General features: G+C 48.8%; 1 protein-coding gene and 1 long non-coding RNA gene across 3 annotated transcripts; one reads left to right on the top strand and one right to left on the bottom strand.

Annotated features, from left to right (window-relative positions):
* Nucleotides 1-18,248: 18,248 nt before the first annotated feature.
* On the top strand, nt 18,249-106,470 carry stac3 (SH3 and cysteine rich domain 3). 2 transcript variants are annotated; one of them, XM_067976755.1, is made up of 11 exons: nt 18,249-18,322; nt 66,345-66,615; nt 72,317-72,414; nt 73,318-73,399; nt 78,744-78,841; nt 83,952-84,015; nt 90,344-90,393; nt 94,545-94,648; nt 97,750-97,801; nt 100,366-100,503; nt 102,196-106,470. In XM_067976755.1, exons 1-11 carry the CDS (start codon nt 18,302-18,304, stop codon nt 102,292-102,294), a joined length of 1,077 nt encoding a protein of 358 aa, XP_067832856.1. In that variant the 5' UTR covers nt 18,249-18,301; the 3' UTR covers nt 102,295-106,470. The 2 variants fall into 2 exon arrangements, with proteins under 2 accessions (XP_067832856.1, XP_067832857.1); XM_067976756.1 differs by lacking the exons at nt 83,952-84,015; nt 97,750-97,801; nt 100,366-100,503; nt 102,196-106,470 and adding an exon at nt 97,015-97,456.
* A 25,901-nt stretch (nt 106,471-132,371) lies between these two features.
* Nucleotides 132,372-135,634, bottom strand: LOC137306962 (uncharacterized). The gene is made up of 3 exons (XR_010958977.1): nt 135,518-135,634; nt 135,296-135,356; nt 132,372-134,268 (listed from the first exon to the last, which is right to left on the bottom strand). It is a non-coding gene; the product is annotated as an uncharacterized lncRNA (long non-coding RNA).
* Between the last annotated feature and the right edge of the window lie 1,746 nt (nt 135,635-137,380).

Genomic DNA, 137,380 nt, shown 5'->3' with positions numbered 1-137,380 from the left:
TGGTATTGGGCCCCGTATTTGTATTTGCAAAGAGACTAATGCCTGCTTGAGGTACCCAATGCAACACTGCTTTGCCATGAAGCAGCCAGGTGCCATCTCTGGCTGCACTTAGGGAAACCAATCTTGCGGATCGCCTGCAGAAGAAAGATGAGTAACAAATCATCCTCCCAATCGCAGTCACTCCCAGCCCCGACCTGTGATCTTCCTACCACCACCCCCCCCACCCCCCAAGATCCCCCACCTACATGCCCTGGCCTCTACCCCTTCTCCCATTCACCTCCTCCCCTTCACCCTCTCCCCCTCCCCCTTCACCCTCTCCCTCCACCTCACCATCACCCTCTCCTCCCCCTCACCCTTCACCCTCTCCCCCCACCTCCACATCACCCTCTCTCTCCTCCTCCCCTTCACCCTCTCCCCTTCACCCTCTCCCCCTCCTCCCTTCACCCTCTCCCCCTCCTCCCTTCACCCTCTCTCCCTCCCTCTTCACCCTCTCTCCCTCCCTCTTCACCCTCTCCTCTTCACCCTCTCCCCCCACCTCCCCATCACCCCTTCCCCTTCACCCTTTCCCCTTCATCCTCTCCCCCTCCACCCTCTCCCCTCCTCCCTTTCACCCTCTCCCCTTCACCCTCTCCCCCTCCTCCCCTTCACCTTCTCCCCTTCACCCTCTCCCCCTCCTCCTATTCATCTCCTCCCCATCACCCTCTCCCCTCCTCACTTTCACCCTCTCCCCTCCTCACTTTCACCCTCTCCCCCTCCTCCCTTCACCCTCTCCCCCTCCTCCCTTCACCCTCTCCCCCTCCTCCCTTCACCCTCTCCCCCTCCTCCCTTCACCCTCTCCCCTCCTCCCATTCAACTCCTCCCCTTCACACTCTCCCCCTCCTCCGCTTCACCCTCACCGCCTCTCCATCACGCCTTCCCCTTCACCCTCCCCCTCCCCTTCACCCTCTCCCTCCCCCCTCTCCCTCCCCTTCACCCTCTCCCTCCCCCCTCTCCCTCCCCTTCACCCTCTCCCTCCCCCCTCTCCCTCACCCTCTCCCTCCCCCCTCTCCCTCCCCTCCCCCCTCTCCCTCCCCCTCCCCCCTCTCCCTCCCCCTCCCCCTCTCCCTCCTCTCCCTCCCCCTCCTCTTCACCCTCTCCCCCCTCCTCCCCTTCACTGCCCCCTCTTCACCCCCTCCCCCTTTCACCCCCTCCCCTTCACCCGCTCCACCTTCACCCTCTCCCCTCTCCTCCCCTTCATTGCCCCCTCTTCACCCCTCCCCTTTTCACCCCCTCCCCTACCCTCTCCATTCCTCCTCCTCTCCCCGTCATCCCCTTCCGCTTTCACCCCCTCCCGCTCACGGATGAAGGCATTGAAAGGAATTGATAGGTAGATAGAGAGAAACTTTTTCCGCTGGTGGGGGAGTCGAGGACAATGGGACATAACCTTAAAATCAGAGCCAGGCCATTCAGGAGAGAAGTTCGGAAACAATTCTTCACACAAAGGGTGGTAGAAGTGGGGAACTCTCTCCCATAAAGAGCAGTAGATGCTCGCTCAATTAATCATCTTAAATCTGAGATCAATACATTTTCGCTAGCCAAGGGTATTATGGGATATGGAGTCAAGGCAACAATGGAGTTAGGGTATAGATCAGCCATGATCTCATTGAATGGCAGAATAGGCTCGAGGGGCTGAATGGCCTTCTCCTGTTCCTATCTTCCTATGTTCCCCCCTCACTTTAACCCCTCCTTCCCCCCCCTGCAGCTGGGAGTTTCAACCCCAAACTACAGCCCCCCCTCCTAGTGTCAGCGTGGCCTTCAGCTCAGGTTCCTCTCAGTTCCTTCATATCACAGGCAGCCTTTTCATGTCATGATGTCAGAACGTCACAGGGCTTGAAAACTGGCTTAAGAAGGAAGTGAGAATAACTGTGGAATCTCCTGTGTAGGTCAGCCCTCCGAACTCTACAGTGAAGGTCACAGTGATTCACTATCACCTCACTGCGCAGTGCAAAGACATTTGAAATGTATCCTCTAAATATCTTTTAAAGTATTTCTCTTTTTTCTATCTAAAACTTTTGTATAAAACTATACTGGGGGCTATTGTGTGGGTGAAGGGAGTTCCTTAATAGTGCCCATTAGGGCATGTGACCTGTGACCCACCATTCTCCAAAGGTGCCTCCAACCATCTTGAAAATCTCCTTGGTGACAAGTGAAGTTTAAGATTGGATTCAAATACAGTCCCAAAGATATTTGAATTATTTGTTACAGAACTATTTTTTGTTTCTAACTTTCTGACTGACTGGAAATGTAAATATAATTTTTTAATGACTCAAAATTAAGGTATTAACTTTGTGGCTCCGACTATGAGGTTTTTTTTATTAAGAAGGCTAAGTGAAGGGCTATGGCCTGTTGTGCAGGACATCAACAAAGGTCAGAGAGCACTGTAGATTGTAGGAGGAAAGGGAGACTAAGGTCGATGAGGAGTTCCACAGTTTTGAGGTCCTGGGAAAGATTGAGTTAGAGTAGGGCCAATCATCTCAGCCCCAGGGCATTGCTGCAGGAGTTCCTCAGGGCAGTGTCCTAGGCCCAACCATCTTCAGCTGCTTCATCAATGACCTTCCCTCCATCATAAGGTCAGAAATGGGGATGTTCGCTGATGATTGCACAGTGTTCAGTTCAATTCGCAACTCCTCAGATAATGAAGCAGTCCGAGCCCGCATGCAGCAAGACCTGGACAACATCCAGGCTTGGGCTGATAAGTGGCAAGTAACATTCGCGCCAGACAAGTGCCAGGTAATGACCATCTCCAACAAGAGAGAGTCTAACCACCTCCCCATGATATTCAACGGCATTACCATCGCCGAATCCCCCAATATCAACATCCTGGGGGTCACCATTGACCAGAAACTTAACTGGACCAGCCATATAAAGACTGTGGCTACAAGAGCAGGTCAGAGGCTGGGTATTCTGCGGCGAGTGACTCACCTCCTGACTCCCCAAAGCCTTTCCACCATCTACAAGGCACAAGTCAGGAGTGTGATGGAATACTCTCCACTTGCCTGGATGAGTGCAGCTTCAACAACACTCAAGAAGCTCGACACCATCCAGGACAAAGCAGCCCGCTTGATTGGCACCCCATCCACCACCCTAAACGTTCACTCCCTTCACCACCGGTGCACTGTGGCTGCAGTGTGTACCATCCACAGGATGCACTGCAGCAACTCGCCAAGGCTTCTTCGACAGCACCTCCCAAACCCGCGACCTCTACCACCTGGAGGGACAAGGGCAGCAGGCACATGGGAACAACACCACCTGCACGTTCCCCTCCAAGTCACACACCATCCCGACTTGGAAATATATCGCCGTTCCTTCATCGTCGCTGGGTCAAAATCCTGGAACTCCCTTCCTAACAGCACTGTGGGAGAACCTTCACCACATGGACTGCAGCGGTTCAAGAAGGCGGCTCACCACCACCTTCTCGAGGGCAATTAGGGATGGGCAATAAATGCCGGCCTCGCCAGCGACGCCCACATCCCATGAACGAATATAAAAAAAGTAGGAGACAATCTTGATCGCAACACAGTGAGGATATCGGGAAGAAGTAGGTGGCATATTTGAGGGAAGTTAAAAGGAATAGGGGGGGAATATTGAGAGAAGCATTGAATTCTTAGTTATGCTTCAGTGCATTTTTACCATTTATGGTGAACTCACATGGAGTTGTGGACAGATCTTTCTGGGGCCTGATAGTTTTTATCAAACACTTACAGTGAAACAGCTGCTACAATCCCCTGCACTGTTTCATATCTCTCAAAGAGATTTAAAGACACTACCGTTATTTTGCACATCATCAAAATGCCAGTTCTTTTCAAAAATAGTTTCTCCATAAACAGGCAGTCGAATTTCTAATTTAGAGTGCAGTAAAGTCAAAGAGAAAAGCAAGTGCAGTTTGAAGGAAACGTCCCCTTGAATCTTTGAAAAGTAACAGTAACAGTAACGGTGAAAACTCCTATTTATCCTGGGTACAGTGCAAACTGCACGTCCAAATGTAACTTTGGTTTGTAATGGAAGAACAAAGCGTAATGATACAAGATGCACAATAATTCAAAGCTTTCTTCTTTGGAACAATCAAGTGCATCAACTCACATTAAAATACTGGGGAAATGCCATGTATTGGAGGAGCATCAATGACTGAGGACCTCTGGTTTATATGGCAGGGCCTCAGTGATCTCGGTTCTTTTACACCCACTATCCACCCTGCTTACTAAAGTGCACTTCAGCATCTTCCCGTTCCTCGAAAGATGTCGAATGCATTCGATGACCCAACCCACAGAAAAAAGCTTCAGCAATCAAATTCAAACTGTGGCTAACTCCTGATTGAGATGGAGGGGTACAAACATAACACAGCTGAAACCCATTCCAGACCCCATTTTCGCTCCTTTTAAAATTTATTTTTCCATCCCAGACCTGTACTGGGGCCTCAACTTTTCACCATATTTCTCAATGACTTGGATAAAGGAATAGAGAGTTTCCATATCCAAGTTTGCAGATGGCACTAGGTTTGGAGACACAGTAAGATGTGTCGATGGGAGCAGGAAGTTACAAAGGGACATAGACAGGCTAAGTGAGTGGGCAAAACGGTGGCAGATGGAGTTTAATGTGGGCATGTGTGAGGTCATCCACTTTGGATCCGAGAACGCAAATTGGAATATTCTCTTAATGGTGAGAGATTAGGAGCGGTGAGGAGCAATGGGATTTAGGTGTCCATGTATATAAATAATGGGAAACCTAGTGAACAGATACAAAAAGTAATCAAAAAGGGCTAATGGAATGTTGGCCTTTATCTCGAGGGCTGGAATATAAAGGGGAGGAAGTTTTGCTTCAGTTGTACAGAGCCTTGGTCAGAGCCCATCTGGAGAACTGTGTTCAGTTTTGGGCATCGCACCTCAGGAAGGATATATTGGCCTTGGAGGGGGTGCAGCGCAGATTCACCAGAATGATACCAGGGCTTAAAGGGTTAAATTAAGAGGACCCGTGCATAAATTTGGCTTGTATTCACTTGAATATCGAAGATTGAGGAATGATCTAATCAAGTTACTTAAGATGATTAAAGGATTTGATAGGGTAGATAGAGGGAAACTATTTCCTCTGGTGGGGTGTCCAGAACGAGGGGGAATAACCTTAAAATTAGAGCTAGGTCATTCAGGGGTGATGTCAGGAAGCACTTCTTCACACAAAGGGGAGTGGAAATCTGGAACTCTCTGCCCCAATAGGCTGTGAATGCTGGGGGTCAATTGAAATTTTCAAGACTGAGGTGGATAGATTTTTGTTGGGTAAGGGTATCAAGGGACATGGAGCTAAGGCGGGGATAAGGATTTGAGGTACAGATCAGCCATGATCTAATTGACTGGTGGAACAGGCTCAAGGGGCTCCTGTTCCTATGTCCCTATCATTTCCCCCCTCTCCCCCCTCTCTCTGGAGCCAGCCCCGAGGTGACGTGACCTCCTATTTTCTCTTTTTCCTTGTAAGGAAGTGCTGAGCTCTCACTTGGTGCTCCTTCATCCCACGGCTTAAGTCAGGGAATTCGACCATGTGGAGAATCACAAAGCTGAACCCATATCCTACCGTAATGATGAACTTCAAAGGTTTACATGCAAGCCTCTGAAGTTGCTAACTGTGCTCCATGTCATCGATTGTTCCTAGAACAACAATCTCATTCCTGAGATGTGCTTGTGTCATAATTGCAAAGATCTCATTTTAATAGACATTGATATGAAATTGCCATCGTTTCTGGAGGCCTCTGATGGATTCTTTTGTAAGTTCTCTCTCATTCTAGTGAACTCCACCAAAGTTTAATTGATTTTCTCTGGTGTGGGGTCTTCTAAATATTCCTTGCCTGTTAAATCTATGATTAGTGAATGTGTAGATCACCATATTGAAGTATTGAAGAGATAAGCACTTGAAAGTCCGGTTGGCGATATCTACAGATAATTTATAGCCTTGTATTCCACAAATTTCTATCATTTTCCCACTGTTCGTTACCATTCATTACTTTCTCAGTTCTGTCGATATCTTACTCTGGTAGCCACAATAGACAAGGTGGATGGAGCTTTATGTTATATATAATAGGCCTTTCAATGATTCTGCATCACTGTAGTGCACATTAGGGGAACAATTCTCTCCATTGAACGTTCTGGGTATTCTGTGTGACTTACTCTAACTCCTGTATATGTACAATGCACACTGACAGCTGGGACTATGTGGCTCACAGTCCTCAATTGTGCACTCCTGTATGTACAAGCTGTAGACTGGGTAAGATGTAGTTATGGGATGACATTGGAGAACAGGACAACCAATCACTTGTTGAAGGGAAGGCAACTTGATGGATTCCATTGTCAGTACATGACATACATTATCCACACAAGTGACTGTGTCTTGCATTCACATAATGATCCAAAACCAGTTCAGGTCCATGTAGAGGCCTGTGATTAATCACTGAGCATCCCTTATCTGTTGTAAGTGACCTCTACTATGATGTGTTCTGCTTGGTAAACTCAAGCGGGTTTAAAGCTTTCTGTCTTTGATCATTTCTATTCTCTGTTACCATGTCGCTAAGGGTCATATCAACGCTTGTGTGGCCTTTTTAAGATAGATTTGCTCAAAAATGGAACTTGTCAATGTAGATTTTCATTCGTTCTTTCCAGCCGATTTGCCCATAGATTTCACAAGGCAATTTTCACTTTGTTTTCTTTTCCAGAATGACTGAGAAAGAGGCTCTGAATGATTCCGGCTCCCCGCAGAATGAGGAACAACATGGATCTCCAGTAAGATTGGCCACATTGTTTTGTTAGGCGAATATATCTTCCGAGATATTGTTTGTGGGAGGCAAGAGGGGTCGGCTTCAGAGATGGGCCAGGGTATGAGAGGCAGGGCTGTGGAGTTGGATTGGAATCTGATTGATGATTGATGATAGCACATGGTTAGAATGGACCAATCAGAAAGACAGGACTAAATCGACACACGTTCTTTCCTCCAGTGGTGAGCAGATGCTCAGTAATGAGAGGAGACAAGTCGGACAGATTAGTGTCAGATTTAGCTGTCAGTTGGGTGAATGGCCAGAATACTGCCCTCTCTCCTCTAACTAACCCAGACCGATGGCATGAATGTCTTCTCTCCCAGTTGGCTGTAAGGTCCCTCCGTAAAATGAGATTGAGCAATCACAAAGCGACCATTGAGAGCAGGATAAACTTACCCACAAACCGATTCTAAATTGGTGCTAAATTGATCTTTTAGTCAGAAAGGTCCCATGGGTGGCTGATGTGGGAGATTGGCAAACTTCACACTAGCACAGTTCTGAGTCTGCAGCTAAGGTACATTGTTGGGGTGGGGGAGAATAGAATGGGCTTTACTTTACATGTAGCCATGTTACAGTTCACCTGGGGGACATTTGGTGCTAGCAACGGCTGACAAAAGTGAAACATTTCTATTTCCCATCTCTTGCTTTGATGAACACAAACATCTAAATGAAAAGGGACTGCTGTTTGTTTATGGCACTGTTGAAGTGAGAATTGGAGCCCATTACCAGGACATGCACTGCACTGCCCGTGGCAGTGCAGGTCACTGTGGCTCGAAATTTTTATGCCTCTGGCTCCGTGCAAACTACTTCTGGTGACGTTAGCAATATCAGTCAGTTTGTTGTGCACACGGCGAGCCGACAGCTCACTGATGCAAAGTTAGCAAGGTGTCAACTGTTCATCACCTTCCCCACGGAGACTGACAAGCAGGAAGAGCGAGCACTGGGATTTTCCCACATTGCTGGATTCCCGCAGGTGCAGGGCATCATAGACTGCATCACATAACCCTGCGTGCTCGCCATCAGGAACCAGCTTGGTTTCCCAACAGGAAGGGCTTCTGTTCACTCAATGTTCAACTTGTTTGTGACCATAGGCAGGTCTGTGCCCGAGTTCCTGGCAGTAATCATGATGCTTTCACACTGCGCCAGTCCTGAATACTCCCTCTGTACCCTGACCATCAGGTGGCTGCTGGGGGACAAGGGCTATCTCCTCACCAACTGGCTCATGACTCCTGTCAGGAACCCAGGCACAGACACGGAGGGCTGATATAATGAGAGCCATGCAGCAACAAGGGTTCTGATTGAGCAGACCATTGGTGTCCTGAAACATTGGTTCTGCTGTCTGGACACCTCGGGAGAGGTCCTTCAATACAACCCAGAGCGAGTGTCGAGATTCATTACCGTTTGCTGCATGCTCCACGATCTTGCCATCCAAAGGGGAGTTGCCTTGGAGCTTCCTCAGGAGGAGAAAGTAGAGCAGGAAGATGAAGAAGGGGATGAGGAGCTGGACGATGCAGAGGAAGAGCACGGCCCAGCATTACAGCGAGCTGCCAGAGCTGTAAGGCAGCAGAGGAGAGATTCTCCTGAACCATCCCTCCCCTGACCAGAACATCAACACTCCCTCCTTCCATTTGACCCAGTCTTGACACCCACCATATCAATGCCTCAAACAGTACAATGTCATCACATTACTAGTGATGTAGTAATCTTACATCACGAAGATTATGACGACCAAGTGCTCCTACTAGGTGGTTCCCCTGTGGTTATGGTGTGGGATGTGGAAGACTACTAACGTTCTACTGAGGGTACTTCAGATGGTCATATGGTGGGCGACCTCAGCTGCAGCATCTCGGCCTGTGTCGGGGCAGTCTGGCAGTTACAAGGGCACTGGTTGAGAGGCTGGCAGGGGAGCAGGCGGGTTGTCACCCTGAGAGAGGACAGCAGGAGCCAAGGCCACTCCGAGGGGACTGAGCCTCAGCATTCCCACTGCTCTGCTCGAGAACAGAGTGCTGGCGTGCTGGGAGACTTTAGAAGCCCCTATCCATGCTTCAGACTTTGTAAACCAGAGGAGATGCTGGGCCCCAGAGCTATGATGGCAGCAATCTGAGCTTCCATTAAAGCTGTTAGAGCTGTCACCAGAGGCTCCATTGGTGTGGGTCCCCCTGCAGCACTCAGAGCTAACCACTTGCTCCATGGTCGACTGCATGGTCTCGACGCCATGCACAAAGCACACAAGTTGGAGCTGGACTCCTCCATGCTCTCTGACATTGTGTGCAGGTTCTCTGGCAGGCAGCCCAGTGCACTTGGAAGGTCCGTGTGGAGGGTCATCAGTCCTCTTACGTATGGTGGGCCCTCAATGTCGTCATCTGTAGTTTCCGAGGCAGGGCTAGGATGCGAGCTCTCCCTCTGACAAACTGCTTCCTGGGCTGTCCTATCCCCCTGCCCTTGCTCCCACGCACTTCAGCTGGGGGAATCTATATGTGCAGACCCCTCTAGCCCACCCTTTGAACTTTTTTTTTTATTCGTTCATGGGATGTGGACGTCGCTGGCGAGGCCAGCATTTATTGCCCATCCCTAATTGCCCTTGAGAAGGTGGTGGTGAGCCGCCTTCTTGAACCGCTGCAGTCCGTGTGGTGAAGGTTCTCCCACAGTGCTGTTAGGAAGGGAGTTCCAGGATTTTGACCCAGCGACGATGAAGGAACGGCGATATATTTCCAAGTCGGGATGGTGTGTGACTTGGAAGGGAACGTGCAGGTGGTGTTGTTCCCATGCGCCTGCTGCTCTTGTCCTTCTAGGTGGTAGAGGTCGCGGGTTTGGGAGGTGCTGTCGAAGAAGCCTTGGCGAGTTGCTGCAGTGCATCCTGTGGATGGTACACACTGCAGCCACAGTGCACCGGTGGTGAAGGGAGTGAATGTTTAGGGTGGTGGATGGGGTGCCAATCAAGCGGCTGCTTTGTCCTGGATGGTGTCGAGCTTCTTGAGTGTTGTTGGAGCTGCACTCATCCAGGCAAGTGGAGAGTATTCCATCACACTCCTGACTTGTGCCTTGTAGATGGTGGAAAGGCTTTGGGGAGTCAGGAGGTGAGTCACTCGCCGCAGAATACCCAGCCTCTGACCTGCTCTTGTAGCCACAGTATTTATATGGCTGGTCCAGTTAAGTTTCTGATCAATGGTGACCCCCAGGCAAGGGGGAGGTGGTTAGACTCTCTCTTGTTGGAGATAGTCATTGTCTGGCACTTATCTGGCGCGAATGTTACTTGCCACTTATGGGCCCAAAGCCTGGATGTTGTCCAGATCTTGCTGCAAGCAGGCACGGACTGCTTCATTATCTGAGGGGTTGCGAATGGAACTGAACACTGTGCAGTCATCAGCGAACATCCCCATTTCTGACCTTATGATGGAGGGAAGGTCATTGATGAAGCAGCTGAAGATGAACTATGCGCGGTGCCAGTCTCCGAGCTGGTGCAAAGATCGAGTGAGGGCTCCTGTTGTGCTGTGCTGCCCTCTGTCATCTTCTTCTGCTGCTTCCTGAGGGCTGAGCGGAGCTTTGGAGTTGAAATGTAAGAAAGGGAGAAGAGTTAGCATTTCGTGGTGTGGGTAAGCAGAGACGGATGGCTGGCTTCTGAAAGCAGCAGCAATTAGTCATGCATCATGTGCAAGGGTGACATTTAAGTGAGAAGGGAAGGAAGGAAAAATGGTTTAAAAGCCTGCAGGACTTCTCCTCCAGCCTCTCCTGACACACCCCCTGCCCACGACCTCCATGCCCAGCTCTTGAAGTGGTGACAGCACGTGGATGGAGTGTGGACCTCCTCTTGTGGCTGTCTGCTCCGTTACTGCGTGCCCTGCACATCAGTGTTGGAGGAGTGAGAAGTTTTAAGGATGTCTGTGTCAGGATAGAATGATATTACTGGTGTATGCAAGATGGCAGAGGTGTGAGGAGGTGAAGGAGGTAATAGTGAGGAAAGTAGCGGGTGCAGAGTGCTGCAGTAGGAGGTGGATTGAAGTGGGTGCAATGAATGGAAGAGAGCGTTGGTAATCGAGGGAGGGCAAGGTAGAGAGTGTTGGGATAAAGTAAAGCAGAGAGTAATGAGAGATGAGTTAAGAAGCTTAGCTGTCCTTGTGAGGTCATTACAATTTGTTTCGGCATTGCAGCCATGTCCTGGGGGCGATGTTTCTGGCACTCACGGGCTCCGCCACCTCTGCCCACTCATGCCGGGCAGCTTACCTGACTATCTTCCTAATGCCCCGGTGGATAAAACATCTCCCTCCTCCTGCCGACCTCCTCCACCAAAACCTCCAACACAGTGTCCGAAAACCGGGGCGGGGGGGACCTCGCAGCTACTGCTGTTCCTGCCATTGTCCACAATCTTCGGTGACAGTTGCTGCAGGCAAAATGCACCTCACCTTTAAGAGGTGCAGGCTGCCTTTAAATGGCATCAGCAATGTGTGAAATTGATGCCCCCGATTAGGCAACTGGCCAATGAAGAGTGCGAGTTGTGCTGGAAGCCTGCCTGTTTTATTAGAATTAATGATTGAGACGAATTTGGGGCCTTGTTTGCGGCCACGTGATCAGGCAAACACTCTGAGCTCGGCGCCCATTCTCTGCACAGAAATGCACTTCGAGCAATTTCTACCTCAGTGTCTGGGTTTTAAGAGACCGGGATCACGTCCATGCTTTTCAACAATAAAAAAAAGTCAAACTCTGATCTTCATATCCTCACACTTTGATTCCCTGAACTTTCTTCGATGCTTTGATGTCCTTTTCATGTGACTAACATTGCACAAAATATTTACCAATGAGTCAGAGATGATTGTCAATTGCCTCAAGATGTATCATAGGATTTATCGAATCATTTCTGTTTTTTTTGAGTCAGTTGGGTGTCTGACACATGGAGAAACCCATCTCCGTGTTTAAAAATCTCCGAACTCAGCTACTGAGAAATCTACACGTGGAGTCCCTGTTTACACAATACGGAGTGCCCGCTCTCTCTCCCTATAGGGACACACCCCACTGACCCAAACCCACACAGAGAGTGTCCCTGTTTACACAATACGGAGTGCCCGCTCTCTCTCCCTATAGGGACACACCCCACTGACCCAAACCCACACAGAGAGTGTCCCTGTTTACACAATACGGAGTGCCCGCTCTCTCTCCCTATAGGGACACACCCCACTGACCCAAACCCACACAGAGAGTGTCCCTGTTTACACAATACGGAGTGCCCACTCTCTCTCCCTATAGGGACACACCCCACTGACCCAAACCCACACAGAGAGTGTCTCTGTTTACACAATACGGAGTGCCCACTCTCTCTCCCTATAGGGACACACCCCACTGACCCAAACCCACACAGAGAGTGTCTCTGTTTACACAATACGGAGTGCCCGCTCTCTCTCCCTATAGGGACACACCCCACTGACCCAAACCCACACAGAGAGTGTCCCTGTTTACACAATACGGAGTGCCCACTCTCTCTCCCTATAGGGACACACCCCACTGACCCAAACCCACACAGAGAGTGTCCCTGTTTACACAATACGGAGTGCCCGCTCTCTCTCCCTATAGGGACACACCCCACTGACCCAAACCCACACAGAGAGTGTCCCTGTTTACACAATACGGAGTGCCCACTCTCTCTCCCTATAGGGACACACCCCACTGACCCAAACCCACACAGAGAGTGTCCCTGTTTACACAATACGGAGTGCCCACTCTCTCTCCCTATAGGGACACACCCCACTGACCCAAACCCACACAGAGAGTGTCCCTGTTTACACAATATGGAGTGCCCGCTCTCTCTCCCTATAGGGACACACCCCACTGACCCAAACCCACACAGAGAGTGTCCCTGTTTACACAATACGGAGTGCCCGCTCTCTCTCCCTATAGGGACACACCCCACTGACCCAAACCCACACAGAGAGTGTCCCTGTTTACACAATACGGAGTGCCCGCTCTCTCTCCCTATAGGGACACACCCCACTGACCCAAACCCACACAGAGAGTGTCCCTGTTTACACAATACGGAGTGCCCGCTCTCTCTCCCTATAGGGACACACCCCACTGACCCAAACCCACACAGAGAGTGTCCCTGTTTACACAATACGGAGTGCCCGCTCTCTCTCCCTATAGGGACACACCCCACTGACCCAAACCCACACAGAGAGTGTCCCTGTTTACACAATACGGAGTGCCCACTCTCTCTCCCTATAGGGACACACCCCACTGACCCAAACCCACACAGAGAGTGTCCCTGTTTACACAATATGGAGTGCCCGCTCTCTCTCCCTATAGGGACACACCCCACTGACCCAAACCCACACAGAGAGTGTCCCTGTTTACACAATACGGAGTGCCCGCTCTCTCTCCCTATAGGGACACACCCCACTGACCCAAACCCACACAGAGAGTGTCCCTGTTTACACAATACGGAGTGCCCGCTCTCTCTCCCTATAGGGACACACCCCACTGACCCAAACCCACACAGAGAGTGTCCCTGTTTACACAATACGGAGTGCCCGCTCTCTCTCCCTATAGGGACACACCCCACTGACCCAAACCCACACAGAGAGTGTCCCTATTTACACAATACGGAGTGCCCGCTCTCTCTCCCTATAGGGACACACCCCACTTCTGCAGTCCAGAGAGTTTAAGCACAGGTTTTAACAGCTACAGGCACCCAGCCTTACCTATACAAAGCACTGGTAAGTTTTTTTTTTGCTTGTTTTACCTGAACCACACTACCTGTCGAGGCATTGTCTTGTCAGGCTACCTGGAGCCAAGTAAAATGAATCCTGGTCCCCCAGTGACCAGCCTACCCTTCCAATTTCCATGAATGAGCCTGGCTGGCTGGTCAGCAGTCAATAATGAAGCACTGTGGGTCTTGCTTGATTGAAGTATTGGATTACAGAGTCTGCCACAGACGGTTCACTTAGTTCTGAATATCCATCACCGGGCACCTCCCATTCGAGCCACTTCAACTTCAAATGGACTCACCTCCCCCTCCCTCCCCAAGGAGGAGAGGAAGGACTTGATTTGTCTTCTTTACAAAAGACTTGCAGTGATTGGGACACTTACAGTCAATGATGATTATTGCACCGAATGTTTTTTTCCTCTTTTGCCAATATTTTAAAATGGATGCCCTCCGTTACCATCATGTTTCATGTTTGTGGTACCAATATGCATGGCCATAGATTATTCTACATTCAATTCGATTTTCAGCTCTTTGAAACATATTGTAATTATCTCGTTCTCCTTTTCTTTCTTCATCTGCCTTTTTTTCTTTTCTCTCCATTTTCTCTGTATGCTCCACCCCCAAATCTCACTCTTCTAAAAGTTAAGCATTGAGTGATAATATTTAAATGAACAAGTTTCCTACTTACAACCATAGGAACACCTTTAGTCTCTCCTTTAACTGTGAAAGTACAGTCAAGGCTGAGATCGATAGATTTTTGGACTCTCGGGGAATCAAGGGATTTGGGGATCGGGCGGGAAAGTGGAGTTGAGGTCAAAGATCAGCCATGATCTGATTGAATGGTGGAGCAGGTTCGAGGGGCCGAATGGCCTCCTCCTGCTCCTATTTCTTATGTACTTCTTCATTGGGTGTGTCAATTTGGATGTGCCCAACATGCCAGTGTTATATTTACATGCTGCCATCCTGCTGCTGTCAAATGCCAGCACAGTGACCAATGTGTTCATGCTCACTGGCATTGTACCCAACTCAGGACAACTGCTAAGTGTTAAACGAACTTTGGAAAAGAAGGCATATTATTGTAAAACAATCAGTATTAAACTTATTTAAATACTCGGATCAACTCCACATATTTTGCATTGACCCATTGGATTTTGAGGGAGGCCAGGTCCCCGTGATCCTCTTCACTGTGTTTTGCGACCTCTCGACTCTGCATGGGTCACCTCATTGGCCTCTTATATTTTGCTGCAGGTAGATTTATCCTGCTCCTGTGGCTTCCTTATCCCAACAGAATTCAACTGCTGTGGAAAAGTGTCCATTCCCAGAGCACTACGCAGTCTCTGGTTACAATGGGCCGATCCCCATTCTCAGCATATTATTTGCAAGGACTCGAACATTCTTCTCCAATCAGGATTTTATGAGGAGACGGCCAATTTTGGACCCTCTTGGATCATTGGTCTTCTAATTGGAGAACCTCCCTAACCCCCACCTCTAATTTTCAATACTGTTTCCCTTCCCTATTTTTTTGCACTGACTCCTTTATTCTAAATTTAATTGGGAGCAGACTGGAAGCTCCATATATTATATACATCCTGCTCATGTGGTGCCCGGTGGATTGGCTTCCTTATCCCAACAGAATTCAACTGCTGTGGAAAAGTGTCCATTCCCAGAGCACTACGCAGTCTCTGGTTACAATGGGCCGAGCCCCTCTGGATACGCCACCAAGTCGATGTCCACGGAAGTCGTCAATGGAAACTACCACGACCTCATTCAAAGTTTCCGCTCCTAAAACAGCAGCAATGCACTGGAACTCCTGGATGAAGAAGCTGTAGCGCACTAGATAAGATCGTTATGGACTCCTCCATCGTCCTGAAAAACAAATCTTCCATTTTGCTCATTACCAACTCACAGAAAGAGTCAGATTTTTAAACAGTGGTGCTAAAACTTAGAATGTCAGTGACTCAGAGAAGAAATGTGTTCCTTTCATGAATTGCATAAGTTTTAACAGCAACAAAAAGGTAAAAAGAAGCCCATCTCTTTCTGATTGACCAACCCCAAGTACCTGCCCTTCTCATATTGTTCTTTGCTACAGAGCCCAGCTCACTACATAACTCACTCTCGACTTGTCGATGGAGAGTTGCGAGATCTTGCCTCAGAATATTTTCAATATTCCACTTGTCAGAGCACGGGATCCTCTGTTTGCTGCACTCAGCCCATTGGAGCAGTTGGCTCATAATTTAAGAACTGAGACAGCTTACCCAATGGCTCAGTTGGTAAATGTACTGTGCAGTGTGGAATTGAGCCGTGAAGATCCCAGCTTCACGCCCTGGTCTGCGCTGAGATTGCTGACGTCAGCTGGGGTGGCAATAGAGGCTGCTATGATTGTCTAAAAATTCATTCTTGGGATGTGGGCATCGCTGGCAAGGCCGGCATTCATTGCTCATCCCTAGTTGCTCTTGAGAAGGCCGTCTTCTTGAACCGCTGCAGTCCGTGTGGTGACGGTTCTCCCACAGTGCTGTTAGGTAGAGAGTTCCAGGATTTTGACCCAGCGACGATGAAGGAACGGCGATATATTTCCAAGTCGGGATGGTGTGTGACTTGGAGGGGAACGTGCAGCTGGTGGTGTTCCCATGTGCCTGCTGCTCTTGTCCTTCTAGGTGGTGGAGGTCGCGGGTTTGGGAGGTGCTGTCGAAGAGGCTTTGGGGAGTCAGGAGGTGAGTTACTCGCCGCAGATTACCCAGCCTCTGACCTGCTCTTGTAGTCACAGTATTTATGTGGCTGGTCCAGTTGAGTTTCTGGTCAATGGTGACCCCCAGGATGTTGATGGTGGGGGATTCTGCGATGGTAATGCTGTTGAATGTCAAGGGGAGGTGGTTAGACTCTCTCTTGTTGGAGATGGTCATTGCCTGGCACTTGCCTGGTGCGAATGTTACTTGCCACTTACCAGCCCAAGCCTGGATGTTGTCCAGGTCTTGCTGCATGCTGGCACGGATTGCTTCATTATCTGAGGGGTTGCGAATGGAACTGAATACTGTGCAATCATCAGTGAACATCCCCACTTCCGACCTTATGATGGAGGGAAGGTCATTGGTGAAGCAGCTGAAGATGGTTGGGCCTAGGACACTGCCCTGAGGAACTCCTGCAGCAATGTCCTGGGGCTGAGATGATTGGCCTCCAACAACCACTACCATCTTCCTTTGTGCTAGGTATGACTCCAGCCACTGGAGAAATTGACTTCAATTTTACTAGGGCTCCTTGGTGCCACACTCAGTCAAATGCTGCCTTGATGTCAAGGGCAGTCACTCTCACCTCACCTCTGGAATTCAGCTCTTTTGTCCATGTTTGGACCAAGGCTGTAATGAGGTCTGGAGCCGAGTGGTCCTGGCGGAACCCAAACTGAGCATCGGTGAGCAGGTTATTGGTGAGTAAGTGCCGCTTGATAGCACTGTCGACGACACCTTCCATCACTTTGCTGATGATTGAGAGTAGACTGATTGGGTGGTAATTGGCCGGATTGGATTTGTCCTGCTTTTTGTGGACAGGACATACCTGGGCAATTTTCCACATTGTCGGGTAGATGCCAGTGTTGTAGCTGTACTGGAACAGCACCCTTGGACAAAGGAAGGGGAAAAAATTCAGCGACTCCGGCTGGAAAGTGCATGCGGGGAGGGGGGGCGGCTGTGATGCACACCACAGCGAATAGTCTGCTGGTTGATGGTTGAACAGTGGCACTTCGGCAAGGTTTTGGAAGATGGTCGGCAGGGCAAATGGGAGGAGGAAAAGTCGTAACAATAAGACGCTGAAACCGGCAACACAGGGAAACAAGAAAGGAGAACTTGCATTTCCAGTGAGGCAGCAGTTTCTTAAAGGGCCATAGCTCCCCCTGAAAGGGGAGAGAAAGACTTACTTTTATACAGCACCTTTCATGACCTCAGGACATCCCAAAGTGCTTTACAGCCAATGAAGGACTTTTGAAGTGTAGTTACTATTATAATGTAGGAAACACGGCAGCCAATTTGCGCACAGCAAGCTCCCACAAACAGCAACGAGATAATGACCAGATAATCTGTTTTTCCAGTGATGTTTTGGTTAAGGGATAAATATTGTCCAGGACACCAAGGAGAACTCCCCTACTCTTCTTCCAGTAATGGCCGTGGGATCTTTTACATCCACTCGAGAGGGCAGACGGGGCCTCAGTTTAAGGTCTCATCTGAAAGACGGCACCTCCGACAGTGCCGCACTCCCTCAGCGCTACACTGGAGTGCCATCCTGGATTTTGTGCTCAAATCTCTGGAGTGGGGACTTGGACCCACGACCTTCTGACTGAGAGATGAGAGTTTGACCCACTGAGTCACAGCATGATGATATTATGCAAAGTAGAGGTGCAAATGATGTCAGATTTGGTAACTCTGCCAAAGTGTTCCTGTCCTTCACACAATAAAGTAAATAATCCCTTTGTTGGCTATTTTTGGCCTTGAAATTTGGTTGAAATGTACTTTGAAGCGAGCAGGTGTTAAATCTAATGCTTCAGAAATTTCTTGCTGTTAACAGCGTCAGGAAGGGGGATGGGAGTTGATTCACTGCGGGCCCATCAGTTGGGAAATCTAAACATGAAGTGTGACTGGGCCACTGGCAGCTCACATGATACCCTGGTTTGGTTCATCCTCTGATGTTGGGAACAGGCAGGACATCCCCTCTCATTTCACAGCTGCACCAAACAACCGGCAAACTCTGAGCTGCTGCCATCAGATCCGGTGAGACTCAGTCCGCAGGGAAGTGGAAACATGAAGAAAAATGTGTTTCAGGTAGGACCTTAATGGCTACGGGGAAAGAGCAGGGGGAGGGGAGGGAGGGAGAGGGACGAATTGAACAGCTCTTCTGAAAAAGCCAGCTCAGCAACGACGGGGCGAATGGTCATTTTCTCTGCTGTAAGATTCGATGAAATTCCATAACAAGTGCATTGAGTAGAGTAGACTTGGTATATTAACTGTTACACCCAACTGTTTTCCGTGATTTTTCCCTTTATGTCTGTACTTTTCCATCTACCCGGAATTAATTATCTTCCCCAAACCTCTCGTTTGAAGATATTTCAATATGACCCCTCCACCCCACCTCCAAACTTCATGTAAGTTACATCTTAAGAGACAGGTCAGGGAGGGAGGAAATATTGGGCTGAATTTCCATCCCAGTGGACCAGTGTAATTCATAATTCAGACAACCTTTATCCTCTGTGCTGACTCCCTCAATAACCCTCATGGTCATCGCAATCTTCACTTACTTATATTTTCTTTCATCTTTGTCTGCTCATCATTTCCCAGAATTTTGCCGCAGAATCCTGCAGTTTAATTGTGATCAGGAGATTGCCTTGGGACGCGTGCCTGAGAGAAGCTCAACTTCATCTCGATTCCAGTCAATGATCATTGACAACTGTTGTGTGTGTTTCTGATGATTCGTGTCGGAAACTGAATGTCTCATATCAATAGAAATATAAACAGGGTGCTGTTCAGTGTTAGAACAGAGCTTCATACTGAGGGTAGGGTGTGCAACAGAGAGAGTGTTATAACTGAGAGTCTTATACTGAGGGTGGGGTGTGTAACAGAGAGAGTGTTATAACTGAGAGTCTTATACTGAGGGTGGGGTGTGTAACAGAGAGAGTGTTATAACTGAGAGTCTTATACTGAGGGTGGGGTGTAACAGAGAGAATGTTATAACTGAGAGTCTTATACTGAGGGTGGGGTGTAACAGAGAGAGTGTTATAACTGAGAGTCTTATACTGAGGGTGGGGTGTGTAACAGAGAGAGTGTTATAACTGAGAGTCTTATACTGAGGGTGGGGTGTGTAACAGAGAGAGTGTTATAACTGAGAGTCTTATACTGAGGGTGGGGTGTAACAGAGAGAATGTTATAACTGAGAGTCTTATACTGAGGGTGGGGTGTAACAGAGAGAGTGTTATAACTGAGAGTCTTACACTGAGGGTGGGGTGTAACAGAGAGAGTGTTATAACTGAGAGTCTTATACTGAGGGTGGGGTGTAACAGAGAGAGTGTTATAACTGAGAGTCTTATACTGAGGGTGGGGTGTGTAACAGAGAGAGTGTTATAACTGAGAGTCTTATACTGAGGGTGGGGTGTAACAGAGAGAGTGTTATAACTGAGAGTCTTATACTGAGGGTGGGGTGTAACAGAGAGAGTGTTATAACTGAGAGTCTTATACTGAGGGTGGGGTGTAACAGAGAGAGTGTTATAACTGAGAGTCTTATACTGAGGGTGGGGTGTGTAACAGAGAGAGTGTTATAACTGAGAGTCTTATACTGAGAGTGGGGTGTGTAACAGAGAGAGTGTTATAACTAAGAGTCTTATACTGAGAGTGGGGTGTGTAACAGAGAGAGTGTTATAACTGAGAGTCTTATACTGAGGGTGGGGTGTAACAGAGGGAGTGTTATAACTGAGAGTCTTATACTGAGGGTGGGGTGTAACAGAGAGAGTGTTATAACTGAGAGTCTTATACTGAGGGTGGGGTGTAACAGAGAGAGTGTTATAACTGGGAGTCTTATACTGAGGGTGGGGTGTAACAGAGAGAGTGTTATAACTGAGAGTCTTATACTGAGGGTGGGGTGTAACAGAGAGAGTGTTATAACTGGGAGTCTTATATTGAGGGTGGGGTGTAACAGAGAGAGTGTTATAACTGAGAGTCTTATACTGAGGGTGGGTGTAACAGAGAGAGTGTTATAAGTGAGAGTCTTATACTCAGGGTGGTGTGTGTAACAGAGAGAGTGTTATAAGTGAGAGTCTTATACTCAGGGTGGTGTGTGTAACAGAGAGAGTGTTATAACTGAGAGTCTTAGACTGAGGGTGGGGCATTGTTAGATCACCAAGTAGACTATCCAAATCCAAACTATATAGATTCAGCCTCCAAAAGTAGATCAGCTTATTGGTTTTATTGATATCAATTTCGAGTAGAAGCAAGGTAGCCATCTTTATACTTACTCGTAGCCTGTTCCTCAGCTTCTGCCTTGCGCTCTGATTCCAATCCCGGCAAGTTCTCAGCACCAAAAGCAAAGAATTGCTGAAAGTGAGCACACTGATACACCTCGATAGACAATGTCAGATGACGAGCTCGAATCCTATTAATTATGCATTATTGTCATGTGATCCCTATGTGTAATATACGACTGCACCAGTAGATGGCGATCTCACACCACATACACTCCGTTCTCACTGCAATGTCGGTGTCTTTTCATTTCTCACAGGACAATATAAGACAAGTTTGCATGGTTGTAAACATGACACCTTAACAGCTGGATTCTCGACATGTTGATCCCAAAATAGCTTTCGTTCTGACACAAACCCTTTGAAGCATCTTAAATTGCATTAACCTGACACCTCCTGATTACTTAGCATTGCCCGATGGAATTCCAACGACCTCATCGAAACTGTGTGGAAGCCTCGACCACACAGAATACATTGTCATAATACAAAGATATCAATGCTGACTTCTGTATTATTAATCTGTTTTTCCTATTGTATTATACACTGTCCGACAGGTGTAACAGAGAGAGTGTTATAACTGAGAGTCTTATACTGATGGTGGGGTGTGTGAGAGAGTGTTATAACTGAGAGTCTTATACTGAGGGTGGGCTGTGACAGAGAGAGTGTTATAACTGAGAGTCTTATACTGAGGGTGGGGTGTGTAACAGAGAGAGTGTTATAACTGAGAGTCTTATACTGAGGGTGGTGTGTAACAGAGAGAGTGTTATAACTGAGAGCCTTATACTGAGGGTGGTGTGTGCAACAGAGAGAGTGTTATAACTGAGAGTCTTATACTGAGGGTGGTGTGTAACAGAGAGAGTGTTATAACTGAGAGCCTTATACTGAGGGTGGGGTGTAACAGAGAGAGTGTTATAACTGAGAGTCTTATACTGAGGGTGGGGTGTAACAGAGAGAGTGTTATAACTGAGAGCCTTATACTGAGGGTGGGGTGTAACAGAGAGAGTGTTATAACTGAGAGTCTTATACTGAGGGTGGGGTGTAACAGAGAGAGTGTTATAACTGAGAGTCTTATACTGAGGGTGGTGTGTAACAGAGAGAGTGTTATAACTGAGAGTCTTATACTGAGGGTGGGGTGTAACAGAGAGAGTGTTATAACTGAGAGTCTTATACTGAGGGTGGGGTGTAACAGAGAAAGTGTTATAACTGAGAGTCTTATACTGAGGGTGGGGTGTGCAACAGAGAGAGTGTTATAACTGAGAGTCTTACACTGAGGGTGGGGTGTGTAACAGAGAGAGTGTTATAACTGAGAGTCTTATACTGAGGGTGGGGTGTAACAGAGAGAGAGTGTTATAACTGAGAGTCTTATACTGAGGGTGGGGTGTAACAGAGAGAGTGTTGTAACTGAGAGTCTGAAACTGTGGGTGGGGTGTAACAGAGAGAGTGTTATAACTGAGAGTCTGATACTGAGGTCGGGGTGTAACAGAGAGAGTGTTATAACTGAGAGTCTTACACTGAGGGTGGGGTGTAACAGAGAGAGTGTTATAACTGAGAGTCTTATACTGAGGGTGGGGTGTAACAGAGAGAGTGTTATAACTGAGAGTCTTATACTGAGGGTGGGGTGTAACAGAGAGAGTGTTATAACTGAGAGTCTTATACTGAGGGTGGTGTGTGTAACAGACAGAGTGTTATAACTGAGAGTCTTATACTGAGGGTGGGGTGTGTGACAGAGAGAGTGTTATAACTGAGAGTCTTAGACTGAGGGTGGGGTGTAACAGAGAGTGTTATAACTGAGAGTCTTACACTGAGGGTGGGGTGTCACAGAGGGAGTGTTATAACTGAGAGCCTTAGACTGAGGGTGGGGTGTCACAGAGGGAGTGTTATAACTGAGAGTCTTACACTGAGGGTGGGGTGTAACAGAGATAGTGTTATAACTGAGAGTCTTATACTGTGGGTGGGGTGTAACAGAGAGAGTGTTATAACGGAGAGTCTTATACTGAGGGTGGGGTGTGTAACAGAGAGAGTGTTATAACTGAGAGTCTGATACTGAGGGTGGGGTGTAACAGAGAGAGTGTTATAACTGAGAGTCTTATACTGTGGGTGGGGTGTAACAGAGAGAGTGTTATAACTGAGAGTCTGATACTGAGGTCGGGGTGTAACAGAGAGAGTGTTATAACTGAGAGTCTTACACTGAGGGTGGGGTGTAACAGAGAGAGTGTTATAACTGAGAGTCTTATACTGAGGGTGGGGTGTAACAGAGAGAGTGTTGCAACTGAGAGTCTTATACTGAGGGTGGGGTGTAACAGAGAGAGAGTGTTATAACTGAGAGTCTTATACTGTGGGTGGGGTGTAACAGAGAGAGTGTTATAACTGAGAGTCTTATACTGAGGGTGGGGTGTGTAACAGAGAGAGTGTTATAACTGAGAGTCTGATACTGAGGGTGGGGTGTAACAGAGAGAGTGTTATAACTGAGAGTCTTATACTGTGGGTGGGGTGTAACAGAGAGAGTGTGAAAACTGAGAGTCTTATACGGAGGGTGGGGTGTGTAACAGAGAGAGTGTTATAACTGAGAGTCTGATACTGAGGGTGGGGTGTAACAGAGAGAGTGTTATAACTGAGAGTCTTACACTGAGGGTGGGGTGTAACAGAGAGAGTGTTATAACTGAGAGTCTTATACTGAGGGTGGGGTGTAACAGAGAGAGTGTTATAACTGAGAGTCTTATACTGAGGGTGGGGTGTAACAGAGAGAGTGTTATAACTGAGAGTCTTATACTGAGGGTGGGGTGTAACAGAGAGAGTGTTATAACTGAGAGTCTTATACTGAGGGTGGGGTGTGCAACAGAGAGAGTGTTATAACTGAGAGTCTTATACTGAGGGTGGGGTGTGTAACAGAGAGAGTGTTATAACTGAGAGTCTTATACTGAGGGTGGGGTGTAACAGAGAGAGAGTGTTATAACTGAGAGTCTTATACTGAGGGTGGGGTGTAACAGAGAGAGAGTGTTATAACTGAGAGTCTTATACTGAGGGTGGGGTGTAACGGAGAGAGTGTTGTAACTGAGAGTCTTATACTGTGGGTGGGTTGTAACAGAGAGAGTGTTATAACTGAGAGTCTTATACTGAGGGTGGGGTGTGTAACAGAGAGAGTGTTATAACTGAGAGTCTGATACTGAGGGTGGGGTGTAACAGAGAGAGTGTTATAACTGAGAGTCTTATACTGTGGGTGGGGTGTAACAGAGAGAGTGTTATAACTGAGAGTCTGATACTGAGGTCGGGGTGTAACAGAGAGAGTGTTATAACTGAGAGTCTTATACTGAGGGTGGGGTGTGTGACAGAGAGAGTGTTATAACTGAGAGTCTTAGACTGAGGGTGGGGTGTAACAGAGAGAGTGTTATAACTGAGAGTCTTACACTGAGGGTGGGGTGTCACAGAGGGAGTGTTATAACTGAGAGCCTTAGACTGAGGGTGGGGTGTCACAGAGGGAGTGTTATAACTGAGAGTCTTACACTGAGGGTGGGGTGCAACAGAGATAGTGTTGTAACTGAGAGTCTTATACTGTGGGTGGGGTGTAACAGAGAGAGTGTTATAACTGAGAGTCTTATACTGAGGGTGGGGTGTGTAACAGAGAGAGTGTTATAACTGAGAGTCTGATACTGAGGGTGGGGTGTAACAGAGAGAGTGTTATAACTGAGAGTCTTATACTGTGGGTGGGGTGTAACAGAGAGAGTGTTATAACTGAGAGTCTGATACTGAGGTCGGGGTGTAACAGAGAGAGTGTTATAACTGAGAGTCTTACACTGAGGGTGGGGTGTAACAGAGAGAGTGTTATAACTGAGAGTCTTATACTGAGGGTGGGGTGTAACAGAGAGAGTGTTATAACTGAGAGTCTTATACTGAGGGTGGGGTGTAACAGAGAGAGAGTGTTATAACTGAGAGTCTTATACTGTGGGTGGGGTGTAACAGAGAGAGTGTGAAAACTGAGAGTCTTATACTGAGGGTGGGGTGTGTAACAGAGAGAGTGTTATAACTGAGAGTCTTATACTGAGGGTGGGGTGTAACAGAGAGAGTGTTATAACTGAGAGTCTTACACTGAGGGTGGGGTGTAACAGAGAGAGTGTTATAACTGAGAGTCTTATACTGAGGGTGGGGTGTAACAGAGAGAGTGTTATAACTGAGAGTCTTATACTGAGGGTGGGCTGTGACAGAGAGAGTGTTATAACTGAGAGTCTTATACTGAGGGTGGGGTGTAACAGAGAGAGTGTTATAACTGAGAGCCTTATACTGAGGGTGGTGTGTGTAACAGAGAGAGTGTTATAACTGAGAGTCTTATACTGAGGGTGGTGTGTAACAGAGAGAGTGTTATAACTGAGAGCCTTATACTGAGGGTGGGGTGTAACAGAGAGAGTGTTATAACTGAGAGTCTTATACTGTGGGTGGGGTGTAACAGAGAGAGTGTGAAAACTGAGAGTCTTATACGGAGGGTGGGGTGTGTAACAGAGAGAGTGTTATAACTGAGAGTCTGATACTGAGGGTGGGGTGTAACAGAGAGAGTGTTATAACTGAGAGTCTTACACTGAGGGTGGGGTGTAACAGAGAGAGTGTTATAACTGAGAGTCTTATACTGAGGGTGGGGTGTAACAGAGAGAGTGTTATAACTGAGAGTCTTATACTGAGGGTGGGGTGTAACAGAGAGAGTGTTATAACTGAGAGTCTTATACTGAGGGTGGGGTGTAACAGAGAGAGTGTTATAACTGAGAGTCTTATACTGAGGGTGGGGTGTGCAACAGAGAGAGTGTTATAACTGAGAGTCTTATACTGAGGGTGGGGTGTGTAACAGAGAGAGTGTTATAACTGAGAGTCTTATACTGAGGGTGGGGTGTAACAGAGAGAGAGTGTTATAACTGAGAGTCTTATACTGAGGGTGGGGTGTAACAGAGAGAGAGTGTTATAACTGAGAGTCTTATACTGAGGGTGGGGTGTAACGGAGAGAGTGTTGTAACTGAGAGTCTTATACTGTGGGTGGGTTGTAACAGAGAGAGTGTTATAACTGAGAGTCTTATACTGAGGGTGGGGTGTGTAACAGAGAGAGTGTTATAACTGAGAGTCTGATACTGAGGGTGGGGTGTAACAGAGAGAGTGTTATAACTGAGAGTCTTATACTGTGGGTGGGGTGTAACAGAGAGAGTGTTATAACTGAGAGTCTGATACTGAGGTCGGGGTGTAACAGAGAGAGTGTTATAACTGAGAGTCTTATACTGAGGGTGGGGTGTGTGACAGAGAGAGTGTTATAACTGAGAGTCTTAGACTGAGGGTGGGGTGTAACAGAGAGAGTGTTATAACTGAGAGTCTTACACTGAGGGTGGGGTGTCACAGAGGGAGTGTTATAACTGAGAGCCTTAGACTGAGGGTGGGGTGTCACAGAGGGAGTGTTATAACTGAGAGTCTTACACTGAGGGTGGGGTGCAACAGAGATAGTGTTGTAACTGAGAGTCTTATACTGTGGGTGGGGTGTAACAGAGAGAGTGTTATAACTGAGAGTCTTATACTGAGGGTGGGGTGTGTAACAGAGAGAGTGTTATAACTGAGAGTCTGATACTGAGGGTGGGGTGTAACAGAGAGAGTGTTATAACTGAGAGTCTTATACTGTGGGTGGGGTGTAACAGAGAGAGTGTTATAACTGAGAGTCTGATACTGAGGTCGGGGTGTAACAGAGAGAGTGTTATAACTGAGAGTCTTACACTGAGGGTGGGGTGTAACAGAGAGAGTGTTATAACTGAGAGTCTTATACTGAGGGTGGGGTGTAACAGAGAGAGTGTTATAACTGAGAGTCTTATACTGAGGGTGGGGTGTAACAGAGAGAGAGTGTTATAACTGAGAGTCTTATACTGTGGGTGGGGTGTAACAGAGAGAGTGTGAAAACTGAGAGTCTTATACTGAGGGTGGGGTGTGTAACAGAGAGAGTGTTATAACTGAGAGTCTTATACTGAGGGTGGGGTGTAACAGAGAGAGTGTTATAACTGAGAGTCTTACACTGAGGGTGGGGTGTAACAGAGAGAGTGTTATAACTGAGAGTCTTATACTGAGGGTGGGGTGTAACAGAGAGAGTGTTATAACTGAGAGTCTTATACTGAGGGTGGGCTGTGACAGAGAGAGTGTTATAACTGAGAGTCTTATACTGAGGGTGGGGTGTAACAGAGAGAGTGTTATAACTGAGAGCCTTATACTGAGGGTGGTGTGTGTAACAGAGAGAGTGTTATAACTGAGAGTCTTATACTGAGGGTGGTGTGTAACAGAGAGAGTGTTATAACTGAGAGCCTTATACTGAGGGTGGGGTGTAACAGAGAGAGTGTTATAACTGAGAGTCTTATACTGAGGGTGGGGTGTAACAGAGAGAGTGTTATAACTGAGAGTCTTATACTGAGGGTGGGGTGTAACAGAGAGAGTGTTATAACTGAGAGTCTTATACTGAGGGTGGGGTGTGCAACAGAGAGAGTGTTATAACTGAGAGTCTTATACTGAGGGTGGGGTGTGTAACAGAGAGAGTGTTATAACTGAGAGTCTTATACTGAGGGTGGGGTGTAACAGAGAGAGAGTGTTATAACTGAGTGTCTTATACTGAGGGTGGGGTGTAACAGAGAGAGAGTGTTATAACTGAGAGTCTTATACTGAGGGTGGGGTGTAACGGAGAGAGTGTTGTAACTGAGAGTCTTATACTGTGGGTGGGGTGTAACAGAGAGAGTGTTATAACTGAGAGTCTTATACTGAGGGTGGGGTGTGTAACAGAGAGAGTGTTATAACTGAGAGTCTGATACTGAGGGTGGGGTGTAACAGAGAGAGTGTTATAACTGAGAGTCTGATACTGAGGTCGGGGTGTAACAGAGAGAGTGTTATAACTGAGAGTCTTACACTGAGGGTGGGGTGTAACAGAGAGAGTGTTATAACTGAGAGTCTGATACTGAGGGTGGGGTGTAACAGAGAGAGTGTTATAACTGAGAGTCTTATACTGAGGGTGGGGTGTAACAGAGAGAGAGTGTTATAACTGAGAGTCTTATACTGAGGGTGGTGTGTAACAGAGAGAGTGTTGTAACTGAGAGTCTTATACTGAGGGTGGGGTGTCACAGAGGGAGTGTGATAACTGAGAGTCTTGCACTGAGGGTGGGGTGTAACAGAGAGAGTGTTATAACTGAGAGTCTTATACTGATGGTGGGGTGTGTGAGAGAGAGTGTTATAACTGAGAGTCTTATCCTGAGGGTGGGCTGTGACAGAGAGAGTGTTATAACTGAGAGTCTTATACTGAGGGTGGGGTGTGTAACAGAGAGAGTGTTATAACTGAGAGTCTTATACTGAGGGTGGTGTGTAACAGAGAGAGTGTTATAACTGAGAGCCTTATACTGAGGGTGGTGTGTGTAACAGAGAGAGTGTTATAACTGAGAGCCTTATACTGAGGGTGGGGTGTAACAGAGAGAGTGTTATAACTGAGAGTCTTATACTGAGGGTGGGGTGTAACAGAGAGAGTGTTATAACTGGGAGTCTTATACTGAGGGTGGGGTGTAACAGAGAGAGTGTTATAACTGAGAGTCTTATACTGAGGGTGGGGTGTAACAGAGAGAGTGTTATAACTGAGAGTCTTATACTGAGGGTGGGGTGTGCAACAGAGAGAGTGTTATAACTGAGAGTCTTATACTGAGGGTGGGGTGTGTAACAGAGAGAGTGTTGTAACTGAGAGTCTTATACTGTGGGTGGGGTGTAACAGAGAGAGAGTTATAACTGAGAGTCTGATACTGAGGGTGGGGTGTAACAGAGAGAGTGTTATAACTGAGAGTCTTATACTGTGGGTGGGGTGTAACAGAGAGAGTGTTATAACTGAGAGTCTGATACTGAGGTCGGGGTGTAACAGAGAGAGTGTTATAACTGAGAGTCTTACACTGAGGGTGGGGTGTAACAGAGAGAGTGTTATAACTGAGAGTCTTATACTGAGGGTGGGGTGTAACAGAGAGAGTGTTATAACTGAGAGTCTTATACTGAGGGTGGGGTGTAACAGAGAGAGAGTGTTATAACTGAGAGTCTGATACTGTGGGTGGGGTGTAACAGAGAGAGTGTTATAACTGAGAGTCTTATACTGAGGGTGGGGTGTGTAACAGAGAGAGTGTTATAACTGAGAGTCTGATACTGAGGGTGGGGTGTAACAGAGAGAGTGTTATAACTGAGAGTCTTATACTGTGGGTGGGGTGTGTAACAGAGAGAGTGTTATAACTGAGAGTCTGATACTGAGGGTGGGGTGTAACAGAGAGTGTTATAACTGAGAGTCTTACACTGAGGGTGGGGTGTAACAGAGAGAGTGTTATAACTGAGAGTCTTATACTGTGGGTGGGGTGTAACAGAGAGAGTGTTATAACTGAGAGTCTGATACTGAGGTCGGGGTGTAACAGAGAGAGTGTTATAACTGAGAGTCTTACACTGAGGGTGGGGTGTAACAGAGAGAGTGTTATAACTGAGAGTCTTATACTGAGGGTGGGGTGTAACAGAGAGAGTGTTATAACTGAGAGCCTTAGACTGAGGGTGGGGTGTCACAGAGGGAGTGTGATAACTGAGAGTCTTACACTGAGGGTGGGGTGTAACAGAGAGAGTGTTATAACTGAGAGTCTTATACTGAGGGTGGGGTGTAACAGGGAGAGTGTTATAACTGAGAGTCTTATACTGAGGGTGGGGTGTGTCACAGAGAGAGTGTTATAACTGAGAGCCTTATACTGAGGGTGGGTGTGTAACAGAGAGAGTGTTATAACTGAGAGTCTCATACTGAGGGTGGTGTGTAACAGAGAGAGTGTTAGAACTGAGAGTCTTATACTGAGGGTGGGGTGTAACAGAGAGAGTGTTAGAACTGAGAGTCTTATACTGAGGGTGGGGTGTAACAGAGAGAGTGTTAGAACTGAGAGTCTTATACTGAGGGTGGGGTGTAACAGAGAGAGTGTTATAACTGAGAGTCTTAGACTGAGGGTGGGGTGTGTAACAGAGGGAGTATTATAACTGAGAGTCTTATACTCAGGGTGGGGTGTAACAGAGAGAGTGTTATAACTGAGAGTCTTATACTGAGGGTGGGGTGTAACAGAGAGAGTGTTATAACTGAGAGTCTTACACTGAGGGTGGGGTGTAACAGAGAGAGTGTTTTCACTGAGAGTCTTATACTGAGGGTTGTAGGGGGTATGGTGTGTGTCAGCTTCGCCCCTGACTTCTGAGTGGTCCGAATCGCTCCCACTCCCTGGGTTCTCGACCTTTGACTTATTTGGTGGTTGTGACAAAGTGCAGCAGACAACTGGTTTTGGTGCAAGAAACTTTGACCTTTATTCAAGAGAGGAAATGAAACTCAACAATCTTAACACTCTAATAAAATGGGGAACACTTCAGTACACGTGAGAAATATTACCAATCCCACTCTACTAGCTGAGTTGGACTCTGAAAGACCAGAGATAATGCTCACCAAACGAATCCTTGTACAGTAATTCACCCAGAGGTAAGTCAGGAATAGATTGTAGAGTGGAAACTTTGCGGATCTTCGGTTTTCTCCCGAGTTGGTTTTCTTTGGTCGCGGTGGCCCAATATTACCCGGTTGGTTGCTGGTAATATTCGGTTGGTTGTTTCGTAAGGCCCTTGTTGCCGCAAGGTGTCTGATGGTCACTGGGGCTGTTGCTCTGGTTTCTTCTTGTGTGTCGGCCTGCTTCTCGAGCTGCTGACCTTCTCTCTCTTGCCCCCTCGCCTTGTTGAACTGTCTCCTCCCGAGCTGTTGAACAATCCTTTGCCCTTGCAGGTCTGCTGACCGGTTCTCTCATGTCGGGTTCGTTGGTCTCGCTGGAAGCTGCTCTCCTTCCAGAGACAGGCAGAACAAGAGAAGCAGAACACAAGAGCCAGAGAGAGAGAGAGAGAGCGAGAGAGAGGTTTCGAGTTTCCACCTCTATATCCATCTCTTACAATGGTCTTTGTCACTTTAAAAAAAACACTTCATGTCTGTTTAAACAGTTCTTACAAAGTCCTTAAGAATTTTTGATGGTCCCTCATCATGTTGCAATTGCTTCTCCCGATGGGTCATTGTTAATTCCAATTTTTAGAGCTTGTCACACAAGGCTTCCTTTTGTATCCAATGTTCCAGGTGTTGCTGGCTTTTGCTTTAAAAAAAAGACGTGGCCCCACCATGTCTGGAGCAGTTGCCTCTTTCAATGGCTGACTGCCTTTCGAATGAGTGCTGAGTGTTGACCACCTGCTGTCGGTTTTGCATTAAAACAGAGACATGTCTGAAGCAGTAATTCTCCCACATTCCACTGTGTGTGTGTTGTTGATTCGTCTGGTGACCTCTCACCTATCCTTCCATCTTAGGATTTAAGTCAATGGCCAAAGTTTTTCCATACTCAGTGAAAAGGTGAATTCCCAGAATTCTTACAGTCGCCCCTACGCGGAAGCGAGTCCCTTAAAGGACGTGGATTCCTCAAAAAGTACTTTTCCCTGGTTGATGCTTCCTGGTGGGTGCGTGTGTGAGTCACCCTGAAATGGTTACAAAGAGTCCAAAGTCCTTTTCTTGAGGGTTTTTCTCCGTGTTTTGGGGGATCTGTGAATTTTGAGAATCTTACAGGGTGGGGGGTGCAACAGAGAGAGTGTTACAACTGAGAGCCTTTTACTGAGGGTGGGGTGTGTAACAGAGGGACTGTTACAACGAAGAGTCTTATACTGAGGGTGGGGTGCAACAGAGAGAGTGTTATAACTGAGAGTCTTATACTGAGGGTGGGGTGTAACAGAGAGAGTGTTATAACTGAGAGTCTTATACTGAGGGTGGGGTGTAACAGAGAGAGTGTTATAACTGAGAGTCTTATACTGAGGGTGGGGTGTAACAGAGAGAGTGTTATAACTGAGAGTCTTATACTGAGGGTGGGTGTAACAGAGAGAGTGTGAAAACTGAGAGTCTTATACTGACAGTGGGGGTGTAACAGAGAGAGTGTTAGAACTGAGAGTCTTATACTGAGGGTGGGGTGTGTAACAGAGAGAGTCTTATACTGAGGGTGGGGTGTAACAGAGAGAGTGTTATAACTGAGAGTCTTATACTGAGGGTGGGGTGTGTAACAGAGAGAGTGTTATAACTGAGAGTCTTATCCTGAGGGTGGGTTGTAAAAGAGAGAGTGTTGCAACTGAGAGTCTTATACTGAGAGTGGGGTGTAACAGAGAGAGTGTTATAACTGAGAGTCTTATACTGAGAGTGGGGTGTAACAGAGAGAGTGTTATAACTGAGAGTCTTATACTGAGAGTGGGGTGTAACAGAGAGAGTGTTATAACTGAGAGTCTTATCCTGAGGGTGGGTTGTAACAGAGAGAGTGTTGTAACTGAGAGTCTTATACTGAGGTTGGGGTGTAACAGAGAGAGTGTTATAACTGAGAGTCTTATACTGAGGGTGGAGTGTGTAACAGAGAGAGTGTTATAACTGAGAGCCTTATACTGAGGGTGGGGTGTAACAGAGAGAGTGTTATAACTGAGAGTCCTATACTGAGGGTGGGCTGTGTAACAGAGAGAGTGTTATAACTGAGAGTCCTATACTGAGGGTGGGCTGTGTAACAGAGAGAGTGTTATAACTGAGAGTCCTATACTGAGGGTGGGCTGTGTAACAGAGAGAGTGTTATAACTGAGAGTCTTATACTGAGGGTGGGGGGTAACAGAGAGAGTGTTATAATTGAGAGCCTTATACTGAGGGTGGGGTGTAACAGAGAGTGTTATAACTGAGAGTCTTATACTGACGGTGGGGTGTAACAGAGAGAGTGTTATAACTGGGAGCCTTACATCGCACCCTCAGTATAAGACTCTCAGTTATAACACTCTCTCTGTTACATCCCACCCTCAGTATAACAGAGTGAGTGTTATAACTGAGAGTCTTATACTGAGGGTGGGTGTAACAGAGAGAGTGTTATAACTGAGGGTCTTATACTGAGAGTGGGTGTAACAGAGAGTGTTTCACTGTGAGTCTTATACTGAGTGTGGTGTGTAACAGAGAGAGTGTTATAACTGAGAGTCTTATACTGAGGGTGGGGTGTAACAGAGAGAGTGTTGTAACTGAGAGTCTTATACTGAGGGTGGGGTGTGTAACAGAGAGTGTTTCACTGTGAGTCTTATACTGAGGGTGGGGTGTGTAACAGAGAGAGTGTTATAACTGAGAGTCTTATACTGAGGGTGGGGTGTGTAACACAGTGTGTTATAACTGAGAGAAGGACTGGAACATGTCGAGCTCTTACCTGAATCAGATGATCTCGGTTCATGCCCAACTCCAGATCTTGAACCCATAATCTAGTTTAAAACTGCAGTGCTGCATTGTCGGCGTTGCTGTATTTTGGATGAGACGACAATCTAAGGACCCCACCTCATCGAATCATCGAAAATTTACGGCACAGAAGAGGGCATTGGGCCCATCATGTCTGCGCTGGCTGAAAATGAGCTACCCAGTGTAATCCCACTTTCCAGCACTTGGTCCGTGGCCCTGTAGGTCACAGCATTTCCGGTGCACATCCAAGTAAGCTTTAAATGAGTTGAGGGTTTCTGCCTCGACCACCCTTTCAGGCAGTGAGTTCCAGACCCCCACCACCCTCTGGGACACAGCTCCTCCTGCCTCCTGCCCAGGTGGACCTGAAAGATGCTGTGACCGTATTTGAACAAGAACATGGAGTTCCCTCCTGTTCCCTGGCCAGCTATCTTCCTTCGAGTAGAACCAACGAAAAAATAGATTGACTGATCATTGATCTCATTTCTGTGCGTGAGACCTTGCTTTGCTCAAAATTGGCTGTTGCATTGATGTAGACATCAGCAGTGGCTACACTTCAGAAGTAATCCATTGGTTGTAACTTGCCATGGAATGTCTGGACATCTATGGGATGTGACAAGGTAGCTATATAAATGGAAGTTCTTCTGGCATTTATTGATAGGAGGGTTCCTTTTAAAAGGGGCAGCTCAAGCACATGGCTAATGGTGTGTCGTAGTAGTTGGTGCTGCACCAGTTTTCCAGGCTGCACTTGTGTTTCAGGAGCTGCCGCCTGATTCTCATCCTCCCTCCGTTGAAAAAGCATAATGGGGTTAGGAATCTGCAGCCCCTGTCGCACACTCCTGCCTTAGCTCTGGTGGAAGCATGGAAGAGGGGGCCTGCAAATTCGGCCATGGCCTGGATACACCAGGCCCCCACCTTGTTCCAGAGGTCCTCACTGGCTTGTTGGGGTTGGAGCCTCCACCTGTCTTTAAACAAGGCCATCGACCCAGGTGGGTCAAACGCGGGGCCTCCCAATTCCCTGTGTCCTCAGGAGGCTCGGCAGCTGGTGAGATCAGATCGGCAAATGGTGGACACGAGCCTATTGGGGTGGGGTCCAGGCTGGGATCTTTCTGGAAGGTGCCCGGCACCCCCCACCCCAACCCTAGCCGTCCACTCTTCTGCAGTTTATGGCCTCAGGAAGAAGGTCGAGCTGGATCTTCCAGAAAACTGAAAGTGCTGGACACACTGGGTCACGGAGCATCTGTGGAGTTCATGTTTCACAGGTGGACAGGTGGACCTGTCTGTATTGAGTTAGCTGATCTCAGCTGGATGCTGCAATTGCCCTCCATGTCCCCATGGGTTAGGTAGAACATCAACCAGGAATTCTGCTCCTTATCACCATTTGAGGATCCCTGGTGGAAAATGCATGTTTATCTCCGGGAAGTTCCTCGGTCGGTTGCCGGCTGAACCACGATCTTCCTGCTTAATTTACTGGCGGCCGATCGGGGGAATCTCCACCCACCCCCCCCCCACCCCCACCGAGGGAACTCCTGGCCTGTGTGTGTGGGCAGGATCGGGCTCAGCTGTGAAGCTCTACGGAATAAAATAGCCTACTCACTGGCTCACAGATGACCAATGGCCAAGTGGGCAAAATGCCAGTGGGAGACTAGCATCAAAAAAGGAGTCAACACCTTTAGGAGAGGAGGAGAAGGATAAAAAATGGCAGAGGTTGTTCAGTGATCGAGCTTGTGTCCACGTTTATCCCTCAAGCTGTGCTATAGGCTGACAAACTATACAGGACATCATATAACACGGTAGGCACTTCCCATCTCCCTGATCTGATGTTCTTACATAACTAATTGGGATAATTAACTGCTCTTTCCAGAGGACAACTTGGTACAGTCTACATGAAGTAAATGTAACGTAGAATTACATAGAATTTACAACACAGAAACAGGCCTTTTGGCCCAACTGGTCTATGCCGGTGTTTATGCTCCACATGAGCATCTTCCCACCCCTCTTCATCTCACCCTATCAGCATCTCCTTCTATTCCTTTCTCCCTCATGTGTTCATCTAATTTCCCCTTAAATGCATCTACGCTATTCACCTCAACTACTCCTTGTGGTAGCACGTTCCATATCATAAGAACATAAGAACACAAGAAATAGGAGCAGGAGTGGGCCATGCGGCCCCTCGAGTTTGCTCCGCCATTCAATCAGATCATGGCTGATCTTCGACCTCAACTCCACTTTCCCGCCCAATCCCCATATCCCTTGATTCCCCTAGACTCCAAATATCTATCGATCTCAGCCTTGAATATATTCAATGACTGAGCATCACAGCCCTCTGGGGTAGAGAATTCCAAAGATTCACAACCCTTTGAGTGAAGAAATTCCTCCTCATCTCAGTCATAGAGTCATAGAGTCATACAGCACGGATAGAGGCCCTTCGGCCCATCGTGTCCGCGCCGGCCATCAGCCCTGTCTACTCTAATCCCATATTCCAGCATTTGGTCCGTAGTCTTGTATGCTATGGCATTTCAAGTGCTCATCCAAATGCTTCTTGAATGTTGTGAGGGTTCCTGCCTCCACAACCCTTTCAGGCAGTGAGTTCCAGACTCCAACCACCCTCTGGGTGAAAAAGTTCTTTCTCAAATCCCCTCTAAACCTCCCGCCTTTTACCTTGAATCTATGTCCCCTTGTTATAGAACCCTCAACGAAGGGAAAAAGCTCCTTAGTATCCATCCTATCTGTGCCCCTCATAATTTTGTACACCTCAATCATGTCCCCCCTCAGCCTCCTCTGCTCCAAGGAAAACAAACCCAATCTTCCCAGTCTCTCTTCATAGCTGAAGCGCTCCAGCCCTGGTAACATCCTGGTGAATCTCCTCTGCACCCTCTCCAAAGCGATCACATCCTTCCTGTAGTGTGGCGACCAGAACTGCACACAGTACTCCAGCTGTGGCCTAACCAGTGTTTTATACAGCTCCATCATAACCTCCTTGCTCTTATATTCTATGCCTCGGCTAATAAAGGCAAGTATCCCATATGCCTTCTTTACCACCTTATCTACCTGTTCCGCCGCCTTCAGGGATCTGTGAACTTGCACACCAAGATCCCTCTGACCCTCTGTCTTGCCTAGGGTCCTCCCATTCATTGTGTATTCCCTTGCCTTGTTAGTCCCTCCAAAGTGCATCACCTCGCACTTTTCCGGGTTAAATTCCATTTGCCACTGTTCCGCCCATCTGACCAACCCATCTATATCGTCCTGCAGACTGAGGCTATCCTCCTCACTATTTACCACCCTACCAATCTTTGTATCATCAGCGAACTTACTGATCATACCTTTTACATTCATATCCAAGTCATTAATGTAGACCACAAACAGCAAGGGACCCAGCACCGATCCCTGTGGTACCCCACTGGCCACAGGCTTCCAGTCACAAAAACAACCTTCGACCATCACCCTCTGCCTTCTGCCACTAAGCCAGTTTTGTATCCAAAGTGCCAAGGCACCCTGGATTCCATGGGCTCGTACCTTCTTGACCAGTCTCCTGTGAGGGACTTTATCGAAGGCCTTACTGAAATCCATGTATACCGCATCCACTGCGTTACCCTCATCCACATGCCTAGTCACCCCCTCAAAAAATTCAATCAAATTAGTCAGACATGATCTTCCCTTGACAAAGCCATGTTGACTATCCCTGATTAATCCTTGCTTCTCCAAGTGGAGACTAATTTTGTCCTTCAGAATTTTTTCCAATAATTTTCCTACCACTGATGTTAGGCTCACTGGCCTGTAGTTCCCCGGTTTTTCCCTACTCCCCTTCTTGAATAATGGTATTACATTAGCGGTTCTCCAGTCCTCTGGCACATCCCCTGTGGCCAGAGAGGTTCTGAATATATGTGTCAGAGCCCCCGCAATCTCCTCCTTTGCCTCACTCCTAAATGACCGACCCCTTATCCTGAGACTATGCCCTCTAGTTCTAGACTCTCCAGCCAGGGGAAACAACCTCTCAGCATCTACCCTGTCAAGCCCTCTCAGAATCTTATATGTTTGAATGAGATCACCTCTCATTCTTCTAAACTTCAGAGAGTATAGGCCCATTTTACTCAATCTCTCCTCATAGGACAACCCTCTCATCCCAGGAATCAAATATCGTGAACCTTCATTGCATCGCCTCTAAGGCAAGTATATCCTTTCTTAGGTAAGGAGACCAAAACTGTACACGGTACTCCAGGTGTGGTCTCACCAAAACCTGTACAATTGCAGCAAGACTTCCTTACTCTTGTACTCTAACCCCCTTGCAATAAAGGCCAACATGCCATTTGCCTTCCTAATTGCTTGCTGTACCTGCATGTTAACTTTCTGTGTTTTGTGTACAAGGACACCTAAATCCCTCTGAACACCAACATTTAATAGTTGTTCTATTCTTCCTACCAAAGTGAATAACCTCACATTTCCCCACATTATACTCCATCTGCCACCTTCATGCCCACTCACTTAACCTGTCTATATCCCTTTGCAGACTCTTTGTGTCCTCCTCACAACTTACTTTCCCACCTAGCTTTGTATTGTCAGCGAACTTGGATACATTACATTCGGTCCCTTCATCCAAGTCTTAATATAGATTGTAAATAGCTGAGGCCCAAGCACTGATCCTTGCGGCACCCCACTAGTTACACCATTCCTACTCTCCGTTTTCTCTATTCATGCTAATATATTAACCTCAACCCCATGAGCCCTTATCTTGTGTAACTATCTTTTATGTGGCACCTTATCAAATTCCTTTTGAAAATCCAAATATACTACATCCACTGGTTCCCCTTTATCTACCCTGCTCGTCACATCCTCAAAAAACTCTAATAGATTTGTCAAACACGATTTCCCTTTCATAAAACCATGTTGACTCTGCCTAATCATATTATGATTTTCTAAGTGCCCTGTTACTACGTCCTTAATAATTACTAATTAACCCTGTCTCATCGCACAAGACAAGATCTAAAATAGCCTGTTCCCTGATTGGTTCCACACATATTGTTCTAGGAAACTGTCTCGAATGCATTCCTCAACTCGTCCTCCAGACTACCTTTGCCAATTTGATTTGCCCAGTCTATATGAAGATTAAAGTCCCCCACGATTATTACATTACCTTTATTACAAGCTCCTCTTATTTCTTGATTAATATTCTGTCCAACACTACAACTACCATTCGGAAGCCTATAAACTACTCCCACCAGTGTTTTCTGCCCCTTGTTATTTCTTATTTCCACCCAGACTGATTCTATTTCCTGATCCTCTGAGCCAAGATCCTTTCTCACCACTGTCCTTATGTCATCCTTTATTATCGGGGCTACACCCCCTCCTTTTCCATTCTGTCTGTCTTTTCAGAACGTCAAGTACGCTGGAATATTTAGTTCCCAACCTTGGTCACCTGGCAACCACGTCTCTGTGATGGTTATTAGATCAAACCCATTTATCTCTATTTGTGCCACTAATTTTAACTTTTTACCATTTGTCACTGATTTGACCTCATTCACTGATGCACCAATACCGTTAAACTCTCTGTCTCTTCCTGTCACACCCAGCTTATCTTTACCCAAATCGCTACACTGCTGAACGGCCTTGACTTTTCTCTTTAGATTTACAAATTTACCCTAACCTGAACCCTCCCCCCTCCCCGACCCCGTTTTAGTTTAAAGCCCTAGTTATTCGATTCGCCAGGACGCTGGTCCCAGCCCGGTTTAAGTGGAGTCCATCCCATCGGAACAGCTCCCTCTTTCCCCAGTACTGGTGTCAGTGCCCCATGAATGGAAACTCCTGTCTCCCACACCAATCTTTGAGCCACGCATTTAACTCTCTGATCTGTTTGATCCTATGCCAATTTGCGTGTGGCTCAGGTAGTAATCCAGAGATTATTACCTTTGAGGTTCTGCTTATTAATTTAGACCCTATCTCCTTGAACTCCCTCAGCAGAACCTCATTCTTAGTCCTACCTATGTAGTTGGTTCCTACATGGACCACGACAACTGGATCCTCCGCCTCATGCTCCAAGTTCTTTTCCAGCCGTGAGGAGATGTCCTTAACCCTGACACTGGGCAGGCAACACAGCCTTCGGGACTCCTGGTCGCGGCTGCAGAGTACAGCGTCTATCACCCTGATTATACTATCTCCTACCACTACCATATTCCTTTTTACTCCCCCCACTTGAATGGTCTCCTGTACCATGGTGCCATGGTCAGTTTGCCCATCCTCCCTGCCACCTTTGTTCTCATCCACTCAGGTAGCCAGTACCTTGTACCTCTTGGACAAAGGCAAAGGCTGAGGCTCCTCCATCACTGCATCCTGGGTCCCCATACCTGCCTGACTCGCAGTCACAGTCGACTATCCCTGACCGCTGACCAAATCTAAAGTACTACTTAACCTGAGGGGTGTGAATGCCTCCTGGATCAAAGTGTCCAGGTAACTCCCCCCCTCCCTGATGCATCACAATGTCTGCAGCTCGGACTCCAGCTCAAAAACTCCGAGCCGAAGATCCTTGAGCTGCAGACACTCACTGCACATGTCGTTGCCTGGGATCACGCTGATCTCCACCAACTCCAACATGGAGGAGTTATGACACACCACCTGCCTGACCATCCCGATCGAACCTTGTTTTATATATTTAATCAATCAAAGTTTTCATGTAATTATTTGACTTGGTTTATTTTTAGTTTTTTATTCAACAAATTAATTTATCTACTTTAAAATAGCTTCCTACTCTTTTTAACTGTTTAGTTATTAGGCTTTGAACTAACACAAACAGATTAACCACTAAAATACTAACCGCTAAACACAATAACCTTCAAAGACACTGACCAAGGACTTGGCATTCCAATGTGACGTCATTTTTTGTCTTTTTCTTGATTTTGTTTTGGATCGTTTTTTGATTTTACCGCTCAGGCCCACTCTCTCCATCCCCTTTATTGATCCTTCAGGCCCACTCTCTCCGTCCCCTTTATTGATCCTTCAGGCCCACTCTCTCCGTCCCCTTTATTGATCCTTCAGGCCCACTCTCTCCGTCCCCTTTATTGATCCTTCAGGCCCACTCTCTCCGTCCCCTTTATTGATCCTTCAGGCCCACTCTCTCCGTCCCCTTTATTGATCCTTCAGGCCCACTCTCTCCGTCCCCTTTATTGATCCTTCAGGCCCACTCTCTCCGTCCCCTTTATTGATCCTTCAGGCCCACTCTCTCCGTCCCCTTTATTGATCCTTCAGGCCCACTCTCTCCATCCCCTTTATTGATCCTTCAGGCCCACTCTCTCCGTCCCCTTTATTCATCCTTCAGGCCCACTCTCTCCGTCCCCTTTATTGATCCTTCAGGCCCACTCTCTCCGTCCCCTTTATTGATCCTTCAGGCCCACTCTCTCCATCCCCTTTATTGATCCTTCAGGCCCACTCTCTCCGTCCCCTTTATTCATCCTTCAGGCCCACTCTCTCCGTCCCCTTTATTGATCCTTCAGGCCCACTCTCTCCGTCCCCTTTATTCATCCTTCAGGCCCACTCTCTCCGTCCCCTTTATTGATCCTTCAGGCCCACTCTCTCCGTCCCCTTTATTCATCCTTCAGGCCCACTCTCTCCGTCCCCTTTATTGATCCTTCAGGCCCACTCTCTCCATCCCCTTTATTGATCCTTCAGGCCCACTCTCTCCGTCCCCTTTATTCATCCTTCAGGCCCACTCTCTCCGTCCCCTTTATTGATCCTTCAGGCCCACTCTCTCCGTCCCCTTTATTGATCCTTCAGGCCCACTCTCTCCGTCCCCTTTATTGATCCTTCAGGCCCACTCTCTCCGTCCCCTTTATTGATCCTTCAGGCCCACTCTCTCCATCCCCTTTATTGATCCTTCAGGCCCACTCTCTCCATCCCCTTTATTGATCCTTCAGGCCCACTCTCTCCGTCCCCTTTATTGATCCTTCAGGCCCACTCTCTCCACTCCCTTTATTGAACCTTCAGGCCCACTCTGTCCGTCCCCTTTATTGATCCTTCAGGCCCACTCTCTCCGTCCCCTTTATTGATCCTTCAGGCCCACTCTCCATCCCCTTTATTGATCCTTCAGGCCCACTCTCTCCGTCCCCTTTATTGATCCTTCAGGCCCACTCTCTCCGTCCCCTTTATTGATCCTTCAGGCCCACTCTCTCCATTCCCTTTATTGATCCTTCAGGCCCACTCTCTCCGTCCCCTTTATTGATCCTTCAGGCCCACTCTCTCCGTCCCCTTTATTGATCCTTCAGGCCCACTCTCTCCATCCCCTTTATTGATCCTTCAGGCCCATTCTCTCCATCCCCTTTATTGATCCTTCAGGCCCACTCTCTCCATTCCCTTTATTGATCCTTCAGGCCCACTCTCTCCATCCCCTTTATTGATCCTTCAGGCCCATTCTCTCCATCCCCTTTATTGATCCTTCAGGCCCACTCTCTCCACTCCCTTTATTGATCCTTCAGGCCCACTCTCTCCGTCCCCTTTATTGATCCTTCAGGCCCACTCTCTCCATCCCCTTTATTGATCCTTCAGGCCCATTCTCTCCGTCCCCTTTATTGATCCTTCAGGCCCACTCTCTCCGTCCCCTTTATTGATCCTTCAGGCCCACTCTCTCCGTCCCCTTTATTGATCCTTCAGGCCCACTCTCTCCGTCCCCTTTATTCATCCTTCAGGCCCACTCTCTCCATCCCCTTTATTGATCCTTCAGGCCCACTCTCTCCGTCCCCTTTATTGATCCTTCAGGCCCACTCTCTCCGTCCCCTTTATTGATCCTTCAGGCCCACTCTCTCCGTCCCCTTTATTGATCCTTCAGGCCCATTCTCTCCGTCCCCTTTATTGATCCTTCAGGCCCACTCTCTCCGTCCCCTTTATTGATCCTTCAGGCCCATTCTCTCCGTCCCCTTCATTGATCCTTCAGGCCCACTCTCTCCATCCCCTTTATTGATCCTTCAGGTCCACTCTCTCCATCCCCTTTATTGATCCTTCAGGCCCACTCTCTCCATCCCCTTTATTGATCCTTCAGGCCCACTCTCTCCACTCCCTTTATTGATCCTTCAGGCCCACTCTCTCCATCCCCTTTATTGATCCTTCAGGCCCACTCTCTCCATCCCCTTCATTGATCCTTCAGGCCCACTCTCTCCATCCCCTTTATTGATCCTTCAGGCCCACTCTCTCCATCCCCTTTATTGATCCTTCAGGACCACTCTCTCCGTCCCCTTTATTGATCCTTCAGGACCACTCTCTCCACTCCCTTTATTGATCCTTCAGGCCCACTCTCTCCATCCCCTTTATTGATCCTTCAGGCCCACTCTCTCCACTCCCTTTATTGATCCTTCAGGCCCACTCTCTCCGTCCCCTTTATTGATCCTTCAGGCCCACTCTCTCCATCCCCTTTATTGATCCTTCAGGCCCACTCTCTCCGTCCCCTTTATTCATCCTTCAGGCCCACTCTCTCCGTCCCCTTTATTGATCCTTCAGGCCCACTCTCTCCGTCCCCTTTATTGATCCTTCAGGCCCACTCTCTCCGTCCCCTTTATTGATCCTTCAGGCCCACTCTCTCCGTCCCCTTTATTGATCCTTCAGGCCCACTCTCTCCGTCCCCTTTATTGATCCTTCAGGCCCACTCTCTCCGTCCCCTTTATTGATCCTTCAGGCCCACTCTCTCCGTCCCCTTTATTGATCCTTCAGGCCCACTCTCTCCGTCCCCTTTATTGATCCTTCAGGCCCACTCTCTCCGTCCCCTTTATTGATCCTTCAGGCCCACTCTCTCCACTCCCTTTATTGAACCTTCAGGCCCACTCTCTCCGTCCCCTTTATTGATCCTTCAGGCCCACTCTCTCCGTCCCCTTTATTGATCCTTCAGGCCCACTCTCCATCCCCTTTATTGATCCTTCAGGCCCACTCTCTCCGTCCCCTTTATTGATCCTTCAGGCCCACTCTCTCCGTCCCCTTTATTGATCCTTCAGGCCCACTCTCTCCATTCCCTTTATTGATCCTTCAGGCCCACTCTCTCCGTCCCCTTTATTGATCCTTCAGGCCCACTCTCTCCGTCCCCTTTATTGATCCTTCAGGCCCACTCTCTCCATCCCCTTTATTGATCCTTCAGGCCCATTCTCTCCATCCCCTTTATTGATCCTTCAGGCCCACTCTCTCCATTCCCTTTATTGATCCTTCAGGCCCACTCTCTCCATCCCCTTTATTGATCCTTCAGGCCCATTCTCTCCGTCCCCTTTATTGATCCTTCAGGCCCACTCTCTCCGTCCCCTTTATTGATCCTTCAGGCCCACTCTCTCCGTCCCCTTTATTGATCCTTCAGGCCCACTCTCTCCGTCCCCTTTATTCGTCCTTCAGGCCCACTCTCTCCATCCCCTTTATTGATCCTTCAGGCCCACTCTCTCCGTCCCCTTTATTGATCCTTCAGGCCCACTCTCTCCGTCCCCTTTATTGATCCTTCAGGCCCATTCTCTCCGTCCCCTTTATTGATCCTTCAGGCCCACTCTCTCCATCCCCTTTATTGATCCTTCAGGCCCATTCTCTCCGTCCCCTTTATTGATCCTTCAGGCCCACTCTCTCCATCCCCTTTATTGATCCTTCAGGTCCACTCTCTCCATCCCCTTTATTGATCCTTCAGGCCCACTCTCTCCATCCCCTTTATTGATCCTTCAGGCCCACTCTCTCCACTCCCTTTATTGATCCTTCAGGCCCACTCTCTCCATCCCCTTTATTGATCCTTCAGGCCCACTCTCTCCATCCCCTTCATTGATCCTTCAGGCCCACTCTCTCCATCCCCTTTATTGATCCTTCAGGCCCACTCTCTCCATCCCCTTTATTGATCCTTCAGGACCACTCTCTCCGTCCCCTTTATTGATCCTTCAGGACCACTCTCTCCACTCCCTTTATTGATCCTTCAGGCCCACTCTCTCCATCCCCTTTATTGATCCTTCAGGCCCACTCTCTCCACTCCCTTTATTGATCCTTCAGGCCCACTCTCTCCATCCCCTTTATTGATCCTTCAGGCCCACTCTCTCCATCCCCTTTATTGATCCTTCAGGCCCACTCTCTCCATCCCCTTTATTGATCCTTCAGGCCCACTCTCTCCATCCCCTTTATTGATCCTTCAGGCCCACTCTCTCCGTCCCCTTTATTGATCCTTCAGGCCCACTCTCTCCGTCCCCTTTATTGATCCTTCAGGCCCATTCTCTCCATTCCCTTTATTGATCCTTCAGGCCCACTCTCTCCGTCCCCTTTATTGATCCTTCAGGCCCACTCTCTCCATTCCCTTTATTGATCCTTCAGGCCCACTCTCTCCATCCCCTTTATTGATCCTTCAGGCCCACTCTCTCCGTCCCCTTTATTGATCCTTCAGGCCCACTCTCTCCACTCCCTTTATTGATCCTTCAGGCCCACTCTCTCCGTCCCCTTCATTGATCCTTCAGGCCCACTCTCTCCATCCCCTTTATTGATCCTTCAGGCCCACTCTCTCCACTCCCTTTATTGATCCTTCAGGCCCACTCTCTCCATCCCCTTTATTGATCCTTCAGGCCCATTCTCTCCATTCCCTTTATTGATCCTTCAGGCCCACTCTCTCCGTCCCCTTTATTGATCCTTCAGGCCCACTCTCTCCACTCCCTTTATTGATCCTTCAGGCCCACTCTCTCCATCCCCTTTATTGATCCTTCAGGCCCACTCTCTCCATCCCCTTTATTGATCCTTCAGGCCCACTCTCTCCATCCCCTTTATTGATCCTTCAGGCCCACTCTCTCCACTCCCTTTATTGATCCTTCAGGCCCACTCTCTCCATCCCCTTTATTGATCCTTCAGGCCCACTCTCTCCATCCCCTTTATTGATCCTTCAGGCCCACTCTCTCCACTCCCTTCATTGATCCTTCAGGCCCATTCTCTCCATTCCCTTTATTGATCCTTCAGGCCCATTCTCTCCACTCCCTTTATTGATCCTTCAGGCCCACTCTCTCCATCCCCTTTATTGATCCTTCAGGCCCACTCTCTCCGTCCCCTTTATTGATCCTTCAGGCCCATTCTCTCCGTCCCCTTTATTGATCCTTCAGGCCCACTCTCTCCATTCCCTTCATTGATCCTTCAGGCCCATTCTCTCCATTCCCTTTATTGATCCTTCAGGCCCACTCTCTCCATCCCCTTTATTGATCCTTCAGGCCCATTCTCTCCGTCCCCTTTATTGATCCTTCAGGCCTCCTCTCTCCATTCCCTTTATTGATCCTTCAGGCCCACTCTCTCCATCCCCTTTATTGATCCTTCAGGCCCACTCTCTCCGTCCCCTTTATTAATCCTTCAGGCCCACTCTCTCCATCCCCTTTATTGATCCTTCAGGCCCACTCTCTCCATCCCCTTTATTGATCCTTCAGGCCCACTCTCTCCATCCCCTTTATTGATCCTTCAGGCCCACTCTCTCCATCCCCTTTATTGATCCTTCAGGCCCACTCTCTCCGTCCCCTTTATTGATCCTTCAGGCCCACTCTCTCCGTCCCCTTTATTGATCCTTCAGGCCCACTCTCTCCATCCCCTTTATTGATCCTTCAGGCCCACTCTCTCCATCCCCTTTATTGATCCTTCAGGCCCACTCTCTCCATCCCCTTTATTGATCCTTCAGGCCCACTCTCTCCATTCCCTTTATTGATCCTTCAGGCCCACTCTCTCCATCCCCTTTATTGATCCTTCAGGCCCGCTCTCTCCGTCCCCTTTATTGATCCTTCAGGCCCACTCTCTCCGTCCCCTTTATTGATCCTTCAGGCCCACTCTCTCCATCCCCTTTATTGATCCTTCAGGCCCACTCTCTCCGTCCCCTTTATTGATCCTTCAGGCCCACTCTCTCCATCCCCTTTATTGATCCTTCAGGCCCACTCTCTCCGTCCCCTTTATTGATCCTTCAGGCCCACTCTCTCCGTCCCCTTTATTGATCCTTCAGGCCCACTCTCTCCACTCCCTTTATTGATCCTTCAGGCCCACTCTCTCCGTCCCCTTTATTGATCCTTCAGGCCCACTCTCTCCATCCCCTTTATTGATCCTTCAGGCCCACTCTCTCCATCCCCTTTCTTGATCCTTCAGGCCCACTCTCTCCATCCCCTTTATTGATCCTTCAGGCCCACTCTCTCCATCCCCTTTATTGATCCTTCAGGCCCACTCTCTCCGTCCCCTTTATTGATCCTTCAGGCCCATTCTCTCCATCCCCTTTATTGATCCTTCAGGCCCACTCTCTCCATCCCCTTTATTGATCCTTCAGGCCCACTCTCTCCATCCCCTTTATTGATCCTTCAGGCCCACTCTCTCCATCCCCTTTATTGATCCTTCAGGCCCACTCTCTCCATCCCCTTTATTGATCCTTCAGGCCCACTCTCTCCATCCCCTTTATTGATCCTTCAGGCCCACTCTCTCCATCCCCTTTATTGATCCTTCAGGCCCACTCTCTCCGTCCCCTTTATTGATCCTTCAGGCCCACTCTCTCCGTCCCCTTTATTGATCCTTCAGGCCCACTCTCTCCGTCCCCTTTATTGATCCTTCAGGCCCACTCTCTCCATCCCCTTTATTGATCCTTCAGGCCCACTCTCTCCATCCCCTTTATTGATCCTTCAGGCCCACTCTCTCCATCCCCTTTATTGATCCTTCAGGCCCACTCTCTCCATCCCCTTTATTGATCCTTCAGGCCCACTCTCTCCATTCCCTTTATTGATTCTTCAGGCCCACTCTCTCCATCCCCTTTATTGATCCTTCAGGCCCACTCTCTCCATCCCCTTTATTGATCCTTCAGGCCCACTCTCTCCATCCCCTTTATTGATCCTTCAGGCCCACTCTCTCCATCCCCTTTATTGATCCTTCAGGCCCACTCTCTCCGTCCCCTTTATTGATCCTTCAGGCCCACTCTCTCCGTCCCCTTTATTGATCCTTCAGGCCCATTCTCTCCGTCCCCTTTATTGATCCTTCAGGCCCACTCTCTCCATCCCCTTTATTGATCCTTCAGGCCCATTCTCTCCGTCCCCTTTATTGATCCTTCAGGCCCACTCTCTCCATCCCCTTTATTGATCCTTCAGGTCCACTCTCTCCATCCCCTTTATTGATCCTTCAGGCCCACTCTCTCCATCCCCTTTATTGATCCTTCAGGTCCACTCTCTCCATCCCCTTTATTGATCCTTCAGGCCCACTCTCTCCATCCCCTTTATTGATCCTTCAGGCCCACTCTCTCCGTCCCCTTTATTGATCCTTCAGGCCCACTCTCTCCACTCCCTTTATTGATCCTTCAGGCCCACTCTCTCCATCCCCTTTATTGATCCTTCAGGCCCACTCTCTCCATCCCCTTTATTGATCCTTCAGGCCCACTCTCTCCATCCCCTTTATTGATCCTTCAGGCCCACTCTCTCCATCCCCTTTATTGATCCTTCAGGACCACTCTCTCCGTCCCCTTTATTGATCCTTCAGGACCACTCTCTCCACTCCCTTTATTGATCCTTCAGGCCCACTCTCTCCATCCCCTTTATTGATCCTTCAGGCCCACTCTCTCCATTCCCTTTATTGATCCTTCAGGCCCACTCTCTCCATCCCCTTTATTGATCCTTCAGGCCCACTCTCTCCATCCCCTTTATTGATCCTTCAGGCCCACTCTCTCCATCCCCTTTATTGATCCTTCAGGCCCACTCTCTCCATCCCCTTTATTGATCCTTCAGGCCCACTCTCTCCATCCCCTTTATTGATCCTTCAGGCCCACTCTCTCCGTCCCCTTTATTGATCCTTCAGGCCCACTCTCTCCGTCCCCTTTATTGATCCTTCAGGCCCATTCTCTCCGTCCCCTTTATTGATCCTTCAGGCCCACTCTCTCCATCCCCTTTATTGATCCTTCAGGCCCATTCTCTCCGTCCCCTTTATTGATCCTTCAGGCCCACTCTCTCCATCCCCTTTATTGATCCTTCAGGCCCACTCTCTCCATCCCCTTTATTGATCCTTCAGGCCCACTCTCTCCATCCCCTTTATTGATCCTTCAGGCCCACTCTCTCCACTCCCTTTATTGATCCTTCAGGCCCACTCTCTCCATCCCCTTTATTGATCCTTCAGGCCCACTCTCTCCGTCCCCTTTATTGATCCTTCAGGCCCACTCTCTCCATCCCCTTTATTGATCCTTCAGGCCCACTCTCTCCATCCCCTTTATTGATCCTTCAGGCCCATTCTCTCCGTCCCCTTTATTGATCCTTCAGGCCCATTCTCTCCGTCCCCTTTATTGATCCTTCAGGCCCATTCTCTCCGTCCCCTTTATTGATCCTTCAGGCCCACTCTCTCCATCCCCTTTATTGATCCTTCAGGCCCATTCTCTCCGTCCCCTTTATTGATCCTTCAGGCCCATTCTCTCCATTCCCTTTATTGATCCTTCAGGCCCACTCTCTCCATCCCCTTTATTAATCCTTCAGGCCCACTCTCTCCATCCCCTTTATTGATCCTTCAGGCCCACTCTCTCCATCCCCTTTATTGATCCTTCAGGCCCACTCTCTCCATCCCCTTTATTGATCTTTCAGGCCCACTCTCTCCATCCCCTTTATTGATCCTTCAGGCCCACTCTCTCCATCCCCTTTATTGATCCTTCAGGCCCACTCTCTCCATTCCCTTTATTGATCCTTCAGGCCCACTCTCTCCATCCCCTTTATTGATCCTTCAGGCCCGCTCTCTCCGTCCCCTTTATTGATCCTTCAGGCCCACTCTCTCCGTCCCCTTTATTGATCCTTCAGGCCCACTCTCTCCATCCCCTTTATTGATCCTTCAGGCCCACTCTCTCCGTCCCCTTTATTGATCCTTCAGGCCCACTCTCTCCGTCCCCTTTATTGATCCTTCAGGCCCACTCTCTCCATTCCCTTTATTGATCCTTCAGGCCCACTCTCTCCGTCCCCTTTATTGATCCTTCAGGCCCACTCTCTCCGTCCCCTTTATTGATCCTTCAGGCCCACTCTCTCCATCCCCTTTATTGATCCTTCAGGCCCACTCTCTCCATTCCCTTTATTGATCCTTCAGGCCCACTCTCTCCGTCCCCTTTATTGATCCTTCAGGCCCACTCTCTCCGTCCCCTTTATTGATCCTTCAGGACCACTCTCTCCACTCCCTTTTTTGATCCTTCAGGCCCACTCTCTCCATTCCCTTTATTGATCCTTCAGGCCCACTCTCTCCATCCCCTTTATTGATCCTTCAGGTCCACTCTCTCCATCCCCTTTATTGATCCTTCAGGCCCACTCTCTCCGTCCCCTTTATTGATCCTTCAGGCCCACTCTCTCCATCCCCTTTATTGATCCTTCAGGCCCACTCTCTCCATCCCCTTTATTGATCCTTCAGGCCCACTCTCTCCATCCCCTTTATTGATCCTCCAGGTCCACTCTCTCCGTCCCCTTTATTGATCCTTCAGGCCCACTCTCTCCATCCCCTTTATTGATCCTTCAGGCCCACTCTCTCCACTCCCTTTATTGATCCTTCAGGCCCACTCTCTCCATCCCCTTTATTGATCCTTCAGGCCCACTCTCTCCGTCCCCTTTATTGATCCTTCAGGCCCACTCTCTCCGTCCCCTTTATTGATCCTTCAGGCCCACTCTCTCCGTCCCCTTTATTGATCCTTCAGGCCCACTCTCTCCGTCCCCTTTATTGATCCTTCAGGCCCATTCTCTCCGTCCCCTTTATTGATCCTTCAGGCCCACTCTCTCCATTCCCTTTATTGATCCTTCAGGCCCACTCTCTCCGTCCCCTTTATTGATCCTTCAGGCCCACTCTCTCCATCCCCTTTATTGATCCTTCAGGCCCACTCTCTCCGTCCCCTTTATTGATCCTTCAGGCCCACTCTCTCCGTCCCCTTTATTGAGCCTTCAGGCCCACTCTCTCCGTCCCCTTTATTGATCCTTCAGGCCCACTCTCTCCATTCCCTTTATTGAGCCTTCAGGCCCACTCTCTCCGTCCCCTTTATTGATCCTTCAGGCCCACTCTCTCCGTCCCCTTTATTGATCCTTCAGGCCCATTCTCTCCGTCCCCTTTATTGATCCTTCAGGCCCACTCTCTCCGTCCCTTTTATTGAGCCTTCAGGCCCACTCTCTCCGTCCCCTTTATTGATCCTTCAGGCCCACTCTCTCCATTCCCTTTATTGATCCTTCAGGCCCACTCTCTCCGTCCCCTTTATTGATCCTTCAGGCCCATTCTCTCCGTCCCCTTTATTGATCCTTCAGGCCCACTCTCTCCATTCCCTTTATTGATCCTTCAGGCCCACTCTCTCCGTCCCCTTTATTGATCCTTCAGGCCCACTCTCTCCGTCCCCTTTATTGATCCTTCAGGCCCACTCTCTCCGTCCCCTTTATTGATCCTTCAGGCCCACTCTCTCCGTCCCCTTTATTGATCCTTCAGGCCCACTCTCTCCGTCCCCTTTATTGAGCCTTCAGGCCCACTCTCTCCGTCCCCTTTATTGATCCTTCAGGCCCACTCTCTCCGTCCCCTTTATTGATCCTTCAGGCCCACTCTCTCCGTCCCCTTTATTGATCCTTCAGGCCCACTCTCTCCGTCCCCTTTATTGAGCCTTCAGGCCCATTCTCTCCATCCCCTTTATTGATCCTTCAGGCCCACTCTCTCCATCCCCTTTATTGATCCTTCAGGCCCATTCTCTCCGTCCCCTTTATTGATCCTTCAGGCCCACTCTCTCCATTCCCTTTATTGATCCTTCAGGCCCACTCTCTCCGTCCCCTTTATTGATCCTTCAGGCCCATTCTCTCCGTCCCCTTTATTGATCCTTCAGGCCCACTCTCTCCATTCCCTTTATTGATCCTTCAGGCCCACTCTCTCCGTCCCCTTTATTGATCCTTCAGGCCCACTCTCTCCGTCCCCTTTATTGATCCTTCAGGCCCACTCTCTCCGTCCCCTTTATTGATCCTTCAGGCCCACTCTCTCCGTCCCCTTTATTGATCCTTCAGGCCCACTCTCTCCGTCCCCTTTATTGATCCTTCAGGCCCACTCTCTCCGTCCCCTTTATTGATCCTTCAGGCCCACTCTCTCCGTCCCCTTTATTGAGCCTTCAGGCCCACTCTCTCCGTCCCCTTTATTGATCCTTCACGCCCACTCTCTCCGTCCCCTTTATTGATCCTTCAGGCCCACTCTCTCCGTCCCCTTTATTGATCCTTCAGGCCCACTCTCTCCACTCCCTTTATTGATCCTTCAGGCCCATTCTCTCCGTCCCCTTTATTGATCCTTCAGGCCCACTCTCTCCACTCCCTTTATTGATCCTTCAGGCCCACTCTCTCCATCCCCTTTATTGATCCTTCAGGCCCATTCTCTCCGTCCCCTTTATTGATCCTTCAGGCCCACTCTCTCCACTCCCTTTATTGATCCTTCAGGCCCACTCTCTCCGTCCCCTTTATTGATCCTTCAGGCCCACTCTCTCCATCCCCTTTATTGATCCTTCAGGCCCATTCTCTCCATCCCCTTTATTGATCCTTCAGGCCCATTCTCTCCGTCCCCTTTATTGATCCTTCAGGTCCACTCTCTCCGTTCCCTTTATTGATCCTTCAGGTCCACTCTCTCCATCCCCTTTATTGATCCTTCAGGCCCACTCTCTCCGTCCCCTTTATTGATCCTTCAGGTCCACTCTCTCCATCCCCTTTATTGATCCTTCAGGCCCACTCTCTCCGTCCCCTTTATTGATCCTTCAGGCCCACTCTCTCCGTCCCCTTTATTGATCCTTCAGGCCCACTCTCTCCGTCCCCTTTATTGATCCTTCAGGCCCACTCTCTCCGTCCCCTTTATTGATCCTTCAGGCCCACTCTCTCCGTCCCCTTTATTGATCCTTCAGGCCCATTCTCTCCATCCCCTTTATTGATCCTTCAGGCCCACTCTCTCCGTCCCCTTTATTGATCATTCAGGCCCACTCTCTCCATCCCCTTTATTGATCCTTCAGGCCCACTCTCTCCATCCCCTTTATTGATCCTTCAGGCCCACTCTCTCCGTCCCCTTTATTGATCCTTCAGGCCCACTCTCTCCATCCCCTTTATTGATCCTTCAGGCCCACTCTCTCCGTCCCCTTTATTGATCCTTCAGGCCCACTCTCTCCATCCCCTTTATTGATCCTTCAGGCCCACTCTCTCCGTCCCCTTTATTGATCCTTCAGGCCCACTCTCTCCATCCCCTTTATTGATCCTTCAGGCCCACTCTCTCCGTCCCCTTTATTGATCCTTCAGGCCCATTCTCTCCATCCCCTTTATTGATCCTTCAGGCCCACTCTCTCCGTCCCCTTTATTGATCATTCAGGCCCACTCTCTCCATCCCCTTTATTGATCCTTCAGGCCCACTCTCTCCATCCCCTTTATTGATCCTTCAGGCCCACTCTCTCCGTCCCCTTTATTGATCCTTCAGGCCCACTCTCTCCATCCCCATTATTGATCCTTCAGGCCCACTCTCTCCATCCCCTTCATTGATCCTTCAGGACCACTCTCTCCGTCCCCTTTACTGATCCTTCAGGCCCACTCTCTCCACTCCCTTTATTGATCCTTCAGGCCCACTCTCTCCGTCCCCTTTATTGATCCTTCAGGCCCACTCTCTCCGTCCCCTTTATTGATCCTTCAGGCCCACTCTCTCCGTCCCCTTTATTGATCCTTCAGGCCCACTCTCTCCGTCCCCTTTATTGATCCTTCAGGCCCACTCTCTCCGTCCCCTTTATTGATCCTTCAGGCCCACTCTCTCCATCCCCTTTATTGATCCTTCAGGCCCACTCTCTCCGTCCCCTTTATTCATCCTTCAGGCCCACTCTCTCCACTCCCTTTATTGATCCTTCAGGCCCACTCTCTCCATTCCCTTTATTGATCCTTCAGGCCCACTCTCTCCGTCCCCTTTATTGATCCTTCAGGTCCACTCTCTCCATCCCCTTTATTGATCCTTCAGGCCCACTCTCTCCGTCCCCTTTATTGATCCTTCAGGCCCACTCTCTCCACTCCCTTCATTGATCCTTCAGGCCCACTCTCTCCGTCCCCTTTATTGATCCTTCAGGCCCACTCTCTCCGTCCCCTTTATTGATCCTTCAGGCCCATTCTCTCCGTCCCCTTTATTGATCCTTCAGGCCCACTCTCTCCACTCCCTTTATTGATCCTTCAGGCCCACTCTCTCCGTCCCCTTTATTGATCCTTCAGGCCCACTCTCTCCGTCCCCTTTATTGATCCTTCAGGCCCATTCTCTCCGTCCCCTTTATTGATCCTTCAGGCCCACTCTCTCCATCCCCTTTATTGATCCTTCAGGCCCACTCTCTCCGTCCCCTTTATTGATCCTTCAGGCCCACTCTCTCCATCCCCTTTATTGATCCTTCAGGCCCACTCTCTCCGTCCCCTTTATTGATCCTTCAGGCCCACTCTCTCCACTCCCTTTATTGATCCTTCAGGCCCACTCTCTCCGTCCCCTTTATTGATCCTTCAGGCCCACTCTCTCCACTCCCTTTATTGATCTTTCAGGCCCACTCTCTCCGTCCCCTTTATTGATCCTTCAGGCCCACTCTCTCCATCCCCTTTATTGATCCTTCAGGCCCACTCTCTCCACTCCCTTTATTGATCTTTCAGGCCCACTCTCTCCGTCCCCTTTATTGATCCTTCAGGCCCATTCTCTCCATCCCCTTTATTGATCCTCCAGGCCCACTCTCTCCACTCCCTTTATTGATCCTTCAGGCCCACTCTCTCCATCCCCTTTATTGATCCTTCAGGCCCACTCTCTCCACTCCCTTTATTGATCCTTCAGGCCCATTCTCTCCGTCCCCTTTATTGATCCTTGAGGCCCACTCTCTCCGTCCCCTTTATTGATCCTTCAGGCCCATTCTCTCCATTCCCTTTATTGAACCTTCAGGCCCACTCTCTCCGTCCCCTTTATTGATCCTTCAGGCCCATTCTCTCCATCCCCTTTATTGATCCTTCAGGCCCACTCTCTCCACTCCCTTTATTGATCCTTCAGGACCACTCTCTCCATTCCATTTATTGATCCTTCAGGCCCACTCTCTCCATTCACTTTATTGATCCTTCAGGCCCACTCTCTCCACTCCCTTTATTGATCCTTCAGGCCCACTCTCTCCGTCCCCTTTATTGATCCTTCAGGCCCACTCTCTCCGTCCCCTTTATTGATCCTTCAGGCCCACTCTCTCCATCCCCTTTATTGATCCTTCAGGCCCACTCTCTCCATTCCCTTTATTGATCCTTCAGGCCCACTCTCTCCATCCCCTTTATTGATCCTTCAGGCCCACTCTCTCCATCCCCTTTATTGATCCTTCAGGCCCACTCTCTCCATTCCCTTTATTCATCCTTCAGGCCCACTCTCTCCGTCCCCTTTATTGATCCTTCAGGCCCACTCTCTCCGTCCCCTTTATTGATCCTTCAGGTCCACTCTCTCCGTTCCCTTTATTGATCCTTCAGGCCCACTCTCTCCATCCCCTTTATTGATCCTTCAGGCCCACTCTCTCCATCCCCTTTATTGATCCTTCAGGCCCACTCTCTCCATTCCCTTTATTGATCCTTCAGGCCCACTCTCTCCATCCCCTTTATTGATCCTTCAGGCCCACTCTCTCCACTCCCTTTATTGATCCTTCAGGCCCACTCTCTCCGTCCCCTTTATTGATCCTTCAGGCCCACTCTCTCCGTCCCCTTTATTGATCCTTCAGGCCCACTCTCTCCGTCCCCTTTATTGATCCTTCAGGCCCACTCTCTCCATCCCCTTTATTGATCCTTCAGGCCCACTCTCTCCATCCCCTTTATTGATCCTTCAGGCCCACTCTCTCCGTCCCCTTTATTGATCCTTCAGGCCCACTCTCTCCATCCCCTTTATTGATCCTTCAGGCCCACTCTCTCCATTCCCTTTATTGATCCTTCAGGCCCACTCTCTCCATCCCCTTTATTGATCCTTCAGGCCCACTCTCTCCATCCCCTTTATTGATCCTTCAGGCCCACTCTCTCCATCCCCTTTATTGATCCTTCAGGCCCATTCTCTCCATCCCCTTTATTGATCCTTCAGGCCCACTCTCTCCATCCCCTTTATTGATCCTTCAGGCCCACTCTCTCCGTCCCCTTTATTGATCCTTCAGGCCCACTCTCTCCATCCCCTTTATTGATCCTTCAGGCCCACTCTCTCCATCCCCTTTATTGATCCTTCAGGCCCACTCTCTCCATCCCCTTTATTGATCCTTCAGGCCCACTCTCTCCATCCCCTTTATTGATCCTTCAGGTCCACTCTCTCCATTCCCTTTATTGATCCTTCAGGCCCACTCTCTCCGTCCCCTTTATTGATCCTTCAGGCCCACTCTCTCCGTCCCCTTTATTGATCCTTCAGGCCCACTCTCTCCGTCCCCTTTATTGATCCTTCAGGCCCACTCTCTCCGTCCCCTTTATTGATCCTTCAGGCCCACTCTCTCCGTCCCCTTTATTGATCCTTCAGGCCCACTCTCTCCGTCCCCTTTATTGATCCTTCAGGCCCACTCTCTCCGTCCCCTTTATTGATCCTTCAGGCCCATTCTCTCCATCCCCTTTATTGATCCTTCAGGCCCACTCTCTCCGTCCCCTTTATTGATCCTTCAGGCCCACTCTCTCCATTCCCTTTATTGATCCTTCAGGCCCACTCTCTCCATCCCCTTTATTGATCCTTCAGGCCCACTCTCTCCACTCCCTTTATTGATCCTTCAGGCCCACTCTCTCCGTCCCCTTTATTGATCCTTCAGGCCCACTCTCTCCATCCCCTTTATTGATCCTTCAGGCCCATTCTCTCCGTCCCCTTTATTGATCCTTCAGGTCCACTCACTCCATCCCCTTTATTGATCCTTCAGGCCCACTCTCTCCGTCCCCTTTATTGATCCTTCAGGCCCACTCTATCCATCCCCTTTATTGAACTTTCAGGCCCACTCTCTCCATCCCCTTTATTGATCCTTCAGGTCCACTCTCTCCATTCCCTTTATTGATCCTTCAGGCCCACTCTCTCCGTCCCCTTTATTGATCCTTCAGGCCCACTCTCTCCGTCCCCTTTATTGATCCTTCAGGCCCACTCTCTCCGTCCCCTTTATTGATCCTTCAGGCCCACTCTCTCCGTCCCCTTTATTGATCCTTCAGGCCCACTCTCTCCGTCCCCTTTATTGATCCTTCAGGCCCACTCTCTCCGTCCCCTTTATTGATCCTTCAGGCCCACTCTCTCCGTCCCCTTTATTGATCCTTCAGGCCCACTCTCTCCGTCCCCTTTATTGATCCTTCAGGCCCACTCTCTCCGTCCCCTTTATTGATCCTTCAGGCCCATTCTCTCCATCCCCTTTATTGATCCTTCAGGCCCACTCTCTCCGTCCCCTTTATTGATCCTTCAGGCCTACTCTCTCCATTCCCTTTATTGATCCTTCAGGCCCACTCTCTCCATCCCCTTTATTGATCCTTCAGGCCCACTCTCTCCGTCCCCTTTATTGATCCTTCAGGCCCACTCTCTCCATCCCCTTTATTGATCCTTCAGGCCCACTCTCTCCGTCCCCTTTATTGATCCTTCAGGCCCACTCTCTCCATTCCCTTTATTGATCCTTCAGGCCCACTCTCTCCATCCCCTTCATTGATCCTTCAGGACCACTCTCTCCGTCCCCTTTACTGATCCTTCGGGCCCACTCTCTCCACTCCCTTTATTGATCCTTCAGGCCCACTCTCTCCGTCCCCTTTATTGATCCTTCAGGCCCACTCTCTCCATCCCCTTTATTGATCCTTCAGGCCCATTCTCTCCGTCCCCTTTATTGATCCTTCAGGCCCACTCTCTCCATCCCCTTTATTGATCCTTCAGGCCCATTCTCTCCGTCCCCTTTATTGATCCTTCAGGCCCATTCTCTCCGTCCCCTTTATTGATCCTTCAGGCCCACTCTCTCCATCCCCTTTATTGATCCTTCAGGCCCACTCTCTCCATCCCCTTTATTGATCCTTCAGGCCCACTCTCTCCACTCCCTTCATTGATCCTTCAGGCCCACTCTCTCCGTCCCCTTTATTGATCCTTCAGGCCCACTCTCTCCATCCCCTTTATTGATCCTTCAGGCCCATTCTCTCCGTCCCCTTTATTGATCCTTCAGGCCCACTCTCTCCACTCCCTTTATTGATCCTTCAGGCCCACTCTCTCCGTCCCCTTTATTGATCCTTCAGGCCCACTCTCTCCATCCCCTTTATTGATCCTTCAGGCCCATTCTCTCCGTCCCCTTTATTGATCCTTCAGGTCCACTCTCTCCGTCCCCTTTATTGATCCTTCAGGCCCACTCTCTCCATCCCCTTTATTGATTCTTCAGGCCCACTCTCTCCATCCCCTTTATTGATCCTTCAGGCCCACTCTCTCCGTCCCCTTCATTGATCCTTCAGGCCCATTCTCTCCGTCCCCTTTATTGATCCTTCAGGCCCACTCTCTCCACTCCCTTTATTGATCCTTCAGGCCCACTCTCTCCGTCCCCTTTATTGATCCTTCAGGCCCACTCTCTCCACTCCATTTATTGATCCTTCAGGCCCACTCTCTCCACTCCCTTTATTGATCTTTCAGGCCCACTCTCTCCGTCCCCTTTATTGATCCTTCAGGCCCACTCTCTCCATCCCCTTTATTGATCCTTCAGGCCCACTCTCTCCACTCCCTTTATTGATCCTTCAGGCCCACTCTCTCCACTCCCTTTATTGATCCTTCAGGCCCACTCTCTCCATCCCCTTTATTGATCCTTCAGGCCCACTCTCTCCACTCCCTTTATTGATCCTTCAGGCCCATTCTCTCCGTCCCCTTTATTGATCCTTCAGGCCCACTCTCTCCATCCCCTTTATTGATCCTTCAGGCCCACTCTCTCCACTGCCTTTATTGATCCTTCAGGACCACTCTCTCCATTCCCTTTATTGAACCTTCAGGCCCACTCTCTCCGTCCCCTTTATTGATCCTTCAGGCCCATTCTCTCCATCCCCTTTATTGATCCTTCAGGCCCACTCTCTCCATCCCCTTTATTGATCCTTCAGGCCCACTCTCTCCACTCCCTTTATTGAACCTTCAGGCCCACTCTCTCCGTCCCCTTTATTGATCCTTCAGGCCCATTCTCTCCATCCCCTTTATTGATCCTTCAGGCCCATTCTCTCCATCCCCTTTATTGATCCTTCAGGACCACTCTCTCCATTCACTTTATTGATCCTTCAGGCCCACTCTCTCCATCCCCTTTATTGATCCTTCAGGGCCACTCTCTCCATTCCCTTTATTGATCCTTCAGGCCCACTCTCTCCGTCCCCTTTATTGATCCTTCAGGCCCACTCTCTCCGTCCCCTTTATTGATCCTTCAGGCCCACTCTCTCCATTCCCTTTATTGATCCTTCAGGCCCACTCTCTCCATCCCCTTTATTGATCCTTCAGGCCCATTCTCTCCATCCCCTTTATTGATCCTTCAGGACCACTCTCTCCATTCACTTTATTGATCCTTCAGGCCCACTCTCTCCACTCCCTTTATTGATCCTTCAGGTCCACTCTCTCCGTCCCCTTTATTGATCCTTCAGGCCCACTCTCTCCGTCCCCTTTATTGATCCTTCAGGCCCACTCTCTCCGTCCCCTTTATTGATCCTTCAGGCCCACTCTCTCCATTCCCTTTATTGATCCTTCAGGCCCACTCTCTCCATCCCCTTTATTGATCCTTCAGGCCCACTCTCTCCGTCCCCTTTATTGATCCTTCAGGCCCACTCTCTCCATCCCCTTTATTGATCCTTCAGGCCCACTCTCTCCGTCCCCTTTATTGATCCTTCAGGCCCATTCTCTCCGTCCCCTTTATTGATCCTTCAGGCCCATTCTCTCCGTCCCCTTTATTGATCCTTCAGGCCCACTCTCTCCGTCCCCTTTATTAATCCTTCAGGCCCATTCTCTCCGTCCCCTTTATTGATCCTTCAGGCCTACTCTCTCCATTCCCTTTATTGATCCTTCAGGCCCACTCTCTCCACCCCCTTTATTGATCCTTCAGGCCCACTCTCTCCATTCCCTTTATTGATCCTTCAGGCCCACTCTCTCCGTCCCCTTTATTGATCCTTCAGGCCCACTCTCTCCATCCCCTTTATTGATCCTTCAGGCCCACTCTCTCCATCCCCTTTATTGATCCTTCAGGCCCACTCTCTCCATCCCCTTTATTGATCCTTCAGGCCCACTCTCTCCATCCCCTTTATTGATCCTTCAGGCCCACTCTCTCCGTTCCCTTTATTGATCCTTCAGGCCCACTCTCTCCACTCCCTTTGTTGATCCTTCAGGCCCACTCTCTCCGTCCCCTTTATTGATCCTTCAGGCCCACTCTCTCCATCCCCTTTATTGATCCTTCAGGTCCACTCTCTCCACTCCCTTTATTGATCCTTCAGGCCCACTCTCTCCGTCCCCTTTATTGATCCTTCAGGCCCACTCTCTCCGTCCCCTTTATTGATCCTTCAGGCCCACTCTCTCCGTCCCCTTTATTGATCCTTCAGGCCCACTCTCTCCGTCCCCTTTATTGATCCTTCAGGCCCACTCTCTCCGTCCCCTTTATTGATCCTTCAGGCCCACTCTCTCCGTCCCCTTTATTGATCCTTCAGGCCCACTCTCTCCGTCCCCTTTATTGATCCTTCAGGCCCATTCTCTCCGTCCCCTTTATTGATCCTTCAGGCCCACTCTCTCCGTCCCCTTTATTGATCCTTCAGGCCCACTCTCTCCATTCCCTTTATTGATCCTTCAGGCCCACTCTCTCCGTCCCCTTTATTGATCCTTCAGGACCACTCTCTCCGTCCCCTTTATTGATCCTTCAGGCCCACTCTCTCCACTCCCTTTATTGATCCTTCAGGCCCACTCTCTCCGTCCCCTTTATTGATCCTTCAGGCCCACTCTCTCCATCCCCTTTATTGATCCTTCAGGCCCATTCTCTCCGTCCCCTTTATTGATCCTTCAGGCCCACTCTCTCCACTCCCTTTATTGATCCTTCAGGCCCACTCTCTCCGTCCCCTTTATTGATCCTTCAGGCCCACTCTCTCCATCCCCTTTATTGATCCTTCAGGCCCATTCTCTCCGTCCCCTTTATTGATCCTTCAGGCCCACTCTCTCCACTCCCTTCTTTGATCCTTCAGGCCCACTCTCTCCGTCCCCTTTATTGATCCTTCAGGCCCACTCTCTCCATCCCCTTTATTGATCCTTCAGGCCCACTCTCTCCATCCCCTTTATTGATCCTTCAGGCCCACTCTCTCCATCCCCTTTATTGATCCTTCAGGCCCACTCTCTCCACTCCCTTTATTGATCCTTCAGGCCCACTCTCTCCGTCCCCTTTATTGATCCTTCAGGCCCACTCTCTCCATCCCCTTTATTGAACCTTCAGGCCCACTCTCTCCATCCCCTTTATTGATCCTTCAGGCCCACTCTCTCCATCCCCTTTATTGATCCTTCAGGCCCACTCTCTCCATTCCCTTTATTGATCCTTCAGGCCCACTCTCTCCGTCCCCTTTATTGATCCTTCAGGCCCACTCTCTCCATCCCCTTTATTGATCCTTCAGGCCCATTCTCTCCGTCCCCTTTATTGATCCTTCAGGTCCACTCTCTCCGTCCCCTTTATTGATCCTTCAGGCCCACTCTCTCCATCCCCTTTATTGATCCTTCAGGCCCACTCTCTCCATCCCCTTTATTGATCCTTCAGGCCCACTCTCTCCGTCCCCTTTATTGATCCTTCAGGCCCATTCTCTCCATCCCCTTTATTGATCCTTCAGGCCCACTCTCTCCGTCCCCTTTATTGATCCTTCAGGCCCACTCTCTCCATCCCCTTTATTGATCCTTCAGGCCTACTCTCTCCATCCCCTTTATTGATCCTTCAGGCCCACTCTCTCCATCCCCTTTATTGATCCTTCAGGCCCACTCTCTCCGTCCCCTTTATTGATCCTTCAGGCCCACTCTCTCCACTCCATTTATTGATCCTTCAGGCCCACTCTCTCCGTCCCTTTTATTGATCCTTCAGGCCCACTCTCTCCATCCCCTTTATTGATCCTTCAGGCCCACTCTCTCCACTCCCTTTATTGATCCTTCAGGCCCACTCTCTCCACTCCCTTTATTGATCCTTCAGGCCCACTCTCTCCATCCCCTTTATTGATCCTTCAGGCCCACTCTCTCCACTCCCTTTATTGATCCTTCAGGCCCATTCTCTCCGTCCCCTTTATTGATCCTTCAGGCCCACTCTCTCCATCCCCTTTGTTGATCCTTCAGGCCCATTCTCTCCATTCCCTTTAATGAACCTTCAGGCCCACTCTCTCCGTCCCCTTTATTGATCCTTCAGGCCCATTCTCTCCATCCCCTTTATTGATTCTTCAGGCCCACTCTCTCCACTCCCTTTATTGATCCTTCAGGCCCACTCTCTCCGTCCCCTTTATTGATCCTTCAGGCCCACTCTCTCCGTCCCCTTTATTGATCCTTCAGGCCCACTCTCTCCATCCCCTTTGTTGATCCTTCAGGCCCATTCTCTCCATTCCCTTTAATGAACCTTCAGGCCCACTCTCTCCGTCCCCTTTATTGATCCTTCAGGCCCATTCTCTCCATTCCCTTTAATGAACCTTCAGGCCCACTCTCTCCATTCCCTTTATTGATCCTTCAGGCCCACTCTCTCCGTCCCCTTTATTGATCCTTCAGGCCCACTCTCTCCGTCCCCTTCATTGATCCTTCAGGCCCACTCTCTCCATCCCCTTTATTGATCCTTCAGGCCCACTCTCTCCATCCCCTTTATTGATCCTTCAGGCCCACTCTCTCCATTCCCTTTATTGATCCTTCAGGCCCACTCTCTCCATCCCCTTTATTGATCCTTCAGGCCCATTCTCTCCATCCCCTTTATTGATCCTTCAGGCCCACTCTCTCCACTCCCTTTATTGATCCTTCAGGCCCACTCTCTCCGTCCCCTTTATTGATCCTTCAGGCCCACTCTCTCCATCCCCTTTATTGATCCTTCAGGCCCATTCTCTCCGTCCCCTTTATTGATCCTTCAGGCCCACTCTCTCCACTCCCTTCATTCATCCTTCAGGCCCACTCTCTCCACTCCCTTTATTGATCCTTCAGGCCCACTCTCTCCATCCCCTTTATTGATCCTTCAGGACCACTCTCTCCGTCCCCTTTATTGATCCTTCAGGCCCACTCTCTCCACTCCCTTTATTGATCCTTCAGGCCCACTCTCTCCATCCCCTTTATTGATCCTTCAGGACCACTCTCTCCGTCCCCTTTATTGATCCTTCAGGCCCACTCTCTCCACTCCCTTTATTGATCCTTCAGGCCCACTCTCTCCGTCCCCTTTATTGATCCTTCAGGCCCACTCTCTCCGTCCCCTTTATTGATCCTTCAGGCCCACTCTCTCCATCCCCTTTATTGATCCTTCAGGCCCACTCTCTCCATCCCCTTTATTGATCCTTCAGGCCCACTCTCTCCACTCCCTTTATTGATCCTTCAGGCCCACTCTCTCCACTCCCTTTATTGATCCTTCAGGCCCACTCTCTCCGTCCCCTTTATTGATCCTTCAGGCCCACTCTCTCCATCCCCTTTATTGATCCTTCAGGCCCATTCTCTCCATCCCCTTTATTGATCCTTCAGGCCCACTCTCTCCGTCCCCTTTATTGATCCTTCAGGCCCACTCTCTCCACTCCCTTTATTGATCCTTCAGGCCCACTCTCTCCACTCCATTTATTGATCCTTCAGGCCCACTCTCTCCGTCCCTTTTATTGATCCTTCAGGCCCACTCTCTCCATCCCCTTTATTGATCCTTCAGGCCCACTCTCTCCACTCCCTTTATTGATCCTTCAGGCCCACTCTCTCCACTCCCTTTATTGATCCTTCAGGCCCACTCTCTCCATCCCCTTTATTGATCCTTCAGGCCCACTCTCTCCGTCCCCTTTATTAATCCTTCAGGCCCACTCTCTCCACTCCCTTTATTGATCCTTCAGGCCCATTCTCTCCGTCCCCTTTATTGATCCTTCAGGCCCACTCTCTCCATCCCCTTTGTTGATCCTTCAGGCCCATTCTCTCCATTCCCTTTAATGAACCTTCAGGCCCACTCTCTCCGTCCCCTTTATTGATCCTTCAGGCCCATTCTCTCCATCCCCTTTATTGATTCTTCAGGCCCACTCTCTCCACTCCCTTTATTGATCCTTCAGGCCCACTCTCTCCATCCCCTTTATTGATCCTTCAGGCCCATTCTCTCCATCCCCTTTATTGATCCTTCAGGCCCACTCTCTCCACTCCCTTTATTGATCCTTCAGGCCCACTCTCTCCGTCCCCTTTATTGATCCTTCAGGCCCACTCTCTCCATCCCCTTTATTGATCCTTCAGGCCCATTCTCTCCGTCCCCTTTATTGATCCTTCAGGCCCACTCTCTCCACTCCCTTCATTCATCCTTCAGGCCCACTCTCTCCATTCCCTTTATTGATCCTTCAGGCCCACTCTCTCCATCCCCTTTATTGATCCTTCAGGCCCACTCTCTCCGTCCCCTTTATTGATCCTTCAGGCCCACTCTCTCCATCCCCTTTATTGATCCTTCAGGCCCATTCTCTCCATCCCCTTTATTGATCCTTCAGGCCCACTCTCTCCACTCCCTTTATTGATCCTTCAGGCCCACTCTCTCCATTCCCTTTATTGATCCTTCAGGCCCACTCTCTCCATCCCCTTTATTGATCCTTCAGGACCACTCTCTCCGTCCCCTTTATTGATCCTTCAGGCCCACTCTCTCCACTCCCTTTATTGATCCTTCAGGCCCACTCTCTCCATCCCCTTTATTGATCCTTCAGGACCACTCTCTCCGTCCCCTTTATTGATCCTTCAGGCACACTCTCTCCACTCCCTTTATTGATCCTTCAGGCCCACTCTCTCCGTCCCCTTTATTGATCCTTCAGGACCACTCTCTCCGTCCCCTTTATTGATCCTTCAGGCCCACTCTCTCCACTCCCTTTATTGATCCTTCAGGCCCACTCTCTCCATCCCCTTTATTGATCCTTCAGGACCACTCTCTCCGTCCCCTTTATTGATCCTTCAGGCCCACTCTCTCCACTCCCTTTATTGATCCTTCAGGCCCACTCTCTCCGTCCCCTTTATTGATCCTTCAGGCCCACTCTCTCCGTCCCCTTTATTGATCCTTCAGGCCCACTCTCTCCATCCCCTTTATTGATCCTTCAGGCCCACTCTCTCCATCCCCTTTATTGATCCTTCAGGCCCACTCTCTCCACTCCCTTTATTGATCCTTCAGGCCCACTCTCTCCACTCCCTTTATTGATCCTTCAGGCCCACTCTCTCCGTCCCCTTTATTGATCCTTCAGGCCCACTCTCTCCATCCCCTTTATTGATCCTTCAGGCCCATTCTCTCCATCCCCTTTATTGATCCTTCAGGCCCACTCTCTCCGTCCCCTTTATTGATCCTTCAGGCCCATTCTCTCCGTTCCCTTTATTGATCCTTCAGGCCCACTCTCTCCATCCCCTTTATTGATCCTTCAGGCCCACTCTCTCCGTCCCCTTTATTGATCCTTCAGGCCCATTCTCTCCGTCCCCTTTATTGATCCTTCAGGCCCACTCTCTCCATCCCCTTTATTGATCCTTCAGGCCCACTCTCTCCATTCCCTTTATTGATCCTTCAGGCCCACTCTCTCCATCCCCTTTATTGATCCTTCAGGCCCACTCTCTCCATCCCCTTTATTGATCCTTCAGGCCCACTCTCTCCATTCCCTTTATTGATCCTTCAGGCCCACTCTTTCCATCCCCTTTATTGATCCTTCAGGCCCATTCTCTCCATTCCCTTTATTGATCCTTCAGGCCCACTCTCTCCATTCCCTTTATTGATCCTTCAGGCCCACTCTCTCCATCCCCTTTATTGATCCTTCAGGCCCACTCTCTCCGTCCCCTTTATTGATCCTTCAGGCCCATTCTCTCCGTCCCCTTTATTGATCCTTCAGGCCCACTCTCTCCGTCCCCTTTATTGATCCGTCAGGCCCACTCTCTCCGTCCCCTTTATTGATCCTTCAGGCCCACTCTCTCCGTCCCCTTTATTGATCCTTCAGGCCCACTCTCTCCATCCCCTTTATTGATCCTTCAGGCCCACTCTCTCCGTCCCCTTTATTGATCCTTCAGGCCCACTCTCTCCATCCCCTTTATTGATCCTTCAGGCCCACTCTCTCCATCCCCTTTATTGATCCTTCAGGCCCATTCTCTCCATTCCCTTTATTGATCCTTCAGGCCCACTCTCTCCGTCCCCTTTATTGATCCTTCAGGCCCACTCTCTCCATCCCCTTTATTGATCCTTCAGGCCCACTCTCTCCATCCCCTTTATTGATCCTTCAGGCCCACTCTCTCCATCCCCTTTATTGATCCTTCAGGCCCACTCTCTCCATCCCCTTTATTGATCCTTCAGGTCCACTCTCACCGTCCCCTTTATTGATCCTTCAGGCCCACTCTCTCCGTCCCCTTGATTGATCCTTCAGGCCCACTCTCACCGTCCCCTTTATTGATCCTTCAGGCCCACTCTCTCCACTCCCTTTATTGATCCTTCAGGCCCACTCTCTCCGTCCCCTTTATTGATCCTTCAGGCCCACTCTCTCCGTCCCCTTTATTGATCCTTCAGGCCCATTCTCTCCGTCCCCTTTATTGATCCTTCAGGCCCACTCTCTCCGTCCCCTTTGTTGATCCTTCAGGCCCACTCTCTCCGTCCCCTTTATTGATCCTTCAGGCCCACTATCTCCGTCCCCTTTATTGATCCTTCAGGCCCACTCTCTCCGTCCCCTTTATTGATCCTTCAGGCCCACTCTCTCCGTCCCCTTTATTGATCCTTCAGGCCCACTCTCTCCGTCCCCTTTATTGATCCTTCAGGCCCACTCTCTCCTTTCCCTTTATTGATCCTTCAGGCCCACTCTCTCCGTCCCCTTTATTGATCCTTCAGTTCCACTCTCTCCGTCCCCTTTATTGATCCTTCAGTTCCACTCTCTCCGTCCCCTTTATTGATCCTTCAGTTCCATTCTCTCCGTTCCCTTTATTGATCCTTCAGGTCCACTCTCTCCGTCCCCTTTATTGATCCTTCAGGTCCACTCTCTCTGCGCCTTCTACATTCTTTCCACTCTCTGGGTGAAGAAGTTACTCCTGAGTTCCCTATTGTGTTGGATGGGTGACTATCTTATATTTATGGTCCCTAGTTTTGGACTCCACCACAAACAGAAACAAATGTTCAGTTTCTATGAAACAAAAACTATTTCATAATGCCCGAGAGATATCTTAAGCTTGAACTTTGTAAATCAGAGCGCTCTGAAAATAATGGCTTCGGTCAGCATCAAGCGCCCCACGGAACTGAGAGCAAAGAGTTCTCCTGGTGTTCTGGCCAACATCCCTCTCTCAACGGATATCACCATGAACAGATTAAGTGTTCACTCTTTCATTTGCTGTTTGTCTCATCTTGCTGTGTGTAATTGCCGGTCACATTGGGCTACATAACAACAGTGACTGCACTTCAAAAGTGAATTTATTGTCTGTAAAGTGCTTTGAGATATCTTGAGGACATGATAAGTCTCCATATAAAACACAAGTTCGTTCATTCTTCTAACTTTTGTAATATTTCCCTTAGGTTCAAAAACTGAAGGCACTCTTTCACAAGAAGCAAAAAGAAACCAGCACAGAGGAGATTTTACCACAGCAGCCGAACGGAGAGATAGTGAACACTGGGGGAGGGGTGGTCTACTATTACTACGAGGTGGACGAAGACGAGGAAGAGGAAGAGAATAAAGAGGAGGTTGTCCCAGAGCCCCCCAGACCCGTCAATGACAAACCCCACAAGTTCAAGGATCACTACTTCAAGAAGTCGAAGTTTTGTGATGTCTGTGCACGGATGATTGTCCGTAAGTGAAAGTGGTCAATCTCACTGTTACACATCGAGCGAGGGCTCGGAGACAGAGATGGGCTGACGTTACAAACTCGGGGAAAGTACAAGCAGTGTCGCAATGTTGGTGAGCCCCAGGGCAGTTGGTGAGTTCCTCAGGGCAGTGTCCTAGGCCCAACCATCTTCAGCTGCTTCATCAATGACCTTCCCTCCATCATAAGGTCAGAAATGGGGATGTTCGCTGATGACTGCACAGTGTTCAGTTCCATTCGCAACCCCTCAAATAATGAAGCAGTCCGAGCCCACATGCAGCAAGACCTGGACAACATCCAGGCTTGGGCTGATAAGTGGCAAGTAACATTCGCGCCAGATAAGTGCCAGGCAATGACCATCTCCAACAAGAGAGAGTCTAACCACCTCCCCTTGACATTCAACGGCATTACCATCGCCGAATCCCCCACCATCAACATCCTGGGGGTCACCATTGACCAGAAACTTAACTGGACCAGCCATATAAATACTGTGGCTACGAGAGCAGGTCAGAGGCTGGGTATTCTGCGGCGAGTGACTCACCTCCTGACTCCCCAAAGCCTTTCCACCATCCACAAGGCACAAGTCAGGAGTGTGATGGAATACTCTCCACTTGCTTGGATGAGTGCAGCTCCAACAACACTCAAGAAGCTCGACACCATCCAAGATAAAGCAGCCCGCTTGATTGGCACCCCATCCACCACCCTAAACATTCACTCCCTTCACCACCGGCGCACAGTGGCTGCAGTGTGTACCATCCACAGGATGCACTGCAGCAACTCGCCAAGGCTTCTTCGACAGCACCTCCCAAACCCGCGAGCTCTGCCACCTAGAAGGACAAGAGCAGCAGGCACATGGGAACAACACCACCTGCACGTTCCCCTCCAAGTCACACACCATCCCGACTTGGAAATATATCGCCGTTCCTTCATCGTCGCTGGGTCAAAATCCTGGAACTCCCTTCCTAACAGCGCTGTGGGAGAACCTTCACCACACGGACTGCAGCGGTTCAAGAAGGCGGCTCACCACCACCTTCTCAAGGGCAATTAGGGATGGGCAATAAATGCCGGCCTCGCCAGCGACGCCCACATCCCATGAACGAATAAAAAAAACATACATACAGCAGGCACATTGTGAAGTCACCATGACGTGTGACTTATACTTCACAGTGAACAAAGGCAGGAGTGAGCTGTTCCCGGCAGCAAGTGTGCAATATTCATTCCATCTCTCCAGTCTTCATGATGTAGTCTGTTTATACCCTGAAGTAAGGTTCTTCATTTGCAGTTTTCACTGATTTTCACCGATAAATTCCAGGATTTTAAAATGATTCCCAATCGTTTCTTACTGATTTCCACCCAGATTGGCAGCATTACAAGCCCATAGAGTTTGTGTACTCATTCTGCCGTCTTGTTTGTTACACGGGTCACTAACAAAGTGCGGTTATTTTCTCAGATTAGATTTCAGAGTAAAACAAATCGCACTGTTTGATTTTGCAGTTGTCTCTCGGTGACAATCAGTGTAACCTCCTATCCCCTTGTCCCTGGGCAATGCTCAGTGTATTGTACAAACCCAACCAAATTGTAGGGCAGAGTCTAATTGGGGTTTGGATCAGTGTCAGAGTTGGATGTGTGTCAGTGAGTGTGGAAGACCTACCGATTAGATGGTGTATCTGGGGTTTCCACTGATCTCTTGCCACAGTTACAGCAAACAATCGGGAAAATCCCTGAGGAAATTCTTGGCGTTCATTTCCAAACAGAGGTCTAGCCGTCCAGGTCTCAATGGAATACAGGGCGACTTCCTTCAGAAAGACGTAGGTGATGACCCCATGGTTATTTTGACCCAAGCCCCGCTCTCACACATGGCCCCCATGTCAAAGCCAACACGCACTGTTAAACCTGACTCTTGCTCCTCTCCCCACTCCACCCTAACCCACCCCACACTACCTCTGAACCCCCACCTCTCTCTAGTTTCTCTCCTTTCTCTCCCCGCGTGCCCTCTCTGAACTCATCTTGCCCACAAGACCCACCTCCTGCCCCCTTGACTTCATTCTGACTAAACTGTTGACCAGCCAACTTCCCTTCCTGGCCCCCATGCTTGCTGACAAGGTAAATGATTTCCTTTCCTCAGGTACTGTCCCCCTCACTTTCAAAACCGCCATCATCACCCCCCTCGAAAAACCCACCCTTGACCCCTCCGTCCTTGAAAACGACCGCCCCGTCTCCAACCTCCCTTTCCTCTCCAAAGTTCTTGAACATGTTGTCGCCTCTCAAATCCATCTTTCCCGCAACTCCCTGTTTGAATCCCTCCAATCAGTTTTCTGACCCGCCACAGCACTGAAACAACCCTAACCAAAGTCACAAATGACTTTCTTTGTGACGATGATGATATTGGGCTAAATCTTGCTGGAATAATAACAGAGCGTTAATGACGCATGACATTATTAATGCGCAAATCGGTCAGCAAGTTCAGGGGATTAAGAGATACACCATGAGTTGTGGATCTCCAGAACTGGCTGGTCGATTTACCCCACTCCTCTGTTTGCTTCACACAAATGGCATCTCACCCTCAACCTCCCCGTTATTTTTAACAACTTGCTGGATTTGCACATGAATTGCCCATTAAACTCGCCGCAGAAAGTTAGGACTGGTGATTAACAGTGTGAGTACCCTTTTTAACGACGTGATAATTGTTAATGCAATGTCAATCAACCTCTCCGGCCCAGAAAGAGAACAATTTAAACTGTTCAATCTCATTCCTGCCGCTAGTAAATTGTTAGATATTTTAAAAATTTCACATTTTTAATTTTTAATTTTTTTTTCTTACTTTTCCTTTCTGTCTCTTTTTTCTCTCTCTTAATTCAATCTTTCTTTCCCTCTCTTTATTTATCTTTCTGTACCTGATTTAACTCTAATTCACCCTCCTTCTCCGTTGCTCCTCTGTTTATTTCTCAATCTTTAAATCTCATTGATTGAGGAGATAGACTGTTGGTCCCATCGTTCACTAAGGTCCCAGATACCCCGTTGCCCTCACCGTTATCAGCTCGCACTCCCAGCGAGTTACGGCGCAAAAATGTTTCGAGCTGAAGGGTGCAGGAAAATGTCTAACTAACGACGCACTCCAAGAGATGCCCCAGTTCAGCAAAACTTGGTCCTTTATCCCTCCTTGTCCTTCCGAACTCCTCTGTGGTCTTTGATGGTTGACCACACCATCCTTCTCCAACGCCCCTCCTCCATTGTACAGCTTGGTGGGATGCCCTTCAATTGGTTCAGTAATCTTGCAGGTCTATGAGGTGCCACACTCTCTCTCTGATGGAGGTCAGTAACACTTCTTTGATGGACTCTACGCTGGTGGTTGCTGTGGGAGTCAGTTCAGTTGGAAATGGTGCCTCCTCATAACAGACTCCATTCAAGACAATCTTTCCCAGTTTTTCAGATATGATGCCAAGTGACATCAAAATCTAACAGCCAAAGAGGAGGAGGTAGTTTTAAAAAAAAAAGTCTCCCAGCAGACCATGAGGTGGAGGTTTGGCCTTCCATGCTGGGCACTTGGGTTTGAGGCCCAGGATTCATTAGCTCTCTGCCAGGTTGCCTGGGTGACAAGATGGAGACCCACGGAGGCAGCAGAGGTATAAAGAGAGGTAAGGAAGGTGGCACTGCATATTGTGCCATGGAGACAGAGGGTGGCACAGGCGCGTCTCTCAGGGAGAGTTCCAAGGTGCCAAATCTTGGCTGGGCCACAGGGAAGAGGAGAAATCTGGAACACTGGTCACTCCCGACAGCAACCCGTGCGCTCCTCTCTGTAGTTAGTTACAGATGAGCACCAGAAGAGGCCTGAACCTCTCCCAGTCTGGAAATTGTGTCTTTGTTGGGAGTTTTTTTTTATTCGTTCATGGGATGTGGGTGTCGCTGGCGAGGCCAGCATTTATTGCCCATCCCTAACTGCCCTTGAGAAGGTGGTGGTGAGCCGCCTTCTTGAACCGCTGCAGTCCGTGTGGTGAAGGTTCTCCCACAGTGCTGTTAGGAAGGGAGTTCCAGGATTTTGACCCAGCGACGATGAAGGAACGGCGATATATTTCCAAGTCGGGATGGTGTGTGACTTGGAGGGGAACGTGCAGGTGGTGTTGTTCCCATGTGCCTGCTGCTCTTGTCCTTCTAGGTGGTAGAGGTCGCGGGTTTGGAAGGTGCTGTCGAAGAAGCCTTGGCGAGTTGCTGCAGTGCATCCTGTGGATGGTACACACTGCAGCCATAGTGCGCTGGTGGTGAAGGGAGTGAATGTTTAGGGTGGTGGATGGGGCGCCAATCAAATGGGCTGCTTTGTCCTGGATGTTGTTAAGCTTCTTGAGTGTTGTTGGAGCTGCACTCATCCAGGCAAGTGGAGAGTATTCCATCACACTCCTGACTTGTGCCTTGTAGATGGTGGAAAGGCTTTGGGGAGTCAGGAGGTGAGTCACTCGCCGCAGAATAACCAGCCTCTGACCTGCTCTCGTAGCCACAGTATTTATATGGCTGGTCCAGTTAAGTTTCTGGTCAATGGTGACCCCCAGGATGTTGATGATGGGGGATTCGGCAATGGTAATGCCGTTGAATGTCAAGGGGAGGTGGTTAGACTCTCTCTTGTTGGAGATGGTCATTGCCTGGCACTTGTGTGGCATGAATGTTACTTGCCACTGATCAACCCAAGCCTGGATGTTGTCCAGATCTTGCTGCATGTGGGCACGGACTGCTTCATTATCTGAGGGGTTGCGAATGGAACTGAACACTGTGCAATCATCAGCCAACATCCCCATTTCTGACCTTATGATGGAGGGAAGGTCATTGATGAAGCAGCTGAAGATGGTTGGGCCTAGGACACTGCCCTGAGGAACTCCTGCAACAATGTCCTGGGGCTGAAATGATTGGCCTCCAAAAACCACTACCATCTTCCTTTGTGTCAGGTATGACTGCAGCCACTGGAGAGTTTTCCCCCTGATTCCCATTGACTTCAATATTACTAGGGCTCCTTGGTGCCACACTCAATCAAATGCTGCCTTGATGTCAAGGGCAGTCACTCTGGCCTCACCTCTGGAATTCAGCTCTTTTGTCCATGTTTGGACCAAGGCTGTAATGAGGTCTGGAGCCGAGTGGTCCTGGCGGAACCCAAACTGAGCATTGGTGAGCAGGTTATTGGTGAGTAAGTGCCGCTTGATAGCACTGTCGACGACACCTTCCATCACTTTGCTGATGATTGAGAGTAGACTGATGGGGCGGTAATTGGCCGGATTGGATTTGTCCTGCTTTTTGTGGACAGGACATACCTGGGCAATTTTCCACATTGTCGGGTAGATGCCAGTGTTGTAGCTGTACTGGAACAGCTGAGGAGCCTAAACAAGGACAGAAAATAACAAGAGAGGGAACAAACAAAACTTTCTAAAAATATTACTGAAAGATGCATGAGAGGTGGAAATTACACAATGTGCCTACCAAGGACTTGATAAACGACACAAATATTTGGCTCCCCACTATCTGCATTCTACACACAGTGCACATAATGCGATTCACAACATATATAAATGCATACCATGTGCAGGATGAAATGGTTTCACATTTGCCTGACAAATGTTTAGTGTCTCTTAAAATTATATAATTGTTTTGAAGCCCAATCCCCCCGCCCCCGGTCTCTGTGTTAATTGTCGATAATTTCTTGCCTTACAGTTAATAACAAGTTTGGCTTAAGGTGCAAAAATTGCAAAACCAACATCCACCATCACTGCCAGTCTTACGTGGAGTTCCAGAGATGTTTCGGCAAGATCGTAAGTCTTGTGTTATCCTCAGTACCTGAGCTCTTTAAAGCCCATGGGGGTTATTTTAACTTTGGGCAATAGTGTAAAATGGGTGAAAGTAAATTAGCCGCCCATTATATACCACGCTGGATGGGTGGGTGGGTGGTTGGGTGGTTGGGTGAGTGGATGGGTTGGTGGGTGGTTGATTGGGTGGATGGTGGGTGGGAGACGAGCGGGCAGATGGATGAGTGGGTGGGTGAGCGGGTGAGTGGGTGCTTGGGTGGGTTGGGGGTGGTTGATTGGGTGGATGGCGGGTGGGAGACGAGCGAGTGGGTGGGTGGGTGAGCGGTTGGGTGGGTGAGCGGATGAGTTGGGAGTGGTTGATTGGGTGGATGGCGGGTGGGAGACGAGAGGGCGGATGGATGGGTGGGTTGGTGTGTGAGTGGGTGGGTGAGTGGGTGCTTGGGTGGGTGGGTGAGTGGATGGGTTGGGGGTGGTTGATTGGGTGGATAGCGGGTGGGAGACGAGTGGATGGATGGGTGGGTGGGTGAATGGGTGGATTCCTTCTCGCAATGTCACAGTTCTTTGTTTCATGGCTAACCCTGCACCCTGGAAATGGACACTCAGGCAAGGCCTGTGCCCATGGAACCATACCCTGGCAAAAAGTGAATGCCTTCATAAGAAGGGGGGAGGGAATTGGGGGAAAAAGGAGAATTAAAAAGAAGAAATGGTGACTGAGCCCAGTTTCTGCTCAGATCGATCACTCTGATCAATTTCAGGGTGGGGGAAAGACAAGAAATTTCAATCCATGGCCACTATTATTACCTCGCTCATATCACTGAGTCTCCACATAATGATCTACAACTGTGTCAGTTTGTTCATTCTAGTGCCTCTAAAACTGGTTTAATGATTTGAGATTTCTTTTACATTCAGCCCCCTGGTTTTCGACGAGCCTACAGTTCACCCCTCTACAGTAACCAGCAGTTTGCCTGCATCAAAGAGCTGCTCCCTTTCTGTAAGTGAAACATTGGACTCATTGAGCATGTTGTGTGTTGCTCTTGGAACCTCAGAACAAGACACACTTATTATGGACTACGACCTCTGCATTTGACCCTCAGCTGAGCTTCCGACCCCATATCCTCTCCATCACCGAGACCGCCTACTTCCATCCCCGTAACATCGCCCGTCTCCGCCTCTCCCTCAGCCCATCTGCGGAAACCCTCATCTGTGCCTTTGTTACCTCCAGATTTGACTATTCCAATGCTCTCCTGACCGGCCTCCCATCTTCCACTCTCCCTAAACTTGAGCTCATCTAAAACTCTGCTGCCTGTATCCTAACTCGCACCAAGTCCCGTTCACCCATCACCCCTGTGCTCGCTGACCTACATTGGCTCCTGGTCCAGCAATGCCTTGATTTTTAAATTCTTATTTTCACGTTCAAATCCCTCCATGGTCTCGCCCCTCCCTATCTCTGTAACCTCCTCCAGCCCTACAACCCTCCGAGATCTCTGCGCTTCTCCAATTCTGGCCTCTTGCGCATCCCTGATTTTAATCGCTCCACCATTGGCGGCCGTGCCTTCATCTGCCTAGGCCCTAAGCTCTGGAATTCCCTCCCTAAACCTCTCTACCTCTCTCTCCTCCTTTAAGACGCTCCTTAAAACCTACCTCTTTGACCAAGCTTTTGGTCACCTGTCCTAATATCTCTTTGTGGCTCGGTGTCAAATTTTGTTTGATAATCGCTCCTGTGAAGCACCTTGGGACATTTTACTACATTAAAGGCGCTATATAAATGCAGGTTATCATTGTCGTTAAACAGCCAATGCAGATTTCTACAGTAGGTTATAAAAGAGAATTAAAGATTCAAATAAAGTACCAAATATGAAAAGGGCAAGTACTGTGCCCTGTAATGTCACTTAAGTATTATTTTCAAACGGCCTTTTATCACAGAAGGATACTCATTGATGAGGGAGTTTGGCAGTGGGTAACGGACTACTTTAAAAAGAAAAAGGTGTTCCAGATTGACCTGTCGCTGTACTATGTGGAACTGAATGCAAGAGCCCTCTCTGCCACCCACCAGCCCTTCTTGCCTCTGCCTCCAATCCAAGCAATTTGAAAGAACTGTCATGGCTGCAAAGGTTCTTGTCGATGCTGAAGCGCCATTTTGAAAAGTACCCTGAAAAATGGCGGAATGGTGCCTACAGCACAGAACCCAATGGCCTGTAAATTTCGCCCGCACAGTGCCCGTTTTCCAGGTGCTAACTGGTCTGCTTCTGGTCTCCTCTTCGACAGTTGGCAGTTGTCGCCTTGGCAGCGCCATCGTAATGAGGCCCGAGGCCCAATGGCGGGGGCGCCTCGGGCCTCACCATTCAGGCACAGGGATTGTGCCCTGCGCCACCAAATATGGGCACATTTGCGGATGACACCACATTGAGGGGGGTATAGTTAATACTGAGGAAGAAAATACAAGAAGACATTAACAAACTTGCAGAATGGGCGTGTAAACGGCAAATGAATTTCAATAACAATAAGGAGGCCACATGCTCCTTGGAAAATAAGAGGCTAAATCATAGAATCATAGAAAGGTTACAGCACAGAAGGAGGCCATTCGGCCCATCGAGCCCTTGCTGGCTCTATGCGAGAGCAATCCAGCTAGTCCCACTCCCCCGCCCTATCCCCGTAGCCCTGCACATTATTTTCGTTTCAAGTACTTATCCAGTTCCCTTTTGAAGGCCATGATTGAATCTGCCTCCACCACCCCCTCGGGCAGTGCATTCCGGATCATAACCACTCGCTGAGTAAAAAGGTTTTTCCTCATGTCATCTTTGGTTCTTTTGCCAATCACCTTAAATCTATGTCCTCTGGTTCTTGACCCTTCCGCCAATGGGAACAGTTTCTCTCTATCTACTCTGTCTGGACCCTTCATGATTTTGTACACTTCAATCAAATCTCCTCCCAACCTTCTCTGCTCTAAGGAGAACAACTTCAGCTTCTCCAGTCTGTCCATGTAACTGAAGTCCCTCATCCCTGGAACCATTCTAGTAAATCTTTTCTGCACCCGCTCTAAGGCCTTCACATCCTTCCTAAAGTGCGGTGCCCAGAACTGGACACAATACTTCAGTTGTGGTCGAACTAGTGTTTTATAAAGGTTCATCATGACCTCCATACTTTTGTACTCCATGCCTCTATTTATAAAGCCCATGCTTTTTTAACCACTTTCTCAACTGTCCTGCCACCTTCAATGATTTGTACACATATACCCCCAGATCTCTCTGTTCCTGCACCCCCTTTAGAATTGTGCCCTCTAGTTTATATTGCCTCTCCTCATTCTTCCCACCAAAATGTATCACTTCACACTTCTCTGCATTAAATCTCATCTGCCATGTGTCTTCCCATTCCACCAGCCTGCCTATGTCCTCTTGAAGTCTATCACTATCCTCCTCACTGTTCACTACACTTCCAAATTTTGTGTCATCTGCAAATTTTGAAATTGTGCCCTGTACACCCAAGTCCAAGTCATTAATATATATCAAGAAAAGCAATGGTCCCAGCACCAACCCCTGGGGAACACCACTGTACACCTCCCTCCAGTCCGAAAAACAACCGTTCATCACTACTCTCTGTTTCCTGTTACTTAGCCAATTCTGTATCCATGCTGCCACTGCCCCTTTTATTCCATGGGCTTCAACTTTGCTGACAAGCCTATTATGCAACACTTTATCAAACGCTTTTTGCAAGTCTATATTCACCACATCAACCGCATTGCCCTCATCGACCCTCTCTGTTACCTCATCAAAAATCTCAATCAAGTTAGTTAAACACGATTTGCCTTTAACAAATCCGTGCTGGCTTTCCTTAATTAATCCACACTTGTCCAAGTGACTATTAATTTTGTCCCAGATTATTGTTTCTAAAAGTTTCCCCACCACTGAGGTTAAACTGACTGGCCTGTAGTTACTGGGTTTATCCTTACACCCTTTTTTGAACAAGGGTGTAACATTTGCAATTTTCCAGTCCTCTGGCACCACCCCCGTATCTACAGATGTTTGGAAGATTATAACCAGTACCTCCGCAATTTCCACCCTTACTTCCCTCAGCATCCGAGGATGCATCCCATTCGGACTAGGTGACTTATCTACTTTAAGTACAACCAGCCTTTCTAGTACCTCCTCTTCATCAATTTTTAACCCACCAGTATCTCAACTACCTCCCCTTTTACTGTGACTTTGGCAGCATCTTCTTCCTCGGTAAAGAGAGATGCAAAGTACTCATTTAGTACTTCAGCCATCCCCTCTGCCTCCATGAGTAGATCCACTTTATGGTCCCTAATTGGCCCCACCCCTCCTCTTACTACCCATTTATTATTTATAAGCCTATAGAAGACTTTTGGATTCCCTTTTATGTTAGCCGCCAGTCTATTCTCATACTCTCTCTTTGCCCTTCTTATTTCCTTTTTTACTTCTCCTCTGTACTTTCAATGTTCTGCCTGGTTCTCACTTGTATTATCAACCTGACATCTGTCATATGCCCCCTTTCTCTGCTTCAACTTACTCTCTATCTCTTTCAACATCCAGGGAGCTCTGGTTTTGGTTGCCCTACCTTTCTCCCTCATGAGAACGTACCTAGACTGTACCCGAACCATCTCCTCTTTAAAGGCCGCCCGTTGTTTGATTACAGTTTTGCCTGCCAATCTTTGATTCCAGTTTACCCGGGCCAGATCTGTTCTCATCCCACTGAAATAGACCCTCCTCCAATTAAGTATTTTTACTCTAGATTGCTCCTTGTCCTTTTCTATAACTAATCTAAACCTTATGATACTATGATCACTGTTCCTTAAATGTTCCCCCACTGAAACTTGCTCCACTTGACCCACCTCATTCCCCAGAACCAGATCCAGCAATGCCTCCTTCCTTGTTGGGCTGGAAACATACTGATCAAGAAAGTTCTCCTCAACACACTTCAGAAATTCCTCCCCCTCTCTGCCCTTTACACTATTACTATCCCAGTCTATATTAGGATAATTGAAGTCCCCCATTATCACTACTCTATGGCTTTTGCACCTCTGTAATTTCCCTGCAAATTTGCTCCTCTATCTCCTTCCCACTAGTTGGTGGCCTATAGAATACACCCAGTAGTGTAATGGCACCTCTATTGTTTCTTAACTCTTACCAAATAGATTCTGTTCTTGACCCCTCCAGGACATTCTCTCTCTCCAGCACTGCAATATTATCAATACTGCCATCACCCCCTCCTATCTTTCCTTCCCTCTCTTTCCTGAACACTCTGTATCCCAGAATATTTAGTACCCAATCCTGCCCTTTTTTGAGCCAGGTCTCCGTTATCGCCAAGTCATCGTATTCCCATGTGGTTATTTGCGCCTGCAGCTCACCAACCTTGTTTATCATACTTTGTGCGTTTACACACATGCACTGCAAACCAGTCTTAGACTTTCTTATATTCTCTCTTAGTCTGATCCCACCTAATACTGTTCTATTTCTTACTCTCGTGCTATCTGTCTCTCCCAATCCTTTTTGCACCTTGTTTCTCCTTTCCAATGCTACATCCTGGTGCCCATCCCCCTGCCAATAGGGTAAATAGGGTAGAAACGCAAAGAGGTCTAGGGGGTACAGATACACAAATCACTAAAAGTAGCAACACAGGTTAACAAAGCCCTAAACATGCAGACAAAGCACTGAGGTTCATTTCTAGAGGATAGAGTTCAAAAGCAGAGAAGTTATGTTAAAATCATATAGAACCTTGGTTAGACCACACTTGGAGTACTGGACACAGTTCTTGTTTCCATATTAAAAAAAGGATATAGAGGCACTGGAGAAAGTGCAAAATAGATTTACAAGGATGATACCAGAACTGTGAGGTTATACCTGTCAGGAAATACTAAAACAGGCCAGGGTTCTTTTCTCTAGAAAAGAGAAGACTGAGAGGTGACCTGATGGAGGTCTTTAAGATAATGAAAGGGTTTGATCGGGTAGAGGTGGAGGAGATGTTTCCACTTGTGGGGGAGTCCAAAACTAGAGGTCATAAATATAAGATAGTCGCTAATAAATCCAATAGGGAATTCAGGAGAAACTTCTTTACCCAGAGAGTGGTGAGAATGTGGAACTCACTGCCACAAGGAGTAGTTGAGGTGACTAGTGGAGATGCATTTAAGGGGAAGCGAGATAAACACATGAGGGAGAAAGGAATAGAAGGATATGCTGATAGGGTTAGATGAAGTAGGGAGGGAGGAGGCTCGTGTGGAGCATAAACGCCGGCATAGACCTGTTGGGTCGAATGGCCTGTTTCTGTGCTGTTCGTTCTATGTAAGGATGGGTTGATCTCATTTTCTGTTTCTTCTGCCTCAGCTGTTGCAAGCCGCTCGGATCCAGTGTATGAGACGCTCAGGACGGGAGTGGTAATGGCGAACCGTGAGAGGAAAAAGAACTCTGAGGACAAAAAAAATGTAAGTGTCAAACCCCTGACAACAGATGAGGGGGGGGGGGGGGGGGTGGCTGAAATTGCGCTCCCTTGCACCGGCGGCGCAGGCGCATGCCGGGAGCAGAGGGAGCGGAAAACCGGGAGTTTTTTGCGCCAGCCCCATTGGCGCAATGTCAACCAGGAGTACCCTAAAACCATCGAGTACCGTAGAAGCCGGGCACAGCAGCCACTGGAAACAGTGAACGGTGTACTCCTGGACTTTGTGGCTGAGTTTATTGTGTTTGTTGCTTGTTCTCTGTTTTGCCTTTTGACGTCCGTTCATTTTCCAGCGAGGCATTCATTTGTCGCGACTTGCTTTCGAACTTTATTTCTCCACCCCAAACCATCTGGCCATCTTGCCTAGGCCATGTCAAGTCGACCCACATGACGGGCATTCCATGAGATGGAATACGAGGAGGAAATCGGCCAGCAGCTGCCGAGGCAGATGCATTTGCCTCATAGGAAGGTGACGCCACACACGGGCCTATCCCTCGACACCTGTCTATGAGCCAAGACACAGTTTCCTGGGAATGTCGGAGGACTTGTGTCTCAGGAGACTGAGGCTCACCAGCGAGGTGATTGTGGAGCGGTTTCGTCTCCTACAGGAAGACCTATAGACCATCTCCAGACTGGCACTGCTCTGCCTGTGGTGGTGAAGGTTACTACCGCCGTCAATTTGTATTCTACTAGTTCCTTTACAAGTGCCACACGTGAGATCGGCCAGATGAGCCAGTATCTGCTGCACCCACCCAGTCACTGAGGCACTGTCTAAAAGGGGAAATAAACTGCTGTAAATAAGAGCTGCTGCAGTGAGAGAGGACCCAGCACTTCTACAGGGTGGCAGGTTGAAGGCCTCCTCGATGCCACTCATGGACCATACAGGCTGCTTGCATTAATCCACTGACATTCATCAACTATGATGTGGAGATGCCGGTGATGGACTGGGGTTGACAATTGTAAACAATTTTACAACACCAAGTTATAGTCCAGCAATTTTATTTTAAATTCACAAGCTTTCGGAGATTTTCTCCTTCCTCAGGTAAATGTTCAGGATCTCCTTGAAGCCTACGCATTTATACATATTGAATAATACATGGTGTTTACAGACTGCCCCTGCAACTGCCCGTTGCCAAGGCAATCACCGTGTTCAGACAGAGAGGTGTCATCTGCAGAACCCCCGAATACACATTCAACAAAAAAACAAACAGGGAAAAAAAACAGAGAAAAAAAAACACAGAGAGAGGCAGAAACATCCGGAAGGCAGAGAGAGCCAGCAAATGACCCATTATATTAAAAACAGATAACATTTGTTCGCTGGTGGGGTAACGTGTAGCGTGACATGAACCCAAGATCCCGGTTGAGGCCGTCCTCATGGGTGCGGAACTTGGCTATCAATTTCTGCTCGACGACAACGCAAAATCGTCGAGCAGAAATTGATAGCCAAGTTCCGCACCCATGAGGACGGCCTCAACCGGGATCTTGGGTTCATGTCACGCTACACGTTACCCCACCAGCGAACAAATGTTATCTGTTTTTAATATAATGGGTCATTTGCTGGCTCTCTCTGCCTTCCGGATGTTTCTGCCTCTCTCTGTGTTTTTTTTTCTCTGTTTTTTTTCCCTGTTTGTTTTTTTGTTGAATGTGTATTCGGGGGTTCTGCAGATGACACCTCTCTGTCTGAACACGGTGATTGCCTTGGCAACGGGCAGTTGCAGGGGCAGTCTGTAAACACCATGTATTATTCAATATGTATAAATGCGTAGGCTTCAAGGAGATCCTGAACATTTACCTGAGGAAGGAGAAAATCTCCGAAAGCTTGTGAATTTAAAATAAAATTGCTGGACTATAACTTGGTGTTGTAAAATTGTTTACATTCATCAACTAGAAAGGGCTCCACTCAGTAAATGTCCAGCTTCCCTGCGACTGGAGGCATTTCATCCTGCAGGTTGTCCAGGACCAGTCACAACTCTGTCATTCAGCGACAATCAGCAGAATCATCCTTGTTCAAGGAGTGGGTCCTAGAGCCCTGCCCACCAACACCTTTTAAGAAAACCCACCAACAGCAGAAGGAAGAAGATTCACTGAGGTCCTTTCTGTCACCAGGTCCAGAATTAAGCACACCACCGGTCCACTGAAGCAAAGGCTTGTGTTGGACAGAGGATTATTTTGCTAGACAGCCCCACCATGGTCTCCAAGATGAAGCTTCATCATTTTGTAGTTCTCAGCAGGAGTAGGAGGAGGCTCCGGAAGGGACTGAAGTTGAGCCAGAACAAGCGACACAACATGTGGACTTGCCACCACCCCATAGGCAGCAACTTGCTCATGTTTAACCTTCAACTATTTTACTTAAAAGGTCATTGCCCCCATCACAAGCATTCCTGGATTAAGTTCCCCTGGCCTGGCACACCAATACCGCACATGATGGACCCCCACTATCCATCATCCACCATCACTGCACAACCAGACATAATCGGCAACACAAAAGGCATTGCCCCACTACGAAAACTCCAGTATCCCTCGCAACTATTTCCATTTTATTGTGCTTCTTGTGTGGTCTACTATTTCTTTGCCTGGTGCTTCCTCTTGGTGACAATGGCTACTGAGTATTTCATACTACCTGATCAAGTGTCCCCTCAAAGTGCTACCCTAGTGGGAGAAGGAAATGAAGTGACTGCCTGCTGGGTGACCCTGAGGTCCTGGGATGAGGATGGCTCCTTGGCTCCTTTGGCAGGAGGAATCAGATTTCTCTGTAGCTGCGGGCATGATTCATACAGCTGGTGCAGCTGCCTGGGCCTCTTCGTCTTCCAGCTCAGATTGAGCCCTTTAAGGGGGACAACTGGGTAGCAGGGATGATGAGTTGTTCTGAGAAACACCTCCCTAATCCGAGCTTCCTTCTGTCACTGGGCACTCCCTTGGCATGTTCCACCATCTGCGTGGGAGCAGACTGCAGAGAGTTTTAAAAATTCATTCTCAGGATGTGGGCGTCGCTGGCAAGGCTGGCATTTATTGCCCATCCTTAGTTGCCCTGAGAAGGTAGTGGTGGGCTTTCTTATTTTGATACAACTGAGGAGCTTGCTTGGCTACTTCAGAGGGCATTAAGACTCAACCATGCTGGTGTGGGACTGGAATCACATATAGGCCAGACCAGTAAGGACGGCAGGTTTCCTTCCCTAAAGGACATTAGTGAACTAGTTTGGGTTTTTATTTCATGATCACTTCCACTGATACCAGCTTTTTAAAAAGTTTTTTTAAATACTGAATTCAAATTCACTGCCATGGTGGGATTTGAACTCATGTTCCCTGGATTATTAGTCCAGTAATATAACCACTACACTAGTGGTCTTGGAAGCCCTACTACACTCCAGGCGACCCCTCAGAATGGTGAACCCCATAAGACCAAATTCACGGAGCTAGTCTTCACACCATCAGATATGGTGCTCCCCAGAGAGCCCACAGCTGTGCTTAGGACCTCTAGTAAGAGGGGAGGGGTCTTCTGTAGATGTTCCTGAGGTGCTACATGTTCCAGGGTGGTCTGCAGTTCTGTCATGTGGTCAGAAATGACTGCGCAGATGTGGGCAGTGGGCAACTCCATACTTGCCCTCACGTACTTTGCACAATCTCGAAGGACTCCATGAATCGATGTTGCTCAGAAAGCAGCCTTCCTTTATGGCAGGTCCTGGCTGGCACCAGTTCTGGAACCTCATCATCTGAGAGCGGCCTGGAGCTGGCCCCCCTGCCTACTGGCTGCTGCCACCTGCACTTGCTCCTCCTCACTCATGCTGTGTGTTTTAGGAACATTAGGAACAGGAGGAGGCCATTCAGCCCCTCGATTCTGTTCCACCATTCAATCAGATCATGGCTGATCTGTACCTCAACTCCATTTACCTGCCTTTGCTCCACATCCCTTGATACCCTTACCCAACAAAAATCTATCAAGCTCAGTTGAAAGCTCCAATTGACCCAGAGAGTTCCAGATTTTAACTACTCTTTGTGTGAAGAGGTGCTTCTAGATCTCACTCCTTAATGGCCTGGCTTTCATTTTAAGCTCTGGTATCATTCTGGTGAATCTGCGCTGTACCCCCTCCAAGGCCAAAATTTACCTGGAGCTACCTACTCCAACCCTAACTCTACGTCTCCCTCCCTCCCCCCGGGGTGGATATCCCCTGGGCCAACCCTTACTGTAGGTGGAGTGAGTGACACAGTGTGGTGTGATGGTCCCCCTGCCTCAGCCCTGTGATCTCCTGCTCCTCAGGCTGCCCTATGGAAACACAATGAGGGAGAAAGCAACAACTGGACTCTGCAAGACACTCCATGAGGTCGTGGTGCCTGGTTAGCTGATTATTGGCTGAATGTGGAAGTGAATGAGTAATTTCTTGAGGGAAGAGAAAGATGGAAGGATGGGTGCAGATTGAGGGGTCACCAATGGGGATCACAGAGAGGTAGCCCAGTATGTCCTGGTTATCTCTCCAACGTTTGTCAATATCTTCCCTCAGCTTCCCCTTCTATCGTGAGCTTCCTTGGCCTGCCTTTAGAAGCTATGAATGAAATCCTATTTCCTGAGGCCCATCAGAGCTCAGCAATTGACCAGCCTGCTTCCCCGAATACAAATGCTGTATTAATCTACTCGGCCACCTGCAGGCCGCTCTGACTGAACCTTGGTGAGGAGGGGAATCTCCCTCACAACTCTCCCTCAACACGACCTCTGGGGCCCTCTCGCTGAAGCGACCTGTCCTGCCTCCACCCTGGGGAATTGTTGGCCTTCTGGCTCATTTCCTGAAGACTCGCAGCAACACCAGAACAAAAAAGGAAGCTCTTCTCCCAGAGTACCAGGCACAGCTTTGAAGTGCAGCCTCTGTGCTGTTCAAACTCTGCGCTGGAATCCCCCGACCTCTGGGCTCCCAGCGTATCTCGCAAAGTGCAGTGGGAGCCCAACAGCACTATGCGAATGAGGGGACCTCCGAGAACCCGGGTGCTAGAAACTGCTTCGCGCAAAGTGCCGGCAACTGCGCCGGGAGCGCAATTTCAGCCCCAGGGAATGCAAATTGAATGCACTGGATGTCCTGGGTAACTCTGTAACTCTTTCCTGTGCTTTGCAGCCTGCGCAAATGGTTGATGAAGAACTTGATAATCCCAAGCCTGGGGAAGAGCACGGGTCAGGAGGTAGGTCTGGGGCCAGCAGCAGCATTGCACGGAGTAGGAAGAATGTTCATTAGCCATAAAAGAAATCGATTTAAGGACCAACCTCAAGTCCATCTTGAGTCTTGGCTCATTTGTTTCAGTTTTTGCCACAAACCCATCGAGAACAGGGATGGGCTGCAATGGGTCTCAGTGAACCAATCACCTGATAGTATTTAACTGTAGAATTGTCCTCCTTTTCAACTGAGAATATGGACATTATGTCAACATTGTCATTTTGAAATGTATCAACCCGTTTAAGAAACCATCAGCAGAATTAACCACATGGGGGCAAAATTCAACGGTGTCAAAATGGGCAGTGTCAGATCGACACCCCCCCGTTATACAAACCGTCCATTGTACACCACCCCGTTATACAAACCATCCATTGTACACCCCCCCCCGTTATACAAACCATCCATTGTACGCCCCGCCCATTATACACCCCACCCGTGAGACACCCCGCCCATTATACACCCCGCCCATTATACACCCCATCCGTTATACAAACCGCCCATTATACACCCCGCCCATTATACACTCCATCCGTTAAACAAACCGTCCATTGTACACCCGCCCCCCCGTGATACAAACCGTCCATTGTACACCCCATCCGTTAAACAAACCGTCCATTGTACACCCCATCCGTTAAACAAACCGTCCATTGTACACCCCATCCGTTAAACAAACCGTCCATTGTACACCCCATCCGTTAAACAAATCGTCCATTGTACACCCCCCCGTTATACAAACCGTCCATTGTACATCCCCCCGTTATACAAACCGTCCATTGTACATCCCCCCGTTATACAAACCACCCATTATACACCCCTTCCATTATACAAACCGTCCATTGTACACCCCCCCCATTATACAAACCGCCGATTATACACCCCATCCGTTATACAAACCGTCCATTTTACACCCCCCGTTATACAAACCGTCCATTGTACACCCCCTCCCATTATACAAACCGTCCGTTGTACATCCACCCCCGTTATACAAACCGCCCAATATACACCCCATCCATTATATAAACCGTCCATTGTACATCCCCCGTTATACAAACCGTCCATTATACACCCCATCCATTATACAAACCGTCCATTATGCACCCCCCGTTATACAAACCGCCCATTATACACCCCATCCGTTATACAAACCGTCCATTGTACACCCCCCGTTATACAAACCGTCCATTGTACATCCCCCCCGTTATACAAACCGCCCATTATACACCCCATCCGTTATACAAACCGTCCATTGTACACCACCCCGTTATACAAACAGCCCATTATACACCCCCCTGTTATACGAACCGCCTATTATACACCCCATCCGTTATACAAACCGTCCATTGTACATCCCCCCGTTATACAAACCGTCCATTGTACACCCCCCCGTTATACGAACCGCCTATTATACACCCCATCCATTATACAAACCGTCCATTATACACCCCCCCGTTATACAAACCGCCCATTATACACCCCATCCATTATAGAAACCGTCCATTATACACCACCCCGTTATACAAACCGCCAATTATACACCCCATCTGTTATACAAACCTCCCATTATACACCCCATCCATTATACAAACCGTCCATTGTACACCGCCCCCCCGTTATACAAACCGCCCATTATACACCCCATCTCTTATACAAACCGCCCATTATACAAACCGTCCATTATACACCCCAGCCATTATACACCCCATCCGTTATACAAACCGCTCATTATACACGCCGCCCATTATACAACCCATCCGTTATACAAACCATCCATTGTACACCTCACCATTAAACAAACTGTCCATTATACAGCCCCCCGTTATACAAACCGTCCATTGGACACCCCACTGGTTATACAAACCGCCGATTGTACACTCCGCCGGTTATACAAACCGCCCATTATACACCCCCCAGTTATACAAACCGTCCATTATACACCCCCCGTTATACAAACCGCCCATTATACACCCCATCCGTTATACAAACCGCCCATTATACACCCCATCCGTTATACAAACAGCCCATTATACACCCCATCCATTATACAAACCGTCCATTATACACCCCCCCCCCCGTTATACAAACCGCCCATTATACACCCCATCCGTTATACAAACCGTCCATTATACACCCCATCCGTTATACAAACCGTCCATTATACACCCCCCCGTTATACAAACCGCCTATTATACACCCCATCCGTTATACAAACCGTCCATTGTACACCCCCCCGTTATACAAACCGTCCATTGTACACCCCCCCATTATACGAACCGCCCATTACACAAACCGTCCATTATACACCCCAGCCATTATACACCCCATCCGTTATACAAACCGCTCATTATACACCGCGCCCATTATACAACCCATCCGTTATACAAACCATCCATTGTACACCTCACCATTAAACAAACTGTCCATTATACAGCCCCCCGTTATACAAACCGTCCATTGGACACCCCACTGGTTATACAAACCGCCGATTGTACACTCCGCCGGTTATACAAACCGCCCATTATACACCCCCCAGTTATACAAACCGTCCATTATACACCCCCCGTTATACAAACCGCCCATTATACACCCCATCCGTTATACAAACAGCCCATTATACACCCCATCCATTATACAAACCGTCCATTATACACCCCCCCCCCCGTTATACAAACCGCCCATTATACACCCCATCCGTTATACAAACCGCCCATTATACACCCCCCAGTTATACAAACCGTCCATTATACACCCCCCGTTATACAAACCGCCCATTATACACCCCATCCGTTATACAAACAGCCCATTATACACCCCATCCATTATACAAACCGCCCATTATACACCCCATCCGTTATACAAACCGTCCATTATACACCCCCCATTATACAAACCGCCTATTATACACCCCATCCGTTATACAAACCGTCCATTGTACACCCCCCCGTTATACAAACCGTCCATTGTACACCCCGCCCTTATACAAACCGCCTATTATACACCCCGCCCGTTATACAAACCGTCCATTGTACACCCCCCCGTTATACAAACCGTCCATTGTACACCCCGCCCATTATACACCCCCCCGTTATACACCCCACCCGTTATACAAAGCGTCCATTGTACACTCCCCCGTTATACAAACCGTCCATTGTACACCCCGCCCATTATACACCCCCCTGTTATACACCCCACCCGTTATACAAAGCGTCCATTGTACACCCCCCCGTTATACAAACCGTCCATTGTACACCCCGCCCATTATACACCCCCCCGTTATACACCCCCCCGTTATACAAACCGTCCATTGTATACCCCCCTGTTATACAAACCGTCCATTGTACACCCCCCCGTTATACAAACCGTCCATTGTACACCCCGCCCATTATACACCCCCCCGTTATACACCCCACCCGTTATACAAAGCGTCCATTGTACACTCCCCCGTTATTCAAACTGCCCATTATACACCCCGCCCGTGACACACCCCGCCCGTGACACACCCCGCCCGTGACACACCCCGCCCATTGTACACCCACCCTGGTATACAAACCGTCCATTGTACACCCCCCCCCCCCCCCCCGTTATACAAACCGCCGTTATACAAACCGTCCTTGTACACCCTCCCCGTTATACAAACCGCCCGTTATACACCCCGCCCGTTATACACCCCGCCCCTTGTACGCCCCGCCCCTTGTACGCCCCGCCCCTTGTACGCCCCGCCCCTTGTACGCCCCGCCCCTTGTACGCCCCGCCCCTTGTACGCCCCGCCCCTTGTACGCCCCGCCCCTTGTACGCCCCGCCCCTTGTACGCCCCGCCCCTTGTACGCCCCGCCCCTTGTACGCCCCGCCCCTTGTACGCCCCGCCCCTTGTACGCCCCGCCCCTTGTACGCCCCGCCCCTTGTACGCCCCGCCCCTTGTACGCCCCGCCCCTTGTACGCCCCGCCCCTTGTACGCCCCGCCCCTTGTACGCCCCGCCCCTTGTACGCCCCGCCCCTTGTACGCCCCGCCCCTTGTACGCCCCGCCCCGTGTACGCCCCGCCCCGTGTACGCCCCGCCCCGTGTACGCCCCGCCCCGTGTACGCCCCGCCCCGTGTACGCCCCGCCCCGTGTACGCCCCGCCCCGTGTACGCCCCGCCCCGTGTACGCCCCGCCCCGTGTACGCCCCGCCCCGTGTACGCCCCGCCCCGTGTACGCCCCGCCCCGTGTACGCCCCGCCCCGTGTACGCCCCGCCCCGTGTACGCCCCGCCCCTTGTACGCCCCGCCCCTTGTACGCCCCGCCCCTTGTACGCCCCGCCCCTTGTACGCCCCGCCCCTTGTACGCCCCGCCCCTTGTACGCCCCGCCCCTTGTACGCCCCGCCCCTTGTACGCCCCGCCCGGTATACATCCGATCCGTTATACGCCCCTCCCGTTACGCACCCCGCCCGTTACGCACCCCGCCCGTTGTACGCCCCTCCCGTTGTACACCAGCCCGTTATGCGCCCCTCCCGTTATGCGCCCCTCCCGTTATGCGCCCCTCCCGTTATGCGCCCCTCCCGTTATGCGCCCCTCCCGTTATGCGCCCCTCCCGTTATGCGCCCCTCCCGTTATGCGCCCCTCCCGTTATGCGCCCCTCCCGTTATGCGCCCCTCCCGTTATGCGCCCCTCCCGTTATGCGCCCCTCCCGTTATGCGCCCCTCCCGTTATGCGCCCCTCCCGTTATGCGCCCCTCCCGTTATGCGCCCCTCCCGTTATGCGCCCCTCCCGTTATGCGCCCCTCCCGTTATGCGCCCCTCCCGTTATGCGCCCCTCCCGTTATGCGCCCCTCCCGTTATGCGCCCCGCCCGTTATGCGCCCCGCCCGTTATGCGCCCCGCCCGTTATGCGCCCCGCCCGTTATGCGCCCCGCCCGTTATGCGCCCCGCCCGTTATGCGCCCCGCCCGTTATGCGCCCCGCCCGTTATGCGCCCCGCCCGTTATGCGCCCCGCCCGTTATGCGCCCCGCCCGTTATGCGCCCCGCCCGTTATGCACCCCGCCCGTTATGCACCCCTCCCGTTATGCACCCCTCCCGTTATGCACCCCTCCCGTTATGCACCCCTCCCGTTATGCACCCCTCCCGTTATGCACCCCTCCCGTTATGCACCCCTCCCGTTATGCACCCCTCCCGTTATGCACCCCTCCCGTTATGCACCCCTCCCGTTATGCACCCCTCCCGTTATGCACCCCTCCCGTTTTGCACCCCTCCCATTTTGCACACCCCACCCGTTATGCGCCCCTCCCGTTATACGCCCGCCCCGTCATACGCCCCCTCCCATTATACATCCCCTCCCATTATACACCCCACCCTTGCTGTTGAAGTCACTGGAAAGAAAAATGTGGGTGGGTCATGTAACGGGCGGCTGACCTGCTGCGGCCTGTTTTTCACCCCCGCTGGAGTTGAATTTTATCCCCCAATGTATTTTTCATTTTGTAAAATTCACGACCAGAGGAGAAGGGGAGGTTCTGTTCTCCTGGGCTGGATTTCTTCCCCCCGCCCCCCTCCGCTTACCTGCCCTTGTGAGTTGCAGCGTACAACACAGCTGACACAGGCTGCAGACCAAAAGCGATCAGACATTTCTGGAATCAGCTGGATTTGGGGGTTTAAATACCAAAAAAAATAAAAATTGCTCGTAACAGGAAAAACAGGAGGCAAATGAAAGCTAATGAAGGAGAGCCTTTGTTCAAGAGAGAGGGAAAGTGCTGCAGTGAGTTAACCAGAGAGGCTCTGCAACAGCAGGGGATGCTGAGATATCGATGGTGCTGTGGGCCTGACTCACTGGGCTCATGCTTACTGGGATATCACTGTGGTACTTTCTGGGCTATGAGAGTCAAGGCCCACAAGGCCGGAGAGCACCACAGTCAGGGGCCTGACATGGACCATTGTCCCATCACCTGATACATCCAAAAACTGCTGATGGAAAGGAGGACAGTTACTCTCTGATAAATGAGTGTGGGACAATCGGAGATCCCTGAAGTCACTCACCAGTAATTCACATTTGATTGAATGTTTTATCCTTTCTATAGTGTTGGTGATTTTTCACATAACATATAATGAGTTCAATCTAATTACTTTGAGTCTCCTCATTCTTCCACAGTTTACGGATGAAATGGTTGTTTTCATTAAAACACAAATGATCGATTACAGCCATTGGACCTCACCTAGAATGTGGCCCTGGTTGTGATGTTGATTTTTTGAATGGCTCCAAACATCACCTTCGAATGAGGTTTTCCTTTGTGATTGGACCACCTCTGAGATAACAGCGATCTTCTGATTATTGCAGGTGGAGACGCACCAGACAAAAAAGACAAGAATAATCCAGATGAGGCAAAGGTAACTTTGGGGCTCTATCAGGGGCATGGGACCTAGACATGTCCATGAGGTCAATGGAGTGCAAATGAATGGCCTCTTCTTGTACTCCACACACCACAATTACAGAGAGGAAAATGGACATAGGAGGAAAGCTCTTCTCCCCTAATCTCTAAATGTCACAGATATTGAGAGTTATATACTGAACCTTTATAAATCACTGGTTAGGCCTCAGCTGGAGTATTGTGTCCAATTCTGGACACTACACTTTTGGAAGGATGTCAAGGCCTTAGAGAGGGTGCAGAAGAGATTTATTAGAATGGTACCAGGGATGAGGGACTTCAGTTATGTGGAGAGACTGGAGAAGCTGGGATTGTTCTCCTTAGAACAGAGAAGGTTAAGAGGAGATTTGATAGAGGTGTTCAAAATCATGAATGGTTTTGATAGAGTAAATAAGGAGAAACTGTCCCCATTGGTGGAAGGGTCCGTAATAGGAGAACAGAGACTTAAGGTGTTTGGCAAAAGAACCAGAGGCGACATGAGGAAACATTTTTTTACGCAGCGAATTGTTCTGATCTGGAATGCACTGCCTGAAAGGGCGGTGGAAGCAGATTCAATAGTAACAGTCAAAAGGGAGTTGGATAAATACTTGAAGGGGAAAAATTTGCAGGGTTATGGGAAAAGAGCAGGGGAGTGGGACTAATTGGATAGCTCTTTCAAAGAGCCGGCACAGGCACGATGGGCCGAATGGCCTCCTTCTGCGCTGCAAGATGCAACGATATCACATTTGTTTGATTTACTACCTCTTCCGAATTGAGCTTCTCCAAACTCCATCTCCCAGCAAAGTTAAAATAAAGCACTGAAGAATGTTGTCATTGTATTGCTATGGAATCAACAGATTGTAGTATGGTCAATATTTCAGACTGGCACTATACCTTCCTGCCTTTCCTTTAACCCTTTACTCCAACCCGAACTGTCTCCCTCTCTTCCCCCCTATTTAAAGTACAGAACCTGGTGGTGGTCTTGCACTGTAGTCCCATTCTTGGGCCTTGGCCTGCTGCTTTAGTTGGTTCCCTGTGTCCTGCTCCGGTACAGAGCCTGAGTGTTTGCCCACTATAAGGGGAAGTTGTAGGGCTGAGCTCTTCTGGCATGGTGGAGTGGACACTGGCAAATTGGGTGCATCTGATTTGCCAGCCGTGCAATGTTCCAAGTATCAGATAGGAAGTCGTGCGGCCTACAAATCGGGTACCCGATATACCTACATCCCGGGAATACTGAACCCCAAAATTACATCCATCGTCTCTTACTTTTGCCAAAAAATTTGGCTCTTTAAATATCAGGACCGGTTGCAAATGAAATTCCTTTGTCCACTATTTTAATGGAGGCGGTAACCTCTTTAGAGGTTTAAATTGTGTTGCATAAACTTGGCTTGTGTTCCCTCAAATTTAGAAGATTGAGGGGTGATCTGATCGAGGTGTTTAAATTGATAAAAGGATTTGATTGGGTGGATACGGAGAAACTATTTCCTCTGGTGGGAGAATCAAGAACAAAAGAAGATAATATTAGAGCTCGGCCGTTCAGGAGTGAAATCAGGAAGCACTTTTTCACACAAAGAGTAGTGAAAATCTGCAACTCTCTCCCCCAAAAAGGCTGTGGACGCTGGGGGTCAATTGGAGCTTTCAAGACTGAGATTGATAGATTTTTGTTGGGTGAGGGTATCAAGGGATAGGGAGCAAAGGTGGGTAAATGGAGTTGAGGTACAGATCAGCCATGATCTAATTGAATGGCGGAACAGGCCCGAGGGGCTGAACGGCCTCCTCCTGTTCCTAAGTTCCTATGTTTATGTTAAATCGGTTAGCACCAATAATAAAATAGGAATTTGATTAGCCTTCAGACGCTGATACTTAAAGAGACAGATTTCATGGCACTTGTCATTGGCTTTCTTTTTTAATTCGTTCATGGGATGTGGGCGTCGCTGGTGAGGCCGGCATTTATTGCCCATCCCTAATTGCCCCTTGAGAAGGTGGTGGTGAGCCGTCTTCTTGAACCGCTGCAGTCCGTGTGGTGAAGGTTCTCCCACAGTGCTGTTAGGAAGGGAGTTCCAGGATTTTGACCCAGTGATGATGAAGGAACGGCGATATATTTCCAAGTCGGGATGGTGTGTGACTTGGAGGGGAACGTGCAGGTGGTGTTGTTCCCATGTGCCTGCTGCTCTTGTCCTTCTAGGTGGTAGAGGTCGCGGGTTTGGGAGGTGCTGTCGAAGAAGCCTTGGCGAGTTGCTGCAGTGCATCCTGTGGATGGTACACGCTGCAGCCACTGTGCGCCGGTGGTAAAGGAAGTGAATGTTTAGGGTGGTGGATGGGGTGCCAATCAAGGGGGCTGCTTTGTCCTGGATGGTGTCGAGCTTCGTAAGTGTTGTTGGAGCTGCACTCATCCAGGCAAGTGGAGTCCCTTCACCACCGGTGCACAGTGGCTGCAGTGTGTACCATCCACAGGATGCACTGCAGCAACTCGCCAAGGCTTCTTCGACAGCACCTCCCAAACCCGCGACCTCTACCATCTAGAGGGACAAGGGCAGCAGGTATACGGGAACAACACCACCTGTTCCCCTCCAAATCACACACCAACCCGACTTGCAAATATATCGCCGTTCCTTCATCGTCGCTGTGTCAAAATCCTGGAATTCCCTTCCTAACAGCACTGTGGGAGAACCTTCACCACACGGACTGCAGCGGTTCAAGAAGGCGGCTCACCACCACCTTCTCAAGGGCAATTAGGGATGGGCAATAAATGCTGGTCCTGCCAGTGACGCCCACATCCCATGAACGAATAAAAAAAAAATTCTGACCTTATGATGGAGGGAAGGTCATTGATGAAGCAGCTGAAGATGGTTGGGCCTAGGACACTGCCCTGAGGAACTCCTGCAGCAATGTCCTGGGGCTGAGATGATTGGCCTCCAACAACCACTACCATCTTCCTTTGTGCTAGGTATGAGTCCAGCCACTGGAGAGTTTTCCCCCTGATTCCCATTGACTTCAATTTTACTGGGGCTCCTTGGTGCCACACTCGGTCAAATGCTGCCTTGATGTCAAGGGCAGTCACTCTCACCTCACCTCTGGAATTCAGCTCTTTTGTCCATGTTTGGACCAAGGCTGTAATGAGGTCTGGAGCCGAGTGGTCCTGGCGGAACCCAAACTGAGCATCGGTGAGCAGGTTATTGGTGAGTAAGTGCCGCTTGATAGCACTGTCGACGACACCTTCCATCACTTTGCTGATGATTGAGAGTAGACTGATGGGGCGGTAATTGGCCGGATTGGATTTGTCCTGCTTTTTGTGGACAGGACATACCTGGGCAATTTTCCACTTTGTCGGGTATATGCCAGTGTTGTAGCTGCACTGGAACAGTTTGGCTAGAGGCGCAGCTAGTTCTGGAGCACAAGTCTTCAGCACTACAGCCGGGATGTTGTCGGGGCTCATAGCCTTTCTTGCGTCCAGTGCACTCAGCCGTTTCTTGATATCATGTGGAGTGATGGTATGTGATTTAACCGGCTCTGCATCTCCTACTTAAGTATAGAACCTGCTGGAGACTGATTAGTAGTCTCAGACTTGATGTTTGCCTCCTGTTGTGCTCTCCCTGTTCCCTATTACGGTGCACGCTATAATGCTAAAGTGAGCTGGTAAGTCGAGTTTACTAATGCTTTTGCCAGTGGATATGTGCAGTGTGTGGTGCGGTACTGAGCTGCAGAGGCCAGAAAGATCCCTTGTTCATTCTTTGACCTGGGCTGATTAGCTGTTCTTGGTCTAGGTTGGGGAGAGGGGTGGGGGCGAGAAGTACAGGCTCTACATTTTCCCCAGGCAAAGAGGAGAAAAATCAGCCAGGGCTTCTGCTCCTGGTTGCAATGCTGGAAAGGTCAGGGCAGGATAAGCCTTGACTGTGATGCCCCCTACAGCCAAATAGCCAACCAACACCTATTGTCTCAGCTCACAAAGAATGACCACTTTCTGGAGGGCCATTTCATAATGAGATTCCAGAGAGGGGAGAACAAGGGAGATAAAACTGTCCTGATTAAAGTCCAGACACGCGTGTGTTTAGTCCACTCTTGCTGCTAATATTCTTGCTGCTAAAATTCTGATGCAAAACATTTCATCCATTATCTTCTTTTCTCTTTGGACAGAACAAAAAGCCACAGCCAGGTATGCGAGGTGGCTTCTCACAGACTCACTATTTTGTGGCATTGTACAGATACAAAGCACAGGAGAAGGACGATCTGGATTTCCAGTAAGTTCCATCTTAGCACATGACCTGATATCTTTCATTCTGGGCTCCATGCAATTGTTTTGTACAAAACTCATTGAATAGGCCTGAAGGAGGGAGCTCTCCCCATGTCCATCCCTTTTCATGAGGTAACCTTGCCATCATTTTCAAAGATGGATCCTCCTCCAAGAATCCCTTTAAAAACTTGTTTAGTTTAAAGAGTTATGAAAAACTAATTTTGGTGATTTAACATTTTTGTTTGAGATTAAATGACAGCCCTTTAGAATTCCCAACATTTTCTGTTTTTATTTCAAATTTCCAGCATTTGCAATGCCCCCTTTACAGTTGTAATTTTTTCCTTGGGTTATTATTGGGTGTTCAGCACATCTGAGGAACAACAATAGTACATTCAGAATATAGTTAGATGCAGGGGCAGGTGAGCGGGTGGGTGGGTGAGCGGGTGGGTGGGTGAGAGATGGGTGGATGGGTGAGAGATGGGTGGATGGGTGAGAGATGGGTGGATGGGTGAGAGATGGGTGGGTGGGTGAGTGGATGGGTGGGTGAGTGGATGGGTGGGTGGGTGGGTGAGTGGATGGGTGGGTGAGTGGATGGGTGGGTGAGTGGATGGGTGGGTGAGTGGATGGGTGGGTGAGTGGATGGGTGGGTGAGTGGATGGGTGGGTGAGTGGATGGGTGGGTGAGTGGATGGGTGGGTGAGTGGATGGGTGGGTGAGTGGATGGGTGGGTGAGTGGATGGGTGGGTGAGTGGATGGGTGGGTGAGTGGATGGGTGGGTGAGTGGATGGGTGGGTGAGTGGATGGGTGGGTGAGTGGATGGGTGGGTGAGTGGATGGGTGGGTGAGTGGATGGGTGGGTGAGTGGATGGGTGGGTGAGTGGATGGGTGGATGGGTGGATGGGTGGGTGAGAGATGAGTGGATGGGTGGGTGGGTGGGCGGGCGGGCGAGCGGGCGGGCGGGCGGGCGGGCGGACGGGCGGGCGAGCGGACGGGCGGGCGAGCGGACGGGCGGGCGAGCGGACGGGCGGGTGAGAGATGAGTGGATGGGCGGATGGGTGGATGGGCGGGTGGGTGGATGGGCGGGTGGGTGGGTGGGTGGATGGGTGGGTGGGAGATGGGTGAATGGGTGGGTGAGCGGATGGGTGGGTGAGTGGATGGGTGGGTGAGAGATGGGTGGGTGAGAGATGGGTGAGTGGATGGGTGGGTGAGCGGATGGGTGGGTGAGCGGATGGGTGGGTGAGCGGATGGGTGGGTGAGCGGATGGGTGGGTGAGAGATGAGTGGATGGGTGGGTGGGCGGATGGGTGGGTGAGTGGATGGGTGGGTGAGAGATGGGTGGATGGGTGGGTGGGCGGATGGGTGGATGGGCGGGTGAGTGGATGGGCGGGTGAGTGGATGGGCGGGTGGGTGGGTGGGCGGGTGGGTGGGTGGGTGGATGGGTGGGTGGGAGATGGGTGGATGGGTGGGAGATGGGTGGATGGGTGGGTGAGTGGATGGGTGGATGGGTGGGTGGGGTCAGTGGATGGGTGGGTGAGAGATGGTTGGATGGGTGGGTGGATGGGTGGGTGAGTGGATGGGTGGGTGAGTGGATGGGTGGGTGAGCGGATGGGTGGGTGAGTGGATGGGTGGGTGAGAGATGAGTGGATGGGTGGGTGGGCGGATGGGTGGGTGAGTGGATGGGTGGGTGAGAGATGAGTGGATGGGTGGGTGGGCGGGTGAGTGGATGGGTGGGTGAGTGGATGGGTGGGTGAGTGGATGGGTGGGTGAGTGGATGGGTGGGTGAGTGGATGGGTGGGTGAGTGGATGGGTGGGTGAGTGGATGGGTGGGTGAGAGATGAGTGGATGGGTGGGTGGGCGGATGGGTGGATGGGCGGATGGGTGGATGGGCGGGTGAGTGGATGGGCGGATGGGTGGGTGGGCGGGTGGGCGGGCGGGTGGGTGGGCGGGCGGGTGGGTGGGTGGGTGGGTGGGTGGGAGATGGGTGAATGGGTGGGTGAGCGGATGGTTGGGTGAGAGATGGGTGGATGGGTGGGTGGCGTCAGTGGATGGGTGGGTGGATGGGTGAGTGGATGGGTGAGTGAGTGGATGGGTGAGAGATGAGTGGGTGGGTGAGTGGATGGGTGGGTGGGTGGATGGGTGGGTGGATGGGTGGGTGGGCGGATGGGTGGGTGAGCGGATGGGTGGATCGAGAGGTTAGTGGATGTCCACATGTCCTGTTATCCTGTCCCTATTCTCTCTCCCCATTCCATTTTAAAAAAATGATTGCACACAAAGCACAGATGAAAGGGCAAAACGTGATTCTTTTTCAGAAGCTCTAACTATAAAGTCCATTAATAACCTTGTTCTTCCTCCTGCCTTTCACCATCGATTTTGGAGGCGGGAGCAACTTTCAACAAACTGTATTTTCCTTGGCCGAAAACTGGCTTGAAAGACTGTTTTTCCTGCGATCTGAAAGCCCAGATAACGGAGATCGTAGAGGTCACCAGGTCACCAGGCCAATCTTTGACACGTTAAAAGAACTTCAAAGAGGGCTGAGGATTTGCCGACAGATATTCCCAGCAGCAGTTTCTGGAACCTGACTGCACCCGCAAGAGTAAACTCAACAGAGGCACATGAAGGGTTAAAAGTCGAGTTACAATCGCAATGACTGGAGACTGCGTGAGACTGGGCTGCACATAGGAGTTGCCAACCCTCCAGGATTGCCCTGGAGTCTCCAGGAATTAAGGATTGATCTCCAGGTCACTGCTGCGAGCAAAAAACCCCAGAGAAAAATCACAAGGGCATTAAAATGAAATCATGAGTTTTTTTTCATTTTCTTCGAACACTTTTGTTTATTAGTTATTAAAATATTGGAGATGGGGAGAAAAGGCTGTTTGACCGGGGCGGGGGGCGGGCGGAGGTGGGAAGTCATGTGATGAAACCTCCAGGAATACGACCAACCAGAGTTGGCAACCCTGGCTGTACAATCGCAGGAAGGTTTCATCAGGTAATTAGTTTGGAGTTGAAAGCAGAATTGTGATAGAATTAAGGGTGTGCTTTAGATGATAAAGGACTGGTTACTGGCATTGCTGGTTCAGTAATACAATTCTCCCGACCTACTTTCTTTTACAGTGCGGGGGACAGAGTAACCGTCTTTGACGACTCCAATGAGGAATGGTGGAAGGTAAGTTCTGCTATAGACTGTGGCAGTCCCCGCACACCATCCATGTGTATGTCACACATCCCCCTTGCGTTTGCCATCAGCACACAACCCTCCCCTTCCCCTTCCCCCCGATCTGGGCCTCCCACCTGGGTTAAAACCAGCCCATGCAAACCATCTGAACCCCAAAATAAAATGAGAAACTGCCAATCCTGGTTTAAAAAGGAGTGTAAATGGGTGGATTTCAGTGTTTGTCAGTACAAATCAGAAGGCTTGGGCTGACCATCATTAGAAAAACCAACACCGTTTCTAATGTTCTCACATTAACTTGGACTCTGAGCCCAGAATGAGACAGCATAACAAGGCTGGAGCAAAGGAGACTGAAGGCTTTTTTTCTCCTTGAGCCACTGCGATTCAGTGAAACAGAGCCACGGATCGAGGAGTTAACGCAGAGTCCAATAACACCTGTGAGAAAGATGGATGAACTGGAAAGGACCAGGACTGAGTGTTGTAAAGATATATGGGCAAAACTGTGGCAAATGGAATTCAATGTAGACAAATGTGAGGTCATCCACTTTGGATCAAAAAAGGATAGAACAGGGTACTTTCTAAATGGTAAAAAGTTAAAAACAGTGGATGTCCAAAGGGACTTAGGGGTTCAGGTACATAGATCATTGAAGTGTCATGAACACGTGCAGAAAATAATCAATAAGGCTAATGGAATGCTGGCCTTTATATCTGGAGGACTGGAGTACAAGGGGGCAGAAGTTATGCTGCAGCTATACAAAACCCTGGTTAGACCGCACCTGGAGTACTGTGAGCAGTTCTGGGCACCGCACCTTCGGAAGGACATATTGGCCTTGGAGGGAGTGCAGCGTAGGTTTACTAGAATGATACCCGGACTTCAAGGGTTAAGTTACGAGGAGAGATTACACAAATTGGGGTTGTATTCTCCAGAGTTTAGAAGGTTAAGGGGTGATCTGATCGAAGTTTATAAGATATTTAGGGGAACGGATAGGGTGGATAGAGAGAAACTATTTCCGCTGGTTGGGGATTTTAGGAGTAGGGGGCACAGTCTAAAAATTAGAGCCAGACCTTTCAGGAGTGAGATTAGAAAACATTTCTACACACAAAGGGTGGTAGAAGTTTGGAACTCTCTTCCGCAAACAGCAATTGATACTAGCTCAATTGCTAAATTTAAATGTGAGATAGATAGCTTTTTGGCAACCAAAGGTATTAAGGGATATGGGCCAAAGGCAGGTATATGCAGTTAGATCACAGATCAGCCATGATCTTATCAAATGGCAGAGCAGGCACGATGGGCTGAATGGCCTACTCTTGTTCCTATGTTCCTATATCCAGATGGACCTGATTGAAACGTCAAGGGAGGCAGCAGCTTGAAGATATTACAGGATGTGAGGGGAGATAGATAATCTAGATTTACTTCATTTACCTCAGGAAGGGGGGGGGAGGGCAGAGAAAATCTTTCCTCAGGTGATAGAATAGATGGGGTAGAGTCCATAGTCTGAAGGAATGGGCTTGATGGCTTAAACAGCCTTTCTATACTCTAAGGAGCTGAAATTCCTTTGTGTGCTATTTTTTAAGGGAATTGGTTAATGACTTTGTTGAAATACTAAAGACAGGAGGCCCCTAAAATCCACGGGCCAATGTTCAAGGCAATTACAATGGGATTGCAGCCACTGAGAACCTCTGACTGACTCTGGTGGATGCTCCAGGGGCCACCTAAACAAGAAAGAAGCTGAAAATGGCAGCCAAAGACTGTCTGGCTATGGGTAGGGAGTACCAGATCCCTCCCATCAGACACAGGTCACTGGTACCCTCCCCTCCCCCTCCACTGGTTCTTATTCGAAGGGAGCTGCTTTAAAAGCTCACCAATAAACAAAATTGCTGCCAATTCTTCAGGGGTCCAAGTCCCGACCCTGGCCTGGACCCCCAGGTAAGCCCCCTCAACCTGTGGTCAGTGAGGTATGCCTGGCCTGACATACCTCCACTGACCATACACCGGGTACCAGTGAAGGCCTCAGGCTGTGGGAGTACGGAGTCTTTGTCCATGGCTCTGCCCCATGCCGATGTCGGCCATGTTTGGGGGCGGGTGGAGGCTCCGCCCTCAACAAGCCATCATGGATGCTTCAGTGGAAGGCTGGGACCTGACCTATTCGGATCCCGGCTTCGTGTCCGGCTGTTCTGGCGCACTCCTGCCGAAGTTCTGGTGGGACTACATTGGAACAGCCGTTAATTTGCGGGGCCAGGAGCTTTCTCCGACCACATTGGGGAAAAGTAGTTCCTTTTACTCCATGTGGACTGAGCAGCAGTCCTACAAACTCATGTGATTGCTTCATGGCGAATCAGTAAGGTTTATGCACCCATTCGAGGTTAGGATGCGATCAGGTAGCTGGGTAAAACGACATAAATCTGTCAGCAGTAGTAAAACCCAGTTCAACTATGAGTCACTGCACTGATATCGTGAGGGTGTGGGATATATAGAGCAGCAGCATTGTAGTATGAATAAGGTATTCCTTATTATTTAAGTAGGAAATATTTCTGATCCAAACGACCCTCCATTTCAGGGCAAAATCGGAGAGAAGTCTGGCTACTTCCCAGCAAACTACATCATAAGAGTGCGTGCGGGAGAACGTGTTCATAAAGTTATACGGTCATTTGTTGGCAACAAAGAGATGGGCCAGATTACCCTGAAGAAAGACCAGGTATGTTTCGAGGAGACGATGACAATTCAGATGCTCTTCAACACTTGTTCCCATGGCCAGCGCTAAGGGGCCATTTCTACAGATTCTACCATGCTTCCTACTAATCCAAACACGACCCTACGGGAAACATAATCTGGGAGGTGGTGTCCCCGGGTGAACTCAATTAATATAATACAGGACACTTGGTACTCCCTGGATCTCTTCAATAGACGGACAAACGATACTCTGACAGACTATTTCTCAGGCTTTAAATTGCAAATCAGGTTTATTATGAAATCAATTTAAACAGAAGCTATGGTGAACACGACAGGTTTCACTGGATTACAGAACTTTACCAGAAACAAGGGGACATAAGTATGTGTTATGAACGCACCGAGCTACCTGAAGCAGATTCAATAGTAACTTTCAAAAGAGAATTGGATAAATACTTGAAGGGAAAAAATTGCAGAGCTATGGGGAAAGAGCAGGGGAGTGGGACTAATTGGATAGCTCTTTCAAAGAGCCGGCACAGGCACGATGGGCCGAATGGCCGCCTTCTGCGCTGTATGAGTCTGGATGCTACAAGGCAATTTTTCTTGCAGGGATTTGTCGACCTCTGGAATAAGTTGCCAGCTTGAGCAGTGAGTTTGGCAACACAGAAATCCAGATATAGAACCCCAATTGTATCCTCTCTTTACTCTGAAAATTAAATTGGGATTAAAAAAGATCAAAAGATTATTTCTCACACTAGGATTCAAAGACACTGAGTAGAAACCTGGAACCTGTCTCCAGTTATCTGCCTCCTTTCAGGACAAAGCTAAATTGTGTCAGCTTTGCTTGCATGGATAGACAATCACAAATGATGAGCTCTGTCTCCATCTCACAGCCTGTGACCGGTATTAACTGTTTCTGTTACCTGTGTGCATTTGAAAGCAAACACTCATTAGGTAGTCCACCTCATTGGCCTTTTGAAGCGGCAGTCTGCATACCAGATCTGTCACTGAGATCTCCAGGTGACTTAGCTGAGGGTTTCAGAATTAAAAAAACAAATTTGGTCCAGGTAAATTGCTCGCCATAGCAGAGAGTTCAAATATCAGGGGACACGAGATAAAAATGAGGGCATTAGGCATAAGGGAGAAGTCAGATGGAACTTTTTCACCCAAAGGGTAGGTTAACAGGGAAGGACATTGTAAATGGATTCAAGAGACAATTAGGTGCATTTCTGGAAAGAGAAAGGGTTGAGGGATATGGTGAGAAGGTGGTAGATCCATGAAAAAGGGACAAACTTATTGGATCTAATGGCTTTTTCCTGTTCCTAAGACTGCTTTATCAGAGAGCTCATGGATACTTAAAGTCACATCATTGAAAATTCGCAAAATGACAAAGAGTCTTTTTCCGTACATTGTTCAATTTGTTTCCCCTGTTTAACAACTGGTGGTTGCACGGAGAGGTGGGGTATGGATTCAGAGTGGCAAATGCCCGTGTGTTGAGCTTACAATCTCAGCTGTGCTATGGGAGGGTGAGTGGACATGCCAAGTGAAGGTGAGGCCGTTCCCTCCCTGGGAAGGAATTAAAACTGGAGGGAGGGCCCCCCTGAGCCAGTCTTACGCACTGCACCCAAGCAATCAGTTCGAGAGCAAGGTTGAAAGAAAGGCCTGAGAGCAGGTGACTGCATTGATCTCTCTAATTATTCTACTCTTCAACTCGTGACAGATTGTTGTGCAGAAAGGAGAAGAGGTCAACGGTTACATCAAGGTATTCACTGGCAGGAAGGTGGGAATGTTCCCTGTTGACTTCCTAGAGGAAATCTGAGCACGTGCAAGAACCAGGAGAAGGATAAGCCTTGAGATGGCTGTTCCAAATCTGCAACAGTGCCCAACTTCTCCATGTTTGAAGAAACTGTGTGGAGGAAGACGTATTTCATGGTTGTGTTCAAGCCAGCTGGAAGAAATCTTCCAGACAAAAATGGAGGACAGTTGCTATGGAGATCTAAGCATACCTTGGTGTGTTAGGAAAACAATTATTTTGAACATAAAAGGATAGCTGATTTTATTTGTGTTCTTAGGGTGGCACAAACCTTGTGTGAGACTTCTCATTTTTAATTTTTGTTTCTCTTTGCCGGGATTTCTAAGAAAATGTTTATGAATAAGTTGAGGCAAGTGATGACCGTATATTTGCATAATCCATGCCCATAACTAGAAGCATTTGTGGAATCCATTCAACAAGAGTTGTACTGAATGACAAAATAATGGATTTTTCAGGTCTGGCTTATTGACTGGGCCAACGCGAATGATTAAACTAAATGACACGGTCATGCGTCAGAGTTAGAACTGGAATGAGGGCCAAAGGACTTCATTCATAGCTGGGTCCCTAGTCTTTAATGCCAATTCACCTTTTTAAACTCAGCTGGCCCTTTCTCTACCCAAAGAGGTTTATTCCCATCCGGAAAATAATGAACACCACTAAAACCTCTTGAGTAGGGAAGCATTCCAGTCGTGAAACTGATACTTGGACAGCTGTTGCAATGGAAGGAATGCGGGAATGTTTCATGGTGTCAATGGAAAGGGTTAGAATGATGGATTTTTCCCTTAGCCTTAGGAATATGTTTCCCGAATGGAAACGGGGAGAGAACCAAAAGTGGCTGAAGTAGTGTTTTGACACTGGCAGCACTCAGTTATGAGGAATGGGTCGTGTATTTTTCTGCAGCCACTGATTCTGTTCTGGGGAACTGTGTTGGCTTCAGAAAAGGCTGTTGATCGAATGACACATTAAAGCAAATGGATACTAAGGTATGACTAGACTAAGCATATTCCATTGTGAGCTATTTCTGTGAAGGGAGTAGATAGGGAATTAGAGACAGATCAGGAATATAGTGCAGGAGGAGTGTGACTATTCAGAATTGTTTCTGTTGATGTGTGTGTGTGTGTGTGTGTGTGTGCAGTTATATCATTGGAAAGATCCTTGAACATTTGGACTATCATTAGATACTGCACAGTGGCTTTTTATTATTTTCTGCTCCTCTATTTTTATAGAATCTACTGATTGCTGTGCTTTAGAAGCTAAAATATTTCAGTTTTGCTGTGATGGAAGATTTATTTTTAGACGATTTGAGTGATGGACCCTGCTTCTCGCTTATCATTACCTGTTTTCAATTTACTTTTCCCAATTTAAATGTATGTCCCCTGGTCCCACTGGGACGGACTCACCTTGATGTAATATTCTGGGTTCACCTTATCTATCCCATTTAATACTTTATATACCTCAAGAAGGTCTGCTCTTTCTAACGGACTGTAGAGTTTAAATTTCTTTAACCTTCCTCATAGTCCATCTCTTTTACACTTGGCTCGTCCCTGCACCCTCTCCACTGTGACCCTTTTGAAGTAGGCTGACCAGAATTGCACACAGCATTCCTAGTGAGGTCTGCTCAGTGCATTATAAAACCACCGGAGACGTATACCCCACTGTTCTGGCCATGGACCCCATCTGTTTGTTTTTAATTGTTTCTCCATGTGTTACGATCTGGAACGCACTGCCTGAAAGGGCGGTGGAAGCAGATTCGATAGTAACTTTCAAAAGAGAATTGGATAAATACTTGAAGGGGAAAAAAATGCAGGGATATGGGGAAAGAGCAGGGGAGTGGGACTAATTGGATAGTCCTTTCAAAGAGCCAGCAGAGGTACAATGGGCCGAATGGCCTCCTTCTGTGCTGTATGATTCTACGTCTCAATATTGAAAGTGTTGAGTCCACTGTCACTCTCTGGTCCCTCTGTGCTAAATCCATTCTTCATTCTATAGCTAGTTGGCTTATATTTTTCTCCTCAATGTATAAAACTGTACATTTGTCAGTATTACGTTTCATTTGCCATTTGCCTGCCCAATTGCATAGCTGATCTAAATCCTTCTGCAAACAGTGAACCGCATGTTAATGCTGTCCTACATTACAACGGTGACGACACTTCAAAAGTACGTCATTAGCTGTAAAACGCTTTGGGACGCCCTGAGGTCGTGAAAGGCTCTATAAACGCAAGTCTTTCTTTATCCCCACAGCTCATCCCTCTCACACCACTTGTCAGCTTTATGGCTCTCCTCTGCACTGCCCTTAGGGCCTGGACGGTCCCCAAAATCACAGTGATCACAACTATACTCATTACTCCGGGAGCAGCAGGACCTCTGGGGAGTAGAACTTAGCTGGTTTGAGTGATAAATCCCAGCACCAGGGAAAAGTGGAAAAACTTTTGAAGTCAAGGAATGTTCAAGGCTTGTCACCTGCCTTGCCCGTCTTAGACACTTCGACCCGCTGTGTAATTCCAGGATTGGCAATTTCTCATTTGATTAGTGCATGTTCAGTTTTTTATTTCTCACTCAGTTTTGTAATGTTTATCTCGCATCCCCATTTTTTATAAATGTTTCGTTTCTGCTCCTTTGGGGTTCCTTCCTCTGGTGAGGGGGGGGAGGGGTGGAGAGGGGTCCTCCCAATCTCCCTCTGAAGCTTTGGCGGGAGATTCCTGCTGTCTGTTTTTCGTCTCCTCATGATTGAGAACTTGGCGTGAGGAGGGCGATGGGTGATGAACTACATCCTCATATTCTGTGAGGCAGTTTGTTGCTGCACCGAGCCCTACCCCCCTTCAGCTTTTAAAACACGGAGGCCTGGAGATTCCCCTAGGGACGCAAATGCGCCCAGAAAGCGTTGGTTTTGCCGAGCTGAACTTAGGCCCAAGTTTCGCTCAAACTCATTTGCATAGGCCCGAACGTAAAATCTCCCATGAATCAGCGCAATCGAGCAGCAGTATCGATGGTAATCGATTATTGACTGGAACAGGGCCAAGACGACTGAATTAAACTAAATTAAACTGAAAATTTGTTCATATTATTGCCGCAGCTGAAGAAACAGGCCAATCTGTGGTTTCAATTGACTGCTGGTCACAGGACTCATGTACCAAGGGCGGATCAATTGACTGAATTTGAACTCATTTAAACTGAATTTAAAATAATTTAAAGTAATTGTAGCATCAGTATGAGGAACAGACCTGAGTGAGGCTTCAGTTGACTGCTGGTCACTGCAGCGGCAGGTCATTAACGCTGGATTCATGTGACCACGTGCCCAAATTTCTGGGCGCAATGTGATGAACACCCCACAACGGGCACAATCAGCGGAGACGCGCCATGCCAACTAGGGGGCGTGGGCAGTTTTGTGGGCAAGGGCTGCTTTGGGCGAAGGGACTTTTGAAACAGCGTAAAAGATCGTGGAATCCCCAGCGTAAAGTGGTTATGGACGCAACTCACTTACGCTTAAAATTTCGCGATCTTTTTGCGCTTTTGAATTTCGTTCAGCCTGGGTGGAAATTGTGAGGACGTTCTGGGCCTACTTTATGTCCGAGAAAAGTCTATTGGTTCACATAAGAGCTGTTTGCATAATAATAATAATGCAAATGAATGTTTAAAGGGCCTCCCCCCCCGCTCCGGTGACTCAGTGGACAAATGCACTGTCTGGTGTGCTAGTGAGAGGGCCGGTGGGGCTCGGTTGCGATGCCCGCTGCAGTTGAACAGCCGGCCAACACGGAGAATGGCCACTTAGGTGAGAGATGAGAGGGCTGTCGACGCCAAGTGGAAGCTTCAGGAGTGAGGGAGGGGCAGATAATTTGGATAAAGGAGGGATGGGGGGAATTTGGAGACAGAACTAATTCCTGGAACAAGAACAAGTCGCCTGCTATGAGACTCAGAATTCCACCATGTTGGTGACATGGATCAGTCATGTTGGTGACATGGATCAGTCATGTTGGTGACATGGATCAGTCATGGTGACATGGATCAGTCATGTTGATGATATGGATCAGTCATGTTGGTGACATGGATCAGTCATGTTGGTGACATGGATCAGTCATGGTGACATGGATCAGTCATGGTGGTGACATGGATCAGTCATGGTGGTGACATGGATCAGTCATGGTGGTGACATGGATCAGTCATGGTGGTGACATGGATCAGTCATGGTGGTGACATGGATCAGTCATGGTGGTGACATGGATCAGTCATGGTGGTGACATGGATCAGTCATGGTGGTGACATGGATCAGTCATGGTGGTGACATGGATCAGTCATGGTGACATGGATCAGTCATGGTGGTGACATGGATCAGTCATGGTGACATGGATCAGTCATGGTGGTGACATGGATCAGTCATGGTGGTGACATGGATCAGTCATGGTGGTGACATGGATCAGTCATGGTGGTGACATGGATCAGTCATGGTGGTGACATGGATCAGTCATGGTGACATGGATCAGTCATGGTGACATGGATCAGTCATGGTGGTGACATGGATCAGTCATGGTGACATGGATCAGTCATGGTGACATGGATCAGTCATGGTGGTGACATGGATCAGTCATGGTGACATGGATCAGTCATGGTGGTGACATGGATCAGTCATGGTGACATGGATCAGTCATGGTGGTGACATGGATCAGTCATGTTGGTGACATGGATCAGTCATGTTGGTGACATGGATCAGTCATGGTGGTGACATGGATCAGTCATGTTGAAGTAGACGCTGCACCACCAACACTCTCATGGCATTGACAATCACATGATCTTGTCCGTCTCTATATACAAACCTGACAAGGAGTTTCTCAGGGCCTGCGATGCAGTGCAATGAACCCCGACAATATTATTACCTACAAGATACAAGAAAGCCCCCCCCCCGCTTTTATTACTATTTAATGTCTTTCCCATTTCACTGAGTGGTGGAAGAAGAAATTTAATTTTCTAAAGTGGTTTTAGTGCATACGTCAGATTGGATTTTGCTGCTGTCAGTAACCTCAGGCACGGGTATAGCAGGTGGGGGTGGAAAAGGTTTTGGCTAACTGCCAGGTTTCTGCTTCCCATCTCCACCCCCCTCCCTTCCCTTTCAGACGCTGATGGAAAGGCGCTAGGGTTCTGGGCTGGAGGGCCATGCGAGCCAGCATCGTGAGGAGCTGGGCTGCCAGAGCGAATCGACCTCGCTGATTTGCCCTTTTTCCTGTATCGAGGGATGGCCTAGATTGATTTCCACTCCTCCTGCTCCCTCCCAAGGCCACTTTTCGCTTCAAGCTGAGACAGAATGGCCGCCACAATGCCTTTCGTCTGCTGGGCGGACTTCAGTGCATTTAAACGGATGGTTTCTGCTAGGGCATAAAAGATGGGCTAAAGTTGGTATCAATCCCAAAGAAATCTGCTATTGCTCAGTGCTCAAAACATACTGTGAAAACTGTAGAAACAATTGTTTTCGACTAGGCTTGAAGCAGTTGTGCTGCTTTGTTTATAGCAGTTTCTACATTTTTTGTTTCAAAATGGATTGTGCTTCTGTAAATAAACTCATGGCAAAATGCCTGTGCCTCATATGTGAAAATATTATTGAGCCCAGCTAGGCCTCGCCTTGGAGTTCTGTATCCTGGACTCAGAGGTGGGAGGCTTCCCATCACAGGTGGGCCCAATCTGGATGGTTATGGTTGCTGGACCCCATATGGGAGGACTTCGTCTCAAACCCTCCCACTTCATGATTGTGACTGCCCACGTTCCTCTTGCTTTCTTTTGCTAAAGAGTGAAAGAAAACAAGAGAATGTAATGGACACGAGACCCCCGGCATTCGTGGCAGTCATTAAAGTGCTCCGTTAGTTTTAATAAAGAGCTTTCACTGCTGCAGTGAATGCTGGGATAGTTTTGCTTCCATCCATAGAATGAAAAGCTTTGCCTCCAATGCATCGCACCTTTCAAAGCCCTCACGCCTGAAAGTATGGCCTCACACCGCTAAAGTGTCACACCTCAGGATGTCACGGTTGTAAAGTGTCACACCTCAGGGCGTCACGGTTCTAAAGTGTCACGCCTCAGGGCCTCACACCGCTAAAGTGTCACACCTCAGGGCCTCACACCGCTAAAGTGTCACACCTCAGGGCCTCACACCGCTAAAGTGTCACACCTCAGGGCCTCACACCGCTAAAGTGTCACACCTCAGGGCCTCACACCGCTAAAGTGTCACACCTCAGGGCCTCACACCGCTAAAGTGTCACGCCTCAGGGCGTCACGGTTCTAAAGTGTCACACCTCAGGGCGTCACGGTTCTAAAGTGTCACGCCTCAGGGCCTCACACCACTAAAGTGTCACACCTCAGGGCCTCACACCGCTAAAGTGTCACACCTCAGGGCCTCACACCGCTAAAGTGTCACACCTCAGGGCCTCACACCGCTAAAGTGTCACGCCTCAGGGCGTCACGGTTCTAAAGTGTCACGCCTCAGGGCGTCACGGTTCTAAAGTGTCACGCCTCAGGGCGTCACGGTTGTAAAGTGTCACGCCTCAGGGCGTCACGGTTGTAAAGTGTCACGCCTCAGGGCCTCACACCGCTAAAGTGTCACACCTCAGGGCCTCACACCGCTAAAGTGTCACACCTCAGGGCCTCACACCGCTAAAGTGTCACGCCTCAGGGCGTCACGGTTCTAAAGTGTCACGCCTCAGGGCGTCACGGTTGTAAAGTGTCACGCCTCAGGGCGTCACGGTTGTAAAGTGTCACGCCTCAGGGCGTCACGGTTGTAAAGTTTCACGCCTCAGGGCGTCACGGTTCTAAAGTGTCACGCCTCAGGGCGTCACGGTTCTAAAGTGTCACGCCTCAGGGCGTCACGGTTCTAAAGTGTCACGCCTCAGGGCGTCACGGTTCTAAAGTGTCACGCCTCAGGGCGTCACGGTTGTAAAGTGTCACGCCTCAGGGCGTCACGGTTGTAAAGTGTCACGCCTCAGGGCGTCACGGTTCTAAAGTGTCACGCCTCAGGGCGTCACGGTTGTAAAGTGTCACGCCTCAGGGCGTCACGGTTGTAAAGTGTCACGCCTCAGGGCGTCACGGTTGTAAAGCGTCACGCCTCGGCGTCACGGTTCGAAAGCGTCACGCCTCAGGGCGTCACGGTTCTAAAGCGTCACGCCTCAGGACGTCACGGTTCGAAAGCGTCACGCCTCAGGACGTCACGGTTCGAAAATGTCACATGTCCGTTGGGCAAAAAATGGTGATTGGCTCAAATGGCCACTCATCTCTTAAGTTACCAATCAAATATCCGAGGGCTGGGGGGAAAAACACCCCCCTCCCCCCCCCCCCCACCCAGCTACCACCAGCACTTCAGCAGCGGGGCACCTCCAAACTGCTAAAGGTGGTCTTGCAGCCTTGATTCCCTCCCCACCCCGACTCTGCAAACGTCAGCGGGTGGGGTTTTCCCAGCAGACGTAACCACCTGGACCCCCACCCCTGCGGATTTTCTAGGCCCAAACCTCCACAGCGGGAATCAATAAACGGAGTGGGGCCGGAGTGGTAGCAGAGCCTGTGTGGCTTATTACCACACCAGGAGGGCGGGGGGGCCTTTACTGTGAAGTTGGAGGCGCCCAGTGTTAGATAAAAGAGGAACCTGCGGGAATGATCTTTCCTCTCAGCTCAGTGTGCTGGTACACGATAAACAAGAGCAGCTAGAAGGTATTTCTTCAATTTATTTTGCCCACTCCTGGCCATTGAAACTCAGCAGCACTATAGACAGGGCAGCTCCAAGCCGCAGGCTGCACAAACTTCCAAAGCTATGACAGGCCGAGGCTCGACTATAAATGAGTCACTGCAGGTGCTCATGTGAACTGAGGTCATCTTTACTGCATGGATGTGCTGTGTCAGCTGGATCATACTTCATTCCAAAGATCCAACTCACCAGGAGATGGTAATAAAAGATATAAATACTCTCCCTTGGACGTGATGTTTACCCCTTCCTCACTGACATGTCAAAGGAACATCAGAACCCACAGGATTGAAAAGCTCTCGACGATCCATCTGGTCGGGTGCAACAAAAAAAAACAGGAAGAGAGAACACTGTGAGAAGTTACAGAAGGAAATGGGTGATAAACATTTTCAGGCATAAAGCGGGCTACTACACCACCAGATGTTGTCTACAAGTTGGCATGCAGCAGATGGTACAACTCTGTACCAGCCTGTCTTGTGAAGGGAAGGTGGCACAGGCAGGTCTCCTGAGACACGTCCAGTAGCAAGTGGAGGGCCTTGGAAACGTGGGTTCCAGGAAAGTGACAGGTGCCAACAAAATTCCTGAGGTGTCGTTGCACCTGTGTTTGTTGACTGACACGAACTCTTCCTCCTCATCTAAACGATGCAGTGCGTTGCGAAGCCCCGAAGGAGTGCCCATCGTCAGCACTTTGCATGATGCCGTTTAAAGGCCAGCAGAAACTGGGAATAACGATGGAAAGTATCAGCAGGACAAAAAAGCAAATCAATGATGGACAATCCAGCAAAACCAACAAATGCAAAGTGGAGCAAAGTGTAATAGAAAAAAAGCTAGAAGTAAGTACTGTGGCTAGCAAGGCAATCTACCATCCCCCTTCAAGAAGCCTTAACCTGGCGAGGTGCCAGAACTCGTGATGTGCTCAGTTCTTCTGGGTAAAATGCACACTGTGATAATTCAGGGCCAAAGGAGCTCAGATCCTTTGTGATTATGTTAAAGCAGAGCCCAATGCTGAGACCGGAACTGGGCATATGGCTGAGTGCCATCATTGTGTGAACGAAAACCCACCAAATCAATGCCCCGCCCCACCTGCCTTTACCAGCCCTGTCAATCATGCTGACCAGCAGCCAATGAGATTGCCAGAACGTGACACCACAGTCAAGTGATGACTATTGTCCAACGGATTGGCTTAAAAGTGATATTTTTGTTAATAACATAGATAGATTTCTAACTAATCCCTTCCTTTGATGTAGACTAAACATTTCAGAATTCAATGGCTTATTTTTTCTGGGGGTCTTACCATGAACTGTTTGGAGACAGTGCTTCTGAAACAAGAGCTGCTTGCTTTATATGTGCCCCATACTTGTGTATCCTACTTGGTCTGGAATGACTGAGAGACGCCAGGGGCAACTGGACCCAGGCCAGTGAAACCGGTGTAGAGAATGCGAGCAGGTGCCGCTGTCACTCAGCAGGCCTCCCTGTGTTTGTTTGTTTAAATCATTCTGTGCAGTCTTCGGAAAATGCTGGAATCACAAACACGGCCGGCATTCCAGATTCTCGGTGTCGTTTGCGTCACAGTGAATAACAGAGCTCGACACAGAAGAAGGAATGTTTCTACACACCATTTTTACTTGCAATAGATCGCTGCACTTGGCCTGCTGTGGCAATGCATCAGCATCTCTCAATACGTTCTTGCTGATTTGTGAAACCCAGGAAACTAAGACTGATATTATAAGCCAGACTACGCCATGGAGGGCACACTAGGGTTTACTAAGGCTGGAGCAGCACAGGCAATGGGATGCTGGAGCATGTCACTCACCCCAACACAGTCGGATCTGTGCCAGTTCAAGCACTCAGAGTGATCTTCTGTCAGGCTTTTTAGACAAGTGAGCTCGCTGAATACGAGCCATGGCTTTATTTAAATATTATAATATATTTAAATGCAACCTAGCATGATTTTCCATCCATTTCGACTCCCTTCAGCCACCTGGAGTTAGCCTAAGGGAAGTTCCATTGAGGCTTTTAAAGAGCCTAAGGCTTTTTAGGCATTTTCTTTCAAATTTCCAATCTTACAGTACATTTTTAACACTGTTTTTTGTCATTTGTTGTTGGCATTTTAATCAAAGTGTTTTCATCTCGGTTTTGTACATGTTTCTTATATTTCTCCTAACAGCACTGCGGAACCTAAAGTAGCTGAATATTGACAGCTAATTCACTGGCCTGTCACAACAGCTTGCATCTATATAGTGCCTTTCTAATGTCGTAAAACGTCCCAAGGCGCTTCACAGGAGTGTAATCAGACAAAATTTGACACCGAGCCGCATAAGGAGATATTAGGACAGGACTTGGTCAAAGAGGTAGGTTTTAAGGAGCGTCTTAAAGGAGGAGAGAGAGGCGGAGAGGATTAGGGTCACCTGCAATTGAGGCATTTCCTAGACTTCAGCAAAACTGGAAGAGCTAAGAAAAAAGGGGACTAGTAAAGGAGACTTTAACACCACAAACTGTCACCGGAGATCAGGGAGAGACAAGATATCCAAGTGAGTATCCTGTGATGGTCAGCAAGTCAAGTTAAAATGAGAGGTTTGGTTTTGGAGCACTTCAAATATGGTGTTTCATGGTTGAAGTGGTACAGATGAAGGAAGGCATGCCAGGGAGGTCAGTAAGCACCAATGCTGGACTGTCCACACCCGCCAATATGCCCCCAACTACATTTGCCAGCACTGGACGATCTATCACCTTCAGGGGTCGGAGAGGAATTTCCCATAAATCTTTATCCACGAATTGGCCTCGGTTTGATTTTCTTCTTTTTGCCTTTCCCAGGAGATTTCTTGGCTGCTTTTGGGTGAGGAGCAATGAGAGTCAAGATGCAAAATGTATGGGACAGGCTCGATGGACCAGCTGGTCTTTGCCTGTCTGTCATTTCCATCTGTTCACATGGACTTGTCAGGCACTTCTTACTAGGCATGATGCACAATTGTCCCTGGAGAACCAAACAGAGAAGCTTCCTCACACCCACCTCGCACAGCAATGTCTCCACTTTTCCAGTTTTGAGTGCTGTGCCAATTCACCACTTGGCCACAGACTCCGTCTCCTGCCTCTACCTTTATTCATCCATTGCCTGAGTTTTCCCAGACACTTCTCTTACCCCAAATAGCTGAAACAATTTGTTCACCTCTATGCAGGGGGTGTAGTAACAGAGAGACCTGGGGGTGTATGTACACAAATCTTTGAAGGTGGCAGGACAAGTTGAGAAGGCTGTTAAAAAAGCATATGGGATCCTGGGCTTTATAAATAGAGGAATAGACTGCAAAAGCAAGGGAGTTATGCTAAACCTTTGTAAAACACTGGTTAGGCCTCAGCTGGAGTATTATGCTTAATTCTGGGTGCCATAGTTTAGGAAGGATGTCAAGGCCTTGGAGAGGGTGCAGAGGAGATTTACTAGAATGGTACCAGGGATGAGGGACTTCAGTTATGTGGAGAGACTGGAGAAGCTGGGGTTGTTCTCCTTAGAGTGGAGAAGGTTAAGAGGAGATTTGATAGAGGTGTTCGAAATCATGAAGGGTTTTGATAGAGTAAATAAGGAGAAAATCTTTCCAGTGGCAGTAGGGTCGGTAACCAGAGGACACAGATTTAAGGTGATTGGCAAAAGAACCGGGGCGAGATGAGGAGAATTTTTTTTTATGCAGCAAGTTGTAATGATCTGGAATGCACTGCCTGAAAGGGAAGTGCTTTCAAAATGGAATTAGATATATACTTGAAAAGGAAAAATTTGCAGGGCTATGGGGAAAGAGCAGGGGAATCGGACTATTTGGATAGCTCTCTCAAAGAATGGCCTCCTTCTGTGCTGTAAGATTCTATGCAAACTTTAGGTGGCCACATCCCTTTAAATTTTGGCTGCAGTCCTTCAGGAGCTGCTCATGTGTACAATTGTCCCCCTTTGGCGAGCTGTCAGCACGGCTGCCTCCTGCCACTTGTTTTACCGTCCGCCGCCGAAAACGGGCAAATCGCGGTAACACCAACACGGTCTACATTGGAAAATTCACCCTAGTATAATTGAGAAAGTGGAAGTTAAGGGGCTCCTAATGTTATGACCCCTTATCTCAGAAAATGTTACATTCTTGTCTTCCATCAAGGAAACATGGATAGCCCTCTATGTGTTTCAACTTTGAGAAGATATTGTGCAGCACAATGAATGTTGTTGGAGTGCTGTCCTTTCTCCAATAATCCAGCCCCGTTGGTTTGAATAAAGGAAGTGGTACCTCTGTCTGTCATGAACAGTCCAAAGTGAACTTTGAAGTGTCTTAATCCAGCTTCCGGTGGACACATGCCTGGCAAGCAAACTGCTTCCTGATGGGTCATTTCTTGAGCATGGCAACATGAGATGGGACCAAAAGGTGACCATTCCCAAGGAGGGAGAGAAAGTCAAAAGAGTCAGCCCAGTCTCACCCACCTCCTTGTAGCCAGTTATGATGCCATGTTGTCAGAGGCCTCCGATCAGGTCTTCTGCCTGAGCTCCTGAGTCTGAGCTGGTGCTCAGTGCAAGGTGGCAACGCAGCAGAAGGGGAGAAAGTGACAAATACCTAACAGAAGACACCAAAAGGGATTGCAGTCCCCGCTGCTTATAGCGGGCACGTTGGCGTTACCGCAATTTGCCCGCTATAGGCGGTGGACGGTAAAACGAGGGGCAGGAGGCAGCCCTGCGACTTTGTGGGACAGCAGCACTGACCTTACCTCCAACCGAAGGGCAGAGGACTGAAGTGGCACAGCGAGAAAGGAAAGCAAGAAGAAGAAAATCAAACTCTCGAGCAGCTGCCGGAAGGCAAGAAATGGAGGAGGGACGAAAACCTGCAGTTAATGAAGCAGGAAAATCGATTCCAAGAAGGATCCCATGACAAAGAATGCCTGAAATAGCCTTACCCTGTTATAAGCGGTGCCTTTATAATTGATTCTTATGGTAATGGCAAATAGTTAGCGCTATTGGCCCTACATAGGCGGGGATGGTGTCAGTGGAGGGGACCGTACCACTATCAGGAACATTGAAGAAAAATGTATTGTAATTCAATGTGTCAGTGACTAGTGCTGTAGTAAAGGGCCCTCTGTTAGTCTAGAACCCGTTATTGATGTGTTAACCTGGACCGTGCTAACTAGCAGTGGTAACCAGAGCTCGACGACAACTGTCTCTCACCTTGTTCCCTCATCCAACATCCTCAAATATGTTGGATAACAAAGATTCACAACCCTGTCATATTTTCTTCTTCCTGGCATGTGGGCATTGCCAAGGTGGTTGAGATTGGGTAACTCAATTTGGGTCAAACTTGGGGCCTTCCTGGGCTAATGGCCCAATGCTACACCAACTAGTGATCCACCACATGGAGCTATCAGAACTGTTCCTTTTTATTTTAATATTAAAGGAAATTTACTGAACTACTGACTGCTTCTGACAATATTTAATGTGTATAGAGCATATGGTACAGTTATTGGGGACATTAAATACAGCAAATAGAGCACACAGTACACAGCTATCAGGGACAGTAAATAAAGCAAATAGAGCACACAGTACACAGCTATCAGGGACATTAAATACAGCAAATAGAGCACACAGTACACAGCTATCAGGGACAGTAAATAAAGCAAATAGAGCACACAATACACAGCTATCAGGGACATTAAATACAGCAAATAGAGCACACAGTACACAGCTATCAGGGACAGTAAATAAAGCAAATAGAGCACACAGTACACAGCTATCAGGGACATTAAATACAGCAAATAGAGCACACAGTACACAGCTATCAGGGACAGTAAATACAGCAAATAGAGCACACAGTACACAGCTATCAGGGACAGTAAATAAAGCAAATAGAGCACACAGTACACAGCTATCAGGGACAGTAAATAAAGCAAATAGAGCACACAGTACACAGCTATCAGGGACATTAAATACAGCAAATAGAGCACACAGTACACAGCTATCAGGGACAGTAAATAAAGCAAATAGAGCACACAGTACACAGCTATCAGGGACAGTAAATAAAGCAAATAGAGCACACAGTACACAGCTATCAGGGACAGTAAATAAAGCAAATAGAGCACACAGTACACAGCTATCAGGGACAGTAAATAAAGCAAATAGAGCACACAGTACACAGCTATCAGGGACAGTAAATAAAGCAAATAGAGCACACAGTACACAGCTATCAGGGACAGTAAATAAAGCAAATAGAGCACACAGTACACAGCTATCAGGGACATTAAATAAAGCAAATAGAGCACACAGTACACAGTTATCAGGAACAGTAAATAAAGCAAATAGAGCACACAGTTAATAGGGACAGTAAATAAAGCAACTAGAGCACACAGTTAATAGGGACAGTAAATAAAGCAACTAGAGCACACAGTTAATAGGGACAGTAAATAAAGCAACTAGAGCACACAGTTAATAGGGACAGTAAATAAAGCAAATAGAGCACACAGTACACAGCTATCAGGGACAGTAAATAAAGCAAATAGAGCACACAGTACACAGTTATTAAGGACAGTAAACAAAGCAAATAGAGCACACAGTTAATAGGGACAGTAAATAAAGCAAATAGAGCACACAGTACACAGCTATCAGGGACAGTAAATAAAGCAAATAGAGCACACAGTACACAGTTATTAAGGACAGTAAACAAAGCAAATAGAGCACACAGTACACAGTTATTAGGGACTGTAAATCAAGCAAATAGAGCACACAGTACACAGTTATTAAGGACAGTAAATAAAACAAATAGAGCACACAGTACACAGTTATTAGGGACATTAAATAAAGCAAATAGAGCACACAGTACACAGTTATTAGGGACTGTAAATCAAGCAAATAGAGCACACAGTACACAGTTATTAGGGACAGTAAATAAAGCAAATAGAGCACACAGTACACCATTATTAGGGACATTAAATCAAGCAAATAGAGCACACAGTACACAGTTATTAGGGACTGTAAATCAAGCAAATAGAGCACACAGTTATTAAGCACAGTAAATAAAGCAAATAGAGCACACAGTACACAGTTATTAGGGACATTAAATAAAGCAAATAGAGCACACAGTACACAGTTATTAGGGACTGTAAATCAAGCAAATAGAGCACACAGTACACAGTTATTAGGGACAGTAAATAAAGCAAATAGAGCACACAGTACACAGTTATTAGGGACAGTAAATAAAGCAAATAGAGCACACAGTACACAGTTATTAGGGACAGTAAATAAAGCAAATAGAGCATTCAGTACACAGTTATTAGGGACATTAAATAAAGCAAATAGAGCACACAGTACACAGTTATTAGGGACAGTAAACAGATCACACAGTACATAACTATTAGTGATATAAATAAAGCAAACAGAGCACACGTCAGAACAAACGGTAATAGCTATCAAGGACAGTAAACAAAGCAAACAGAGCACACAATACACAGTGCTGTCAAAGACAGTAAATAGAGTAAACCGAGTACACCATGAACAGCTATCAAGGCCAGTGATTAAAGGCCAACACAGTACACACTGCTATCAAGGACAGTAAACAGAACATATAGAGCACACAGTACATATTGTAATCAGCATGGTACGTTATGTTTGTAATATGCAGTGCCCTGTATACGAGACTCTGTTCACTGGGTGGTGAATTTATTGTCTCTTGTGATGAAATGGATATTTCCCTGAAGTGCCCACGCTCCACCTTCTGCGTCATTTGTGCCATGACGTTTGCCCAGTACCCTGACCAACTGGCTAAATACAGATGAAAGGAGCTGCTTTTTTTTTTGCAAGCAACACCTGTCGATCATATCAAAATTCAGGGTTAAAGGGCTATTCTTGGAGGGGTGGCTGGAGAAGATCAGATGTTCTGGTGCCAAATTAAGTCAGTGACATGACTGGGGATTAATGGCCTTCCACCACAGGCTGACACGCAGTTGCTGCTGGTGCATCAGACTCCAATTAAATGGAGAGCAGAATTTCCAAAATAGTTCCTCTACTGGTCGATGTGCATGCTGAAGAAGAGTCGGTTTAACGCATCAATACAGAAATATACAGTATTTGGAAACATGCTGCTTTATACATTAACATAGAGGCCGTTACTCATAAAATTCCTCTCTGTCTATTTGTTACACTTGTTGGCCATGGTCATCCTGGGGCCTAAATTTGACAGGTTCATGCCCGCCAGTGCCCTGCAGTGCTGACGCCAGTGCAGTTGATGAGGGTCAGTGGGAGGGCACCACGTTTTCATGGGGCCAGCAGGTATCTGAACTACTACGGGCGCATTTTGGGCACCCACCTGCCCTCCAACTTCCATCACCTGCCAGCTATCCGGGGGGGGCGGGGGGGGGGGGCGGGTGAGCACATCTGCCCACCCATTCTGAGATCTGCTCCATTGATGCCCTTTGTAAGGGGGCCAATAGTAAAAGTTATTTTTTAATTGCCCATAATCTGAGGTCTAGGCTGCTTCCTTGGCTTGGAATCCCCCACTCCCCGCCAATGGGGCCCACTAGAGTTTGGAACCCCTCGCCCATTTCCCAGGTCGGAATCGCTTACATATTGAGGATGGGCGTCAGGGTGATTAACTGCCTGGTTGGGGGGGGGTGAGGAGTGGGGGGAGAAATTGAAATTGACGCTGTACCTAATGCGATCAATCTCACTCGGCAAACTGACCACTCAAATTTTAACCCCTGACCCCAATGTTGCGAGGACACAAACATGGCGTAAATAACAGGCAGCACAGTGTATGGCTTCAGCCATCATTTGGGAAGTGGCGTCAGTTAGCGGGGAGATGGCAGAATTGTGGGAAATATGACATCCTATTGATTTCTTCCTTCAGGCATAATACGGTGCTAACACACTTGGCATCAGTATCAGCTCCTATTCCCCTCTTTAAGTACTATCTTGAATTTGGGGCATTTGGCCCAATAACTGTTTTTTCCTCTGTACACTTTGCCGGCAACTGCTCCATTTGACCGAAAGAAAACGTAACAGTTGCGATTTTCCTCTTAGTGGGCTTGCTGGTGTTAAGTTGGCAGGGTGGGTGCAACCTTCGGAATCAAGGAGGCTGCTACCCACCCTACCCACGTCCAGTTCTACGTTCAATAACATTCCCTCTGCTCCTGGGGTATCCCAAGTATCGTCCACTTCCTCTTGAAGTATCATCATGAAGCTGCTATCATCACTTGATTTATTAATGTCTATATAGTGTACCCCATTGTTCTCATGGTTACCAGCCTGCCTCCCCTTCTCGGTGTGATGGCTTTCTCTCTCGGGCTTTCTATCTCTACATGTTCATTCTATGTGATCTTTTCCTTTCATAGCTGGAGTAAGCCTGATCCACAGTCTTTATCAGGGTGGTTAGTCTTCCACAATGTCCATGTTTACTTGGCTTCCTGTGTGAAACCATTGTGGGAGCATCATGATTACAAGAGCTGAAGAGGCTGAAGGGGAAGGCCCACCACCACCTTCTCTGAGCACTGAAGGGTGGGCACTCAATGTCGGCCTTGCCAGCGACACCCACGTCCCAAGGTCAATGGAAAAATTGGATTATCCTTAGAGATGCATGGGGTTAATATGATGACTCCCATGTGGCCATTTCCATCTCAATCGGTTTCTCAAGTCAGTTCTGTTTCCAATAAAAGATGTTGTTGAGTTACTTTCCAAACCACATCTGAGTCAATCTGTCGAGGTATCATTAGGTTTGCATTGAGCTCACAAAGTTTAGCCAATTTCTTTCGCATTGCCATGTACTGTGCAATAGACTTCTCCTTCTCGATCGTACTTAGGAAAATGAAATCTTTCAGTGAGCAAAACAACAACAACTTGCATTTATATAGCACCTTTAAGATGGAAAAATGACCCATTACTTCATGTCAAATCAATGATCCCTCAGAATCGACCCAATATACCTGAGCTCAAATAACCACAGGTAAGAAGGTCAGGAGAGACTCCAAAACATAACACCAAAGAGAACATTACTTTTGGTTACAGTCATCAGACTTTTGACCTTTGAGGGTAGAGCCAAGCTTCTGGTGAGCTTGGAATCGCATTCCCTCTCAAAGGCTCTGGTAATGTCCAGCGCTTCTGCTCTGATTTCATGGCAGGCATTGAAAGAACGGCTTCGATTCTGGATGATAAAATCAAGTGTCACAAGTTGACCCGTTTTTACGACAACTGGCTTTCAAATGACCAGATTAACTGAATACAATTGCACAATAGAAGGCCCAAACTTTGAGTTTCTATGCTAGTAATATAACTACTTCACTACTGTACCTATATATAAAAAAGAAAGATATCTAGATCTTTATAAAACACTGGTTAGGCCTCAGCTGGAGTATTGTGTTCAATTCTGGGCACCGCACTTTAGGAAGGATGTCAAGGCCTTAGAGAGGGTGCAGAAGAGATTTACTCGAATGGTACCAGGGATGAGGGACTTCAGTTATGTGGAGAGACTGGAGAAGCTGGGGTTGTTCTCCTTAGAGCAGAGAAGGTTAAGAGGAGATTTGATAGAGGAGTTCAAAATCATGAACGGTTTTGATAGAGTAAATAAGGAGAAACTGTTTCCAGTGGCAGAAGGGTCGGTAACCAGAGGACACAGATTTAAGATAATTGGCAAAAGAGTCAGAGGTGAGATGAGGAGAAATTTTGTTATGATCAGGAATGCACTGCCTGAAAGGGCGGTGGAAACAGATTCAATAATAACTTTCAAAAGGGAAATGGATAAATATTTGAAGGGGAAAATTTTGCAGGGCTATGGGGAAAGAGCAGGGGGAATGGGTCTAATTGGATTGCTCTTTCAAAGAGCTGGCACAGGCTTGATGGGCCGAATGGTCTCCACCTGTGCTGTAACATACTATGAATCGATGATCCTTTCCTGTCCACTTGGTTGTTTGATCTGTCCTATTGGCTTCTGCTTTTTGGCCATCAAGGCTTTTAATCAGGGCGGTGAGCCAATGCCAATGAGCGGCCTTTTGGATGGGATGTAGTAGTATCCAGCACTGCATGTCATTTACTTAGTCTGTGCCCAGATGACATTGAGGTCATTTGACTGGCAGATGGGTTGCCAGCTCTCGGTAACAAGTTCCTGCTTAAAATTCTTCCAATTTCCTGTATCACAAACTTTGGGCTTGGCATTTCTTTCCAAGATACCAGTGAAGGAGCCAGACTAAGTGGAGGTCAGACATGCCAAGTGGTGTTTAATGACATAAGAAGTACACATAGGGATTGTTGTCTGTGCTTGCCCTAAGTTGACATTGGGTGCAGTGATCAAAGGCATAATTGAGGAGAGAATAGTTGCCACCTGTCCAATCTTAGCAGGGTGTCAGGTGGACGTCTTCAAAGAGGCATTAATGATGGGGGGACATCATGCATCACATTTCTCGTCATTAAAGCCTGAGCAATGCTGGTATAAGGAATGGGCGGAGGAAGGGTTAAATCCATTTCCACCCTCCCCTCTCTGAGACAGGCTCCCCTGGGTGGCTGCAAATACCGCTGGGAGCTGGCAAATGGCACTGACCCTGGAAGACCCAGCAGGATGAAGGCCCCTACTCTACCACAACCTTCAGAGAGCAGCACCTACAGCATCACACTGGCACCTCCGCTCCCTCCACCTGCCATTTTCAATCTAGTGCCCAATTAATCCCATTTTGTGCTGTGAAACGGGGTTGATATCGGCCAACACCCAAGGATTCTTACAGCTATGCAGAAAAGACTTTCGTCCAATCACTTTCCGAGAGGTGAAAGATGTCTAACCACCTGCATCACTCAGTCCCCTCGTCCCTCAGTCCCTAGTCCCTCAGTCCCTAGTCCCCCAGTCCCTAGTCCCCCAGTCCCTAGTCCCCCAGTCCCCCAGTCCCCGAAAGTCCCCCAGTCCCCAGTCCCCTACAATCACCCAGTCCCCCAATCCCCAGTCCCCCAGTGCCCTACAATCCCCCAGACCCCCAGTCCCCTATAGTCCCCTAGTCCCCTACAATCCCCTAGTCCCCTATAGTCCCCCAATCCCCCAGTCCCCTACAATCCCCCAGTCCCCCGGCCCCCTACAGTCCCCCAGTCCCCTGTAGTCCCCCAGTCCCCTATAGTCCCCCAATCCCCCAGTCCCCTACAATCCCCCAGTCCCCCGGTCCCCGACAGTCCCCCAGTCCCCTACAATCCCCCAGTCCCCTACAATCCCCCAGTCCCCCAGTCCCCTACAATCCCACAGTCCCCCAGTCCCCTACAATCCCCCAGTCCCCCGGTCCCCTACAGTCCCCCAGTCCCCTTCAATCCCCCAGCCCCCTATAGTCCCCCAGTCTCCCAGTCCCCTACAATCCCACAGTCCCCCAGTCCCCTACAATCCCCCAATCCCCCAGTCCCCAACAATCCCCTAGTCCCCGAGTCCCCCAGTCCCCCAGTCCCCTACAGTCTCCCAGTCCCTCAGTCCCCTATAGTTCCCCAGTCCTCTAAAATTCCCCCAGTCCCCTAGTCCCCATGTCCCCTATTGTCCCCCAGTCCCCTATAGTCCCCCAGTCCCCTATGGTCCCCAGTCCCCTATAGCTCCTCTCATGCCCTAGAGTCCCCCAGTCCCCTATAGCTCTCCTCATCCCCTATAGTCTCCTGGTCCCCTATAGTCCCCCAGTCCCCTATAGTCTCCTAGTCCCCTATAGTCCCCCAGTTCCCGAGAGCCCCCCAGTCCCCTATATTCTCCCAGTCCCCTATAATCTCCCAGTCCCATATAGCTCTCCTCATCCCCTGTAGTCCCTTGGATGCCTAGACTCCCCTAGTCCCCTATAGTCTCCCAGTCCCCGAAAGCTCTCCTCATCCACCAAAGTCCCCCAGTCCCCTATAGCCTCCTAGTCCCCTATAGCCTCCTAGTCCCCTATAGCCTCCTAGTCCCCTATAGCCTCCTAATCCCCTATAGTCGCCCAGTCCCTTATAGCTCTCCTAGTCCCTTATAGTCCCCCAGTCCCCTATAGCCTCCTAATCCCCTATAGTCACCCAGTCCCCTATAGTTCCCCAGTCCCCTATAGTCCCCCAGTCCCCTATAGTTCCCCAGTCCCCTATAGTCCCCCAGTCCCCTATAGTCCACCAGTCCCCTATAGTCCCCAGTCCCCTATAGTCCCCTAGTCCCCTATAGCTCCCCTCGTCCCCTATACTCCCCAGTCCCCTATAGTCCCCAGTCCCCTATAGTCCCCTAGTCCCCTATAGCTCCCCTCGTCCCCTATAGTCCCCAGTCCCCTATAGCTCCCCTCGTCCCCTATAGCTCCCCTCGTCCCCTATAGTCCCCAGTCCCCTATAGTCCCCCAGTCCCCTATAGTCGCCCAGTCCCTTATAGCTCTCCTAGTCCCTTATAGTCCCCCAGTCCCTTATAGTCCCCCAGTCCCCTATAGCCTCCTAATCCCCTATAGTCACCCAGTCCCCTATAGTTCCCCAGTCCCCTATAGTCCCCCAGTCCCCTATAGTCCACCAGTCCCCTATAGTCCCCAGTCCCCTATAGTCCCCTAGTCCCCTATAGCTCCCCTCGTCCCCTATACTCCCCAGTCCCCTATACTCCCCAGTCCCCTATAGTCCCCTAGTCCCCTATAGCTCCCCTCGTCCCCTATACTCCCCAGTCCCCTATAGTCCCCAGTCCCCTATAGTCCCCTAGTCCCCTATAGCTCCCCTCGTCCCCTATAGTCCCCAGTCCCCTATAGTCCCCTAGTCCCCTATAGCTCCCCTCGTCCCCTATAGTCCCCAGTCCCCTAGTCCCCTATAGCTCCCCTCGTCCCCTATAGTCCCCTAGTCCCCTATAGCTCCCCTCGTCCCCTATAGTCCCCTAGTCCCCTATAGCTCCCCTCGTCCCCTATAGTCCCCAGTCCCCTATAGCTCCCCTCGTCCCCTATAGTCCCCCAGTCCCCTATAGTCCCCTAGTCCCCTATAGCTCTCCTAGTCCCCTATAGTCGCCAGTCCCCTATAGTCCCCAGTCCCCTATAGTCCCCCAGTCCCCTATAGTCCCCTAGTCCCCTATAGTCCCCCAGTCCCCTATAGTCCCCAGTCCCCTATAGTCCCCCAGTCCCCTATAGTCCCCTAGTCCCCTATAGTCCCCCAGTCCCCTATAGTCCCCAGTCCCCTATAGTCCCCCAGTCCCCTATAGTCCCCTAGTCCCCTATAGTCCCCCAGTCCCCTATAGTCCCGTAGTCCCCTATAGTCCCCAGTCCCCTATAGTCCCCTAGTCCCCTATAACTCTCCTCATCCCCTATAGTCCCCTAGTCCCCTATAACTCTCCTCATCCCCTATAGTCCCCAGTCCCCTATAGCTCTCCTCATCCCCTATAGTCCCCAGTCCCCTATAGTCCCCAGTCCCCTATAGCTCTCCTCATCCCCTATAGTCCCCAGTCCCCTATTGCTCTCCTCATCCCCTATAGTCCCCAGTCCCCTATAGCTCTCCTCATCCCCTATAGTCCCCAGTCCCCTATAGCTCTCCTCATCCCCTATAGTCCCCAGTCCCCTATAGCTCTCCTCATCCACTATAGTCCCCCAGTCCCCTATAGTCCCCCATTCTCCTATAGTCCCCCAGTCCCCTATAGTCTCCTAGTCCCCTATAATCTCCCAGTCCCCTATAGCTCTCCTCATCCCCTGTAGTCCCTTGGATGCCTAGACTCTCCTAGTCCCCTATAGCCTCCTCATCCCCGATAGCCTCCTAATCCCCTATAGCTCTCCTAGTCCCCTATAGTCTCCTAGTCCCCTATAGCTCTCCTAGACCCCTATAGTCCCCCAGTCCCTTATAGTCCACCAGTCCCCTATAGTCCCCCAGTCCCTTATAGCCTCCTAATCCCCTATAGTCACCCAGTCCCCTATAGCCTCCTAATCCCCTTTAGACCCCCAGTCCCCTATAGTCCCCAGTCTCCTATAGTCCCCGAGTCCCCTATAGCTCCCCTCGTCCCCTATAGTCCCCAGTTCCCTATAGTCCCCTAGTCCCCTATAGCTCTCCTAGTCCCCTATAGTCCCCAGTCCCCTATAGTCCCCAGTCCCCTATAGTCCCCTAGTCCCCTATAGCTCCCCTCGTCCCCTATAGTCCCCAGTCCCCTATAGTCCCCAGTCCCCTATAGTCCCCAGTCCCCTATAGTCCCCCAGTCCCCTATAGCTCTCCAGTCCCCTATAGCTCTCCAAGTCCCCTATAGTCCCTTAGTCCCCTATAGTCCCCTAGTCCCCTATAGCTCTGCTCATCCCCGATAGCTCTCCTAGTCCCCTATAGTCCCCAGTCCCCTATAGTCCCCAGTCCCCTATAGTCCCCAGTCCCCTATAGTCCCCTAGTCCCCTATAGCTCTCCTAGTCCCCTATACTCCCCAGTCCCCTATAGTCCCCAGTCCCCTATAGTCTCCTAGTCCCTTATAGTCCCCCAGTCCCCTATAGTCCCCAGTCCCCTATAGTCCCCCAGTCCCCTATAGTCTCCCAGTCCCCTATAGTCCCCCAGTCCCCTATAGTCTCCTAGTCCCCTATAGTCCCCCAGTCCCCTATAGTCTCCCAGTCCCCTATAGTCCCCCAGTCCCCTATAGTCTCCCAGTCCCCTATAGTCTCCCAGTCCCCTATAGTCCCCCAGTCCCCTATAGTCCCCAGTCCCCTATAGTCCCCCAGTCCCCTATAGTCTCCCAGTCCCCTATAGTCTCCTAGTCCCCTATAGTCCCCCAGTCCCCTATAGTCTCCCAGTCCCCTATAGTCCCCCAGTCCCCTATAGTCTCCTAGTCCCCTATAGTCCCCCAGTCCCCTATAGTCTCCTAGTCCCCTATAGTCCCCCAGTCCCCTATAGTCTCCCAGTCCCCTATAGTCCCCCAGTCCCCTATAGTCTCCCAGTCCCCTATAGTCTCCTAGTCCCCTATAGTCCCCCAGTCCCCTATAGTCTCCCAGTCCCCTATGGTCCCCTAGTCCCCTATAGCTCTCAGTGTTTAATCTCCTTGGATATGTTGAATCATAGAATTATACAACACAGAGGGAGCCCATCGTGCCTGTGCCAGCTGTTTGAAAGAGCTATCCAATTAGTCCCACTCCCCTCCTCTTTCCCCCATAGCCCTCTTAACTTTTCCCCTTCAAGTATTTATCCAATTCCCTTTTGAAAGTTACTATTGAATCTGCTTCCACCGCCCTTTCAGGCAGTGAATTCCAGATCATCACAACTCGCTGTGTAAAAAAAATTCTCCTCATCTCCCCCCCTGACTCTTTTGCCAATCACCTTACCGACCCTCCTGTCACTGGAAACAGTTTCTCCTTATTTACTCTATCAAAACCGGTCATGATTTTGAACACCTCTATCAAATCTCCTCTTAACCTTCTCTGTTCGAAGGTGAACAATCCCAGCTTCTCCAGTCTCTCCACATAACTGAAGTCCCTCATCCCTTGGTTTCTAAACATTACCTCAGCCGCACAAATCTTCCTTCTTAAGATTTATAACTTGTAAAATGTTGATGTATATATACTGCAGGACTGTCCTCTGGGCTGTGTATGTATTCATCGAAGTCTTAAAATTAACTTTTTAATAATTTAATCTCATGCATATTTCAAGAAAGAATGTAAAAATTCCCCAGGGCACCACTGACCACATGAATCTGTATACACATGGAAGGAAGTAAAAAAAGTCTTCGATTTACATCTCACAGAGTACCCTGAAACAAATCACACTCTGTAAACCAGTCCCATCTTGATTATCGCTATGGGGCAGATTTTGTGAATTTGTGCTCCTGGCCCAGAGCTTTGGAAATCTGGGCACAGAGGGCCCTATATAATTTCTAGGCACTTAAACCCATTTAAAATAAATACACAGCAGAGAGAGGAATTTGGGCATCAGTGGCGAGGCCAGCATTTATCGTCCTTCTCTCGTTGCTCTGATTTGATACAACTGAATGGCTTGCTAGGCCACTTCAGAGGGCAGTTAAGTGTAAACCACATTGGTGTGGGGAGTGGAGCCATGTCTAGGCCCAGACCGGGTAAGGATGGCAGGTTTCCTTCCCTAAAGGACATTAGTGAACCAGTTGGGATTTTACGACAATCCGACAGCTTCATGGTCACTTTTACTGAGACCAGATTTTTATTTCCAGATTTTTAAACTGAATTCAAATTCTTGAACTGCCCAGGGTGGGATTTGAACTCACGTTCTCTAGAGCCCAGTAACATACCACTGCACTACCGTATCTAATTACTATGTTAAGTGTTCATACAATAATATCTCTCACAGTGATTTGCAGGCTTAAATCTCCCTCTGTTCTGCCCTACCTCTCAGTCTCAGCAAAACAGCCCATGCTGCACCAATGGGATCTCTCTCCTCCCCACCATCCTTATGGCCTGTGAGTGAGGCTGCAAATTTAAGAGTGAATTTTCTGCATCCCCGAGTGCTTGATGTTGACATTGGATTCTTCATTATCTTAGTGCGTATGAAGAGAAGAGCTTTCAGAAACAAGAAACATCCTCAGCAAGCCCACCCCTTTTGATATACCTCAACCCCACCTATCTACATTCTCAACATCTCCCTCAATCCCTCCTGTCTCCAGAAATGCATTTAATCGCCCCTGGAGCTCCTGAACACTGTCTGCATCAATGTCTTTCCCTGGTACCTTATTTTACAACTCCATTACCCTTTGGATGATAGCATTCTGCCTGACTTCCCTTCTCACTCCTAACTAACTAACTTGTGTCCCCTTCACCAATTTGCCTGGATCAACTTCATCAGTTCTCTTGGTAATTTTGAAGTGCCCTCAAAGCCTCTTCCTGGGTTCCACTCCCTCCATCTGTGGGGAGAGGAGGGAGGTAGCAGAGTGAGAACATAGGAAGATAGGAACAGGAGAAGGCCATTCAGCCCCTCGAGCCTATTCTGCCATTCAATGAGATCATGGCTGATCTATACCCTAACTCCATTGTTGCCTTGACTCCATATCCCATAATACCCTTGGCTAGCGAAAATGTATTGATCTCAGATTTAAGATGATTAATTGAGCGAGCATCTACTGCTCTTTATGGGAGAGAGTTCCACACTTCTACCACCCTTTGTGTGAAGAATTGTTTCCGAACTTCTCTCCTGAATGGCCTGGCTCTGATTTTAAGGTTATGTCCCATTGTCCTCGACTCCCCCACCAGCGGAAAAAGTTTCTCTCTATCTACCTATCAATTCCTTTCAAAATCCTAAAAAAACTCAAATCAAATCACCCCTTAACCTTCTATATTCCAGGGAAATCAAGCCTAATTTATGTAATCAGCCTCATAATTTAACCCTTGGAGCTCTGGTAACTGGAAGGATCTTATGCTCTGAAATATGCTTCTTGCTGAGAGGCAAAATGAACCAAATTGAGCCCCAAATCGCCCATTATGTGTTACCTGGAGATAGGGGCATCCCGAGGGGCCGAATCACTTTCAACTGTTTATTTCTATTTATGTCGAGTTGTTGATTAATGTACGTGGGACAGAGTTTTATGAAGTGGATTTTATCTGCAGTTTGTAGCAATCCTGATCAAAGCAGAACAATTCCTCACAAGCGAGTCTCTGGTTTATAAAGATGGAGCGTTATCTACTCCTGGTAACTGAGGTAGAAGAGTTCACTCCCCTCAGCCTGTGGAAAATCTAACTTCAAGGCAGCAGCTTGTTTAAAGTGAAGTTTTCAACTCTCCCCTTTGGTTGTGGGGTGTGAGGGGGTGTGGGGGAGATGAGAAGACAGTAGACTTTTGCACAACATCCCAGTGGCCCAGGTTGGCCGAGGGTGCAGCAGGCGCAGTTTTTAATGCATGTGGAAGAACACCCGTGAGCCTGCAAATAGTTCATATCAGGGATTCATCTGATTACTGGAGACCTGGGAGGGTTCACTCCTCTGCTGAAAAGAACTGGAAAGCAGACCCACTATTGTGCCAGTCTTGGATCACTGCTGCCCTCTATTGGTTTCTTCATGAAGCACTTTACAGGGGACACACACCACACAGACAGGAGATAATTCACTTCCATCTGGACTGACCGCCTGGGCATAAAGTAGCACCGAGGCAGAGCGCAGAGAGAAAAAATTGGGCAGACATTCACCCAGGGGATACTTTACCCCCAGGGGATACTTTATGTCCAGGGATACTTTACCCCCAGGGGATACTTTACCCCCAGGGGATACTTTATGTCCAGGGGTACTTTACCCCCAGGGGATACTTTACCCCCAGGGGATACTTTATGTCCAGGGATACTTTACCCCCAGGGGATACTTTACATCCAGGGGATACTTTACCCCCAGGGGATACTTTACACCTATGGGATACTTTACCCCCAGGGGATACTTTACACCTATGGGATACTTTACACCTATGGGATACTTTACCCCCAGGGGATACTTTACACCTATGGGATACTTTACCCCCAGGGGATACTTTACGTCCAGGGATACTTTACCCCCAGGGGATACTTTACCCCCAGGGGATACTTTACGTCCAGGGATACTTTACCCCCAGGGGATACTTTACACCTATGGGATACTTTACCCCCAGGGGATACTTTACGTCCAGGGATACTTTACCCCCAGGGGATACTTTACGTCCAGGGATACTTTACCCCCAGGGGATACTTTACGTCCAGGGATACTTTACCCCCAGGGGATACTTTACGTCCAGGGATACTTTACCCCCAGGGGATACTTTACACCTATGGGATACTTTACCCCCAGGGGATACTTTACGTCCAGGGGATACTTTACCCCCAGGGGATACTTTACGTCCAGGGGATACTTTACGTCCAGGGGATACTTTACCCCCAGGGGATACTTTACGTCCAGGGGATACTTTACCCCCAGGGGATACTTTACCCCCAGGGGATACTTTACCCCCAGGGGATACTTTACGTCCAGGGGATACTTTACGTCCAGGGATACAAACAAAAATCTCTCTATCTATCTCTATCCATCTATCTATCTATCCATCTCCCTCTATCTATCTATCTCTATCTATCTGTCCATCTCTCTCTATCTATCTATCTCTATCTATCTATCTGTCCATCTCTCTCTATCTATCTATCTCTATCTGTCTATCCATCCATCTCTATCGATCGATCTGTCTGTAATTTATCTATCTTTCTATCCATCAACCTATCATGTGATTAATAACTTTGCCTGTTACATTTCCTGTCTGTCACACTTCAGACATTGCCGACTGTCTACTGCATTTTTCTGGGGGTGATATTGCTCTCCGCCAGGAGTGTGAAATGGACTCATAACGAATAGGACACCTGCTTTGACTTCAATGAAAAAGAAAATCGTGTCTGGTGTAAAATGGGCTGCTGATTCGCTCGTTTTTTCCAAATGATTTCAAAACTACTGGAGAATGGATTTTAATCGGTTTCTCAGAATTTACATTTAAGTCACTATTGTTTTGTTTTTTACTTTGGGGGGAGAGAGACACAAAGACGGACAGAGAAAAGGAGAGACAGGCAGGTGACTTGGCCACCTGTGAGCCTAGAAATTGGTTCGTGCCCGGATTTTGGGCACAAGCCCAACAGCAGCCATGGACCGCCATGCCGTAACTTATGGGCAAGAGGACCACGCAAAATTGGTCATCAGATGCGAGCGGTGTGCTGGGGGTGCCAGTCGCTCCTTGAGGAGTGCACCCGTCGCGAAGACGAAGAGCGGCCAGTGGAGGCGCCAGAACTGGAGGGGAGTCTGGGAGTGGGGTGGGGGGGAGATCGAGGAAGAAGAGGAGGAGGGTGGAGATTTTTTTTTATTCGTTCATGGGATGTGGGCGTCGCTGTCAAGGCCGGCATTTATTGTCCATCCCTAATTGCCCTTGAGAAGGTGGTGGTGAGCCGCCTTCTTGAACCGCTGCAGTCCGTGTGGTGAAGGTTCTCCCACAGTGCTGTTAGGAAGGGAGTTCCAGGATTTTGACCCGGAGATTGGAGGCTGCCAGCGGCCGCAGTTTTAATGTGGAACCAGGAGGAGTTTAAATGATGCACCCTAGCAACGTCTGTGGGTCTTTGGTGATCACTGTTGCTAAGGGCCTCGGGTGCAATGCAATCAACTGCAGAGCAATCAATTGTCTCACCGAACCAGGAAGAAGGCCTTTTAAGATGCTTTTATTGCTGCTCCCCTCCCTCCCCAACCTAAAGTGGGCTTCCCATCAACACCATAAATGGTGTCAGAGCCTGCCTTCAATATGGAAATACCTCTGACCCCAGGATACGGGCCGGGGTCAGGGTGCAATCATGGGACAGACGAAAGATCCTCCCCATTCGAGATCGGCTACCAAAAGGCCTCCACCAGAATATCTGGGCTCCTCTTTCTAGCCATTTGTTTGCAAACTGCAGCCCGAATGAGAACGTAAAGGCTAAGGAGTCATCAAATAATCAGTGCCTCCCTTTTATTTTTGTAACGTGCTGCTCCACTGTGCTCCTCTCTCAGGTACCAGTAATGTGCATTCTACCTCATTCACTATTTCTAAGTGAGTTCCTGTTACTGGCTGGCTGGGAGATTGGCTTCCATGGGCTCACTACCTGTAGGTGGTGAGGTCTCACAGGGACCTGCAGGTGGGCTGGCAATTCTGGTCACTGATCTGGTGGGAGAGTTTCCGCAGGGTGTTGGAAACTTGCCCACTCACTTGTGCAGAGACATGGCATGGTATTGTGGTGGCCAGCCGTGACTCCGAGGCAGAAGGCCATGGATTCAAGTCCCACTCCAGGACTTGAGCACATAATCTAGGCTGACACTCTACTTCAGTACTGAGGGAGCGCTGCACTGTCAGAGGTGCCATCTTTCAGATGAGGCTTTAAACCAAGGCCCCATCTGCCCTCTCAGGTGGATGTAAAAGATCCCATGATGCTATTCGAAGAAGAGCAGGGGAGTTCTCCCCAGTGTCCTGGCCAATATTTATCCCTCAACCAACATCACTGAAAGATTATCTGGTCATTATCTCATTGCTGTTTGTGGGATCTTGCTGTGCGCAAATTGGCTGCCGCATTTCCTACATCACAACAGTGACTACACTTCAAAAGTACTTAATTGAATAGGTAGAGAAACACATTATGTCATTCTATTGGTCTAATAATCTTTGCTTTCCTTTTCACGTGCAAGTGTTGAAGATAATATTCCTGTCATAAATTGCCAGTATTCATCTTTTACATGAGAATGTGAGTTCTAAAACCTTTTGGTAGATTAGGTTTGGTGACATGGTGTGCTGGTGGACTCTGACAGGCAGTAGGATGTGGGCTTTTGCTTGTTGGGCTCTATACAGTGTGTGCCTGATCTCTGCCAAGTGCTCTGGGGAACTGCTTTGCAACAAGGGAGGGAATATTGGAGGGCAAATCAGCAGAGGACATCCTTCTGCATTTCCTGGTGGCCACTTCCTACTGGGTGCTTGCAAGAATGGTGTGCGCTGCAGGGCATTCTGGGAGGGATAAATAACAAATGACCAAACCGAACTGGTAAATCTGAAGCTTTTATTCCTTTTATATATACAAAATGTACGAACAGAAGAGGCAATTATGCATATGTATACAACTCCACCATCCACATACCTCAATATACAGATACAAAAATACAATGATCTTCTTACCTGCATCGCCACCATCTTCCCCCCAACTGAACAAGGGGGGGTAGAGGGATTCAGGCATGGTGCCAAGGTAGGCAGGAGGTACCAACAGTCTGAGTGGGTCCTGTATCTGGACCTAATCATCTGGAGGAATGAGATGGCTGGAATGACCTCTTCTCCCTCCTACCTTCTCATTGTGTCCCAGTCCCTATAGTTACCCTTTCCTCTTGTAGGTAATATCTAGTATCTGAAATCTGCACTACTTGATTTTATGCCCCAACTAATAACATCACGATAAAGAGAGTCAGAGAGAAAGGAATGTTAAGGAGTCCTGAAACTTGTTAGATGTCATGTTGTAATCAGGAGACCCTTACAGTTACTTTACATTTGACCCTTAAGAGGCCTATCGAACTCTCTGATTTAGATGAGAGTGAGTAGGATCCATGCCATGAATTAGATTTGGTTCATTTCTGTTAATCCTATTACCAAGCAGAACTTTAATCCAAGCATCAACAGGCCAATAGTTCCATTTTATTCCCAGTATATAGAATGCCAGTGAACCAAACCCCTCCCTATTCACTCCCATCATTAGATTATATATATACTCCAATGAACTACATCATTGCTCATTTTCTCTGGTTATATCGCATTTCAATGGTCATCTTCCCAACGACCTTCCTGCATCAAATTCTGATGGGGCAAATCACCTTCCATTCGCTCCCACTATGAAGTATTTTAATTAATCAAATCACATCATGTTAACTCTCACATGGAGTTGCTGATTCACACAGTTCGCATGCTGTGAATACAGAACTTGACCTAAAGCATTAAATATTCCCAATTACTTGAGTTTTCCCGGCTTAGGTTTGATATTATCTGTCCAGCACACATCAGGCAAACTCTCCACAGTTACATATTATTAACACCACATTGTCAAATAGTAAACTTTCCCATTTATATCTGGCTGTAGAAGCTTGAGTTATTAAGTGGGCAGTGGTACAGACATTACAAGTGATTCATCCTTAATAAATAGTCTAATGTGGACATTTCATGAAGGCAGTTATACGTTTATTGGGAGATAAGCACATCTGTCAGCTCTGTCACTAAAATTAATACTAAATAGCATTACTCTCAGTTGCCTGGTCAGCGGTTTTGTTACCTTTCTTTGAAGAAACATACAAGTAAATTCTCCTCACGTGTAGGAAGAAGTCCATCTTGTAAAATACCGCTGTCTCAGTTAAATGGAAACATTCAATGAACGTGCAATTAGTTAATGCCCCTAAATTGCATGCAAGTTACTGTTCATTCCTAGAATATACTCCAGATACTTTTCAATGTCAGTACAAGAACCACATGGTAGTGTCAGGGCAAATAATGTACTGTAATATTTTACTTTGTGATTCCAACATATTAATGAGTCTGAAAGATCGAAGGGGCTACACTCACATGTTAAAGAGTGTGTTGAACTGAAGTGTCTGATTAGTAAAGGGAGTGAAAGATTGAAGAATCTGACAGATTAAGGGGGTTAGATGTTGAACACTAAAAGGTCTGACAAAGTAAAGGGTCCAATAAATGAAAGAGTTTTGGCAAATTGAAGAATCTCATAACTTAGAGTCAAATGGACTAAAGAATCCAATAAATTGAAGAGTCCGATATAATGAGGAGTTTGATAGTTTAAAGAATCTGATGAATGAAGTATCTGCCTTGGCAATCTCACTTTTTGGATCCAGATGATTTTGTTGAGGGACCCATCAACATTGGCGATTGGTTTTTATGGGTTATTTTAATCTGGAAGAGTCACAAAAAAACAGGCTGTTATAAAGATCGAACTCTACAGTTTTTTTATCCTGTGGAAACCACATATTCGCTGTTCATTTGTTCCCAGGAATTTTATGTTCATCTCATTCCTTCTATTTGCCTTCCACCTCTGTTCTGTTTGATTTCACTGTGACTTGGGTAAATGCTTGTGGTCCATTGTTACATACACACAACTGCATTGCATTTACTCATTCACTCAACATCCCAATAAAGATCATTTTATCATAAAAGGTTATAATGTGAGAGCTCCTTTGCCTGGATTTTCCTCTGCTATCCTGTCAGGTGGGATAGTGGCAGAAATAGAGGGGAAAATTAGGCAGCGAGGCCTAACAGGGCCTACCTGCCCTGACCTTAATTTCCTACCTCCCACCCCTGCTGGGAATGCCCTTGGTCACCCCTTTCCCCGCCCACCATATGCAAGTGGGGAGGTGGGGCCTGGCTTCTCTTCCCATTTCCCACCCCACTCCCTGGGACCACCTGAAGGCCCTGAAGTCTCCTGATGGAGGTAGCGGGCCTTGTAGCGGCCTCTGCTCCATCCATTTCTCGCTGCTCTCTCACCTGCTGACGGCCCTGGTCTCGCCAGTCTTTGAGGCACTTCTGGCCCGTTAAGCTGGCCTCCCACCTCTTCAGGTGCTGCAGCGACAGTACCAATGGGCAGAGTGTGCATGACCCTCAGTCCATCCATTAGGACCCTATGATATGGTGTCAGCCTTGGCTCAGTGGTAACACTCTCGCCTCTGACTGGGGGTTTCAAGTCCCACTCCAGAGCCTTGAGCACATAATCTAGGCTGACACTCCCAGTGCAGTACTGAGGGAATGAAACAGTGCCTATCATCTGCCAATGGAACAGTGCTGGCCATCTCCGAGTGTTATCACTGTTGGTCTGGTCAGGACCATGCCTTGGTTACTGCACAATTTGTATTCAGGAAGATGGATACCTCACTCAATCAAACAAACCAGATGAGTTCAATATTTTATGTCAGGATTTGTGACTTACCGTACATGGAGGCTGGACCCATGGCTCCCCATCAATTTGCATCGGCAACGACCTTTTTGTCCTGGGGAGAAGCAAAAAGAATCAAATGTGTGACAGCATTCAGGAGCAAAGAAATAAATGAAACTCAGAGAGATAGTTGTCACGTTTTAATTTGTCTTATATTTCAGTTCAGCTCGGATGCCATTGGTCTACATGGAGCCACCTTCACTCCACTTCTGTTACCTGATGATAACGTCAGAGCTTTGAGCCAATCGTTTCCCTGCGCTCTTCAGTCCTGCATAAATCTGTCCCATCTCAATCGCGCCTTCCAATCCCACCACTTCGAACAGTTGATCACTCAACTCTGCAAAGGAAAAACATTGTAACAACCTTTTACGAGATTTCAAACAAATCCCTTCTGTACGATAAACGCTTATACATCAGACTCGAGTCAACACCAGTGCCTCGACATACTGGAGTGGATAATATGATGGTGGATGTCTGTTGTGTTGGAGTAGGGTTGCCAACTCTGGCTGGAGGCATTCCTGGAGGTTTGATCACATGATGTTCTGACCACGTGATATCTGACCATGTGACATCTGATCACACGTGATGTCGAATCACGTGACATCTGATCACACGTGACGTCAAATCACGTGACATCTGATCACACGTGACGTCAAATCACGTGACATCTGATCACACGTGACGTCAAATCATGTGACATCTGATCACACGTGACGTCTAATCATGTGACGTCTGATCACGTGACGTCTGATCACGTGACGCCTGCAAGTGTTATTGCATTGACCTGCAGTTGAGAATTTTTGCCCGTGGTTTCGCCCCAGCAGCTGTTGTGCGAGGAGTTCCAAGAAGCAGGAGGCCGCCCGTGAGCAGGGGTAAAAGGAAACCGAGGGTGAGGAAGGAGGGAAACCGAGGGCGGGAGGAAGGAGGGAAACCGAGGGCGGGAGGAAGGAGGGAAACCGAGGGCGGGAGGAAGGAGGGAAACCGAGGGCTGGTGGAAGGAGGGAAACCGAGGGCGGGAGGAAGGAGGGGAACCGAGGGCGGGAGGAAGGAGGGAAACCGAGGGCGGGAGGAAGGTGGGAAACCGAGGGCGGGAGGAAGGAGGGAAACCGAGGGCGGGAGGAAGGAGGGGAACCGAGGGCGGGAGGAAGGAGGGGAACCGAGGGCGGGAGGAAGGAGGGGAACCGAGGGCTGGTGGAAGGAGGGAAACCGAGGGCTGGTGGAAGGAGGGAAACCGAGGGCGGGAGGAAGGAGGGAAACCGAGAGCGGGAGGAAGGAGGGAAACCGAGGGAGGGAGGAAGGAGGGAAACCGAGGGCGGGAGGAAGGAGGGAAACCGAGGGCGGGAGGAAGGAGGGAAACCGAGGGCGGGAGGAAGGAGGGAAACCGAGGGCGGGAGGAAGGAGGGAAACCGAGGGCGGGAGGAAGGAGGGAAACCGAGGGCGGGAGGAAGGAGGGAAACCGAGGGCGGGAGGAAGGAGGGAAACCGAGGGCGGGAGGAAGGAGGGAAACCGAGGGCGGGAGGAAGGAGGGAAACCGAGGGCGGGAGGAAGGAGGGAAACCGAGGGCGGGAGGAAGGAGAGAAACCGAGGGCGGGAGGAAGGAGGGAAACCGAGGGCGGGAGGAAGGAGGGAAACCGAGGGCGGGAGGAAGGAGGGAAACCGAGGGCGGGAGGAAGGAGGGAAACCGAGGGCGGGAGGAAGGAGGGAAACCGAGGGCGGGAGGAAGGAGGGAAACCGAGGGCGGGAGGAAGGAGGGAAACCGAGGGCGGGAGGAAGGAGGGAAACCGAGGGCGGGAGGAAGGAGGGAAACCGAGGGCGGGAGGAAGGAGGGAAACCGAGGGCGGGAGGAAGGAGGGAAACCGAGGGCGGGAGGAAGGAGGGAAACCGAGGGCGGGTGGAAGGAGGGAAACCGAGGGCGGGTGGAAGGAGGGAAACCGAGGGCGGGAGGAAGGAGGGAAACCGAGGGCGGGAGGAAGGAGGGAAACCGAGGGCGGGAGGAAGGAGGTAAACCGAGGGAGGGAGGAAGGAGGGAAACCGAGGGCGGGAGGAAGGAGGGAAACCGAGGGCGGGAGGAAGGAGGGA

Source organism: Heptranchias perlo, chromosome X (assembly GCF_035084215.1).
Source record: "Heptranchias perlo isolate sHepPer1 chromosome X, sHepPer1.hap1, whole genome shotgun sequence".
NCBI lineage: Eukaryota > Metazoa > Chordata > Chondrichthyes > Hexanchiformes > Hexanchidae > Heptranchias > Heptranchias perlo.
This window is presented reverse-complemented; position numbering and strand designations above follow the sequence as displayed.

Bases quoted from the DNA above. Each gene is read 5' to 3' on its own strand.
- stac3 (XM_067976755.1), top strand. From the start codon at position 18,302: ATGAAGAAAAATGTGTTTCAG. The intron at 18,323-66,344 runs GTAGGACCTTAA...TATTTCCCTTAG, and splicing joins TGAAGAAAAATGTGTTTCAG to GTTCAAAAACTGAAGGCACT. The intron at 66,616-72,316 runs GTAAGTGAAAGT...CTTGCCTTACAG, and splicing joins CTGTGCACGGATGATTGTCC to TTAATAACAAGTTTGGCTTA.